This window comes from Aptenodytes patagonicus, chromosome 12 (genome assembly GCF_965638725.1).
Source record: "Aptenodytes patagonicus chromosome 12, bAptPat1.pri.cur, whole genome shotgun sequence".
NCBI classification, from domain to species: domain Eukaryota; kingdom Metazoa; phylum Chordata; class Aves; order Sphenisciformes; family Spheniscidae; genus Aptenodytes; species Aptenodytes patagonicus.
The window spans coordinates 4,098,029-4,242,207 of NC_134960.1; the positions used below are offsets into that span (position 1 = coordinate 4,098,029).

The 144,179-nt window shown below is 42.5% G+C and overlaps 1 protein-coding gene across 5 annotated transcripts; it reads right to left on the bottom strand.

Moving 5' to 3' along the window:
- Positions 1-51,386: 51,386 nt before the first annotated feature.
- On the bottom strand, positions 51,387-98,869 carry MACROH2A1 (macroH2A.1 histone). 5 transcript variants are annotated; one of them, XM_076350301.1, is made up of 9 exons: positions 98,770-98,869; positions 90,325-90,525; positions 76,605-76,711; positions 74,895-75,092; positions 72,168-72,275; positions 64,050-64,140; positions 60,075-60,164; positions 56,698-56,872; positions 51,387-52,125 (listed from the first exon to the last, which is right to left on the bottom strand). In XM_076350301.1, the coding sequence occupies exons 2-9, from the start codon at positions 90,494-90,496 to the stop codon at positions 51,960-51,962; spliced, it is 1,107 nt and encodes a 368-aa protein (XP_076206416.1). In that variant the 5' UTR covers positions 90,497-90,525; positions 98,770-98,869; the 3' UTR covers positions 51,387-51,959. The 5 variants fall into 5 exon arrangements, with proteins under 5 accessions (XP_076206416.1, XP_076206412.1, XP_076206413.1 ...); XM_076350297.1 differs by lacking the exon at positions 64,050-64,140 and adding an exon at positions 65,626-65,725; XM_076350298.1 differs by having other exon boundaries at positions 72,168-72,278.
- Positions 98,870-144,179: the final 45,310 nt, after the last annotated feature.

Consider the following 144,179-nt stretch of genomic DNA (forward strand, 5'->3'; position numbering starts at 1 on the left):
AGGACCTAGACAAAAAATGTCTGGTCTGGTTTAGGTTCCTAACTTGCTAAGTGGGTGAGTGTCTGTTTGTATCCAAATCAGTGTGGGAGCCCCGGGGCTGTAAAATCATTACATTAAAAATTCTCTGTGAGCTGAGACTATAGATCACATACAAGTGTGGCAGCTGGCTGTGTATTACTTCAGCCTCTGAGTCTTCTCTTAACAAGCACTCCAATTCTGTAGCAGAAAAAAACATTCATGAAAGAATCTTCATCCCAATAACTGAGTAGACTGGGAAGAGTGTTGATCTCAGGGCTTTGAAGTACATGATTGTCAAAACTTCCATTTTTTATTTATTTGCTCTTCCATCCATACCAATACGTGGTTGTGTAATTTACTGGGCTTAGTTGCACTTGATCTTTAAGTGTGACTCAATGAAAGATTTGACTTCAAGAGATTTCCTGTTTCACAAGTGGCCTGTTTCTGAAACAAGAGGATGATAAACAAAGGAGTACTTTACTACCCCAGTTCAACAAATGGTTCCATATTGATAGACTCCAGTATCCAGCCATGGAAGGTCCATTTGCTGCTGCTTCTTTCCATATACCTCCAGCATTTACTTGTTCAGTCCACAGGAATCTGGATATCCATTGTAACCAAAAGTAAAGTTAGTCTGGTAAAAGTGTCCTTTACTTTTCACCTTTGTATATAGCTGAGGAGCCACTCTTTCTCTCTCAACAACTTCTGCTTTCTTTTGCATGATCTTGTTTCTCCATATTTGGTGCTCAGTTATTGAGCATACGATTAAAATATAAAGGAAGGAATCAACAGATCTGATCTGCGACTCACAAAACCTCCCACTTACATACTTCAGTGAAAACTCTATCCCAAAGCTGAATTCCTGTATTGCAGTGTTCACTTTTACAGGTTAATAGTTCGTCGTTTGCTTGAACACACAGGAACTCATTGGCAATTCATCATTCTGCCTTAGTTCCTTTCGTTGAATAGGCAGGTCCTGGTAAAGCTGACCTTTGCGCAGGTTTAACGTTTCCCCTTCACACCTTCAAGGCTGAGGAGTTTGACTGACATCAATAATTAATTTTTGAACAAATACGGCACACCTTTTCCTGTGGTTCCTCTCAAAGATATGAGTCTTTGTGCATCGCAACACCAGGCATGTTATGAAGGGGGGAGTCCAAAGGACACTGGTGAGGATCAAAGTCTAAGATTCAGCCTGTCCCGGTGCAGTTGTTAATGCTGTGTCTCACCTCTGCTATGCTGTCATGTCCTTCTGGGTGCCATAGACAAGACAGAAAAGTATGGGTGTGCGCTGCAAAGCTCAATACATTCAGGACAGGTTGCATCAGCTAAATAGCTGCTTTGGGCACGTGCAATAACCATGATAGGTGGTTCTGGGAGCAGAGTCTCTTCAAGTGACTGGGTAAGCCAGAGGAGTTAAAAAAAAAAAAGATTCTCAGATTCCGCCCAAGCAAAATATTCCCAGCGGAAGAACAGGGCATGATGTGGAAGAACCCAGCAGATGGCTGTGCTGCTTCCTTTGCTCTTCTGGCCTGAATGGGAGGTGTTGGTTTGCAGGGCCACGCTAGCACTGGAACTTTGCACCAGGTCATCTTGCTTTTCTTATTTTCCAGGTGATGTAGGTGAGATGTAAGCCAACTAAATGAAAGAGAAACCCTGTCTTCATTGACAGCTTGATGGGAACTAAACACTCCCATAGAGTGATGGAGAAAAGGGGAGAAGATTATCCATTAAAATAAAATATTAACTCTCCTGCATGGCTGACCATTGCTCATCTCTAGTTTACCGATCTCAGCTGGTCACCAGTATTGGCACAAACAGAGCTTTAAACTCCTGGAGACTGAAAAACTTACTTTTTAAGTGTGAGAGTGAATGATGCAAATTTTGAAAAGACCTTTGTTAATTCTGCCTTGTCGACTTTGCATGTGCTAGCAACTAAGAAAAAGAACAGTTAAAAAAAGAAAAGCCATTACAGTGCACAAGTAATCTGTCTCACCTTTTGCTTGTTTGGTATTTGTTATTACTAGTTCTGTTCTTATGAAGGACATTCAGACTAGAAAGCCAGGCTAGTTCTAGCCATTATTATTTGTCTTTACAAATTTTGACTTAAATTCCTCTATTCCTGTATACGAAGCAGCTTTAAAATATTCCCTTGAAAATTTGGGTAAGCAACTGTCCCCAATGCCTTCAGCTTGCAGAGTCCTGTTACGTGAATCCTAAACCATGCTGGATGCTGGCCATGACTCGACCTTGAAGGAGACTGGTCTGGGGAGAAGGGAGGAATCTGGACAACAGGCGCTCTTGTCAGCATCCCTCGCCATTGAGGGCAGCATAACTTACGATGCGATTTGTATTGCAACATAAATCATGGCTGCCTCAAGCTCCACGTAACTCCCCTGATGCAGAGTCTGCAGTTCATGTGATAGGGCAGGGGCTGAGGGCTGGTGGTGCTACAGATGTTGGTGAAGAAACTAGGTGACAAGTGACACTGCCTCCATGGCCTCCCGCCTCCAAAAAGAACTGACGGACAAGGGCAGTTTTCTGACAGCGGCAGCTCCTCAACAGAAGATGGGCAAAGGGCAAGATTTGGGGAAGGTTACAGAAGGAGGCACACAGATGTTTTGGAACAGCCCATTCAGATTTCTACCTGCATCTTGAGAAACTGGTAAAAATCTGAGTCAAAATGGAGGAAACCTGAGATGAATAAGGTTACCCCTTTTTTTCTGCATGCAAGATGTAGGAGGTTTTGCTTTGCTTTTGGGCATATGGCAATGTGGCCCTTCTGTTACATCCAGAAAGGGAACATTAGTGTGCTTAGATTTACAGGAGTGTTTCTGAACGTGCAGCGTGTAACATTACAGGTTCTTCTGGGAGATGCTCAGGGAATCCTGTTGCAGGTGGCTATTTATTTCAGCCTCCATGTGCAGGAAGTGAGAGAAGCTTTCTAGGTGGAGGGAGCCTAGGCTGAACAGTCTCTGGGAGGAACTACAGCCAAGTCTGGTGAGGAGATCTGGGTATTACGTCGTTACAAGATTCCATGCGCTTAAAGCTGGATTGTAGCAGAGGGGTCCGTATGACTCCGCAGTGTCTGTGGCTGCTTAGGAGTGGGGAAGGAAAGCCATCTGCTTCTAAATACTGCTTTATATTTCCCTCTTGTCAATGCATCTGTGTGAGTTTGTAGACGCTCTGCATCTGGGGAAATCCCATCACCTTCATTCTAAGGATGAGCTAGAGCACTCTATCCACTTACGTCTCTGAGGTACCCAAGTTGTCTAGCACAGCAAACTCAGCATGAAGCCAGATCACACTGGTGACTTACAAAGCCCCAGATCCCAGTGTAAGACATTCAACCATCTCCATTTTCTTTACTTAAATATGACAATGCAGCTGTGCCGCAAGCCCATGCAATCAAGGATTTTGAATACTGAGGCAGAAAATCCCCCTGAATCTTGCTGTCACGGTGTTTTGACCTCATTCTAGGTTAACTCTTGTATATGCTGCCTGAGCATAATGTGCTGTAATGTCCAGACACCAAAAGAACAGCAAAGGCTGATATTTCATGGCCTTTGTAGGACAAACTCAAGTATATGGGCTACGGCTAGTTAACAATGACTACTGTTATTTTGTTTCTTAAGAATATAATTCCAGAGGGTTGGGGAGGAAGCTAAGAAGTAGCCACTACTCCTCTGGATAGGAGTGGATACTTGATCTGAAACAGCTGATAAAATAGTTGAGTCTTCTTATAAAATAAATCCTGGCTTCTGAAGAAGCTGCAGAAAATGGATTTTTTGCAGCTTCCAGAGTCTTAGAGCAAGAATCCACAGGATGGATGTGGGACATGTTTCTCATCTAGTCATGCTCTTAAGTAACGTTCTTGTCACAAACCCCTAAAAAAATGGCAGTCACCTGGCGCTGGAACAGATGTCATTGTTCTTCAGTCAAACTCCACTTCTAATCCTCTTTTTTGTGTGTTTCAGACAAACTGTAACCAAAAAAGAGGAGGGAGGAGAATGTCTGGGAGAAGCTTAGACCTTACTGCACATACCACAAAGAGGCACCACAGTGGAAAGCGCTGCTGAGCTTTGAGGAGCCGGCAGGCTTGGAAGCTCGTAGGCAGGATTGCAGGCAGCTTCCCCTTTTACTGGGACTTGGAAAATTCATTAGACCTGAAAATTGCCAGATCTACTCCAAAGGGAAGGGAGAAGGGTCATGCGAAGTTTGGAGAAAATTCAAACTGCTTTTTTTTTTTTTTTAATTTGCAGATTGTGAAAAGTTGACCTGAGCTTCCAATTGTAAAATTCTGTCTAATAATAAAGTTGGGTGGGGCTGATCCAGCCAGGAGATACAGTGATGAAGTGTTGGGCCTGGGCAGTTTCCACTGGCAGAGATCTTCTGGAACCCAGACTGGATTTTAAAGCTCCCCGCAGGAGCGAAGCTGGCCACCAGCGCTCATTCTGTTCTGCTTCTTCATCGGCAATAATCCATACGTGCAGCAGCACCCCAGTTATTTATAGTTGACCTATATTCAAATGTTGGTTATGATTGTGCACCAGAAAGATGCAGAAGGCAACCTGGAGGATACCTAAGCCAAAGGGATGTGCACAGTGTGTATCCAAAGGGAGAGGGCAGGGGTAGTAGTACGGAGTAGGTTGATAATGAGTTTTGAAAGCCGGGATTTGTTGGTTGCTGATTAACAAAATGAGAAACCGAGGTAGAGTGCAATTAGGAGGATTACTGTGAGCTCATAACTCCTCCCCAGCTCCTGAGAGAGTGGTTTGTTAAACTGACCTTTCGCGGGGCTGGGCTGGAAAGATATGAATTAGCTCATAATGCAGGAATATTTTCATTTAATAAAACTGCCCTCAAATTTGTTTGGAGTTCCCAGGCTTCTCGAGAGAAAAAGAAAGAGAGCTATTATGTTCTACAAAAACAATGACATTTTACCCTCTGTATTTACTCTTTCCAATAGAAAATCTGCAGTAGGCCAAGGTCCCTATCACAGCAACACTTGACACTTCTACCGTGCATCTCACATGCCCTTACAAACAACCAAACACGCTTGGAGAAGCCCTTTGCTTCATTCACCAGTGCTTCACCTTCCCTGCACTAAAACAAATTACTTAGAAGCCTTACTGACAAATAATCCCTCTTACCCTGAAGAAGGGTGGGTTAAAAATAGACAGAGAGGAACAGAAAACCATTCAAAGACCCAAATGTTAAACCCGGGAGCTGAAACCACATCTCGGGCAATCCCATAAGTGCAATGAAAGCAGGCAGGTGGGGCAGGACCGCTTGGTACCCAGCGGCTGGTGCAGCCCAGGCATGTCTTCCTTGTGCCTACTGCTTCCAAGCTGAGCATTATAGGAGGGCAGGGCCTGGCCAACAACTCTGAAAGCTCAACAACAGCTCATAAATGTTCATTTGGAAACGCCAGCGGCATCCCTTGTGCAACACTGTGCAGATGAAACACGCTGCGCCGTCCCCTCCAGCAATGGCATGGGAAGGGTGAAGGGAAAGCAGCACCGGGGCTGGGGGACATGGGACAGTGTGAAGCAATCGCTCTTCTCTGCTTGCCTCAGCTCTTTCGAGCCAAGGTGGAGGTTTTGGGGCAGGCACTGGTCACGAGGCACCAGCCAGAAACTAGCCCATCGCTTTCTCAACGTCTCCAGTTTAAACCCTACACAGCATTTCAGAGCCGCAGGTGCTGGTATGGTCAGGCGCGTTCATCAGTCCCCAACTCATTTTGCAGAGCCTGAGAAGTGGATAGCCACAATCCGACAGGAAAGGATAAAAAAGTGAAGGGGACGTTTTATACCCGTATGGGAAAGGGGAGTCCCATCTTGCGGGGACCAAGTCTTGGGCTCTGCTATCTCAGCGGCCCTTGCCGGGTCGATGGAGGCTACGAGCTGGCTGGGGCGTCCCTACGGGGAGGAGATGTTTTAGCAGCTGCGTGACTGATGGGGGTATTGGTGCTATATTTTGAGGACAAGGTCGGACACGGGCCCTGAGACAGGCTTCAGGGGGCTTCGGGGCACTGCAGGCCCAGGCAGAGCGGTCTGGCGTCGCCATGGCAACCGTTGGCCTGCGAGGGCCTGAGGTAAGCCTGCGGCCTGCCTGCCTCTCTCCGGGGTCTGCCTCGTCCTGTGAAGGTTTAACATTTATTACCCCCTTTGGCTGATTTTTTGGGTTGTTTTTGCACTTTAGCATTTGCTCAGCACCCCGTGGAGAAGAGGTTGCCACCATTTCCCTTTTCCATGCCATACTCTTCCCTGGCACACATGTCCTGGGCTGTTAACGGGGAATGGCTGCCTTTACCGCAGGAAACGCAGGAAAACTGAGGAGAAATGGGGCCATTGATAAGTCACGAAAATATCCACTTTCCTTTGAAAACTTCCCCGTGTGGTTTGCTTGAGTATCAAGCAACTTAATTGTTGGATGTATTTAAGTAATATTAAACTCTGCCTTTTTTTCTTCATGTTCAAAGGGAAAGAGCCTGTATTGGTACAATTCATTTTTTAAAGCCTTTTAAAATAGCTCTTTGGCAACACCTCTTTGAAGTCTAATCCAATCTGCAATATATGTCTTCCAAGTTAATCCCAATTTTTTCAGGACAACCAGTAATGTTACATAAAGGCTTTCCAAAGAATAACAAGAGTGCAAGGCACAATATAGTTAAATCTCCTGATAAGGGGGACAATTCTGCTGTTATTTACAAGAGCATAAATCCACAGTCACTCCGCCAGTGGGTTGACCACGCAGGACCAGCCCCCTGGAAACCAATTTACTTCTCAGCTTTGCTAGGTTTATCCTGTATTTGCCACTCAAACTGAGATTTAGATTTAAAATGTTAATTTTTAATAAGGCAGCAGTTTTATTTTAGAAGCCTCCAGGAACCGGTTCTGGTTTGTGTTCATTGCAGAGCTTTATGACTTTCTCAGGATCTCTCTAGACCTTCCATATGCATTTTCCAAGTACTTTTCTATGCAGTCTGTGCTGTATTATGTTTGACCCCCAAAGAGTGAAATTAGGGACTCCTTCTTCTGATACAAAAGAAGACACTGAATAAATAAGGGGTGGAAAGACCCTTAAGTGGAAGGAAAGATCCATAAGTGGAAATGAAATTCTAGGTTGCACTACCAATCCTTAAATATCATGAGTAAAAATCTTTTTAAGGTTGGCAGACAGAACCCCCTGGCTCGAAGCCAAAGATGGAAAAATCAAAACTGGAACTAAGAGGTAAACTTTTAAATACGGTATAAGTTATTAACGGAACAGCTTCCCAAGGGACATGATAGAGTCTCCATTGCTTGAACTCTGGTCTTATTGCCCATTACGATTTTCCTCACACGACCCCCTTCTCCAGCTAACCCTCCAAAACTCCAGCTCTCTGCCCCACAGGGTTAAAATCTGATCACTTTCCTCAGCTCCTCAGATGCTAATCACCCTTTTTGCTCAGACTAACAAAAAGACTAACATAATTACACCACACAGAGAAGGTTTTCTCAGCCTGTGTTGGGCTTGACGTTGACTGTTTCTACAAGGGCTTTTGTGCCCCCAAACTTCTCCATTGTTTCCCAAGAATATTTGGTCTAATGAAGAAGCATCTCCTCTCCTCACAGACTGTGCCTCTTCAAATCATGTCTTCTGAAAAACACATCCAGTGGCTCAGCTACGTGTTGTTGAGCTTGGTGCAGGAATGATTGACTTGAGCGAAGAGAAGGGCAGCCCCCATTATTGCTGTGTTCCCTAGGGCCTTCAAAATGGGTGACTCTTCACTCTGTGTCAGTACCCATCTGCCAGACTGAGTTGGGAAGGTCTTTATAGTAAGGTTTCCACCAAAACACCTTAAGCACTGAACTATGTTACTGCTTCTTTGCCATCAGAAAAATACCTGGGCAAAAGCGGTGCCCAGTCTGAGCTCTTTCAGGTTTGGTTGTTGCGCTTTACGTTCCTGGATGGTGGATCCAGTGATATGTTATGCTCGCGAGCCAGATTTCTGAGCCGTAACTGCTTTCCAGGACTTTCATTATGTGGCGCAGGTGTTCTGCATTATAACTCATTTTTCACTCACACGGCTGTAAGAAGATAGGGCAGTCCTGCTTATTATTGTCTTTTTTTTACAAATCATCTGTATTGGTGTTTGCTGTTCGCTGGTGGCTCATTTGTACCGTGAATGGTATGATATGTCTAGTAATATGACCCAGCAGATTTACTGCACAATTGGCAACATTAGAGCACCCTGAGACATCAGCCAAAAACCTATGAGGTCCAGAATAGATTAGGGAGATTGCTATTGCAGATACAATATACTTCTACAACGTCGTTCTCAGGGTTCATTTGGATACTGTTAAGTGCGTTTGGCTATGAAACATAAATCTGTTTCCATCTGCATTTATTTACCTTGCAGCATGTATATGCTATTTGTGTGTGCATGTACATCTGTCCGTACACATGTGCCTGTGTGTTCATGTATATGAGTTTATATACATATATATGTATGTATTTACCACTGAAATATTTTTCAGTTCAAGAACCTCTCACATGTCATTCCATCTGTTCCCTTTTACTGATTTAAAAGACATGTCTGCTGAAAACAGTTAATTTTCCCTTACTCTCTTTCCTGAAGATGTGCTGTTGCTCTGCAAGGGTAAGAGAATGTAATAAAAATGACTGTTTATACGGTGGAGACATGAACGACGAAATGTAACATAGACTTTGCAAATGGAAATTAGTGATGTGTGGAGCTGATAAAATATTGGGCAAGATTTTTCTGCAGAAAATGTGATGAAAACAAAGTTTCCATTAAGAGCAACTTGTTGGCAGGAGCTAATACATAAAATTTGCACTTTTCAGCAGATATATTTCACTGCCCAGGTTTTCCTTTTTCCAGTGAAAAGACAAAGTTTTTAGCAGAAGGAAAGCACTGTCCATGAATTTCTTTTAGTTGGAACAAAAATTTTCCACAGAAAAAAACAGATTTTTTTTTTTTTTTTTTTTTTTTTTAAAATAAGGCCTAGCTGTGTGGTTTTCTGGCTTCAGACAGTAATTCCAGAACTGGCTTAAACTAATATCTGGCTAGATGAACAAACCTCAGTTAGATTTAGGTCACATGTTGAACACTCATGTCCCAGATTATTGCCTTGTGGCCTGTATGACTTCATAATGTTTCACCAGCACAATCTGATCCCTTTGTCAGACTGATAAACAGCTCATTAGATCATGCCGCCATCTTCACAGTGGGCTGAGCCCTTTTTCTGGTCAAAAAACTGCTTACCCTACTTGTGATAAGCAGAGGACTCACCTCATTAATTAGTTAATGGATGTAGTGAGTTTGTGCAGCCATAGAAGGGCTGGACATAACCCCTGCTCCAATGGTGGCACAATAGCATGGCACAGTTATGATATGATTTATAGGCTGAGAAATCCTGTATTTCTGTCCTGGGCTTGATTTTACCAAGTACATACCGCAAGGTGATCTGTGCAAACCCAGCGGCTGCTGATGCAAGACTTTTGGGCAGCCAGTGGTTGCTACAGCTCTGAAGAGACTATATAAATGCATTTAAGCAGGACAAGTTGAAGTCAAAAAAAGGATTAAAATGCCCACACCCCCTGTGGTAAATATCTGTGTCATTGTCGCTCCCTTCTCTAAACTGTACCTCACGTGGAGGCTTTCCCAAAATCAAAATACCTACGGTTATGGGTTTCTTTTTTCCTGGCTGCAAAAGACCTGGCCTGGAGCAAAGAGCAGTGAAAGAGTTTCGGCAGAAGTAATTGCTCTGCCTTTACCAGAGTTATATTTCCAAGAACATGGTCCCCAAAGAAAAGGGAAAGCAACTTATTCTTTTAATTTTAAACTGAAAACTGAGATTCTACTTCACATTTCTGGGTCTCCTCTGCCAAGAAAAAAGTTAGAAAGGCCAGTGGCTTTGCAGACCTACAAAATTCACCCCGAGCTGTTCTGAAAATAAACACCATCAAAACTAGATAGTTTTGCTGAAATATAACCCTGCAGTAATAAAACAAATGACTAACACTTTCTATTGGTCTATGGAGCATAGTACATGAAACATACATGTAAGCAAGTCAAGATGGATGACTCATCTTGACTTAATAAAGCTTACAAATACTTGCTAAATATTTGAGATATCACATGCCAGGAGCCTCCATCACTTGTTTTGTTAGACTCCTGCTTTGCCAAGTCAAAACAGTCAGAAATCATAAAAAATAATCCACACAATCTGTCTGAAAATGCACATTTCTAGCATTATTTTTCTTGGTTTACAGCAACAAGTCCTTCATTCTGCCATCAAAATTTTGCAATAGAGAGCACGACTTCCTCTTCTCATAAGGTAAGCAAATGTTTTGCATTTATCAAGTTCCCAGAGTCTAAATGGAGATAGAGAGTCAGCAGACCTCACATGTTTATGTTTCTGTACTGGAAATGAGCCACGGGAAGTTGCAGTTAAAAGGCTGCTGTGTCTCGGGGTTCAAGGGACACAATAGACTTCAATGACTTTAACATAGCTGAACATCTGAAGCTCTGTTTGCATTAAATATGAATTATAAGTGCTCAGAACCTCCGTGAACAAGGCCAGAAACCAGAAGCCCACATTTATTCATGAAGCCCACTGCTAGTTCATGTTGGTTTACAACCTTGTTTTCCTATTACAAAAACACTAATTGCCCCCCTCCCCACCAATCTAAACCCCATCCAATCTACAACTCCTCCCACATCTGGGTTTCCCTGGACACATTTTCCCTTTTCTCCTGGAAATTTTGTCTGAGTATAATTTGGAGATTTTATATATCTTTTTTTAAATTTTAGGGGTGGATATCCAGATGTTTGGCAATCCAACTGAGTTATAGTGCCAGTTAAGCTGCTGGCCACCCTGAAATCTCAGCTCTGTCCATTGCCCGTGATTAGATCAAAGCAAGCACAAATGTGCAGTGAGATAAGTGCTTTGGGGATAGTCAGATCTACTGCTCAGGAGCTGCAGACACAGACTGCGCTAGCGATAAACATGATGTTTTTAAGACATGGTGGGCTTACTGTACCAATTCATGCACAGAAGGACAGAATCTTCCCAGAAATGTCAGGCTCGTTACATATGCCTAAAAGTGAAAACACTCAATTGGTGTCTGGAAAGAAATATTGCAGGATACCCCAGCAGTACCTGAAAAGTCCATGCAGGCAACAAGAAAAACTTGTTACTTCGAACAAAAGCAGGGAATGCAATTAGACAGGTGGAAGGATTGAAGTTTCAGTTGCCAATTTCCCTCCAAGTTACCGGTGCAGGTTGAACCTGTTACTCACTAAGCAGAAATGTAATAATCAACAGTCAAACAGGCTGCTCTTCCCTTGCAACTGTGCTCCATAAATCAGAACTCAGGTGTGGCCCTTTGGCAACAGAGATAAATAAGTGATTGAATGTCAGTGGAACAAAACAAGTGATGGAAAGGGCTAAACATTATACACTGAGTTGCTGGGGAATTAAATTAGCTTAATTGACCATGGATGGATAAAATTTCTCTTGCTACCTGACAGTTGTGTTATATTTGCCATCTAAGGGCTTAATGCAGATTTAGCTCTCTGCTGTACACATGCTCAGTGCCTGGGAGGAGTTGGTGCACTGCTGAGCCAGAGTTCTGCAGTTATAAACAGGAAGAAACATCATTTAGCTTCTACTGTAAAATTTGTGTCCCACAGCCTTCCTCCCATCAGAATTCATCGTTTGTCTCTGACACAGAGGATGAGCTGCAACGTTACTGGAAAAAGGGCAAGAGTTGCTCCTTTTTGGAGATGGCCTCTCTCCAGTTTTGCTCCAGTTCAGCCTTTGTGCCTTGCAACAGCAGTTTACTGAACTCCAAGCCAGTTGTAGCTAGGAAAGCCAAAATTCTAACTGATTGATCAACTTTCCCACAGATGTAGTTAACAATAATGTTAGTCACCTTTAATCATGCGGATTGTAGTTTGTCCCACATCGTGTACCTTTTTTAGCTACCTTCTGCAAGTGAAGGTGGCGTGTACTCCATAGACAACCTTGTGCAAAAAAATTAATTAAGGGTATGGATATCTTTTATTTTGGAGGGGCTTGTCTGAGCAGTATAGAGGGCAGTACTGGAGCCCTGGTGAGAAATAATACTACCCAAACCCTTATTCACAGAGAGCAAATAATATTTTTCACTATATCTATTTATTACTGAAGTGTTGCTGTGCTCAACATCTTCTGTCCATTTGTAAAGGAGGCCACTGATTGTGAATTATAACTAATTCCCCATGTCCTGCTCTTCATGGTGCACACAGAGAAGATGCACAAAGTTAAGCAGCCTGTAACTAGAAGAAAATGTATTGACCAACTGAAAATTTTTTCCAAGTTTAGATGAGTAGCGCATCAGAGCCACATTTTCCTGTGGAGCTATAGGGTCATTTCGACTGCTGTCCATGACTGTTCTGATCTGCTCCACCTCTTCAAAGGCTGTTTTCAAATACATTTTTTTAAACAGTCAATGACCGCTATACACAGAGCCACTCCATTATTTACATTTTGGTATGTTTTAGGCCCTGAAGGAAGAACTAGAAATTTGTGAGCATTTCTTTTTTTTTTTTTTTTTGGTCAAAACCAGAGTACTAGGGATGCAAAGAGGACAACCCTTTCCAGATAGTCTTTGTCTTTGCATAACCCCAGGACCTTGCACCTTTCAGCACACACAGGGTCCTTAGTGCACAAATCAGCTTTTCATCGCGGCGTTGCTGACTGTTTTCTTTGGGGGAGATGGCTAATGATACAGAGATCTCTGTTAGTCACATCCAATCAAAAAACCAATTGCATTGGAGTCAGTTGTGTCTGGTGTATGCACAGTTTTTAACATAATTTTTGGCAAAGGAATGCAAATTACAAGCACATATTAAAAATCACCTTTGCCTTAATTGGTGGTTGGCTTTTAAGTGAACTGTCTTTTTTCCTGAACCCATTGCTAGTCTCTGAGTTACTCTTACCTTCCCAAATCCTTGCCTCAGGCCCTTTAAAAATTCATGTTTCTGTATCAGTGGCTAAATATTGTATTATGCCCTTTTAGTTGTAAAATTTCACAGGTGGGAATGCAAAGAAAATGGAAACCTAGCAGTTAAGCACTTTTGCCTCCACTGGAGGAGGTGCTTTAAACAATTGTGTATATGAAATGAAAACAGCACAAAGCTCTTTTACAACCTATTTAATTACCAAGTTTTAATTTTAATTAAAACAGATCTTGGGGAGGAGGGGAAATTAGCATTGTTAAACCACCACTGTATGTAAATATCTGTCGTGGCGACACTGGTTAATTTTTCACAAAGTTTGCCTAAATTATTACCAATATGTAAAGGTCTACTTGTATGTCAATGCACATTCACAAAATGTCTAGAAGAGGAAGAGATTTCATTAACTGTTCCAAAAGTTCATATGAGCAAGAATAGGGGTTTTTAGCAATAAGCATAGAAAAAAAGGACAGATTTTGTAGAAGATCTACCAGCTAACTGGGATCAACTGAAACATGCGCAGGCACTTTTGGACCAGAAAGACGTGCTGTTGCATTATTTCTATTTGTCTTCAGGAAAATTTATATCTCCCAAGAAAATGGTACTGCTTGTGTGAGGAAGGGAAAAAACCCAACAATTTGGCCTCTTGGAGAGAAAAGAAAATGTGTTCTTACTTACTCCAGTCTCTGTTTTTCAACAGTTAGGGATACCAATTCTACTAACTTTTTCAGTTATTTTTAAAAAGCTTATGTGGAGAATATGCAGACAGATATTAAGTCATTTGTCTATTGCAACAGAAGATTAGGAAGGGTTTGATCTTTACTCGTGTAAGGGCATTGTCTTTACTCATAAAAGCTTTCCTTTGAAGATGCAGGGGTTCCTAACCTGGGCCTGGATCGCACCCCCACCCCTCCCCTATTAAATCTTGGGAGAGGTTTTCCCTGTGGACTTTTCCATACATCATCCAGTCAAGAGGGCAGTAGTTGTTGCCCTCCTCTTCCCCAACCTCCGTCATTTTTTCTTCCCTCGTGGACCGAGCTGTGGTTCATGAGCTCCAGGGACCCCCTGGGATCCAGAATGGCCTGGCTGCTCCCACGGGAGGCCTTTTTCTCCAGATCTCCTCTAGAGCCTTGGTGCCGCTGCTGCCCAGCATCTTCTCCCTTTGGAGCTGAGCTCCCTGGACTACCTGGGGGTTTCTCTTTCCACCCAGGAGATGGAAAGACAATACAGGCCCCCATGTGGTAAGGTGGAAAAGCAGCCCCCCTCTTGGGAATTCCTTCCGGGAATTTTTCAGGAATACCAAAAAGCTAAACAGTTGTGGAAAATAAGCAATATAACCCTACAGCAAAACAAACTCAACACAGGGATTTATAAACACAGATTTTGGAATTCTTTTATATTTGTTGGCTGCTTTCAAGGAAATCACTCAGTAGTACATATCAATGACAATAACTTCACTCAATTTATTATGTTTTTAACTACCAAAATTCAGTGGCCAAATCACAGAGAGTAAGATTAACACAGTTAGTTATTTATTAGTGTTGGAATTTTAATGAATAGGACTCTCTTTCCATTACTGGAATACTTAAATGGAATGACGTTTTCCCTTTTCGATAGTATTTGCCTTGGTGTCTCCTTCACTTCATAAATAGGGACACATCAAAGATTTTACACTACTGTAAAATAGTCTGAATTATATTAATGTACAGTGCTCCTATACGCCTGTTTTCCTGCGATTTTCAGAATATGGAACTTATTTTCTTTTCTGAGTATCTTAAAGGACTTAGCACCCCTTCTTTTTTAGTAATCTTCTTTGCGTTTGCTGTGCACTATGTTCCTCCTAATAAAACAAAATATTCAGACTCCCATTTTACAAGCTTTTAAAAGAACACCAGACTCCAGTGACTTGGTAAAATCTCTTTTCTACCAAAGCTTAAAAAAAAAAAAGAGTAGATAACTTGGGAATGTGTGGCATTCTTATTTGCCTTGAAAGCCTTTGATTTGACAGTATTTGCAACCACGTTTTGTACGCAGTTGTTCAAGACAAGCAGTAACTGGGCTTGCTTATCTTGGGCTATGCAGCTCCTCGGTGGGAATAACCCTTTTTACATACAATCGAAGATATTTCTTTAACAAAATGTGCCTTTGAGCCTACTGTTTAATTGCACTCAGAAAGCTAAGTAACTCTGGCAGTTTTTATATAGCAGTGGCAGGAATGGTATATTTTTAATTCAATTTTAATGTTTTCATTGTGTGTGTTTGTGAGAAAGATCTTTAACTGGGCCTGAAGGGAGAACATTTTGTCAGTATAGCATTATTACTTGTAATATCAGAGTTTCAGTTTTTTACTTCAAATTCATTTAAGTCTAATTTACTTTTAGCTTTGCAAGTCTTGAAGGTGACCTTGGAGAATTCTGAATCAGGCTCTAAAATGCTTCAAATTAACTGGAAATATTTTGTTTGTCTCAAACAAAAAGAGACGCAGAAGAAGGCTGGCCAGAAAATTCTACAAAATCTAATGGCTACATGACACTGGAAGTACATTTCCCATTTTCAAAAATCTGTTTAAGCCATTTCTAAAATCTTTTATTTTGTTCTTTGAGTGTTTGATTTCCACAAACTAAAATGAGTAATTTCAAAATATGGGAGCTGATGATTATTTTCACAGAGAGACTTCCTAAAGTCCTACATTTCTTAAGTCAGTAAAAATAAAAAGATTGAGGTTAGCTGATTACATTTATCTTATTTATTCTGCATGTAGAAACTCCCTACAATCAAATAGGCTTGGTTTTTATAACAAAAAATGGAAAGGGGTTTTGAGCTAAGGAAATGTTTTTTCTACGCATCAGCAGAAATAACAGACACAGAAACAGCTTAAATATCAGTGGTGGATCATAAGACCCTTCACATGTTGGTCTGTGCAGCTGAACTATATGATAGCAGCTTGTTAGTCTATACTTTTTTATTGAAATGCCTATTGAGTAAAACATAATTCATGCTGCTGTTCACCCTTAAAACAGGAAATAATATACCCATTTAACTTAATCACAATTTATATTACATGTGCATATTTCTAAACAAGTGCTGTAGATGGAGAGTTTGGTAGCAATAATATTTATAAATTACACTTTTAGTTAGCAAAGGAAAATGTGTGACCTCTTACATTTTGTTTGACATTTGAATTTGGTATCCCGTATATGTGACATGGGTGATGGATGCTTATTAACACAGTGTATAAACAGGAAATGCTTCTAAGCTGACCATTTATTAACGCAGTATGTGTTCAAACTAAAATTTGAATTTTAGTTGCAGTATTCTGTTCTGATGACTGCGGAGCTGAAATATAAGGCGGGTTTCTTTTTCTTCTTCCTTGCTTCCCTGTACAGAATGAACATATTTAACAGAATATAATTTTTATATCTAAATCAGTCTTCCATATGGGGCCTGAGTAAGTATATGAACACAAAGGCTTTCCTATTAATTGTACAAAAATAGTCATAGGAAATGTATCCAGTGGAAGGATTTTGTAGAATTCATAGTGAATTTTCCTGGGTTAAATAAATAAATATATGTGCCTACATTCCCCTTTGCCTCCTGACGTATGCAATGAGCCATTTCCCCCTTTACTTCATTACTGCAGAAATGCAGGGCAAAAGTATTATTGACTTCACCAGAGCTTTGACGGTCGATCCACTTTTGATCTATCCTTTGCAGGACTGGAGACATAATAATTTTTCATTCACGCTTAATTGCTTTTTTAAAAAACCTTAAATTTCTGACAAATATCTGAAAAGCTTTTTCAGTGAAAGTTTCAACACTTCATTTTATCAAAGCAGAAGTGAAAAACTCCATGTATTTAGAAGGATTCTTCCAGCAGAGGACAAGAATATAGTTTTTCTAAAAAGCAACCCCTCCTCTCCCATTTTCCTGATGATTTACTGGGGAAAATACAGAATAATACAGAGAATCTGTTTCCCTTTCTGTATCACAGTTAAAGCCAGCCCTCGGGAGAGAGAACATGAATCTGTTTTTCCTAAGCGCAGGTTTAAGATTCCAAAGCATTTGCATAAAAATTATTTGTTTAACGAAAGAACTGTGATGAACTGGTAAAGTATCTCAAAGGGAAGATGTTATTTTCAATACCTCTGTCCAAAGAGTTCTACTGTATTGTACAGTGTAGCTCAAGGAAATTATTCTCTATTTAAAAAGTCAGTAGAGAACCTCCATCTAGCCATTACAAGTAGCAGGTATAAGACCATCTTGACTGTTACTATTAATATTAAATACCTTTACTAAATACACAGCTTTCCACATTTCAGGACCCAATCACAGGAAGGTTAGCAACCTGGAAATTGAAACTGGCAGATCTTTAATCTAACATTCTGCTTTTCGGTGGAAAAAAGTAACGTCTTTATAGATGAGAGTCAAAGGTTAAATTTAGTTTGTATCAAATTACAAAAATATGCTTTTGGTGAGGTTAGATTCTCATGCTCAGAGCAATTCGAACTGTAATGAAAGCAAACATTGAAAGAGATAATCCCATTAAAGATGAACTATTCACTTTAACCTCAAATATTTGGTAACTAAAATAAAACCATCCTAGTAGGAGGATGAAGTTCAGCTCTTAAGGGAAACTGGAACTCAATATTATACCTCAGACTGCACGAGAGAAAAAAAAATAGCACTACTGTTTCTAAAAGAAAACCTTATTTTGGGGGAACAAATTATTTCATGTTCTCCTCTTGAGGTCTACACAAAAGAGTGGTGACCCTTTTGATAGTGCGTGCTTGTACACTGTAGGGTAAACCATGCTTTTCTCCAAACAGCAGCTCTTCCAGAAATAGTGAAACCCGCGCGATGCTGTCATACAGCAGGAAGTCAGGAGCGAGGGGATGAATGTCCGCAGCTGCGAGCTGGCTCAGACTCACGCGTGACATCCCATAGCAAAGGTCTGTGCCTACTCTTCCTCCATGCCTTCCAACACCAGCAACGTTAGGATGTCTTTCTTTCATGTCAGTACCCTCAGTCATGCATCTGGTTTCTGAGAGGGAACTAATTCTGCTGAAAACCTGAAGTCTGAGCTCAGAATAAAACCTCAAACAAACCTGATTTCAGTTATCCCAGTCTGTCCCCTGTGCCCCTGCAGCCTGGCACAAAGAGGGGGTGTAGTGGGACTATTTACCTGGGGCTTGGTCAAGGTACTGAGTGTGGTTTGGAGGTCCTGGTAGTTTAAAATTATCTACTTTTCTGAACAAAAACGGGACCAAGAAATATTGCTAAAGAATTGAGCTCTTTCATATAATATGACAAAGCTTTTGGCTTTCAAGAAATACCAAAAAACGTCTGTAATCCCTGAACTTCGGATACCCCAATGAAAACTCACCCCTAAATGCAGCCACAGCCGGAATCTTTCTTCATTCCCAGAGGCCTGGATGCCGATTTAAAGAATTTGGGAAGAGTCTTATATTCTTCCCTTTTACAACTTAAAATAGACTGAAGAGATTTTTTTTTTAAAGCTTAAAAAAAAAAAGAAAAAAACAATCATAGACTGATATTTCTTTTTTATGCCAAGTTTCAGCCTGGAGAAAATTTTATGGCTGAGTTCTAATCCACCCCAAACCCTGGTTTATAACAGAAATGCTGACACAATGATAACTATAGCGTTACGAATGCTGGTGCTATGATATTTATTGCTCCCTAGTGCCAGCAGGGGTTAATCCTTATTAAATGCATTCATTTTCTGGCCTTGTGGAGAACAGATCATTTAGTGATCAGGCAGAGTATGGGTCCCTGGTAGCATTAATGGAAGATATCACACAAGACATAGTAAGTGAGGAGCCTTTAAAGGGGCTACTGTAGGTGTTTCTGAGGATTAAGTGGCCTTCTCTGGGGGCTTGAGTTCAAATCCAGAGTGTCTATATCCAACAAGTGTCTCTGCTGCAACAGAACAGCACACACTGAGAACAACTTTGTTCTTTTCAGCTTCAAGGAAGAGTATGAAAGGAAACATGACATTATCATTTATTTCCACAATCAGCAGTGGACCAGATCCCACAGATTAGGAATTATCAATCTCTCTCACACCTGGATATCCAAAATCCTCTTCTACATTGAACTGTCCTGTCTAATACTGTTGGAAGAGTGGAGGAATAACAAGATCCCTGTTAAATATCTACCAGCTGATCCTTCTATTATTTACAAGAGAAAGTGAAACTTACAGTTTAATTGCATTCAAAAGATTTTCACATCCTCATAAACTTATGTTTTAGCAACACTAGGAACTGAAAATCTCACAAAATTTTCTCCATAAAGCTATGTGGGATGATGGGTAGGTTTTTTTCCAGAGATTTACACACTGACATGGTGCTTGCTGTATCGATATGACAAACTGGACAAACTTGAAGGAAAGTTTCAAATTTGATTTAGGAAAAAGTAGGATACAGTGGGCATTTTAGCATTTTGCTCTTGCTCCAGGTTCTCCGGTATGAGCCTGGAATCACCTGCCAAGATCTCAGCCTTAGAAGTCAGTCTGCAGACTTTAAGCAAGGGGGTTGCTTGCTATGAAAAAAAAATCTCAGGACAAAAGGAGTGAGCATGCGTGCAAAGTTCACGATGAGTTCAGTGAATGATCATATTTTCCCCACAATAATAAATACTTCTATAATTTATAAATGCCTCGAAAGGCTGAGATATGTGGGGGATGCAGAATCAAAGTGTCTTGACAGGAGAGAGACAAAGGAATGAGCCAGAGAGTGAACTGACTACTAAAATTCCTCATCCCTGATTTGTTTCTTTTAGAACTTGTCCCCAGAGGAAAAGCTGCACTTTCCAGAGAGGCTTAAAAAATAAAAAGAAATCCTCTGGGCTTGTGAACAGGCAAGGAGAATTTAAAAAGCCTTCAATTTGAGCACAGAGCCAAAGAGCAATATTCAAGATTTTCTCTCTTCTATTTGATAATTGTTTTTTAAAATAGGAGCAATGAGACAGAGAAAAAAGTAAGGCTTTTTATAAAAAGATTAAAACCAGAGATTTGTTTTCTTCATTTCAAGGCAATGTTCTGCCTTGCTACATGGAAGCTCTTTGGTAAAAGAGAACCAAAATAATTTTCATCAGAATTACTTAAAATGAAAGCAAGAGTGTTCAAGAGAACAGAAAGCCATGTCTTCAGCGTTGGGAAAAACATGTTTTCATTAAAAAGTCATTTCGAAAGAAAAGGAGCTAATGTACATGCCCTTAATATTCAGAGGAACTGGAAATGAAAATAAAAATAGCTTTATTTTTGTTTAAAATTTCCACAGGACAAAATACAGTGTCATGACCTCCTCTAACAGACAGAAAATAGAAAAATGCTCATGTGAAGAAAACAGCCACTGGAACATTCAGAAAGGTGCCTTTAACAAGGAGGCAGGAAAGACTCATTTCCATTTGTCCTTCTGTCAGGTGGAAAGGTTTTGCATTGAACCACGGACTCCAGGGAAGCAGGGCAGACCGAGCACAGGACTCCACGGTCCTGAGCATCCCCAAAGCCTACTGATTTTTAGTGGGAGCTGGGAGGGGCGAGTGCACGGCAGAACTATTTAGAATCAACAGAATGGAGCTGTGGAAGGACAGGGAGGGTCAGACGTTGCCGCTTCACATCTGGCCTGTCCACAGCACCATCTAAAGGAAAAGATGTTTTGGGCAAAGATGGGCACTATGCAGCTGACTTGAGTTTGGTAGCCTGCTTCCAGGAGTTCACAAAACTGCTGGCACAGAGAAATTATTAAAAGGAGAGAAGAACAATATTAAAACCCATTGAAATATTTGCAGGGATGCCAAGAGCTTTCATGGCCTTCTCTGCAGAATAGTGGGGAAAATTCTGAGCTTCGTTCCTTACTTCTAGGGTTTCTTAGCCTCACTTGGCCGCTAATTTGTTCTCTGCCTTCATTTTGAAGAAGGATTGAGCTCTACAACTGGAAGAAATGTTTTCTCACCCGTTAGCGATTTGACACAGAGATAGATTCTCATAGAAATCAAACACAGCCTCTTATTATCTGTCCCACCAGCACAGACTGGTCCAAAACAGCTTTGCACAACTTTGAAGTTAGCAGCATAAGTGCCAGGTCTTTTTATAAGGTTGCGTGTGAAATTGTCAGAAGAATGAACCCATTTGCAGATGGTGGAGTGATAAAGATGGTCCAGTACCTCACTTGTATTTGCCCCTCATTTCCTTGGGAAGAGAAGAAAAGGAAAAGGGGAGGAGGAAGGAAAAAAAAAAGGCAGTGGAAGGAAAGAGAAACTCCAACAAATGAAATTCTTTTGACAACACAGTGTTGAAGGAGTAAGTGAGATTTCTGGCAAAACCACCAGGACTCTGAAGACAAGCTGACTGCTGCAATATTTATTACTTTGCTTTGATGAAACCTCTGACATCAAGGACTTTCTTAGTGACTGATTTTTGTCAGAATAATGCTGCAGGAACTGGAAGTGACAGATGATTTTTTTGGACATGAAGCCTGTGCATAATGGCATGAGAAAGAGGACATAAAAAAGTCTGCCCTGAAGCAGCTTAATGTGGCCCAGGAGAAAAGAGCTGTTATCACTGCTTACTGATGTAGTCACAGCAAGCGAAACTGTTACCAAAAACTGGATCCTGAAGTCAGACAGTTCATCATGGGGCAGAATTTCGAAGAGTTGCGCTCCCTTATCACAGCCAGGTGGAGGTTGGGACTAGCAGGAGGAAATCGGGCTGAGGAATGTACCTCCAGAAATGAAATAGAAATTGGCTTTATTGTGTCAGGTCTGTCCCCTGTATTGCAGTACCACAAGACCATATGCAGCAAAAATAAATGTGTTGAACTTGACGCACGCTGCTGGGGCTTGTGACAACCGCTGATGCAGAATGCAATATCCCTCTGCTTACTCTTCTCTATTTCTGAGCGCAGGGCATGGAGGCACTGTGATGTGCCTACAGTGCAGTGACTGTAGCTCTTCACAGAAACACAAAACTTATAGAAAAAATGTTTCCAGACTAGCTGTAGTATCATATATGCTTGTGTGCAGCCAACTTTTCAAATAGTAGTTAGTACCAAATTAATACAGAGCACCTATGGGAATGTAAAAAAGTTGGGGAATAATTTAAGATGTAGTCTACAGCAGTGGAGGATATTTTCAAAGTAAGTAATTGTTTAAAATATTAACCACCCTTTTCTCAAGTCCATAGGTCTTTGAGATGGTAGTCTTGGAGAAACCTGCAGATCAATCTTTGGCTTAGGGGAGATACCTGTTCTGCTTTTGTTCCCATCAAAACATTCCAACTGAAAATCAGAGACAGAGTTACAGTGCTCTGCAGCAGAACTGCTATTTTTAAACCTAGAGGCCAGTGCGGCAGCAAGAGACCGTAATCTTCTCTGGATATCTCAGTACATTTCTCTGTGCTGTACAAACACACTTTTCTGCTTTGGTTGCACCTCGTGCAGTGTAATCCTGCTTGCTTTCAGTGGGAACATTGTGAGGTGTATAGTTGGTGTTTATGTATGATGGTGGAAAAAAGGCAAAATCTTTTCAGACCCCAAACTACGTATTTATTAAAATCAGATTTTGTTTTGACTTGTCTGATATTGGCTGTACATTGAGATGTGGGCTTTATTCAAGGCATAAATCTGCCTGAATAAAAAACAGACCAAAATGCTTTATATTTACTTATATTGTAAGTGCAGAAGAATACCTTCCTGAATGGTAAATACAACTCTTAGCAGCATAGGGAAGTACTGTCGCTATCGGGCAATAGATTACTCTGGAATGTGCTGCAACTCCTTTTGTCTTTTTCATTACATAGAAAAGGAAAAATAAGCAACTACTAACTCTTGAAACATCTGTATGTGTGAGGCCTTCAGTGGGAATTTATAATTCATACATTCTCAAAGAATGTGACAGGATTTCCAAGTACTGAAATGGCAGACACTTAAGATGCTGTAAATTAACCCACATGTGAAACCGACGACTCTGTCATTTCTGTTCATTGACTCATTTCAGTTGAATTGACAAGGCAGGATTTCTCCCTGGATCTTGGTACGTTACATACACCTGTCAAGCAGAAGCTTCAAGCCAGCCATGGGGGAACATCTTTAAGAGACACTCCTGCAATACCAATGAACTCTCCATCCATTGGCAGTCTGTTTCTTTAAAAAGATCATCGATTTAAGAACACACTGACCAAACCACTGAGATTTTCACAGAGCATGCTCTAGGGCAGAGTATGGTAATATCCGGGTTTGGACCTGCACCTCTTCTTGCACACCCACAAGTGAGGGTAGGTCTCAGCAGAAGTCAAAGGGCACTACCCTGTTGCAAAAGTGGTGTGTAGAGAGGGCAAGGTCCCCTCCCCAGGCAGTGGCTGGTGTGTTTGCACGAATACATTGGCCTGAGGGAAGCAGTAAGCGTGCTCTGAAGGAAGTCTGGCTTTCAGTTATATAAAGCTCCAAGTCACTAAGATTTTACAGTAGCTCTCCTGAGTGTTGCTGATATCTCCTAGACAATATTGCAATACTCTGTCCCCACTGCTCGGCTAAGACCTGGACATACAGAGTGCAGCTGTGAGCCCTGTTCCCCAGAGCTGCCATGAACAGCCTGCAGGTTGCTCCAAGCAACTGGTCCCCTGACTTCTTTCTCCCAAAGACCCCTTTAGTGTCTGGCAACGTTTCAGATGTGAACTTGCCTAACCTACAGCAGGGGATACACCAGGGTTTCAAGGACTCCATTTTGTAACTGCTGCTCTAAGTCAGGCTGGCTTTTCCTGGGCATGGGTGCGAGTAACAAGGGCACAGGGAGCTCATGCAAGAGGCTCACGTGTTCAGCTGGGTCCAGGGGAGACCCCCCTCCTCTCCCCTCCTCTGGAGGTGTGGAGTCACTGGGTCTGCACATGTACATCTCTAAATCCTGTATGCCTGTTCAGGAATGTGGATACCAGCTCAGCCACGGGCTAATAAAGCAGATGAAGTGTTGCCGTGCGCTTCAGAAAGAACATCTTAACCCCAGCAGGACTGTGCTGACTGCTTTTATGCAAAACCTCCTGTTTGCTTTGTACAAGATGGGAGGATTCAGCTGACAGTTTAAACTGGGTTAAAATGTCACTGACTTTTTTTCTTTTTTATTGTATTTTTGCAGTGTATGCTGGCTCACAAATTTACGAACTATTTTTAAAGGACTCCTTGCAAAAATAAGCATATTTGGGCAGTTTAGATTTGTTCTTAATAAGTGGAAAGATTTACTAAAACAGGCCTGATGTGATGACTTGGGAGGGATTATTCACCATTGATACCAATATATTCCAGACAGCCTGAAGAATTAAGCACTCTGGGTGTTGAAAGCAATCTGAATATCACCTAAAACTTGTGCTGAACGGAGCTCTTGCCTGCAAGGGGTGAGGGTGCCAGGAATCCAGTGCGAGTCAAGGGACTGCATGGCGGGTGAAGGCAGGTAAGACCTAACTTTGCATTTTTATGTAAGCTTTTCGGATGGTGATGTAGTCAAGCTCTGCAAAGAAATCTGTCCGATAAAGCTGTGAGGCAAAGCACAGCTTTGATAAATGGTGTGCTTCACAATCGCATTCCTACCAAGTGCTGCTGTCACTCACTAAGCAAATTTACTGTATTTTACTCTAAAGTGTGTTGGACTCCAGGTGTTAGGAATTTTCCCCTGACCCTCTTATCCTGCTTGCGGTTTCACTTTTCTTTAAGGAAACAAATTTAACCACTTATAAACAGAATTTGCTAACAGTTTTTAATGACGGTCTCTCAGACGGGAAAGGAATCCCAAGGAACTGCAGACTCTCCCAGCAGATCAGTGCATGCAGGTAGCACTAGCATAAGTAGAAGCAGAGTCCTGGCAGGATGGCGCATCCTGTGAGAAGGGCTTCCCAGTGAGATCATTCAGGCATTGATGTGCTGAGAACTAGACAAAGGGAATGCCAGGAATTATTCCATAGGATGAAGTATGGCCAAAGCTAGCGTTGGTGTAGAATGTTTTTTTGTAAAACAGGCAGGCTCAGTTCCATTTGTTGTATCTGCTTGTGTAAGTCTAGGTGCTCTGCAGAAGGCAGAGGTGTCAACTTATATCATGTCCATGTCCTGTCTCTGATCGATTTTTCTAAGTGAATATTTTCCCAGATCACAGTCCATGGACAGCTGGCAAGCAGCATGAAGCTTATTGTCCAGTAGTGCTGGCTTTCTTCCTCATGTCCACCTGTTATAAAGGAATATAGACTGTTAAATACCTATTTAAAGGTGAGCTTGGTATACTACTTTTGCTGTAATAGCTACAAGGATGTTATATTATTGTGGATAGAAAGAGAAAAAGCTTATTTAATTGCAAGTGAATAGACTCATGCAATGACAGAGCCTTGAAAATCCTTTTTAGACCCAGTGTGGATACTAATTTATTTTATTTATGTTGGAAAGAATTCTGTACATACTCAATTCTTTGTCTATGCATGAGCTTGTGTAGGTTTCCTGTTACTCTCTTTGATCAAGTGGTGTTCCCATTCCAGACCACACATGACCCTCACCATCAGAACAATGGCACAAATCAGACTGACCCTTCAGTTCATCCGACTTTTGCTAAAGTTATTATCAAAAATTACTGACATTCTGCTGGCACTATAAAGGTGCACAGATTTACTTCTTTTTATCGTAGCATTTTGCATGTTTTACTATTGAGCAGGTGAAAGCCTATACTTCAAGAATCAGACTTGGATGACTACTAAAATATTTCTTTCCCATTAAATGAGTGGGTAATAACAGGCTGCAGAAATGTGAGTTGGAGCATTACTTGGACTTATGACCAAGGCCACTCCAGTTGACTGCACCATGAACAAGCTACGTGACAAGGCTGAGGTATCAAACATTTCCAAAATTGCTTCTAGTGGCATTGCTCTTTTTTTATTTTCTTGGCTGCAGAAATCAGCAAGTCTGAAGTGTGCCAGACTGAGGTCCAGATCCTTCTGTGATCTGTAGAAGGGTGTTTGCTAAGGAGACTGTAGAAAGTTCCACTTGGCACGTCCTCTTGTATGGCATAGCTAGCGATCAAAGCACAAATTCCCAAACTAATTTAACATCTTTCCTTCCATAGTTACAAAAAGTGAGAAGAGGTCTTACCCCAGGAAAGAAGATAAGTTCTTTAAACCAAAAAGCATGGATTATTGTTATTATTTGGGGGGGGGGCGGAATGGGACAGGACTAGTGTGTTTCTGAGGAGTAATTCAAAGATGGCTTGACTACAATGACTAAGAGCTAACTGCAAGATAGAAAGCACTTTGACATAATTTGTTTTATTTCTATTTTTCTCTATGAGATAGTCACCTTTGAAACCAAGACCTGGAAAGTTTCAGCTAGGGAAATGGTGCCAATTCCAAGTCTGGAATCTCCCTTCTACTACACACACATTTCCCCCTGTTCCAAGTTAGGGGCTTGCTTGGGCTCCCCAACAGCTAAACACTAGCCAGGAAGGTTGGGATCCAGATGCCTATTTGGATTACACACAGTTATTGTCATCACTATACAATATACAAGGATGTTGAGATCCCAATTTACAGTCTGGAGGGGCAGGTACAGCTGATGTAATTTTATGCTAAGCCCCCATTCCCAGTGTTCCCTGTTGGCAATGCAGTCTCATGTTGTGTGGTGGAAGACAGGCCACCAGGGTCAGGACCTTTGTGTGTAGGTGTGTAAGGACTCCCCCTCTGGGAACTAAACACTTCAGTGGGAGTTGGGTCTGGCCATAATCCTTGGATCTTCCTCTCTCCTTCTCTCGTGAACATTAAAAAACTTTATTAGCTTTGCTTACCAGCCAAATTACTTTATTTTACATTATTTCTTCATAAGAAGTTATTTCGCTTAGAAGATCTGATTCACATTTGTCCACTATGTAAAGCATCTCAAAAGGGAAGTAAATTGTACAGCTATTTTAAAGTCCCTGGTGGTAAGAGACAATCAGCCTCTTCCCTCTGCCCCAGTCCTTAGGTATTTCTGCAACCACTTCACTGCAGGAAAATGAATTGGCTAGATCCATATGAAGCATTTCTAGCAGGGAAAACCACACTCAGCTGAAAGATACATTTTAGCCTTTTGGAAATAGTTTCAACTTTCAAGATAACTATTCCTTTGAGGGGCTCTAACTATAAATCCCAGAGTGCCCGCAAGCAGTTGGGTAGCAGCCAAAAATGCCAAGTCAGAGGAAAATAATTGTTTTCAAATGGTGACAAACCTGCAAGGCCGGCAGAGAACAGAGGAACTGTGTTGCTGAATGGAGATAGCCATGTAACTCAGGACTGTGAGTTCTGTACACTAAACAGAGCCTAACATCACCACAGGGTGTTTAGCTGCTGCACACGCAGAAGGCAACTGGTCTGCACTGGTCTAACTCACAGGGCAGAAATGATATTGAAGGAGAATCTAAAGACATCGGGCTTAGACAGAGTGTGCGCTGCTAATGCTTTGGCTTGTTCTGTTTTTGTTTCCCAGAGGTGAAGAAATGACAGGTTTTGTATTTTTAAAATTATTGCAATGAAAATAATTTGACAGCTTGGTCTGGAGATTTCTGTGTCATTATGAAATGTTGTTTGAAATTGTGCAAAGCAATACAATAATTATACAGTCAAGCATGTTTAAGGATGAACGATACTTGGAGTGGAGGCTGGGAGTTTGCCACCGGTGTTGGTCTGGATTCCTTCGTACCCTGGACAGATACCTACACAGTGTGGGAACATGCTGCGAGGGGTGCCGAAGCTTCAGGAACAGCATTGCTTTTGAAACTGCAGTTGCAAGTCATGTGGAATCAGCTTGAGGGAGCCTGGTGATTACTTTCTAAGGATATCTACATATAAAAAAAAAGTATGCCTGGTGGTATAAATCAGCATAGCTCTGCTGACTGCAGCATAGCTGCATCCATCTACTCCAGCTGAGGATCTGGACAAAAGTACTTAGGCAACACAGAGGACTGAAAACTACCAGAACACCTTTAAAGCTAATGTGCCAGCAACCAAGAGAGGCATTCAGCGGTGTGGAGTAGACTTCTTTCATCTGTGGCAGTTAAAGCAAAAAGTGAACTTTAGATTCTCACAATTTTACTGCATCTGTTAAAGCAGTATTGGCTTTCAACAATGAAATGAGTATTCAGGCCAAGTGCCTCTGCAGAATTTCGGGCACTCCATGAACGGATAAAATTTCAATTGCAGAAACAAGAGAAAGTACCAGACACAAATGCACCACGTATTACATTTAAGGAAAGACAGTGAAGTGGGCAGGTTATACCGTGGGAATAGGCAGCAGCTGGTGGCTGACCCTGGTGTTATGACTAAATCACCGATGAGGCCACAAAAAATTAAGAAAATTAGTAAGTAAGAGCAGCCCCTGCCTTTAAGAAATCCAGAAGGGCTGGTCTGCGGGCTAGCAGCAGGGAACCGCTAAGATCTGGGCTTGGGCTCCAAGCCGGGTCCCTTGTTCCCAGGCAGACAGAGTTGGCAGCAGCCCGTATCACTCTCTGGTGGCCCCTCAGGCCAGAAAGAGGAGGTATATTGGCAGCCCAGCAAGGGAATGGCAGCCAGCTCCCCTTGCCAGAAATCAGGTTGCTACACTGGCGGTGAGAAAAAGGCTAAAGCAGGGCCTCTTCAGTGCAGGAGGCATGGGGCTTGCAAGGAGATGCACAGAAAAGACCTGCGACCGTGCCATTGGGATATGCGGCTTGAAAAGCCCAGGCCAGGTGGGACTCACCAGTCAGACGCCTGCACTGTCCTTCGGCGAGAAGTCCTGGGAGCCAGGCACTGCCGGGCCGTCCTTCCTGGCTGGCTGGCGTGCGGCAGAGCCGGGCGCTGGTGTGGCCTCAGAAGTGACTCACTCTCCCACCTGGCCAAAACTCTTTGGGGCGCAGCGTGGAGATTTCCTGAAGACATCTGTGCTTCAGCAGCTCCTGGGTCTGGAAGAGGCTGCAGATCTGGTTTCCCCATGCACGGGGCTCTCTGCATATGTCTTTTCTCTTTCCACTGCTGTTCTGGACAGGCCTCCTGTTCATCCTTTCACTTCATTAAAAAGGCCTCGGCCCCTCCTCCAGCATCTTAAACGACAGTGCTGGGAAAGTCAGCAGTGACAGGAGTGACAGGCAGAACTGGAGTAACTACTGCACTCTTTTACTTAAAGCCCCTGCAATTACCTTCTTTCTAGGTGGGAATCTCTCTCAGTGATTATCTGGCTCTTCTGATTTTCATCAGCTGGAGAGCTGCATCTTTAGGATTATCCTCTGAGCATTCTTGCCTACCCCTTAATGTCACAGGCTTTGGCCAGTTAGCCCAGTTATAGCTTCTCTCAATTCCAGCCTCATCCTCCTGCAAGAGTAACTCGCAAATAAAGTGAAGTGGGAGTTGCCATGTTAATGTGCTTTCCTCGAGCCCTCAGGGAAAGATCCTGAACATGATTTCTTCCGCTTGGATGGAAAGAGGAATTTCTGTTAGAGCCTCCATGAAATTACAGTCTTCTTTTTTTATGAAATGTAAAACAAAGTAAATATTACCTTAGAGTCTCTTATTCGTGTTGCAATAAAATGAGACACTTCCTTGGAAATAAGTTTTAAGACACAAGTCTTGTAATGTTCATATTTATTGGAGTGGAGTTCACAGCTGACCTGAGGTCTGGAGGGTTTGGAAGCAATAGTCTATGTGAACTTCCAATTCTTTCTCTCCTTCTCCAGCACATGAGGGGCAAAACTGGTCAGTTATTCAGAGACTTCCCCACCCTTCGTAAGCTCGTGTGCTCATATATCTCTCATGGTACATAAAGAATGACATATTGCAGTGAATCTGCTGAGAATAGCTTGTAAAATACATCATTATATGAATCAGCCTCATTAGAAGTCTCCTCTCATGATTTAAAACAGACACAGTACTTGCAGGAGTGGAAACCAGTGTGATTTTTTTTTCTCTCCTGCTGGCATGTTGTGCTCAACCAAACGTTGAAACAGAAGAAAATAATTCTCTGAACTCAAGGCCAGAAGTAGAAAGCAAGTTCTGCATTACCCTGATGCCTCTCTGGCATAATTAAGGTCTTGGGTGTTTCCCTGGATATACAACTTCCCAGCTTCATTAATACATTATTATGTCGCTCTTCTAAACAGCACAAAGCTGCATTCTTTGCATACTCCAAATCCCCCTGACTCAGGACCCTATAACACCTCACATTCAGCATCCTTAGCCATTCCAGGCTTTTCTCCCACAGCTGCTGCTGTGTTTATGAAGGGGATTATACGACATGGTGCCTGTGATAGCAGGAGACAAGGCTCAGCGACCCAGGAGGCCTCTCTCAGTCCTATTTTATGCAAGAACTGCTGCACCAGGTGCCACGGCTGCATGACTCAGACCTTGTTCAAATTGCTTGTATGCTGGTGGAACCACTTGCCAAGGAACTCAATGAAGTTAGTGTTTTACCTTAGACAAGACTACAGCAGATGTGATCCAAATGACACACCATGGATTGCAGCAGCTCTGGGCTAGTGGCCATGTCATGCAGGACTCATGCTAGAAAAGGGATGGCTCTTTGCTCCGAGGCAATGAAATAAACTCTTTCACTCCCATTTGCCCTGTGCATATTGTAGAGCTCACTGACAAACTGCAAGTACAGCAACTTTTTATTGTTTCTCTCTTGTCACTTCAGCATCAGAGAATGTAGTATTTCTTGCTGTTATTTCTTTTAAATCATGCCAACACACACCCTCCACACTATGTTTTGGCTTATAAGCCTCTGGCTGCACTTTTCTGAATCACACTGATTTTTTAATTAACTGTGATAAGTAGAATCGCTCAAGCTATCCTCGGTTGTTCTGGTCTCCTAATGCTTCCAACCATGTAACCCCCAATCTCTCCCTGGTTTGCTCTGCATTGTGGGCTTGTCACCAAAGAGTCTTGTTGGCTGAACACTGCAGTATGTTTCTGTCTCCCACCCAAGATTTTGGGCCATGGGCATTACCAGAAGCCTTGTCACAACCAAGACATCATGCCTTTGCAGGCAAGCTGTATTTATCTTGAGCTTACTTGTTTACTAGACTCTGCTTTGACTTCTGCAGAAGTAGGTCAGCACGTGCAGTCTGCATGAGTTTTACTCACAGAGGTGATAAGCAGCTTCTGCTCAGCTCACGTACGCTCCACAGAAAGCACCACAGGCTCTGCTTGTACCCACAGGCTTTAGAAACTGCCCTTATATCCTGCAGTATCCCCAGGCTGCTCTTGAACCTGCAGTGCCTTCAGTGGCTGAAAACACAACCATGTTCATCCCCCTGGGTGCATCTGTAGGCTGGCTTTCAATACCAGGTTTAGCTGGAGGTAATGGGCCTGCTAGGATGGTCAGAAGCTCCACTGCCGTGGAGAGACAGTGGCTGGGAGTCCAGCAGCTGCAGTAGGGAAGGAAGGCCTTTAGTCTCTCTCGTGCTCTGGACAACTGCTACTTTTTTGTCAGTAGCAAATACAAATCCCTGATTTTCCTTCTGCTGTAGTTCGGCTGTTCTAGCTAGTGATCAATGGATGGTGCCAAGGATTCAGCATAGTCTGAAGATGAAGTGTTTGCAAAACCCCACATACTCTTGTGCAACTGCACCTCAGTCAGGTGGTGGCATTTCGAGGCGTAGAACAAGCAAATTTCCTCTCTATTTCTAGACTTGATCATCCTTTCTCACATATTTGCCTTACTTGTTGTGATTTGGGGGAATTCTTTTTACTAGCAATTCACATAACCTTTGTATCACTGCTGGTTTTGCCACTGACAGAAGTGGGTTTACTTTTCTTTATCACTCACTTTGTTTATCAATAACTATTTTACAAGACCTGTTGCGTTTTAGTTGTGATTTATGCCTCGGGACTGGGCATCCCTTGCAATGCAAGTCTTGCCTCCCGCCCCTCGGATTTGATGGGGAGGATCTGGTTCCCAAAGCTGGGATTTCACAGCTGTGGTCTGACTGGCTTCCTATCAGCACATACAAAAGAAGTGAGCACACAGCAACAGCTAAATACCCACTTCAAACTTCAGGCTTCTCAGCTGGAACAACTGTTGCGGTTTGAAGTTGTTTTGTTAACTTCTTTGGCTAATTGTTAACATCTGCATCTCACCACCCTTCCTTGCGTCTCAAGCTACTTCCAGATAGATCGGATAGATAATACTGTGGCAGATCTCAGTTTTTGTATTAGTGATATATTGTTACGCTTTCGGAAAATGGTATGGGAACTGGGGGCCGTCTTCAAATAATGCCTCCTTTATAAAGGTTTCTTTCACACAGTTGCAGAAACAAGCCCAGAGACACTAATAAAACCTCATGCTATTCATTTGGCATTCCTCTCGTGATCGTGTTCAGATAAAAGAACTTTTGATTTCACACTTTTTTCCTCTGTTTTTCCCTACCACACTTTCTAAGTTTGAAATTTACATTTGGGCTTTAAAATATTGGAATTAGCTTTTATTCTTCATTAGTTTTCATTTTCTTTGTATTACAATAGATGAATCAGGAACTGGTATACGTGATATTTTAGTAAATAAAATCCTTGTATTCAGGATTACTCTTGAAGTCTGGTAACACACAGTGACACCATATAGGTCCCAAGGAGACATTATGGTTGTAATGGAAATATCATATATCTCATATCCCAGGTCTGATATATCAGCTCAGCAATAAAAAGAAACAGGATATTTGCAACTATATTTTAACAGGGATTTTGCTGTTACCATGAGAACATGGATTACTTAGAAATTTTGGTGAGAAATCTCTTTAATGGTTTCATCAATGTCTAACCCCAGGAGATTTCAGTTCTTTTACTTCTATTGAAATAGCTATTAATGCGGTGAAAATCAGAAACGTATGAGTGTGTTTCATCAGTGTCTTACTGTACATCTCAGACTAAGGTCTCAGTACAGGTCAGATGGTCCCTTCTATCGTGTTTCAGGATTCCCAAGATCAGATCTGGGTTATGCCTAGAGACACATGTCCACTACGAACTCTCCACGGCTTGACGTCTTTCCAGTTTTGGCTGGGGAGAGGTTCCCTCCTCCACCTCCTTCTTGCTGTAGGGATGGTTAGTGCTGTTACTGAGCAAGGCCTTGAGACGTCTGCAGGCCCTGTGATTGTGCAGGGAACTGATGTAAGCCAAGACTCAAAGGCTTGATGTTGCTCAGCCAGCCAGGAGAACCTCATGAATTTCCTTGTAAAAGGAATTTCTTAGGATTCAAGGAGACTTGTGTTACATAATCCTTTGAAAACAGTATTTGACACAGGATAGGGCTATCCCCTTTACGAAGTCCCCAACAGAACCTGCAGGATGCCATGAGAACTATTATTATTGCAATTCTTTTATTTTGTGCCATTTCAGCACCACTAGCATCTACAAACGAAGTTAGATAAAATCCCAAATACAGATCTCTCATAACTTCACCTAATGCAAGCTCAACACATTTGGTCTTAATCTGGGTGCCTGGACTGGGATGAGTTCTGCAGGGCTGTAATAAAATAAATATTTTCCTGCACTGAGAATGGCTCAGCGAAAGGTTCAATGTCAGGTCAGCACAGCAAGCCCTTTAACCATGTTTTGCTAGACATGGACCATGTCTTCACCTAAGAAATGGTCACAGCTCCATAGGGGCTGGTGGAGTGGAAGTGGTTTAAATCATTCACCTCTTGCTCATTTAAAATGTTGGATTTGATCAACATTTGAGGAAAGCTGGGCAGCAGGTACGGACCCAGCTTCCAGAAATAAAAATGTTTCCACCAAAAAAAAAAAAAAAGAATGAGGGACTTTCTGTGGAGTTCCCTTTCCTGCTCTGCCCTGCTGAAATTGGATTACTTACAGAAACAAAGGGAACAAGCAGCTTTGTTGCAGCGGACTAGTCCCAGGTGAGTAAGTATGAGCTACTTAACAACTGGCAATATAGTGAGAGCTCTTTTAATTGTTTTTTCAAACAAACCTGAACCACCTGTTCTGCCATTTTAGTGCAGGAACCAAAGAAAATGTAATTCACAGGTGTATTATAAAAGGGAAGGCAGAGATACTTGGGAAGGAAACTTGCCTCTTTGCTACAGCATGAGGCAGAGCTTGAAAATTCAGTGACTGAATGTTTTGGGTCATTGCACAAATGGGGTAGAAATAACCTGAACATCAGAAGAATTTGCTAAGTTAAGTAGTTTTCCGTTCCTTTGCAATCATGTTGTCTATCAGTACACCATAGATGAGCAAAAAAGCCCACCTCCCTGCCAGGTCATTCCAAAAGCCATCCCTAAAGAGAATGGCACAGTACTAAAACTCTTGGTAACCATATATTTATTTTTGTCACCTTTCTTATGACTGGGTGCTGCTGTAGAGTCAAGATAGTTCCCTTTCAATTTAGTGGGCATTGATTATGAACTCTAGAGATAAAATTCAGCTCTATAGGTGGTAATTCCTTAGATGAAACTGATATATCAAGTAACTTGTCTAAAGCTTGACACTTTCCTAGTTTGAGAAGTGGTTCATCTTCTACCTAACCATGTATTTAGTTATTGAATGTTAGCTCCATTGTGCCAGATAGAAGCATTTTTCTCATTTCCAGACTTGTACCAGCCCATACAAACAACTCAAAGGTTTGATCAAATTCGTAAAGAGGACTATGAGCAGAGCTGGAAATGAATGCAGGAGTTCCGGTTCCAGGTCTTGTACCTCTGCCTAATTAACTATTCACTGATGTGAATCAGTCTTCAGAACGATCAGCCGTACACACCACAGATTATCTCAGCTCAAAGCAAAGGTATCAGATGCACACTTGCAGACCTAGGTCAGCAAGAAAACCATCATGTGCTCACATAACAGAAGTGGATAATGCTCTACACCTGGGCCTAGAAGTTTTACTACTCATTTAAATCCAGCAAATGCATTCAGTGTAATCTTGTACCTCTTGGTAGGACCTAGCTCTCCTTGTTCAATGAAATAGTTATTTACTGAGATACTGCAGAGGCCGCTCTAGGAAGAGAAGATGGCTCTCTTGGTTGGACTTACTGCAAAAATCTTCATTTGTGATGTATTTTCAGGAGAGGACTTTTAAGGAAAGATTGATCCAAGTATGTGTTGTTTGTTCACTGGCTGCCAGTAGAGAGGTTGATATGTCCTGTCCTTGCAGAAGCTGGTTAAGTGAAAGTATTTCTTTATGGCCGTTGCCATTTATCCTTTCATTTTTGAGCAGCACTAATCTCTCTCCTTTTAGGGTGTGTCAGTACATTTACAGACTATGATAAGTTGCCCTGCATTGAAGGGTTTACAACTGTATGTATATTTTTTAATTTTTTGGGACACATATAGATCATGTTAAAAACCAGAAGTCCATTGTTCAATCAATCAAGTTAATCCTGGTGCTCCTTGATAACTATAGCTATCGCATTTCAGAGTGATTTTACTGGATATTACTGGGATTACTTGTAGTAGCCACTCAGTCTAGACAGGGGTTTCTATTACAGTGAACACAGACAAAAGGGTAAGAAATATTAATGCCCAACATCCATTAACCATGCACAAACTGCATATCAGAGAGTGGATCCTGTTCACTTGGCTGTGGTTCCCCCTCCCTTTTGTTTATCTCTCAGGAGGGCACTGGCTTTTTTTAATTAAAAAGAAACAGGTTGTCTTAATAAAGGAGGGGAGGGGGAGAAAAGAGCTGCTTGAAAACCGCCATTTAGGGTTAAGGGAAGTTAGAGATAGAAAGGTCCAAGTGTTTTGGCCCAAGAGCTGTCTTCAGGGTGGCTTTCTCTTCTGACCTTTCTGCAAGATGGGAGCAGAGTCATGGTGATCTTGCTGAAATGAACAGCTTAGAAACTTGGATCTCTGAGAATCCGGTCATTGTGAGAAATATGGTGAAGTGGATCTCAAGACTGTCATCAGGGCTGGATAAAATTATACTACCCGTTGTTTCTGAAACAAAGTCATTTAGAATGACAAGCGCTCCAGGAATGCTGCTCCTTGAATAAACGTAATGTGGCAGTGACATGTAGTTCCCACCATCCCCTAGAAGACAATTCTGCTGCAACTAAATTAGAACAGTTTGCTGATTAAAATTACGCGTAGTTAACAAGGCACTGAGTGAGGTAATAAAGTTAAACTCTAAAGCATTTCAAATTCTCATTTTATGCTACTCCACGTGTTCAAACTCATAACACATGGGCAAACATTGTATTTGCTGCCTAGACTGTTTGTTGCGTCACAGATTTTATTTTGGATATGGCATATTTCAGATTGTTGTCAAATTGCCTATCATAACTGAAACTCCACCAGGTCTTCCAAAGCACATTAGGAATTAGGGTAACAGTAGAACCACTTAAACATTTTGCTTACATATGGCTTGCCATCCTGTATTCATTCACCCAAAGACCTTGATGTCCTTTTATTCTTGACATCCTTTTAAGACTTGGGGAATCAGAAGCTAATTAGCCTGCTGTTGGAAGGGTCTGCAGATCCTGTGGAAGCAGAAGCTTCCAGAACTTTTTTTTTTTGGGGGGGGAAGGGGGAATTAAAAAAAAAAAAAATCCCCAGTTATATAAGAAGCTTGCAATTATTTCAAGATTCCCTTAACCCCTGGGTGATGAGGCCAATTCAGCACTATATGGATACATAAATCAAGATTTCCCTGCAAAACTTTAGCTTGGTATAGACTTGGAGAACATACTCTGCATACCAATGCTCCCAAACCCCTTTTATATCTGACAGCTGATTTCAATATATTTGAACGTGATATAGTAGGCACTGGGAGTCTGCGTTACTGTTGCTCTCACAATGTCTGTCATTCAGTTTCTAAGGCTGGGCACTGTCCACCTCCAATCTTCCACAGCAAATTTGCCCATGACCAGAAATCTTGTCTGTTGGTTGGCATAGCTCAACGATGGGTTTGGGGCTCCCAGGTCTTCTCTCCAGGCAGAGGAGAATAAGTAATGTGTTTTTTGGTTTTGGTTTTTTTTCTGTGAGGCAAGAGTTGTGTTTATATCCCTATTTTACAAAATGGAAATGTTGCCATCAAGAAGTTAAGGTCCAAGTCTATCAAACTATGTAAGTACCTAATTCTCTGGGTTATTTTAATCAGCAGTTATGCTCTTAATACAGTTATGGATATGATATAAAACCTGTGGAGCAGGGCAATGCAGTTGGGTTCCCTCAAATTTTAGGCATACTAATGAACATTTTTTCTCTTGCTGCGTACTTGTTTATCTTGATCCAGCAGCTGCAGGTCTGCTTGTCTTGACACACCTCCTCCCTTGAACTCTCATTTCATGGTAATAAAACAGGAGTTTCTAGGGTATTTCTCACTGCAGTGTCAAAGGAGAGGACAGCATAAATTTCTGCCCTCATTTCCAGGAAGATCATCATGGCTGGTGTTTTTTGCACCCATATTTTGAAAGCAAAGCCTTTCAAATAAGCCCATGGGGATAGCTGTCTTCAAGCAGTCAATGGGTAGGCATAAACTATTGCTTGGAGAGTAAAACCCATCCCTCCTCAGAATAAGTTTCCTTATTTTCTTGCAGGTGTGCGGATGGGATGTGGCAATTCTTGCTGTCTTCTGGTGTAAGTAAGGTGTAGGGTGATCCAAAGAAAGTGTATGGTATGCTGTTAGAGTCCAAGAAGAACAAGATCAGAAAGTGTCCCCTATGGAAACATTGCCTTTGTCCAGGGTGTTTTGCCAGGCAGCATAACCTGACTCTATTGAAAGAGCTGAATTATTGTTATATAGCTTTAAAAACACAGTATCAAACTATACATATAATTTGAGGCTGTTTTTAATAAGCATTTTCTCTAGCCTGTGGTTCCCTCTGGTTTAAATGTTCTCAGCTCTTTGGTCAAATAAATAACAGCCTAGAACAGTATTTTTAGGAAAAGATGATGCTTGGCGATGGCTGGGGATTCTGTGGCTTTCACCGCCCTTCAGACAGCTTGGACTAATGTGTATACTTTTCAAGAAAACAAAAAAAAATGAACAACTTGAAGGTTTTAGCTGAAACACCATCCGAGACAGCTCACAACTTTTCCTTTGATTGTGTTAGCTGACGTGAGGGTTTTTCTTTTTTTTTCTGAATATAACTGGACTTTCTGAATCTCTGTACACCTCCCCCTAGATTTTCTTTCCTTCTTTATTTTTTTCATACTTTCCTCTGTTTTTTTTTCTTCCTCCTTGTTGCTCGTTCATTCTTTCATTTCTCTGTGTGTTCCTCCCACTGTTTATTCCTATTTTGCTGCTTCCCTTCCCAGTTCTTCTGCAGTTCAAAATTACCTTGTCTTGAACTGTTCCAACCAGTCCTAGCAAAAGTCAGCTCCTTGTCAAGGCCAAATTATGCCCTTGATCTAATGTTGGGATCACATCTGATCCCAAATGTGCCTAGATTAAAAGGGACAAGATTATAGAAAGGCTGGAGGAGAGAAGGTGGCAGGAAAGCTTGGCGAAGCGTGCCACGGAAAATCCCAGGACCCCTGCTTTAGTTCAGGCTCATTTCCACAGGGCTATCAACAGCCAAGGCAGGATGATGAAGTGTGAACAAGAGCTGGAAGAAACCATGCAGAAAACACAGCACAATGTCTCAAATCTAGAAACAGAAGATGAGTCTGTATGCTTTGAACTTGTAGGATGTACCAACTCCGGGCCTGGATTTTATTATTTGAATTTTCTTAAAACATAGCTGGGGGTGGGGAAGTGACTGGGCCTATGAGGGCGGTACCAGAGAGGTCCTTACCAAAGAGCATCTGAAGGATTTTGGCTGATTCCCACTGGCTTGTGGATGAGGTCACTGTTTTGCTGAGGAAGCTGGAAATGCAGGAGGCTTCTTCCTTGTACCAGATCCTCTGCGATCCCTTCTCTGCTGCCTGCTGGACACCCCACAAAGCCTGGCCCTGTGATTCAGTGGATGACAAGAACCACCGGGAACTACTCGTAGTGATGCGGGATTAACAGCTGTGAAGGATGACTGAAGTCCTGAGATTTCCTCTTTGCCTTTTCTGCCCAATTTAGGCTTCTTGACAAATCCATCGCTTGACTGTGCTGTCACCTCCCCTCAGTCCCTACTTCCTGGCTGCATAGCTCAGCTCTGGATTTTTAAGAAGCAAAAAGGTTCTTCAGACCTAAAGACAGTGAAGAACTGCATTGATTTATGTGGCCTGAGATAATGGCCTCAGGCTGTCCTTTGAGCTTTTCCATATTTCTTTCATTACTTCCCAAATGCCACTAAGGTTCCTGCAAACTGAGCGATCAATGGTACTATACCAATGTCATTAACTTTGGATTAAACTTTTTTCTTAAAATTTGTCAGCGATGTGGATCTTTTGGAAGTTACAGACTATGAAGGAGGTAATAGTCTGTGGGAAAGGCTGGCTGATGCTATTTCGTTAGCCATCTGGCTGGGAGATCCTGATTGTACTATTTCAGACAGTTTTTGAAAGACTATTGAAGATGTTGATGTTTAAATGATAATTAATAACAGTATTCATCTCAGTGATTCTCTTGGCGAAACTCTTGCTTTAACATTAACTTTCAATAAAGCTCTGCCATTTTAAACTTTCATTTTAAACAGAAAAATGCTTTTAAAGTTTCAGATTTAGAAGCTTTTACAGAGCTTAATAAAAATTCACTTTTTGGGCAAAGTGCAGTTGACAGTTGTATTGGTACTGATGGTTTCTATTTAAAAACATGTTCCTTTCGTTTGCTGCATCTTGCAGCTGCTGAGATTTTTTGTCTTGCTTCCTCTAAGTTTCTCTTACCATCTCACAGGCATCAGAGAGGGGGGCCAAGTGCCTCCAACACCACCAGTGGGGAGAACTTGATTTTATTCTCTCACATGACTCAGCTCTTTGTATTGATGTGGGAAGGATCTGGACAAGTACCAGAGGTGCTGGGGAGAAGAAGATGCTCTGTAATGCACACAGTAAATGGGATGGTCAAACACTCCACCGTGCTTTACAAACTATCATTAGATATGTAGGCGGCAGGATGGCCAAGTGCACCAGGCCTTCATGTAGGAGAAATATACCCTTAATCCTTACCCCTGTTCTGTGACCAACCTACCAGGTAACTGGGCAACGTGCTCCAAGATAAACTTGTTGGGACAGAGGCTGCTTGTTACTTTTAAGTTGCATATAAGGTCCTATAGGGTCAGTAATGACAGTGCTGTGGGAATCCTGCTAAATGCTGCTGGGTTTGGACTGGCATTCAAAGGACGGATAAGCAACAGCAAAATGATAACCAGAGTAACGTGGACTATTCCAAGAGAATAATTTAGGGAAAAAATTCACATATGCATTTACTGGGTAAGACATCTGTCTGGAGAGTCTGGGATCTGGCTCATCCTACTGTCACATTCCTGGATGCCCCTCGCTTCTCTAGGAAGAAGTTAGCAAAGTGAAGAAAAGGAAATCAAAAAGTTAATCTCTTGCCTAACTAGTAGCTGTATCTATTTACCAGCTTAGCACGTCTGGGCCATATATCCATGTAGGAACCCCAGTTGTACTTCTTTTTATGTGTATTGACTTAGTGGAGTGCAAACATGTTAAAAAGTTCACTTTCTCCTTTATACGAGTCTATAAAAAAGCTCTTAAAATGGAGTCATAGGGTTTCAATGAGACAAATGAATGATCAGCCGAGACCTAACAGTCCTTTCCGATGGATTAGGTGCTTTAGTGTGAGAAATTTTAAGATGCTAATCAGCCTGGAGAGCTTTCATGCCTCCAGCACTATGTAATGACACAAAATATTGCGATGCCTCCAAGTTATAATGGAATAGGCGAGCAGGATGCAGTAATAGGTATCACTCATGATATTTGATTCCAGTTAAAACTACGTTTTCAAAAGTCTCTAGGCAGGAGAGATTTCTTATGCATTTATGGGAATTTGAGTAAAGCTAAACATATACACACTAGCTTGGAAATTTTTCTAACAGCTATTTGGACACAGTAATGTACAGAAATAATTGTAAACACATGCACAAGTAGATCAGTGTGTGTTTTCAGTGCCTGCTTTTAGGAGAAATAACACATTAACATTTTCTGAATTTTGCAAATGCACTGCAAAATTCAAGCTCAATAAGCTTAACTTTCTATGTTCTTCTAAACTGATGACACCAGTGTAATATCAAGATGTTTTCCAGTTGGGATTTAGGAAGCTGTAAGACATGACAGAACTGTTCATAATAGGACATTTCAGCACAAATTTTAACTCACACGGAGTTGATCAAAAATCAGCTCTCCAGCAAGGAATCTATCTGTTTACAAGACTTACCGTGGAAGGGATCGATCCCACTGCCAGAGTAGTAAAACACACATTTGCTGCAATAGCACAGAAGCAGGTCACAATTTACCAGAAGGAACCATTTACTGTACAGAGCTGTTACATTTTATTTCTGTATATTTGGAAATTTTGAGTTATGTCCTGTCACATTTGCAGGCATGCAAGGGCTGTGTTCCATGTTGGTCACTGAGATCACAAACATGAGCAGTCACTGAGGAAAGGCAGAAGAAAAGCAGAATATTTCATCTGCATTTTTTTTTGCTAGGAGTGGTATTGTTGTTTTGGGAGATAAAGAGCAAAACTGAAATGTTTGAAAGCAGTCCCCAGGACAGCTCTCTTCCTACAGGTTCCCTGAGCATCAAAAGGATGCACCTGAGCTAGTGCTGAAATTTGCTAACGATACAGGCTGGAAATGGTTAACTAATAGCATGGGGCTAGGAAATCATCATTCTTCCCTGGCACAACTGCTTCAGGAATCGTGGCAGGAGCCAGTAGCTGAGAGGCTCACTAAAAACAACAGGACAACACTATTAAATGCCTGGAGTCTTAAATGGTTAGTAGTTTGTCAAGGTGACACGCTTGTGGTCTTTATTGAACTGCAAACTGAGAGACATCTCTGTTATTTATAGAAATGTGTGACCAATGCAGTTTGTGAGCATTTATGTTGTCATTACAAAACCAAAATATTATCTGCATAATTACAACGTTATATTGTGATAGGGATTCTTATTTAAGCCTGTTACATGCTCCAGCAAAGCAGAAAATCCCTTACTGAGCACCGTTAATAATGGAGCATTAAGAATAGACTGTTTTCTTTTCTTGCTTTATGTACATCTCTTTATTTTTAAAACAACTGGTTTTTGGTGCTTTCTAGGATTTCCTTCCCAGGTGCTGGAGAGATCTTTTCCCTGGACTTGGCTACAAGAAAAAACGTCTCTGCAAGCGTTTCTGGTAGTGTACCCTATGCCTTGCTGGGACCAGCCCTCTCCCTCCCACCGCAGTCTGCGGCAGGGCCTGGGACAGGGACACCTAAAGTGGGCAATGGAGTGAGGGGAGTTTCTTAGCTCTAGAGAAAGCGCGTGGCCCAGGAGAGGCTGGTAATGTTCAGAGATTTCTTTTTGTAAGGATTAAACTGAATTTTCTTGTGGAGAAATTAATGATATGATGCCAGAGGACTAAAATACCTCTGATTTCCCCCCAGCAATCTTATTAGTCGAGTCCAGTGGGGTGGGCATGTCCTCAGGTATGTCTCAAGCACGGACTCCCACTTAGGCAGTGATGGTGGTGATTTCCTGGGAATTCTCCATGGGGGCTGAGAGGGCTTTTCAGGCTGTGCTGATGTGTGGGGTCCTTGCAGCTGATGGTGAGTAGTTGCTTGAGAGGCTCCTCCAGCAATATCTGATGCCCTCAGCCACCTCAGCTCGTGGAGGGCTGCGCTGCAGACCCAGCCCTGCCCTCTCCAAGCCCCGGGGAGTAAAGGTGCAGTATGCTAGTGTACAGACCTGCAAAGAGTTTAGGAAATATGAAATAACACTTGGAAATGAAAAGGGAAGGGAAGGAGTGTGAACCCTACAGAAGGAAGTAGGTGAGAAGGAAGGCAGGAGGGAAGGGCAGATGGGGTAACTCCTGGCAATTAAACCTTCCTGAGGCAACCCCGCTCCCTGGGCAGAACCTGCCTGGCCGCTCCTTCTGCTGCTGCTGCTTGTGTGCAACAGACGCATTGGCAGAACAGCCAACGATGATAAAAAAAGATGGCCACTATTGATGAGGCTTTGCTTGTTGAGCCACTGGGAATTTGTATGTGGAAAGGTTGTGGAACTCGTCCTCTCTTTAGTGCTGTGTCTAGCTGAGATATCATGGTCAGACAGCTAGGAAGGGAGCAATCCGAGGAACCTGGTTTTCTGCAGGGATTCCCACGCTGCAGAGTCTTGTAGTTGGAGGACGGTTTAGCAGGCTAATCTGTACCTACTCCACTTAATGCAATTTGCTGCTAGGATCTATGGATGCATCTCCCCATGCTGTGAGAAATGAGCTTGTCTTTGTAGTTGCATTAAGGCACAGCAGTAAATTAAGCAGTGGAAAAAGGACCCAGGCTCAAACCCTTTCCTGGGCTGGGCACTTACACTCACCAGTTCTGCAACATTAGCATTATGTGGCTTTATTATGAACACGTGCACACTTGGATTTAAAGGCCAGTGGCCAGACTGAGCAAACATTTAGTGCGGCTAGGAGGAGGGAAAACATCTATTTTTCTTGTGCCAGTACAAAGGATGACTAATTACACCAGGAACAGCTGCAGTTCTCTCGAAACTATAGAAGACCAGCTGATTCCTACTGTGCTTCCCCAGCCAACTGGCAACACCTGAGACCTGCCAGGTAAAAATCAGGCTCTGTGCTTTGTCCAAGTCATTAGAGCTCCACTTGGAGAGAAGTGAGCAAGGAACAGGCTTTGCTTCGCTGCTTAAAGAGTTACTCAGGGAAAAAAAAAAAAATACCTGCAAGAAATGTTCCAGTCCAAAGTAATATTTACTTGGGTGCTTAAAACTTTGTAAAATGCCCTGAAGGTCACAAGCCATTCATCCTGCTGTGTATTTCTCTTTAAGAAGGTGCTTGTAAGTACTACTGGAACACATGTGTGATGAGGGGTTGCCATGGCAAACAGGTTTTGGCACTATTTAAGACAGAGTTTTATTGCGCAGCAGAATAAATAAGCATGTTAAAGCCACATACAGTAACTTGTTGGCACATACATTAATGCTCCCAAGGGCTGCAATAACTTAAGCACCCTCCCTTTAAACATTTTTCAGCGTTTTTTCTTTTTTATTGACTACATGCATTTAGTATTAGGGCTAGGAATGTCCCATTTCCACCCCCTTTTGAAGTGAGTAATTGAGGCAAAAAAGGAGGACTGCCTAATAAATCATAAAGAGGCATTGTGCACAGACAAGAGGGGCAATTTTCCCTTTCCTAACATACATGAGGATAAGCCAGCGTGAGACCTGGCGGTGTACTAAATCCTGACTTGCTCCCTCTAGACATAGAGGTAGATTGGTGTGTTTATATTTCTGATGGAGCCTGAATAATCAGAAATAGTTTCACACCATTTTCTGCAGTTTCTGTCTTGCTCTTTTGTGCCAAGCCAGTCTTCTACCACATCACAGCAGCAAGCTAGTTACTTCAGCTTTAGTCATTTTATGAACCACCTGTTCTGTCCCCAGTTTGGCTCCCAGTTCACACCAGTGAGTCCCGTCAGGTCTGGAAACAGTCCCAGCTTCGAGGAAGTGCTGCAGGGAGGCAAGAGGCAAATCTGTGCCTGTAAGAGGGCTCAGGTTTGTGGTGCTCTTAAAGGTGAACATAAATTACACTTTATAATGAAAGCTCTGGTTTAAGAAGAGTTATTAGTGTATTAGGCTGGGCTTTATTAGCTCCGAGGTTTCGGAGCCATCTGGGAGGTGTGACGCTGGCTCCCTCTTCTGTGGGAAGCAGAAAAACTTTTCTGGTTTGGAGAACTTTGACGCCGGCGAAAGCAGGCGAAGCCCAGAAAATCTCCCCCGTCCCCTCCCACCTCGGAGACGTAAAACCACAATTAGTGCAGGCGTGATCAGATAACGCCCAGCTGTAAGGCAAGCGGCAGAGTTGCCTCCTCCCCCGGGGAGCAAGGGATGGCCGAGGCGTTCAGCCAGAGCTGGCAATAACTGTCTCTTGTTAAAAACTGGGGAATTGGCGAGCGCGATGGACCTAATGCTCTTCGTTTTATCAGTGAGTAAGGAAGTTACTGGGGAAGAGCGACGGAAAGTTACATCTTGCCCTCAAAGAAGACTGCAGTCAGTGCTGGCTCCCATTATACTCAGAAGAAAAATCTGTTTTACATATTCCCTATGGTTTTAGGATGAAAGCTGTAATGTATTTCACTCTTAGGGCCCTTTTTTCCTCTTGCCCCGCTGCCAAGATGACCCCGCAGCCTCCAGCAAGGCTCAGGCCGATCATCAGAGCTACTCGTCTCTCCTAACCTTCCTTGTACACTCGGCAATCGCTGAAGCATGCTCAAGCCTCGTGAAATGGGGGAGGAAAAAATGAGCTGATTGTTTCATGAAACATAGATGTTTGTAATATAGCATACTGATAGGTTCATTATGAATTACAATTTGCTGAATAAGAGAATTCACAAGGGAGGGGTAGTGCATGGAGAGAAAAGGAAGAAAAAAGGAGGGAGGTGATTTTTGTGCCTATAAAGGTGTCTCCTGGGCATAACCGGAGTTGAAGACCTACCATTTCCTTCTAGCTGTTTGGATTTGCTTGCAATTAAAGCCTAGTGGAGCTGTCAGGGGCTGTTGACAAATATATTATAACCAACTTAGGTTAAGCGAAAGTTACTTAAAATTAATCCATCCCTGCACAATGCTCCTGTTTCACTTCAGAAGAATGTGCCAGGAGGAATAAGTACAATCCTGACCACGTTCGGAGAACCTCCTCAAGGTGGAAATTTGCAAATAGGGCTACTGTAGTATGTAATGAGAAGCTGCAGGCCTTTCAATTATCCCACATAGTCTGTCTCTTTGCAACTTGACTGACAGCTAATTATGCTGGTGCCATTTTTTTGGCAGTGGAATTTAATCTCCCAGATGGAAAGCAAATCAATCTGCCCATTGCTGCAGCTGAGGCATACTTTGGCTCAACTTTAATTTATTCTCCTAAGCCTAAGAAAGGCTAGTCATTTCAAAGTACAAAAATATCAGATTTCTTCCGTTCACCAGGCTGGTGAAAAAGTGTGGAAGAGTTGGGATTTCGTAGGCTACGCTGTGAAACGTTGTCGCTCCTTCCTTTGTGTTAGGAAACAGCAGCATCATCTCCCCTTGATTCCTGTGCGTGGAATCTGACAAGGAAGAAGCATTTACGAGCGGGTTGCTAGTGATAATGGTTAAACATGAGTTGTGGAGGCATTAAGTAGAATTCTATGGAGGAATGAACTAAATCGCTGAGGAACTCGACACAAAAAGGAATCGGTGGCAATTTTCAAGCACTTTAGCCAGTGTGCAATAGCCCGGTTCCCGTTGGGTTTCACGCCAGGGATATAAATACCGTCCTTCTACTTACCTGCACTCTTCAGGCCTGTCAATTACGCTGCTGCCTCTGAGTCGCTGCTACAACTGTAGGTATTACTGTCCTCTGTAAAACCATCGTAGAGCAGAGTATGTGACTAGTTACCACAGGCTACAGACCTGATCTTCAAGTACCCGGGCACCTGCAGCTCCTGTCAATGTTATTTTTCAGGCTAGGAAACCCAATTTTAGCTAGGATCAAGGGGAAGGGAACTCACAAAAACTTGGTGTTAATGAATGCTGGAAAATCAGAGCCTTATTCTTCTGCAAACTTTTGCCTGTTTGGCTAACGCTGTTTCAGCCTGCGCGTGGTACCTACGTTTTGTCTGTGTTGTGTTATCTTCCCTTTTGGGGTACTTTGTCTGAATTCTTAATCTCTTAGATTATTGGATGGATGGATGGATGTTTTTGGAGATTTTTACAAATAGAAAGGTTCCCGACTCCCCTTTTGACTGAAAAAAGCATTTCTAAAAGTGCTTTGCTCACACCTAATGAGTCTGATTCCAGTCTTCCTCGCACTCGTACAAATACATAGCCATTTTAGTGACTCTTCCTTAGTATGTTCGGAGGCTGAAAGATTACAAGCTCTCCTATCTAGCTATTAATACCTAGCTTTTTATATTTTCATATTATGCTTATAATTATGTTGATGCTGCTCCTAATGAGCCCTTTAATGACATTTTATAATTATGATGAAATCTTGTACATGGAAGCATTTGTTCATGACAAATCTCTGGAGAACAGATGTTCTGCCGCTGCCCCATCAGCGCATTCATTACCACGCCGCACATCGTATTTCTGCAGTGTGATAGTTAAGAGGGAGCCTACGCGATGCCCTCTCAATTTGTAGCAGAGAAGAGAGATCATTCAACAGATGATCGGAGTGCTAATTAATCCAGTCTGTGGGAAGAATGATCAATACCCGGGGAAAAACAGTGAAGGAGCAACTGAATGCGGGCTCGGAAAGTAACATCGTGTGTGTCTTGTAGCTGACGTTTGAGGTTATAATGCCACTTAAAGATGCTAGCTGCAGGCATTTCTTTGAAAATGTACATGCAGCAAATGGAAATCCAACATAATCTGGAAATAACCAGCTAAATGAAGCATTACGAGGAAACCCACCATTCTCACCAGATGTCGGACCTCTCTTTGTAAAGTGCTGTAAAATATTGGCATGTCCTAATGGCCAGAAAATGGGACCTCTTCCAGTGTAACCTTGCCAGCAGGGCTTGCTTTACCCAGGGGATGAGTTTCAGAGCACGGTTGTAACAGTAAGGTGTAAAGATGGCCACCACCTTCAGGGCAGGGACGGGGGGCAGACGGTCTTAAACAGTTAGAACAATTATTTGTTCTTAATTATCCTAGAAGTTTAAAGACTGATGACAAAAAGTACAGTGGAAGACCTTAGACCTCTGAGCCAAACGTGAGGACTGCGGTGCCATCCTGCCCATTGCTTGCCTACTTGTCTGAAAGCGGGGGGCAATGGGGTCCCCAGGCTGCAAACAGGGATCGGAGCGGGGAAAGCCTTAACCCTATTTCTGTACCTCCCGTCGGGGTTTGTCCTCGCTCGGCCACCTTACTTTTACTGGTGCCCCAATCTCGGTTGCAGGGTGGTGTACCTCTGAATTTGCCGAAACGCTGCGTCCAAATTTCCCAAAAGTTGATAGCCAGAAAGGAGCTGAAGGAAAGGCAGCAGGATTTGTTACTGAATCTTAAATTAACTGTGAAGTATGGAGGGCTGATTTCCGTGGAATGTAACATGAGACTGGAAGTCTAACCTGTCCGTCAGTGCACTAATCATCCAGAAGACACATCCGCGTTATTGTTAGCAAATAATCTGCCCTTCCCAGATTGTTTTAGAAAAGTAAAGGTTATACAAATGTTGTTATTCATTGTTCCTATTTTTCAGGATTAAAAAAAAAATGGACTTCAGGAAACAAGGATTCAAAGAGGCAGGTGAGCTACAGCGTGGTTACGAACTCTTCCTTGCCAGGGGGGGAAATGACCCCAGTTTTTGCTTAGTTCCGCTCTGGGACACGGTAACACTTCTGTCCACAGCTAACTGCGGCTATAACCCAGCCTGGCAACCTGACCGTGAATGGGGAAGGAAGATTATACCAGCTCAACAAATCATACAGGCTGACAACTTAGAATGAGAAAAGCTTTGGGAGGATGATCGGCTGTAAAATCCGAGGGAACTTCTAAAGTTACACAATTTGATGCACCCTAAGGACAGTATTACAATGAATTTTCTCTTCTACTGTGGAAAAAGACAGTGGACTAAAAGCAGAATATTAGCGGAGAGCAGGATTTGAAACAGTGAATTGAAAATGCTACTGGCCACAAAATGCTTTTAACCTTTTAAAGTATTGAAACAGTTAAAGAGAGACTGTCTGTTTTAACCGTTGTTTTCAGATAAGACCCATAATGGACTCACCAATAGAAGAACAAGCTGTAAAGGCACTTTCACCGAGACTTTCCATACGTGGCCTTCCCAAAGTGTGACTAATTAATTTTTTTGCAAATGGAGCTTGCACATTCAGCTACAACAAGCAAAATGCTAGGGAGATTCCCAAAGCAGCGTTGTCCTGGCCGCAGCGCACATGTTAACAGGAATTTCTTCTCCTGTTTTTCCTGTTACGCCTGTAACCTGATACGTTACTTTTTAGGTTCTCGAATACATGCCATAATCTACTCGGGCTGCCCCACGTGGCCGAGTTCAAGCTTGTTCTGGGATCTCCGGCTGTCTTGGCAGAGCCCGCTGGATTTCAGGACCTCAGAGCAGCAGCTTTCTTCAGGCTGCGGGGAAACGTGGGCGAACACGGACTGAGAGGCAGGGCCATGTCAGGGACCGGCTCGCTCCTCCTCCGGGCAGACTCACCTCGCTGCAAGCGCGGCGGGGACCAGCTGTGCAGTGGTTTGAGGTCACCTGCGGAACAGGCTGGGTCAAAGCAACAGAATCGCGGTATTCTCTGAACACACTGAGGCTTTACCGGCTTTTGAATGAGAAAGAAGAGGATGCTCTGGCATTTGTACGGAAGGAGAATACAGTGGTGCCAGACCAGCTTCAACGCTGCAAATGATTTTACACAGGAGCAAAACATGGTCCACAGCGATGAGTTAGAAGGAGAAGAGAGACTTTCTGAAAGCTCTCGGGCTGTGGCCCTGCTCACCATGGGAAGCAGAGCACTTTTCCTTGTTCGAGGCAATGTAAAAAATCCTTGATAACTGTTTTTGGTCACGCTGGGACATGGTGCTGAGAGCTCAGAGTCTCATCAGGTGGGAGGTGTCCATCGCCCTTTTTTTCCTGTTTTGTTTTTTTTTTTTTTTTGCAAAAGGCCCTGAATCCGACCAAAGCAAATGGCACATCACAAGCAATCCCAATGAAATCAACGGAGCTATTTATGGAGCCAGCAGCTGAATAAGCAGATGAGATGTGAGGCCAGAAGAAGCAAGTCCATGTGATTTGAATTACAGCGCAGTTTGCTTTGGGATTTTCTAGTTGAAAGACAAAAGTTGGCCCTCCCGGAACGGTGGAACGGTGTAAAAGAGTTTTATTAAATGCCATTGGAGGCTGTACTTCTCTGAAAATACTGGTAGACAAGCCCTTTTTTTTTCCGTTGCTGACATTAAAATTTTGAGACTTTAAAAAAGTGAGACTTTACACAGTATAGTAAATTCTACAGTGCAGAGACCAAGAAGCTGTAATCTGTACACTCATTTTGATGTGCACATTCCTTCTGTGTTAAAAATCCCCTTCTGTGCTGAAAAAATTAGGGCCCTTCTCACACCAAGCGTTTCCTCAGGTACCTGCTCAGCTGTGCTTTTATCCTATTTTTTCAATCCTTTGAGTGACACCTAGTGAAATTTGTGGAAAGTGCAGTTTCAGTTTTCTTTTATGAGAATCAATGCAACTGCAGTGACACACACTTCTCAATTGAATGCCGAAGAACTGCACCTTACTTCATTTATTGCCACGTGAACGGCTGTCTTTGAAGAACGGTACCAGACGCATTCTGGCCAGTTAAAAATTTGAAGTTTGAGCCCATAGTATGGTCAAACACCTTACGCATTTGAGGCACAAAATTAACTTACCCTTTCCTCCTTTTAACTTTGTGCATGCGTTCAGATAACACTGTTATTTCACATTTTACCTTCTGTTGTTGCTGCTGTTGTTCCTCTACAGCAGTCCACTTGAAAGCTGCAGGTATCTGGACTTCTACACAAAAAAACCCAAACTCCTGCAGGAGCTTAAGCTACACTTTTTTATTATTTGGTATTCCTGAGCTCATGGAAAAGTCAGTCAGCTTTGGTCCGCTCATTGCTCTGGATCAATCCAGAGTGGATGTGAAGTACTCTTTCATCAGCAAATGAAGTTTTCAACAGAGATGGAAAACGTATGCCTACTATCTAGAAAGTAGGCTAAAGACTTCAAAGGAAGAGCTTCCTCTTCAGAGCGAGCATTCATATGCAATAGCTTTTGAACGCGTAACCTCTTCTTTCTCAAAGTACAAAAACAAGTGACTTCCGTAAAGGTTTATGTTGGTATGGATTTCAGCTGTGCAAATGATATGGCAACCAATACGAACCAGGCTCATAAATATTTGGAAAAAAATACAAAATGGCTTCAAACAGGCCAATATTAAATGACTGGAACTAGTTCAAAAAAATCCTAGGCCTTGCTTGATCTAAAAGGCTTCAACCTCCCAAACCAAACAGCCAATTAAGTCAGATCCTGAACAGGAAGATCTGAAGCACCAACTGCGAAGTCTGAATGCTCACTGGAAAAAGATCCGACTGCGAGCGTCGCTGGGTACGCACGCCTCCAGCCAGCACAGGCAAGAGGCCCAGCATCTCCAAACACGCTTCCAGGCCACTGGTTCAGATCTGGTGTTTTATCATCCCTCTCACAGCTAACTTTTCAGAATTTAGAAAATGAAGGCTTAAGGGAAAAATTAATTCAAGTACACCAACAGCAACAGTTCAAACATTTTACTAAATCAATTCACACAATTTCAAAATTGTAAATATAATTAAGGACAACAGGGTTTCTGTATTTTTTCTTCCAGATTTATCATTAAGACAATAAACAAACACAAATCAGGTTTATAGCATCTGTTCTTTTAAAAAATGAAAGGAACGCCACTCGATGTATTGATAAAGCACCACAACACAGTTACAAAATAGGGTCGGCCTGTTTCTTTCACAAGTAAAAGACTACATACTCCTAACGGCTTTCTGCTTCAATCCATACTTCATTAAAATAAAACTATAAAATCTCCTAGATTACACTAAGTTCAGACGATGCCTGGTATACAGTGCATTAACAGCAGTAATGCCAACTATCAGTGCCAACAGAAAACATTTTAGAAAGTAAAACCAAAACAAACCCCCCCCCCCCCCAAACAAAACGAAAACCCAACAAAAACCCCACCTTTATTCCCCTAGATGAGCAAAATTTAAAATAAGGGGTGCTCCGCTTCACAATGAGTTAAGGATTTGGGGAGGACGATGGGCAGAAGAGGGGGCTGGTACTGTAGCTTTCTAGGCTTAGTTGGCATCTAGTTTGGCCATTTCCTGCACGTATATCCCTATACTCTCACTGTCAAAGAGCACGAAGTACACCGTCTTGATTGAAGAGGACATTGTTGACACAAAATAGCTGGAGATGGCTTTCAGGATCAGCTGAGCAGCCGTTTGCTTTGGGAAGCCGTTTCTAGAAGGAGAGACAAAAAAAGAAAGGCAATCAAGACTTGCTGAACAAGCTTTTGACGGTACAACCTCGCAGGGAATGCTCCGTCTTTTCTCTACCGCAGCACGGTAAATAAAGCTACAAAGCCAGTGTTTACAGTCTGAATTAGAAGCTGCAAACTTGGTTGTTTAGGCAAGACTTAAAATGTTCAAACAGAAGAAAAGCATTCCCAAAATACGAATGCAGAGTGCACACACATTAATGGGTTGAACCTTGCAGTATCTGATGGGTCAATTATTCTCATTTAACAGACAAGTAAACCAACGGCCAGTCAGCCCGAAGTGTTCAGGAAAGCAGCATATACATTAGAAGTTGCAGAGTCAAACCCCTCCTGAAAGCAAACCGACCATTAAAGAAAAATAAAAAGGGATAGAGAACTTGATGTAGAAAACGAAGCATGAAAAGACACAAAGTACAAAACGGTTTTACCACTATTAACGGTTAATAATATAGCACAAAAATTTGAAAGTTACTTGTACAGCCTTGCTGCAGACTGACAAGGAAGAGAGAATGAGTTCCAGTAGTCTGGTAGTGGGAAGCAACACTGGCGTCACCCTTACCATTTCAAACGTGGTAGAAAAAGTGAAGCGGGCTGAGTGAAGGTGAGCAAGTCTGCGCTCCTGGGCCACAGTGGGCCTTGTCCAGACGGGGTCAGTCTAACTTCACCGGGCTTGGGAAGCCAAAGTAGCTGTGTCAGGGCTGAGGACAGACTTAAGGGACTTGGAGGCTTTTCTAAGCCAACCTCAGCGACACTTCCAACACTCCTTACATCCTTTTTAGTTACAGGCTGATTCAATGTAAGTACAGTCCTAAGAAAAACATCTTGAAAGGCATCTGCTTGGTATCAGCCGGAGAGATTTGAAAACCAGAGGCCTTTCTACTCCTCTAGTAATGCCTAAGGAAGAGGCTCCCGCCTCCTTCTTCTGGAGAAGCCACAGACAAAACAGAACAAACCTTGCTGCTTTCTCAGATGACAAAACTGTGCACGACTGAATTTCAAAGCTCAGTGCCTAATCTGGGAACCCTTCTTACAAGCTTTTTCATATTTTTATCTAGCAGCCCTTGTCTGAAAGTTTCATCTAATCTTAAAACAGGTCAAGCACAACTAGAACGGTCTGAACAAAGCCACGACCTGAACTGAGAGTTTTACAGGTCATGGCAAACTCCTGAAATCACACCTGGTAACTACTTCGCATGTGGCCTAAGCTTTGCTGCGGTATTACTCACGAAGTACTGCTACCCACCCAGACTGTGGTTTCGCCCTAGCCAAGGTCTGAGCGCTCCCCGGGCCGCAGTGAAGTGCGGTGATGGGCCATGATCACTCTGTTACAAGTAGGACCCAAACAGAATTCGAAAGAGCCCGTTGAACATCACCTGGTTGCCGGACACGCACTTACGGATACACAATGGTCAATACTCCCTGTTATAAAGCGTGTACTATTAACACTACTAGTAATTTACAGATTACACAGATGGCTGAGCTTCTCAGGAGTTTCCTCAGCAATTCGAAGAAGCTGGGCTAAATTCACCTCTGGCACTACCAGGTGCAACATCACTTAGCATTTGCTCACTGAAGCACCAAACTCCGACAGCAACACGCTGTTGTACTCTCCCTCTCATGACACGCTGCGAGACGCAAAACGAGAAAGGCAACCGCCTGTGTCATGGCCCGCTTACTGCACGTTACCTTCCCACAAAATACACTCCGAGAGCAATTCTGTGGTAGTGCTGCCTGTAATGTCGTATCATACATGCTGCCCGAAGATAATGCTTGTGATATTTCAGAAGTGATGACACGAAATAGCTCATGCTGTTTCTTTCTTTTCTGCAAATGCCCAATTTTTTCTCTTACTGAAGAAGAAAAAAAAAAGGAAAAAGCCTTGTGAAAAAAACCTTCTACTCTTCCAAAGTCAAATGAGCTGGTGAGGGAGAATCAGCTGTGTGACAAGTTAATCAACTGAGAGCATAGTTTTGACATCAGAGCTACTTCCTACTGTCACCTTACATACAGAAAAAGACACAGACTCAGCATGCCTCCACTTCTCATCACCTATTAGTTACTTATGAATGCTGCATCCTGGCATAGATTGAACAGATCTTTGAGGAATTTTGCTCCTGAGCAGGAATTGTCACGCAGGCCAGCATCAAAATCAGGGTATACACCGTTTCTGAATTGCTCACAGGGGACTCTGAAGTCATACAACTTCCCCTCCAGTCGTGTTCCAGCAAGGCGGTCACAACAGGGCAAATGAAAGAAGAGCAGCCTGGTCAAAGGCAGGCACGCACAAAGGGAAGCCGATTAAAAGAAATTGTTTGGGACCGCTCTCCCAAAAGAAAGGAAAGAGAGGAGAAAAATCAGAAGAAAGGTGCTGACCCAATGGCCATGTGTGGGCTGCAAGAAACAGAAGCCTCTCGCGTCGATCTACTGCTCCGAGTTAAATTCTTGTGACAAGGCGGTTTGAGACTTTAGCCAAGCTAGTGTCAATTCAGATCAAAGTCAGAGCCTCAGAATGAAATCCCTGCTCCGAGGATGATTTTATGTTCAATCCCTAACTTTCCTTTCCCTGTTCTCCTGCTGGCCCTACCAGACTGAACTCCAGGCTACCTCTGTACAGCACCCAACTTGTGCCTTCCACAAGTTGGCTGTAGCTGAGCATCTGGCCCACTGAACGCTACAAGTATGCTATTTTATTTCCCGCCGTGATTTATTTGAACTGCCCTCATGTAATCCCATTCCCCAACTATAAAAGAGAATGAAACTGTTTATGTGGGTTTATTGGGTGATGTCTGCTTGACAGATGTCTGTACTAGAATAGCTAGACACATGTGGTGTCTTTGGCATTTGTTGTCTTTAAAAGCTTTACTTTTTTTTTTTTTAATGCTTCTGACTTCATAAAAACAAGTAGAGTATTGTCAGAATATATTCTGTTCTCTCCAAAATTAATTTATGCTTTAATATCTCTAACTGAGAGAAAAAAGGGAAAATACACAACCTCATATATTTCTCAAGGCCTGTTGATTCCTCTCCATCTTTTAAAAGCACCGCTTCAACTGGCTTGAGTGAGAATGACGTGCGTATGCCAAGCTGAGAACTCAGCCACAGATCTTGCCTGTCAGTAACCAGATTTCGTAACAGAATGTGAACCTCATGATTATTCAGGGTTTCACCACCTTCCAACACCAATCGACTACTTCGCAACAAGGGTGGGGAATGGCTCTTTGCTGGGAGCTATCCAGAAGAGAAAGGGCTCTGTGGAAGATACTTTACAGAGCCTCGCTTTAGGCACCTACACAACCAATTCCATAGTCACTCTGCAGTCCACGGAGGAATACAGTTTCTCCTAAAAAGCAATTCACAGCTTCTCGTTGTGCTGACTAGCCTGTGAACCTGACAGCTAATTCAACAGGTTAGTAGGAACCCTCCGCTATATTTCTCTGTCGTTCCACAAAGTTTGCTCACGTTACCTCCTTAAAATGACACCCACGCAAATTAACCTTATTTGGAGCTTTGTCTGATGCAAGTCACTTAAATTTATTATCCTAGTGAAACTCCTATTTCTTCATTCACCCAAAAGCTCAAACAGCACTTCCTGCCCTAACCCACAGAATATGCAGGAATTAATCTAGTGTTGCAACGCGGCACAATGGGAAGAATATTCTTGCTGTGCATCAGCCAACTTCTTTCATGGCCAATTCAAAAGGGGCAGCTGTTCAGGGTTAAATACACAACTGTGTAATTCAGCCTAGATTTGGCCCTTGGTCTTCACACTGAGCCACCCTTACGGGCCAAGTATTCCAAGCCCCCCTCCCCACCCCAAACCCAAGAGCCTCAGATGAAAAGCGTACTCCGTATTTGGACTCTTTAAGAACGTGATCCAACTTTCAAAGGCACCGAGCATCCTGTAAAAAGCCAAAGGACCTTAACTTTAGACTTTGGCTTTCAAAAACCTTGGCAAAGGCTTTTAAGGCCTTTTTTTGTCTGAAAGAGTCCTGTGATGTAAACTGCATGAAATTCAGCTTACGATTTTGGGTGAAAGTTTGAAGTGACTCTGCAAATCCTGAGAATCAAGGCACTTCAGGTCTGCTGCTTAAACGAACGCTAAGCCCTGTCTGCTGGCCGTCCTAAGACATGTATTCCGTAAGCTTAATTATGCACTAAAACTAAGTGTAATAGATCCCTTTTCTTCATGTTCTCCTCCGCATCCCCATTTTATATGGACAAATTGATAGTCTGAAAAAAGTCTTTTAATATCTTCTTTAAAAGTTCGTTTTATGCTCTTTAACCTATTTGCATGCTTTAAGATTCTGCAGGGATCACTACTAGACCTGCCAAGTTGAACTGGAGAATACTGCAGGCTCCATGCACAGCTTGAACGAACCTAGAAGAAACATTTCATTCGGGGAACTGATCTAAACGAACAAGAATAAAGTCAGCATTGCAGCATTGGGTTTTGTGCCTGAGAAGGGACTGGAACATATGAGATGGCACTTGGAAAACGTGACCTATTTGGCATCGGGTTTGTGTAACAGCCTTACCTGCCACTGCCAATTGAAGGAAATGCAATTGATTTCAGCTTCTTTTCATCAGCCAGAGCCAAGCAGTTCTTCACCGTCTTTTCCAGCAGCTCCTCGCATTTGTCCGAGCCCCAACCTGGGCTATTACAGTGGATCACGAATTTTGCAGGCAATCCATGGCCAGCACTGACAACAGCTAGTAAGAACCGAAAGTGAAACATAATTGCTTTCCTCTCCTTAGGATTAAAAGAGTGCATATGTGATTAAAATAACAAACAATTGACAGACATTCCTTTAGCCCCTGTGAATGTTTTAGATTACAAATCACACAGCCTTAAAATATAACAACATGATTACAGAGACTTTGTATTTTCCATTTCCAGCTGCACTTTGCTGTGGCAATTTATAAATCATAGCTATAATCGAGCTTATTTTAGAGAGAGCAAGAATTCATGGCTGACATCAAAGGAAACACATTTATATTGGGGATTGTGCAAACTCGTGTAACTTGTAAGGAGAAAGGCAAGTAATCTGTTAGAATGTAAACCTGTTCAAGGGATGATCTTGCTTTGGTTCGGTTTATTGCAGAGCTACAGTAAGTATCGGGATGCTAGACAGTCACACAGTTATGACTTGTGTGACCTTCAGCTACTCCTGATAAATACACAGCTTGTTTAGCTAGCTTCTGCTCACACTGCAGCCCAAACTGGATCAGTTCAGAGCTATTAGTGCTCTGCAAACTGGTAAGGAAGGCTAGAAAAGAGGTGAATTCAGATTTTTGCTTCATTTCCAGCTTTGTTTCTGAGTAACTGTCAAGAAGGCCTTTTGTGTGATTTCAAGACTTTGGGCCTGGTCTTACTTGAGGTTTTTTTTGGGTATGGGTCATCCAAGACCACTTAAACAACGCTGGGTTTAGTTTCTCTCTTTCATCCGTCCTTGGCAGACAGTTGGAGAGGATGCGTTTATAGACTCACAAAGTTTGATTCGCGCTGTTTATATACCAACAGGCAAGGCCTTGTATGTACAAAGAAACGGAGAAGAATTTTTACCATGCTAAATGTGTATTATCATCACGATACTATCACGGACATGTGGGGACTAAGAGGATGCAGCACAGCCTGCCTACAAACTAGTGACAGCCAGGGATTCTCCAGACAAGAGGCCTTCTCTCAGCAGGAGAACACATTCTGGGTTCACCACTTCCCACCACAGAGCAACAACAGACTGTGCTCCGCCTGCCAGAAAACAGGATAAGAGGATCGCTGCCATTTCTGAACCCACAGGTCTGTGGTTGCAATTAAAAACTTGTAACTTTGGTTTGTTAGAAAAAAAAAAAGGAAAAAAAAAAAAGGGAAGAAAAGCACCCTGATCACCAGCTGAGGGAAGAAAAACAGCTAGTCGAAATCTCACAAGAGCCACTGAACCTTCATAAAGAGTCAGCGCCCTAACACGCACGCTTTGGGATATAATCATACGTGGCCACAAAAGGGTAGGTATAAAATGGCAGCTTATGTCTTCAAAAACAATAATAAAAATACCAGTAATTTAAAAAAAAAAAAAAAATTAGGTTTGTAAAGGTGCTTAGAGGCCAGAAATCCTCTACTCCATTCTGGAATGTTTATGAGGCATTTTGTTATTTAAGTATAGTAGAAATAACTCTTGGAGCACATTCGTCACATATGGATACTATCCTGTAGCTGCTGCAGGAAAGAGAAAATAGACTTTGCCATATGGCATTCTGACCGGAGGTTAATCAGAAGAGTACATTTTGAAGGACAATGGAAGCACAAGCATTTACGTTCTTATGGGTTTGCAGATTCTCGACATGTTGAATAGCCTCAGTGTTAGGCAATGCTAATTTATCATAATGTGCAACTAAAACGTTGGCAGATTCAGAATACATCACAAATCCAAGAAAAATCTATTAAAAGCAGCTGACAGATCTCTAGTCAGATGTGAAATGTGGGTAATATCTTCATCCCGAAAGAATAAAATAATGTATTGATACACATCACCAACTTCAATATTTCTCAGGGAGTGTTTTCTAGGGTAGTCATTAATTAACTCATTAGGATTCTGTTGAGGACAACTGTTAATTACCAAGAGCAGTTGTCCCTTACTTCAAATGCAAATACTCTGAAAGGGGAAGTTACGCTTTTGCTGTAGAAACAGAAAGAGAGAACCATGGACATGTTCTGCGCTAGTTACAATTATATTCCAGGTAAGGGTCCTGGTTATTGGTAGATTAAAGGGATACCCATATAATCGAGAAATCTGAAAACTGGATATCTGTATGATTGAGAAATTGATGTGTACCAATTCTTCTCTAGAGTCCTCCAACAAGTCCCTAACAGCCAGTTTCTGCCAGCGTAGCGTAGAGCTCCCCACGGGGTAAGACTGCCAAGCAGCCCTCAGATCTGAGGGATGCACCGATGGCTGAGGAAAAAAAAAATCTTTTCTCTCCAACTTGCAGCCTATTTGTGAGCAGTTTGGTCTGGGCTGATAAAGAATACTGTACAGAAGTAAGCCCAAAAAAAAAAAAAAGTGAGTAAATGATTCTACATATTTTTGCAGAACAAGAATTCCAAGAAGAACTTGTTAAAAATTTTAAAAAGGGAAGGAAAAAAGTATTAAGCACCAGAAGTAAACAGTTGTAATTTTTCCTGTCAGAGCTGAAGTCTTACATCTCCCCTTCAGCTTCAGTCAGAATTCGTTTACAAAACTGCACCCACCGTATTTATTTTTATAGCATAAACACAGATGGCAGAATCAGCCTTCTATATGAACAACATGTATCAGCAATTTCACAGATGGTGTAAAATTATATATCGTCATTACCAAACTTTATTACTCATATAGTAATTTTTCTCAGATATTACATAAATTTTGATAACTAGGCATCAAAAAGTCGTAAGCTTTTATAGTGATGATTTTGGCACTGATTAAACAAAGTACCCGAGCAGATGCTTAACTTTAAGCACGTGCTTAAGTTCAGTGAAAGTCAGCGGCACTTCAGCAAAGCAGATGTTTAACAGAGCGGGACTCAACTGTTCTGAAAAATAAGCTTCTAATTAATTGCTTTTCTGAACTGTGCCCTTAATAACCAACATTCGTTGTGTACGCGTGTACCTGTGAACAGACTGATTTTACTTGTAATATTACATCCCTGCACCGTTTCCCAGATGCTTTGGTAAAGGTTACTCAAGATGCAACGTGTGTATTTTAACTTTGGAGAATACAAATACCACGTAACCCGTAAAAGTTGTCTGCAGACAGCGTGGACCCCAGCGGTGTACCAGAACGAGCCTGGCTGGCTGACCGCGATGAAGACGGCCGCAGACAGCGAAGCCAGTGCCCGCCGTCTTTTGTCTGCAGGTTTCCGAAGCGCAGAGCCTCACCTCCGGCTATGTCCAACGGCCCGTTCTTTTTGCGAAGCTCAATGACAGCTTCCACAAACTCCTTGCCGCCTTTCTTTTCCAAAGTGCTCCCTGAACAGAGAATTGTTATTTTACTCCTCTGATCCCAGGTTTCCACAGCAGACATGTGACTCATCATTATTTTTTATTACATCATTCTAGAGTTTTCTGCCCAAACGTTTTTTGGGGACTGCAAAGTAAGATCTAAACCTTTTGGGACTTCAGAATTAGCTAGTCATTAAAAACAACAACAACAACAACAAAAAGAAAAAACCAAAAAAGACAACCCTAACAACCCAAAAACCTCACATCAGTATCCCTTGCTAACATTCTCAGACTCCGCTTTTAAAGTCAAAACATCTGACATGACATCCCTACCTCCTTCCTTATCACGAGCATCTGTCAGTGTGAAATGTTCCAGAAGAATGCGCTAGCTCAAGACTGGTTGAAGGGTCATAATTCCTTCCCCTAAGGTTCATTTCCCCTCTCTCTTACAAATTGTTTTAAAGAGCCATTTGCCACAATAAGAATTTGAAACTCACCTGATCTTGGTCCCTGACCCCAACAGGTGGCACCAGGAATGAAACAGTCTCGTGAGTGCAGCGGGCTGCTTTACTTGGTAACTGCCCAGCTTGTTGAGCCACCTTTAACCAAGAGGAAGAGCCTCAGAAATAAGGAGAATCTCTAAGGAACATATTCCTCCAATGAACTTCTCTAACTACAGCTAAGGAGCTGGACAAAGTCATTCTGGGAGGAGAAGAGCTGTGCAGTGTTTCAGGGCAACCAAAAGGTATGCTGTTTACAAAGGCAGTCCATCACTAAATGGTTTAGATCTTATTTTGCAGCTCTAGTTTTAAATATTAATATTAAAAAAAAACAGCCCAAGAAAGCATTTTCCTAACTACATAAGCATCCCACAGAATTTTGCACTGTGCACATTAATTATAAAGGTAGATAAGTAAAAAGCAGTGATATCATAAAGGCTCTGATTTGAGATATTACTTTGAAAACTGATTTCCAAAAATTCAGAACTAGGATCTCTAAAGATCTAGACATTTATTTGGTGAAACCCCTTCCTTTCACTGATGAAGAAAGAAAAAATGCATTTTCTGATGGAAGTGCACATACTGTATGCTCGAGGAAGCAGAGCCCCTCCTCCAAGATTCAGTTTACTAAATAGTAAGCTTACTCGAAGAACTAAGAGGACTGCAAGATGCTTTTGTTTTGACACCGTTGCTAAATTGCTTCCAAAACGAAGACTAAAAGTTGAAAACAATGCATTTGTTTGTTCATTCAAAAACTGACTCTGTGACCCTGCCTCTATTTTGCTATTGGCAGTTTACTGCTTTTGGGGTACAAAAGCCGAGGACAATTAAAAAAACGTATGCCTTCTCTTTTGCTTTTTTCATAACCAATTCACAGTGGGTGTTTGCCAAAAGCTGGATTGCAAGGTCAGACTGCGTAGGTCAGAGTGGAATTTGCTCTTTGTGCTCACTTAAGCTTTTTTTATATAAATACTTTGGTCTAAGTTTATGCAAACTCCTCACTAAGAGGTTTCTGAAACTCAGTTACCTATCCCTGTGCAACTGCGTGGAAGGCACCATCTTACAAATCTCTTAGAAAAGACGGTACTGGCTTTCTCTGCAGCAGCGAGGTGCCTCAGGAGAGCGTGCTAGGAAAGGAGACCCGCCCCAGAACCGAGGGGCCTGGAAACGTGGCGCCCTTCAAAGGCGGCGCCAGGCCAGCCGGCAGGACACACAGCGCCCTTTGCTGAGCCAGTCTAGCAGACCTGGCTGACACCAGGGTCTTACAGAACCTCTCTGACAGAGAAGGGATGGGGAGGGAAAGAAAGTCTGCCATTCTAGTTATATTCTTGTTGTATGTACTTCCGTATCGTTCCTATTTATATTTGTATATACTCCGGTTGTGTTCCCCTTGAGTCCATGAACTCGGATCAGTCCTAAAACCCATGACATTCGTAATCCTTAATTTCTCTTGTTTCAAGGGGAAACATAATTAAGCCTTGTGCAGAACCTAGGAACAGAAAAGATCTATTAAGTAGGTCATTTCTTTGCCATTGCAAAGCTGTTGTACATTTAATGGAATTTAGCCTAGTTTGGTTTAATTCAATCCAGAAGGATCAGCTTTTTCCCTTCTTCTGGGAATTAATTTGTAATTAAAAGCAATGAACAACCCCGTCAGTTTATTTCACTGAGCTCTCTTCTTGCAGATCTGGTACAAAGAAGAGCAGAAGTAGTATTTGGTATGGATCAGTGAGGTTTTCTGCATTTACTCCTCAATTACTTTCTTCTTCTGGTTAATAGTGAGGGTTTCTATTGAAATTATATTTCAGAACTATGTTGTAAATCAACTTCATCTGGGAAAGGACATCCTGTATTTAACCATTTTCCACTACATTAGCAAGTTTCTTGATGGAAGTCTTGCTTCACAGCTTCAAGGTTAGTAGCTTATTTGCTCACAGGCATAAATATGTGTCACTCCCATGAGAATAAGATCATTATCTCATGCTTTCCCAGCAGGCATTGGTATCAGTGTTGAAAACAGCGTTAGCAGAAATTTAGGCTCTAAAATTCTCAGGATAAGCCCCCAGTACATTTAAATTGTTAGGGAAAAAAACAACAAAAAATTTAAAAAAAAAAAAAATTTAGATGGGTAAAAGTTAATCATTGGAAGCTAAGCATTTGTGCACTTCTATTCTTTCTTACAGCAGTCAGAGGCAACAGGAACCTACACTAAGGAATGAGCAGTGCAGCTTCGAGAGACAATTTTCTTTGTAGGGTAGCAAAGCATTTCTTTGTCAAAGGATAGGAGACAAGCACATTAGCTAAGTGAGTCTGACAGACTTTAGCAGCGTATTCTTCAGCTACAGGGTATTCTGACACTTTTATTTTAATGTCTCTGCATAATGTTTAGCCAGCCAAGTCACAGCTGTTCCTGCTCCGACAGGCTATACAGAGCTACGTTCGCCTCCGTGTTACTCGGAAAGTAGCCCCTTCAGAAAAAGCGGGTGGTGGAGGGCACGCCAGCTCTGCAGCAGGACGCATGTCCCTCCAAGCCAGCACTGAAACAGGGCCTCGGGCGTGGAGGGAGACCGTTCGCATAGCGATGACACGGTTAAGATGAGAGGCTGGGATCACGTGACTTTGTTTTTAAGCGTGGTGGGTCATCACCCTCACCAGCAACTTCGGCATTCAGCCCAAATTCTGATTTGCCTTCTCAAATTACCAAGGCAGTGCAGTTTAAAGTACCGCTACCCTTTTACAAAATCCTTCAAAATACTGTACGCAGAGAGGGGTATTACTGAGATAATTCGTGTCCCCTGAGTAACCCTTAAGACGTCTGTCATGTTTTCTATCATGCCTTCTCTCATCGGTGTAGCTTAGATGACCGACTGCCTGAAAAATGTATGTAACGTCACTAGCCGTGTGCTTGTGGGCCTGAGGACCGTTGAGCAGGGCTACAAAGGTAATCAGTCCGTAAGGTAAAACATGAAAAAACTAACCGATCTGAAGAGTTCAGAAAATACAGATGGGCTAGATCCAGCATGTCAGATGTGAACACCTGAAACTTGGCATGGAGAGGGCGTACTGGAACTGGTTAGAAATCTAAAGATCAAGACTCGAACCATATTCAAAACAGGCATTTAACATGTCAAACAAACAATGCGGTAGTTCTTTTGCTTTGGTCACATGCCTGCATTGAACTTACTGTTCCTGCACCTCAAATTTTGGCGGTGCATTCCATTGTTACTTCTCAAAGTCTGATTTGGTGATAAAAATCAGAAATGCCTACTGAGTTCGCAATTATTCATTTATTATCAGTCAGGACTGCTGGAAGTGAGAAATGAATGCAAATCTGCATAGCTACAACAAGCTTGTGGCTGCTGATTGACCATGCACACACATACAAACTCCGCAGCACTGAACTTTCCATTACCTACTTCACCACCGGTGTAGAAGTCAGAGTTTGTCGGGTGAACGACAGCATCACTGTCGATCGTGGCAATGTCAGCCTGTACAACTTGCAACTACAACAGGTAAACAGATGTATATCAACCACGTTGGACAGAGACCCAGCACAGGCTCTACATTTACACATGTACCAACGTCCATATTTTCCTACCTTTACATCTCCAAACCTTGCGCCAAAGGAGTATGCTGAGTTGTGTGTGCAGGTGTGTGTAGAGAAAGGGGTGTAGGGAACAGGAGGAGGAATATTGAGTATGACATGATCAAATAAATGTTAAAATGACAAGTCAGAGCAATCACATGAGATAACTTCCAAAGTTTTAAAATCAGCTAATACCCCATTTCACTTTGCAGAAACCTAGAACAACCAGTTCCCCACAGAGCATGACACTAAAATATGGAATCTGTTTAAAAAAAAGAAATTCAGGATCATCAAGCCAAACAAAATAACTAGTTTCTCCATTTTGTCAGCATCAATAAGCTGACAGGCACTAATCTTCATTTTGTTCCTAAAAATGACAGTCTCCTTCATATGGAGGAAACCATGTATTTGCAGACAGGGTTGTACTGAATTTGCTTTAAAAAATACAAATCATCGATCTTATATTTTAAAGGTAAGGCATATTTTCTAATTGTGCGTTGGAATGGCTGAGACGCTTGTAAAAATACACCTATTTCTGAGAAAGGCGGATTTAAAAATTAGCCTTCTTAAATCTTTTTCTTGTTAAATTACTTGTGTACATTCCCATGGGAAATGCAGTAGTAGAAGAATTACGGGTTGTATTCCATTAAGGAAGTTTAAAAAAAAGACAGCAGCAGCTGTAATCAAATAAGAAGGGAATGCAGTACCTAATGCATGAAAGTTAATTTTTCTTTTACTTTTGCTGATGAACAGACTTCTGTTGAAGAAGGATTTTTTTTTAAATCTTTTTTTCAATCTGGAGCAAGATAGAAGCTTTGAAAGCGATACACCATCTACGATAGCATCTACAAGTTCATTGTTGGTATAATACCAGTATTTGTTTTCAGCTGAATGTGGAAGTGACAGGGAGTAATTGAAGCATAGTGGAAACAAATTATTTGACTGAATTAAACATGAAATCAAGGCAGGAAAGATTGAGGGACAGTTAATTATTTAATCATTCCTCTTTAAAAATTTTTTGCCTACTCTGAGTATCAGAAAAAAACCCGAGATTGCAGTTAGAATGGAGAAACTGCTTATTTTGAAAACAACCTGACAAAAAAGTATTTTAGTCCTCAAAGTATCCAAATAAGAAACCCCCCAAAATAGCTAACAGTCACATATGATCATTATGGAAAAGAATTTAAATGACTTGTTTTAACTGAAATCAACTTGAAGACTAGCAATAGCTGCAAGTATTCAGATTTGGTGGAAAAGTATTTTGAATGTAGTTCTTCAACAAAACAGAACCTGCAAGATTTGAATTTCTGCTCTCATTAAATGTATGAAGCCCTAGAGAGTAAATTCTGGGTTCCATAATTTCCATGTGACCGTTAGTTGTGTCAACCCATGCCCCATTTACCTAGGTCATCTTTAAGGTCAATGTCAGCATTGGTAGGATTGATAATGGCCTCCACCTCGAAGCCGGCTAAATTACTGATTTCACTGTGAATAAGGTTCAGCTGAAAAGAAAAGCATGAGGTGGGAAATAACAGGACAGCTGGGAAATCACAGAGAAGCTGCAGAAAAGTGAGCTTTGCAACACAGATGGAGATAGCATCACTGCAAACAAATATGCAAAATAAAAGGCAGGTCATAAAGGAGGGTTATTATCAAAAAAAATTCAAACACAAGACTCAAACATTGTTCACACTGGGAGGACATGAACGGACCTATTAACAAGCTCCATTTTGGCTTTATGCTGACCGCTATTTGGGATTCTTATTTTGGCGTTGTAAGAGGGTATTTGTTTCTCATTTCTTAAGCATCGATTACAGGAACGTCCTGTGACCGTTCAGCACTGAAACCGGATAAAAGATGCTGCTCCTCCTTCTTTAAGCCAGCAAACATAAGCATATCTTTGAGAAAGCACACGCTTGTCTCCAGCGATTCCTCCATCCTAACAAGAGGACACGTTTCCTTCTCCGTCCTTATTAGTGGTCACCGTATTCTGTATTGCAGGCACTTCAGTTTTCATTTGCACAGTCCCGCTGCCTTTGTGAACGGCTGGTGAAGTGCTGTAAGCAGGCGCTATTACGTGCTTATTGCTTCTAGTTTTTATTTGCTTTACTTCCTTTTGTCATTTACGAAAATAGAGATGTTAACCCCACCCAGTAATGCCCATTAACTCCTCTCATTAACACCCGTGTATTTAAAGCATGCTTCTCAATTGCTGTCTGAATGATTACACAATCAGAAGGGTTTCTCACGGGCATACGGTAAGGTGAGGAACTTAGCACAGATATCTAGAGATTAACCTCACATCCGCACTACGTGCTCTTAAAAGAATAAAAAGGATTAATGAATATGAGGAAGTGCAGATTTCAACTTCTAGCAACACATTTTGAGCAAGACTTACAAACTAGCGTATAAAATGAGAAGTCAATGAAAAGACCAGCAATGGTAACAAACTGATCCTGCCATGCCATACTAGTGAGGCTGGTTTTTTGCAAGTGCTTAGAGGTGTAAAGGGATAGCACAGTTTGCTTACTACTGACAGTTCGGGTGTCTCGTCGTAGTAGGTGACCCACACCACAGAAACAGCTCCGTAATTTGAGGCAATTGGATGCGAATGCCAAACTTGGCAAAAGTCGAAACCGCAGCACGCTGACAGGTATGTGAGGAAGCTTATAACCAGGGGGTTGTAACGCTGCTTCGTAGCCGATGTTGGGAGGTCCGATTTCGCGTGCACCAAGTTTACTACCGCCAACACTTAAAACACTTCAAAGTGCAAAAAATTTTCCAGACTCTTTCATATGGGGAAAGACATTATCTACATCGTAAATTACGCTTATATCTACAACATGCATTTAAAACGATCGTTTCAGTAGCTGATTAGGCAATATGGAAAGCGACTATGAAAGAGAAAGTTCTCATTCATTTATGCAAGTCCTGAAGCCAGCTGCAGTTAAGCCAGGCTTTCCTTCGAATCCAAAGCCCGCTGGGTTCAACCTATGAAGCATAACATACACATTCAGGCATGGCAATTAATCTCACCAATAACTTAATTTTGCCTCTTGGTTTGTAAATCCACGTTCTGTAAACTTTACTCTTCAAATCTTCTCCTTGTGTATGTGAGTTTATTAATAGGGAATATGAGCCAATTCATGTAACCAATACAAGTGAATGGGTCATTTAAGGAGGCCAACATCCATATATTTAAGTTTTAGGAAAAAATTACTTCCATTTCATTCATGTGATTATATGAATTGACCTTCTTTCTCTTTTTAGAAGCCTGCAATTTCGTATAATTTGCATATGTTGCTTGAGTAAACTATGTTCCTTCAAAATAGGGTGATTTTGGCTAAAAATGAGTGTAATTCAGCCCTGTTTTAAGTACAGGTCTGTTCAGGAATTTGTAATAAAATCTAAGAAAGCTTGCTTTCCAAATAGCTTAGAATCCTTTAATACTTCACACGTGGCGAGTTATTCATACTTGAGTTTGAGTCTTGAGTTTGACTACAAGCAACTGCTGTTTAAAAAAAAAAAAATGTCAAATCAAACCAAACCAAAATGTTAAAGAAACTTTATGAATTTTGAAATAAAAAAAAAAACAACAAAACACATGCACACACCAAAAGACTGTTTTGTGGAGATTTTAGTATGTTCCTAAGCATATTTTGTTCATTTTATAGGTGACTCTTTGATCCCTAATTCTCTGTTCTACAAGTTTTTGCCCCAGACCTATTGGCTGCAGTTTGGTTTCAGACCTTTAATCTCTCTCTGCGCCTACTCATATATGGGATTTGCACAGCAACCAGCTGGTAATCGAAGTTTCAATTTAACAGCAACAACAAAATGCTTAAAAAGCTGCCCATCACTGATAGCATATGTCGGCAGCTAAGTATTACTTTGCTAAATTTTGCATTTACTGTTCAGTGCACTGTTAGCTATCTGATTGCCAAAAACAATTTAAAAAAAAAAATCAGACGTTTTCCCACAGAATTAAATCCTCCAATGAGTAATTGCTCAGTTTTGCCACCCAATAGTATGAAGTATGTATCAGACAGAAGAAGTGATCCCCTAAAGGGCCACTTAAAAAAAAATAAATAGGCACAACTTGCATATACATGTGCAACAAAGAATGGACATAACTTTAGGTAACATTTCAATTAAATGTTAGTTAGAGAAAATGCAGATGGCACTTAGCACATCCATGAGTATTTTCCGAGCCAAGCCTTGCATTTCTTATTTCAGACAAAATTACCTTTAAAGTCTTGGAACTTTTTCTGGTATGAGTTTCATACAGAAAACTGAAGACGCTTGTTGCAGACAACAAGCTGAGGTCTCTCTGAAAGTCCAAATCCTAACGCTTAGGCTTGAGGTCTTACAACTCTGCCTCTATCTACTCCAGAATTGTCTCAGGAAAAACAAACTAGTTAATGTGCAGAATACCACGTTTCCATTGGGATGTCACTTGTAGGATGTGCAATCATTTACATATTAACTAGATTTTAATACTTAATTAGCGTAGCACTAATACACTTCTACATGTATAACTGAAGGGTTCTTTGCCATTTCCTGACCTCTAAGAATTTCTAGCTGCATGTCAGCAGTTACCTAAAGATTTAATGCAATAACAGTACTTTTTAAAAATGGAACAATACCCAGGTTTGCAACATTCTCGTTGGTGTTTTTAGTAATTAAATCTGGGGATGTTAGAAGGATGAAGAGCTGTTCTTGCAAATAAAACCCTTCCCTTTCCCTTCTGCAAACATGGAGCCAAGAAAAAGATTTTTCCCATTAAACACTTATGAATGACACGATACTAAGAACAGGATTATTTTCTTCCTCCCCTGCATCTAGTAAATTACTTCCTGATCTAGCAGATAGTGGTTTTGCAGACCGAAGAGACGTGCTGTAAAGGTGTTCAAGGATGTCACAGAAGGTTCAAAAGATACCGATTGTTTGTTTGGGTTTTTCGGTTTCAGGTTCCTGTGTTTGCACTGTAGTGTATTAAGAACACACAGAATGTGAAAGTATACTGAAAATCTGCATGTACAAATTCAAGAAAAAGCAAATAACTGCGATTAATATGAATATTTTTGCTTTTCAAATGGAAAAGCTCAACATGTTTTAACACATTAAGCTTTCCTACCATCCGTGCGAAGAGTGTAACTATCTCCATTTTGCAAATGGGGAAGGCAACAGAGAAAGAAGAGGTGATTTATCTGAACCAGCCAAAACCAGAAGCCAGGAGTCATGGTTTTCAGGCCTCCAGCCGAACCACCTAAACACACTGTCCTCCCTACCCAAGAGACTAGCAGATTTTTCCTTCCCTCAAAATGCTGTTTAAGGAGAGCGAGGCTATGCTGAACAGAAGAAAGGTCCTCCTCCAAACCGGCAAACACTTTCTGCCCTCACGCGCTTTGGAAAAAAGCAACATGCACGAGTTGAAGGAATCCAACTGCAACACTACTGTCCAGAATCGCTACTGAAGAAAATTCTCAGTTCATTATGTTTGTGAACACCATGTGGCACTAAATTAAGACAACTACAACGAAACAGATTTTTTTCTGTTAAGCATCGGACTTAAACTTAGATAAGTATTTTAAAAATCAGTATTATCTTTTTAAACAGCAATTGCATGTAGAAATGGCTATGCAGATGCATTTAACTGATTCAAAGTCGCTAGAGTTTTTATAGATAATTGTTGTATTTAATTTGTAAATTTCAAAAATAAACAGCAATTATTTGAGACTTCCATGTGTCACTTAAATAATTAACAACCACCACCATCAATCAGATCGTAGTCTGCTAAACCTGCACGTAGCAGCAGACATCCTGTCACCCCCAGGAGCCTCCTGGCCTATGCAAAACACACCTCAAGTTTAGGAGGGAGGACACATTCAACTCCCACCGATTCCATGACTGAAAGCTTTATCTTTGCCTTTTTTATCACAAGAAAATAAAAATTATTTTGATAATTCTGAAAATGCATGTTTTGAAAATAATTTCTGGGAAATGATCTCAAAATATTTCTAGGAATAAGCCAGCATAATACATTTTTTTTGTTGGTTTTATGCTAAATAAAATCTCTTTGATCACTACAGTGCAAATGTTTTTTTGCATTTTAAGCTTTCCACATTTTCAGTCTTAACATGAATGCTTAAAATAATTTAGGTCGGTCTAAAAGTGCTATTTTGGGGGTAAATCAGAACAAAGACATTAATATATTATTTATCAGCTCAAACAAGGCAAGAATTTTATTTTTAACTCACACATAATAGGACACAGAAAATTCTTATATTTGTTAGATATAGCCTACTTTTCTTAGATTTTTGCACTAACCATTTACTGCCTCTAAAGGCAGTTTCTCACAGGGAATCAAAAGCAAAGTATAATCTGTGCTAGACATATTTCTACAGCACCTATGCATTCTCTACCCCTCAGAAAATAATCGGTTTCATTTGGAGTGTTCCCTCACAGGAGACAAACAGATTTTCATTCATCCTTTCATTTTTCTTTTAATTACGTGTACTGTGTTACAAATAAAAGCTTAACACCTGGCCCCTCTCATGTGCAGGGCTAATGGACAATGAACCAGTATGGGGATGGACATGTCGTACCAGTAAATTTTTCAGGGGGCTGCACTCCAAGTGAATGAGAAAGCCAGAAAGTCCACTTGCCAGTACAAGGTACTCGCTGGAAAGCTCTACAACAGACACGGGCTTTGCTCACCACAGCTTAAAGCAGTCCTGGGGTTCGTGATTCTCTTCCACTGAGCCCAACAGCAAAGCCTCATTGATTTGCTGGGTCAGCCTTGTTGGAACACAACACTAGGTCTTACTACAGGTGTCCTACGGTAACTAAAAGGAGTTCAAAATCAGGTCCGAAAGTCTGACATTACTTGCTTTCTTGAAACAGCGATGTAGTTTATAAATTTTGGGTTCTAGTTTAGTCATCAAAATGTTTTTAAAAATATGTTCAAAACCACCCCCCTAGTAGAAGTCAAATAACAAAAAAACCTACCAAACCAACAATCTAGCTCTAGCTGTAAAATTAAATGTGGAAAATCAGAAGTCTTGCAAAAAATAACGTTACTCTCATGCATGTTAAACTTAGCAAACAAACTGTGGAAGGATAAATGGAGAACAACCTCAGTATGAAATAAAAATGAGTCAGAGGAGATACATTCCACAATGGACAATGGCTCATCTTTTATGACTTATAACGCAATGATCTGATTACTGAATGATAGAAGAAAGATGCAGTTTTACTTAACAAAACTTTGTATCATGAACTAAAGGCAGGTTTCAAGATAAAAGACCAAATTACTTTAATGAATTGTCTCTTTAAGTGGATCCTCTCTTTAAGCCGATACGTATTGGTATTAAACCACCCCATGTCCCAAAGCATATTCACAGGGAAAAAAGGATCGTTGACTTCTAGCTCTTCAGAAAAGCATCATTCATGATTACACAGCATTAACTTTTGTAAGTAACAAAGCAGAACAAAACATAAAACCACTATTATGAACAAATGTCTAAAATAGGTTTTGGTAAAAACCTGTAAATCATTTACATCAGCAATGAAGCGGGCTGCCCATTGGAAAAAGACATTTTATTCTTAGAATAATCTCATCTTTGGCAGAAGCTTAGCTGTAACAATTATGCTGTTTATGAATAAGGCGAGATAGATTACAAGCACACAGGCTTTCCTTCTATTTGAGTATTTAATTATGTAGCCATATGAAGACTCATTTATGTATTTTTAAAATGTTCTAGAAGTTGTTTTCAGAGAATTTCTTTGTTCAAAAACTAGTATCATACACCTCCTCAAGCGCTCAGTGGGGAAATGTCCATTGTACCTAGATGTTTTGGGGAAAGGGGGGTGGTGGGAGGGGGTATTCCCTAAGCAGCACTGAAAAAATAGGTATTAATTTATAAAAATGCAGGAGCATACCTTCTGGCCAAGAAACAGACTTTTGGTGGACAGGACTGTGAAACCATCTGCAGGAGTTCCCTCTGTTGTACTGTCAGCACTGGCTGATTTGCTCACTTCTCCCTGCTTCTTCTTCCGAAAACATAGTTAGTTAGTTAACTCAAGGCTGAGAGAAAGCCACCGTTTAATAACACGAAGATATATGACATGCCATAAATACTTACCAGGCAAGAAAATGCCAGTACAAGCACTGGCGTTTGGATTTTATCCTTTAGTCCAACTAAAGTGACTGATTACAGCTGAAGGAATCAATAGGAAAAATGACCTCAACGTCTGCATAGCTACATAAGCCTTTTCCTGCCTACGACAGTGCACAATTCAGATGACAGCTGTCTTAAACGTTGCAGGCAAAAATACAAACAACCCCAAACTTTCACAGCTTTCTAATGGCTTGTGCGCAAAAAGATAATGTACCTATTCATATGTGTGGGTAGACATTCAGTCTAAGGCAAAAAGTGACTCGTCAGACTTCATATTTTGTCTCTTTGAAGGCAGGTGCTCCCATATTTCACAAACTCATTTTTAGAAATACTGCTTTGAAGTCTGGCCATCCTTAGAGCCAGTGTCAGAACAATACATCTACTTTCTACCTGCCTAGTAGTAGGAAATGGGCTGAACAATTTTCTCTGTCTTGTTTAACATGATCGCCTTCCTTTATCTCCAGTAAAACTGTAGGGGGAGAAGGAGTTCCCCTCAATCGCCATTCCTTTTTTTTTTTAACTGTATTACTGAAGTAAAAGGATAGGTTTCAGGAATGAATTGATTTACTGAATAAAAATGAGAATCAGGAACATTTTGAAAAGGATGCTTCATGAAGACAGTGAATTGACTGCTGTGGTTATAAACTCAACTGGTGCCAAAAATCACTTTGCATTTTCAATAACATTACTACTTATGATTTCATATAAAATATTTGGTGCCTCAGCAATACCTATGCTGAAGCTAAAAAAGCACACCTGGAATATGAAGCAAGCCACTGTTCTCCTGTTGTCCCTTTCCAAAGTATATAAACTAAATCTGTGGCTGAGCAACTAAAATGACTTTGATGCAAGAGTACATTGGTGCTTCTAGAAGCTGTAACCATGCTTTACTTTACACAAGTGTTTTGAAAATTAGATTTTCATGGGTCCTATTTCAATTCCCCAGGAGTTTACTGTTAGTCAAATACCAATATAGCAAGCAGACAATACAGTTTATTGTGTGGAAGAAAAACAGAACCCCACAACAGACTTCCTGCTTTTGTAATCAAGTAGGGGAAAAAAATTCCAGATTTAGGGAAATTATTAGTGCATGGTTATTAGAAGCACTGCACTTGAAATGTCAGCTACTAGGTCTTCTAAGAGAGGAAACAAAATTCAACAGTTCGAAAAACAAAAAAGTGAAACAATCAGAAGAGTGACCAAGTAAACAATAACAGAGACATACAGGATGAATACAGAAGCTTTGTTTGACCCAGAAGGCAACTTTTCATATGCATTGTCCATTTCATGTGAAATGCATGTACTTTTCTTCCTACTTTCATAACCTATTGCTTGACTGTAGTTGTTTTGCAAAAAAAAAAAACCCCAAACCCCCACAAACCACAAAGATCCTTGGTTACACAGGCTCACATTAGAAAGATTCCCTACTCCTACAAACTGAAACTAAAAAATGAATGAAGGAATGTTCTCCTTAGCTTAAAAGGAGATGCTATTCTTAGTTTCCTAGCCTAAGAAAAATCACATTTTGGTCCTCTTGTTCTTCCCCTTACCTCCACACTCTGTTCTGAATGAGTTTAATTAATTACTAGGAATTAAAAAAAACAAGTCTAAACATGGAAGAGTCTCATCTATAAGATACTAATAACAGAGGGGGACATTTGTGGGTCTTCAGCTCAGCCAAAGAAATTCTGTGTAGCCACAATACAATTTCTCTGATGCTGCAAGAGACTCAGCTACTTGATCTAGCAGAATTGCATCCTACTTCAGAAGGAGTATTTCACACTCCTTGGATTTCATCAAATCAGCTAACTCAGAGGAATCTTATACTAAGCTGGAACAAAACAAAACCCATTAAAAAACCCAACAAACAACAGAAAAATACAACACTTGAAAACAGGACTCTGACATGCTAACGGCTGAGGACATTATTACAACGCAAGTGACTCAGGCTGTTGTTTTTCTTCAATATTTACAATTGCAAAATGCTGCTTTAGTGTGACTTCATTTTTGAAAAAAATACCCAGATTCCCTGTTTCTTGCAGACAAATATCAATACTTGAACAAAGTCCAAGCAAGTTTACTCTGCCCAGCCCAATGCAGGCACCTGCGCAGTCACAGCAAAGCTACCCCTACAGTTGCTACGTAAGGTCTCGTTTGCTCACCAGTAAGGCGTAACTAGTGTAGCCCCATACACCCTCTTCTGCCTCTTGGTGCCTCCAGCCTGTGCCCGCCTAACGACTGTTTCGTACAAAGAACAGAGTATTTACGGCTTGCCTGCCTGTCCTGCAGACCTGCGCTACTTCTGAGGGTTTTCAGGCTTCCAGCCGCACTAGGGAGAGGGCAGCACTCCTCCTTCAGCATTTGCTTACACTGCTACTGAAATCACTATTGTTAACAACACATGGAACAGAAAGTCTACCCTACGTGATGCTCCCTACACCTACTACTAGCAAGCTTGTTTGGGTTTAAAATAAACACATTACTCTACCTTGGATTTCCTTGCCCCTTTCTTGCCACCTGTTTTCTTTGATACAGTTTTTTTCTGTGATGGAGACTTTGCCTTCTTTGCTGGAGGTGGAGTGATGATGGCTTCCAGTTTTCCTTTTGATCCCCGCTTCTTTGCCAACAGCTCTGGGTGAATATTGGGTAACACTCCACCACTGGCTATGGTGACCCCTTTCAATAGCTAATAAAAAAATAAAAGTTGTAAATGACAGATTTCAGCATTTACTCACCAATAAATAGAAAATGGCATTTACTGCAACCTTTGTACATTGCCTTGAGTTTTAACTGGTTCTTGTATGTTTCTCAACACATTATCCTTGAAGAAGAGAGACATGAAATGTATGAAATGAAGCTGATCATGTACTAAACTTTAGCTATAAAGGGAATATGTATTCTTCTTGCATATATGCTTGCTACTGTCAATATCTCTTGGGCTCACACAAGATCTGTTTCTGTGAAGCCATGCAATGAAGACTGTTACCCAGCTACTAGAAAAGAGGACAGCCCCAGCCACAGACATGAGAGCTTTGCAGGGCAGCCTGCGTGAGGGATGGGACCCCAGAGTCCATGGTACAGGACTGCAATGGGTACCACGCCGTGGAGAACACAATGTATGTCCCAATTGCTGAATTTTCTTGAAAGGGCATTTTTTAAAACAGAAATTTTTTTTCTTAGAAAAAGAAACTTCAAATGGAGGGTAACATTTATACAAATCTCTATACCTGGAAGTCTTTCTTCAAAAAAATCTTTATGTAGTTGAAGAAAAGCAGATCAATATTCAAAAGTGTGCAGTTCATTCAAGCCTTTAAAAGCAGAGGTGAAATATATCATGTTCTGTATTTAAAACCACTTTAACCTATTTTTTATACATCTAACTGGGACTAATTCACTATTTGGGAGGATACAAATGGTGACATCAAAGTCCCTCCGGTACTCCCACCTTCTGATTCGTGTTTACTGCTCCCCAACCACAACTCAGTGAGGCTCCAAGCTTACAAAGGGATGATGAATGGAAAGTATTATCAAATTTCAGACAAAGCCAGAAGGAGGCTGGTTTGGGGATATTTTTTTTTCCTGCTCCATCATGATACACAGGTTTGGAAAAAGTATCTTTTCAGATGTGTTTTTACAGCACCTCACACAAAGGGACATTAATCCTAGCCAGTGCCTCTGGCTGACACCACAACACTGTAGTAATAATAATGCCCAAATATTTTTTGGCTAAGTTAAAGGCATCTTGAAATCTGCAAAGGACACAGCCTTGCAAGAGTTCCAGAGCTCTTAATTCTGTGGTCACAATGACAGACTTCAATGGGAACAGGATAGGTCCCACCGAGTCCTAAGCTGCTTAAGGGGGAAAACAAAAACAAAAAAAAGCATCTACAAGATTTTCTCCATGTCTTTATGGAGTCTATGACAATGTCCCACTCTAACAAAAGTGGTTGTAATAGTGCGAGCAAATGTCGTATTACATCTCCATCGCATTTTTACACATTTTAAGAGTCCTGAAATACATAATTAAGCCGAGTGCTGTAGTTAGTTACACAGGTAGTGTGCTAGTGAGTGAATGAGCTGTTTCCTGGTGGGCTACTCAATAAGCAGAGGTCTTGAGTTACAATTCAGCTATATGGAAAGACAATTTTAAAAGCCCTAAAGGAAATCCTGGCCCTCACACAGTGGAGTTTTTTCTTACCTGATTTAATTCTTCATCATTTGCTACAGCCAACAGGATGTGTCTAGGAGTGACTCGACCCTTCTTGTTGTCCCTTGCTGCATTTCCAGCCAATTCAAGAATTTCCGCTGGGGAAAAAGTAAGCCCCTTTTAATTGCATTGTGATCATTAAGAAAAATCAATGTGTTATTTAGCATCCATGCAAAAAGATACCTGAATTATATCATGTTATTCCTAACTGCTGTAGAATACCCTCAGTAGACATCTAACCCTAAAATTACCATTTTCTTTTTATATGTCTAATCACTGAAGGGCGAACGTACACTTGAAGTCCTGTGGTCTAAACTATATTTACTTTTTTGCCCTTTTAAAGCAGTTCCCCTAGATTCTTGACTTTTCAGTGTTCTTCTCAAGGCTACTTTGTGTTCATCTCCTAGGACCCCTCTCCTATCAGGTGATGGAGTACTAGATGTACAAACGCTATAGTTTTTTTTCCTCAAACCTGTCATTAATGTGAGTTCTGGCTTGCATTGCTTCTCCTTTTTTATTACTGGAAAAGATGCTAGTCTCAGTTTCTCATTTTTAACATTATGGAAGCACGTAAGCACACATCCAAGTTAGGACATTAAAAATACAAACTCTGCTGCTACACTGACTTAATGATTTTTTCTTTCTTTGAGAAGAAGTTTCTGTCCAGAAAAAGTAATTGATGAATCATGTTTGTTTGCTCCTAGTAAATTATCTCCTCAGAAGAAATTTCCAGTCCTGACAAAATACACTTAACAGCTGTGCATATAATGGCTTTTACTGGAATTAGGAAAGATTAACTTGCTCCCTTGCAAGGATGAAGTGAAAGGCTAGAGCATTACCTGCTAACTTACCTGTCTTCAACTCAACAAGCCTTAGGCAAAGAATGCAATTAATTACAAGCAAGTCTGGGGAACAATTAAAAAAATGACATGTTTATCTGACTTTGCAATTATGTGCTATTGCCGTCTCCGTTATACATAACCTTTCATCTCCCTCTGTACAGACTGTGTTTCACTATTGCTTTTGGTATATTTCCTTTTGCAAACCTGGTAACATTTGGAGAAAAAGAGAAAAAAAGAAAATGAAAATGCCTTTTTTACATCTATTACACACCAATATATTAAAATTTAACATTAGAATAGAGTACGAGATTGATTTCACATTTAACAACTGACTATACCATGAAAGCTCTCCCATAAGCTTGCTTTAGAGGCAAACAGAACTGAATTAAGATATTAATCTGGAAATGACAAAGGCTACAATCAAAGCTCACATGACCACATGCCTTTACCATAACACATAGTAAATCTTAAGTAATACTATATAGCACAGACTATGGCTTTTCATTAGGCTGAATTTAACATGATTCTCCAATTATTTTTCATCGTAAGTCCCATAATAAGCTAGTTATGACACCTACCGGAAAACTTACAGCTGCTTCTGGATGTTCTACAGTTAAGCTTCATCGAGGATTTTGGTAAGCTTTCACTATTTTTGTGCTCTTCAAAGTGCACAATTAACTTTATTACAGGGCGAGATAGAATATTAAGTCTAAGCCCCCAGAAGTAACTCAACATTTCATGCTGACAACAACTGCTTTAATTTATTTTTAAAGAAGGATTAGCAGGGTAAGGTCAACCTGACTATGCTTTCCACACCTCCAAAGAACTCAATTAAGCTGGCATAATCCTTTTCACATACTTCTCAAAAGCCCCAGCTCAGACACGTGAGGTTTAGCTTGCACTCAGCACTGCATACAGCCGCCTGTTGTGACAGAAGGCCTGTATCACCTTCCAACGGACAAGCTGCGCTCGCAGTTACACCCCGTGCATCCCCACTGACCCCAGTAAGATTCTCTGTCACCGTAACAACGCCAGCATCTCCACCTCTCTAGATCAGGAATTGTTCTGTTGTATCTCAGACTTTATTACCGGCTGGAAAGCATGGGAAGGATTTGCCGCAAACGGCAGACTACGTTTCGGTTTGCCTCTGCTTCCCCCACCTCTGCTTCTTTACTGCATCAGGCACTGCTAAACAGTCGGGCCGTGTTATTCTCTGCAACTGATCAGCGTAACTATGCAGACAGGTCATTTCGTAACTAAAGAGTCTAAGAAAGTGTTATGCCTGTAAAGCACAGAGGAATGTTTTATTTGTTCCTCGTAAAACTAAAATGTCTGCCTTGTACAGTGGAGAACTGTTCTTGTAAGTGCTAAGCCCTCTTCCTTGGACAGGAAACTCATTTTGAAATTACAGTTTTCTAATGGTCCTTTAGGGAAGTTGAGGTACCCCACTTCCTTTTCAAGAACAGAACGCTTTGCACTGGCGTTGAGGACCACAAAAGAGGAGCTTGGGGAGAGGGAGAGAGGAGGAGGGCGTGGAGGGTGGAATTTTTCTTTTGGCCTTCTCCTCAGCTTTCCAATAATAATCAAGCATTGCTTGTGCACGCAGAGAGACCCACAGCACAGAGAACAGCAAAACTCAGCTATGCACACAAGTCTCGTCAAAGGGGGACTCTCCCCTCTTTAAATAAAAACAGAAGATCAGGAGGAATTCGAGCTGAAGCCAATATAGGCAACAAGTTTTTGATTTAGCACTGACAGAGACAAACCTAATCCAAACCCAACAGATCAGAGCGCTTACAAACGCTAAAAACGAAGACTTTCTGGATCTGGATGGGATCTGGACTACTTGCCTGGATTTTGCCTGCAGCCAGCTTTACTTTCACAACTGTTTTATGCTACTTTAATTCTAACAATTTAAATGGTGTTTCAGCCATGTTTTAAACCAATTTTAAATTTATGAAAATCTAGCACTCTCTGTAAGGGAGCTGACTCAAATTTCAAGAATAATCACTCTGCATTTACGTGTGGAGCTGGAAAGAGTAGTAGGTGGGAAAAGGTATTTAAAATTGAGATTGGATCTGAATTCTTAGGTCAGACCCATCTCTGGGTTCAAGGGTTTGAGTCATTGAAGAGTTCTGTTTCGTTAAAGGTAATCTTCCAACAGTGGGAAGAAACAGACATTCAAAAGTCAACTCCTGCAACTGAACAGGGTCAAGAGAGAAAGCTTTGCTTGTAACTGTTAAGGCAAAAGAAAGTATTACGAGCTTCCATGACATCAGGATTCACTCAGCTTGTATTTATCCAGCCAGAAGACTGAAACAAGAACATTTTGCAAAAATGAGGCCTCACAAAAAGGATGTAAGTTGCATAATGTCTATTCCATTCCTTTCATATATTTACTCAAGGCATTTCCCCCCTTGAGAATAATTACACCACCACCACTCAGGCAAAAGGCAACTATGAGGCACACTTTACAGAAGTACTAAACACCAAAAGCTCCTTTTTTTAAAATGAGGAAAATATACAAGTTTTTCAATATTGTAAGCTTTTGAAGGTGTAATTCTTCAATTACTACATATTGAAATCTCAGGTTAATATGAAGGGATACTCTTTATATTTGCACAAATGACTTTTTCTGTGCTTTTGAATAATTTCAAACAAAAAAAGCAAAACAACATGTATTGCTTTAACTGCAGATATAAAAGAATCCACTGAAAAAGCTGTGAGAAGTATATAATTAGGAATGAAAAAAATTAAGTAGGAATGCCATGTCAGCGTGGGATATATTCATGTACGGACAGCTGTTATGTAGCAAGAAAAGGGATGGATGCCTTCGAAATCTGACTATAACATGAACACATCAATTTGATTTAAAAGACACAGTTATGATTAATATTTTTCTTCTTTTCAGTCATCATTAACGGAGAAGGTTAAAGTGGGAAGAGAAAGTCCTAACAGTTAAGAAATCTCTTAAAATATAACTTAAAGGTAGTTCTCATTTATATCAATTGAAAAAATCCTTTGTAATATTTAGAACTAGGCAAATGGATATGGGTAGTGAAAACTGGTCTAAGCCTGTTCTCAGCACGTGAGCCAAAACTGCTTTTCTTCTGCTGAGGTTTTTAAAAGTTCAGTTAAATATTTTTAAAGGAGAAAAGAAAACAGGTTGTATATCTTTGTACTTAAGCCTGAGATAAGACCACAGGAAAAGCTGTTCTCAAGGCATTTCCTACTCAAATACAACCAAAAAATGTTAGAAGTCTCCACAGAAACCTCATCCTGAAGCAAGTTTTCAGGGCAAGTTCCTCTTCCTTTACTTGAGGAGACTCTGATCTCTGGTCATCTCTTGGACATCCTACCAAGTTCCCAATTTCATTATTTGCATTTCCCTGTTTCACAGTGGTACTGCTCTGCCTTCAATACCGTTGGTATTTCACAACACTTCCAAATTTTGGAACAAGAACTCAACACAAGGTTAAAATGAAACAAATGACTATTAGACCAAAACAAAGCAAGCACAGTGGCAACTGCAGACCTGGATGGAAACAAAAGCAAATGCATTCTTCTCCCACTCCTGGAAAATGCTCTAGTTTCGTTTATCATTCATTTTCAAACAAAATATTACTGGTCATTACTGAATAAAACTCCTTTAAAGCCTAAATGAGAAGGCCTTTAGCTTATCATGCAGTCCAGGCTATAATACTTTCTAAATGTAAATACTCAATTCAATCTGGTCTGAGTTCATCCCCAAAATGTTTTTTTTTTCTTTTTTTGGTTTATATCTCAAGCTCAAACACTGCTGTTGCATTGAATCCCTTTGTCCACCTTCTCTTCAGGGAGATGAAATCATAGCTTTGAAAATTAAACTCTTAACAACTAACAGGTGATGTGTTGACACAAGGCCAATTTCTGAACACGCAAGTTCCAAGAGGAACAAGCCAGAGGTTTCTAAAAAATTTTGAAGCCTCTCCTCAAAAGAAAATTGAGAACAATATCCAGAAATCAAAGAAAAATGAATGTTGATACAATTCCACTGAGAGAACATGTATTTGCTACAAAGCCAACTACATGACAAGGAGTCTGTTTATTGTACTTTAAATTAATCATCCTTCCATCAGCATTTTATTGACTTCAGAATCATTTTACATGATTCCGGAAGGTTTTAACCCAATCAACCCCAATCAACCAAGACTGTTAAGAGTTTCCTGCATTCTTCTCTCTGTGTATTCCACCCAATCCCCCTGGAATCTGCAGTTGTGAGAGTGAAGGTAGAATCATTTAACAACACTTTCTCTCTCATGCATTCCAGTAAAACAGTTCTCAGCCTTGGTTCAAAGTAATGGAAATTTGATGCAGTGAAAATCAATTCAAGAAATTTTACTGCTTTGAACAAGCCTTGATGAAACCTCAACTCTCATCAGGGCAATCATTCTCTTAGGATGCGATAAAAAAACCAAACCCTTCAGTCTTCAGCGTCTGAGCTATACCAAAACTAGGCCCCTTAAAGGAGAAACTGTTAACTTTGCCAAGTTACTGTAAGCTTTGCATTTCTGTGAGGCAGATGACAGACTGCTGTTTACATAAAACTCAAGTTCAGGCCACAAAAGCCACTTCCACTTAGAGCCTTCTGATCTGACTCGCACTTCTTTTCAGCTCTTTTCTACACTTCAATACCATCCTTTGTTTTTTGGTTTTTTTTTGTAAGAGATCCCATGTTATGTAACTTCCTAATTTTTTAAATTTTTTGGTTAACTATTGATCTGTGAAAGGTATGTAAGTTCACTTTTCAGGGAAACCTGAAAGTGAACTTCAACTCAAATGTTATTTATTACAAGAGTCACACCCCGACTACTAATTTAAAAAGCAATAGCCTATTTCTTCTCCACTGACTTAAAGAATCCTGATCGAACTCAAATTAATCTTTTTCAGTGGAGCTTTCTCTACCTAGCAGTTTACGCTTTGCTGTTACTCCTAACAGTTTACATCTGTTTTAGAAATGCACTCAAACCTGATTAATATAACTACTGCCAGACGTTACTTGATCAAGTGCAGCATGTACGCTTTGGTCTGGCTGTTACAGAGTACAGGAGACTACTCATGTCTTAAGACTTGGTCCTAGTTTAGTCTTTGACCTTTGCAGGCACATGTTAGGAACTTGCATTTCCAAACATTAAAGAAGTGGCAGATGCCAATCATCTACCGAAACTCAGTGCAAATTTATAATGTTTTTAACAAAAAGAGGAGAGGACTTCATGTTGAAATTTTGGATTTTACTGAAGTGACTCCAAACCATGGGCTTGAAAGAGGAAATGGATATGTGTATCAAGGGTGTGTGTACCCATGCCCCTACAAAGAGGAACAAGACATACAAGTCAGTGTCAAAGACTTCACTAAACAATGACCAAAGCCGATGCAATCCGTATATGCTGTGCTCTCATTTTTGTAGCGCACTCATTTCAACGTGATCTGGCAGATGGTGATAATGGTTTTATTAGATACTGCCTCTGACAGTGAGGGAAGTGGGATTCAATGTTTATTACTGAAAATATTATGACTCATTAAATTGCTGTTGTCTCAAAGTCCTTCCCCCACATCAAGTTTTTTTGTATCAAGTTAGCAAAGGAAGCCATAATAAATACAAGTATCTATAGACAAATACAACTGTTATTATTTAGAATAAAAATATTTACAAATATTTTTCCCCATTACTTTACAGAAGCAGTATAGGAGTGACTATATAGATTTTTCAAAAAAAGTGTTGAACATGCTATGTCTGGAGAACAAAGCATGTAAAAAAAAAAAATCTATTACTTTGGGTGTTCTGTGGTAGGTGAATGTATAGACTAGCTGTAACTTGATTGGAGCAAAAAGTACATCTAGCCTGATATCCCGCCCCCAGCCAGTGCCCACGAGCAGATGCTCAGGAGGATTAAAGGAACAGGCAAACTTAAAATGCTGTTTTTCCAGAACATTCCCTCTGATTCCAGCCATGTGCAGCTTAGTGGTTTCCCAACTTAGAAATGCCATCTTTGTGTGTAGTCCCCCAATGGATTTTATTTCTATGGATGTGTCTAATCGTTTTCTGAAACCATTCAGAATGGTTTGGTACCCATTTTTGGTATCTGTAACATCTTGGGATAACAAGCCTCACTACACCACAGACATTTGTGCAATTTGGAGGAAAAGTACCTCCTGTTTGTTTTAAAAATATTGTATTTCACTGTATACCCCCAAATTTATATTTCCCCAATGACGTTTATATTGAGGATGGAGCATTTCATCTGACTGCACCTAAGAATCCACATGGAATTTCATCCCTAAAATAAATTCAGGGATAAATGTACTGTGGAAAAAAGGCTGAAGGCCAAACACATAGCATGATCTGAACTCAGGCGTTCTTAAATAAACCTTATGGAAAAAAGAAAAGGGGAAAAAAATCATGCTTACAATACTTGACGTAAGAACTTCTAATGTTTGAGAAAATCTGAGGAAAAAAACCTGCTTGCTAAATACTGCACGCTACTCTAGAAAGGTGGGATGTCTTCCTGCTTTCTAGCTATTTGTGCTACAGCTGTCAGTCCCAAGAATAAAGGGCCAAAGAAGAAAAACTTAAGCTTTATAGATTCTTTTGTTCTTCTCAACAAGAGATACAAGTTAAGATAAGGGTAGGAAAAAAATGTGTAGCAAAATCAGCCATATTTTTGTGTTACACTTCACTTAAACTCCATTCTTCAAAACAAAGGGTAATACCAATATTAAATTGAACAGCAATTTATAGTAGAAGTCATTACTTTGTTGCAACTTGGCCAAATAGATAGATGTAATGACTGTTACTAGAATAAAAAGTATTTAATTCTACATCTAAGTATATTAAAATATAACTAAAATTTAACATTTTCAAGGGAGAAAATAATTCGGTGACCAGGATGTAAAAACCAACCCAACCCAGCCCAGCATTTTGTACATTATCGCAATATGACACACATCACAATGCAAATTCTGATGCATATTTACCCCTCTGAAATAAGTGTCTATATTGACATATCAGTATGCACTGCTTGGGCTTTTATTATGAGAAAATGCTTTGGCTTTTATTGTTTTTCATCAAACCTGATCTGTGTAGCTTGGAGAACACATTAGGACCCTAACTGGGTAAGTAATTTTGGATCGACTTGACTTTTGTAACTTGGAGATCCACTGAAGTTTATGGGTCTACAAGATAAGATTGGCACATACATAAGTGTTTACAGGGCTGGAACCAGGAAGGGCTTATCAGTGAAAGAAACCTCTTCATTTATATACATTTGAAGCAGACTGATTCATGCATTTCTAAGTTCAGAAAGAAAGTTGGTCATTCAGTTGGTAACAATGCAAAGTTTTATTTCTAAAGAGGCACTTCTTACAAGTATAGCAATTTTAAATTGTGCCAATCTCACTTCTTTTAAGAGCATGACACAAGTCTTACGTAAAAGAGGAGCATTACAAAGGAGCTTTGCTATGCTGGTATGTTCGAAAGGTCTCTGCTTTGGAGGCTATTGCCATAAACAACCCTGCTGTATTTTAGGTCCAGTATTAATCCATATTAAAAACACACTGGATCTGAAGATGTAGTTTCATGCTTGCTCAAGTAAGGCACAGGTCCCACAAGCCCCTAATTTATTTTAAACCTCTTTTGGGACACAGTTTGTGGCACAACACCGTAATAGGGATTAGGGTTTCTAAAGCTGCCTGTTTAAATAGAAGAAACGTGTCTTGGTAGTGAATGCATGTTTCAACGGTATCAAAAAGATACTGTCAATTAATTTTCTTCTTAAATTTCATTACTCTCTAAGGACTGTTATTTATGGTAGTCTCAGAATGCCTGGAACTTGAATCTGCTTTCAACCTAATGCTTTTTTTACCATGGACCCCTGAGCTCCCCTCTGCTTCCAAGCAGAAGTTCAGTAGTACATCTGCTTTGACAAACAGGGCAAATCATTGTTTTCCTCTGTGACCCTGTAAAAATTTTCAGCAGCAAGCAGAACACAAGAGGTGAACAGCAGTTCAAGTTGATCAGCTTGCACATCGGAAAGTGAGCATCTGAAGTGAGCAGTTAAACTTACTGCATTCAGGAAGGACTTTCATTTTGCAGCCAATCAGCAGCTGGCTTAAGAAAGTTATCCACATCGAAAATTAATCAAGATGAAAATGCAACGAACTGAGCTCCAGCACATGAACCTCCATTAAGGGATTCTGGTGACATCAGAAAGCCTGAAAACAAAAACTCAGGTAAGCACCAGAATGCCTCAGATGCAATTCTAACCATGGGATTCAAAAGGTGCTTATTTTACATTTTAACAAAATACATGATCAACAGTACACAATGGGCAATAAAAATCCAGTTGAGAAAAAAATCTAATGGAGCAAACAGACATTTAACATTTTCTCCTACCTTACTTCAATACATACAGAACAAATATAAATTAAAGTCTCATTTCTTCTGTATTCCTGTTCTCCTGCTGTTTTATAAACTTCTCCTTCTCCTCATTTGCTATGACATTTTGGCAACTGAAAATTATTTACAGTGTGGACAAGAAGATGGGGGGCAGGGGCAGCAGAAATCACTTGCAGGCCTGGTTCTTGCTGCTTTTAAATATGCTCAGGAGATTTCTATTTTTTAAGGGCAAAGGAGTATCTTTTTCAGTTAGTGAGAAAGTTTGGACTATATTGAAACTTGTGCAAGCTATACATCTGAAGGGAACGCATCTGATTACATGTATGGCTGGACCAGATCTGACAAATACAAACCATACAACTTCATCTGAGTGGCCGCAATGCCCCAAATGAAGCCTGTGGCCATCCTCTTGACTGACCTAGTTTTTTGGAGGGTTTTTTTTTCTTTTTTTTTGACATAAATTGATACCGATGCACTACTTTGCAGAGAAAATAAGGAAGTGGATTGCAGTTTTCCGAAGTACACGTTAGGGAAGATAAATAAGCAATGAACCATTGTAAAATAAGTGCCACAGTAAGAAAAGAAGACAAAAGGAATTACTAACATTGAACTTCTCGCCAGCTTAAAGCAGTTGATAATGCTCAAAATTAGTTCTGCAGCATAAGCAAAAATTAATCAAATATTCTGACTATTCCCTGCATGATAGGCAGCACTGCATGAACTCCTACTGCAAAGTTCTTCAGCATCCACACTATTCCTCCAGAGTAAAGAAAGGAAGTATATCCACTTGCTTCAATATCAGTAAAACTCAAAGGTACTTTCTGCACATTCACCCACGAACACACACTTGCATCCTATTTACAGTGGACATTACACATTATTTCCTTAGATGAAAAGCAGGAAAGAATAAGCAGGCGGTATGCTTAAGAAACCAAACTGCATACACTGGGTATGCTGATGAGAGAATTATTTTGTAATTTTACTTGTAGGTAACAAGAATCTTTAGTGAATAAGAGAAGGAGAATACTCGCTGTGCAGCCTGTTTATATGTCAAGTATATTGAAATGTAAGATAAGGAAATACACTTTATTAGCTGAAGACCAGAACACAAATTGTACATCTAATAATATAGTAGTTTATTATTACTTTTTTTAAAGTTACTATAACAGACAACACAGGGAAGATGTACTCCAGCCAGCCCCTGTAGAAGAAATTGTGAGAAGCCAAGAGACTGAAAAGCAGCACAGCAAAGACGCACAGTTTTTAGTTCACAGTGACTGAAGCAGCCAGACTAACTCCTGTGTGCTAAAACAGTGCATGTTCCTGCTAGCAGAGCTGTACCGTGTATAAACATGCTAACACAAAGTACGAGAACAACATAAATGTAGTTTGAAAAAGCACTTCGTTGGGCCCAGACTGAAGAAGGGCCCATACGCTACAAGAAATTATAGAATGTGTATTTTTACTTTCTGATGAGTAGCCATACATACATGGTAACAGTAAGTTACCTTCAAAGTACAAAGTGGATAAAGTCATAACTACAGATGGATCCAGAAGAGAACTCCAAGTCTGAACAGCTGGAAGGATTACAGAAGTTCAGGTCTCAGATTGAACCAAACCAAAATCCCAGATTTGAGCACATTATTGTCTAATTTCAGATTTACATCGGAATTAAACTTTAGCAAAGGCCAGCAAAATTTAGCACCTCATCTTCTAAAGGATTAAAGTCAGTGCCATGTTCTGCACACAGATGAACTAGTTTTCAAAACTTAGCAGGTTCCTTTCTATTAGGTCACGTCTCTGCCATCTCCCCTCCTAGTCTTTTCTGAAGTTGTTCTTTCCTACAACTGCTTTTGATATTTTACGTTTTTCCTTTCCTTCCTGGATGCACAGGATTGCTTTTTTGATTTAGCCGATTTATTAGCATGCCACTTCACATGGTCTCCTTCCTATTATGTCACGTTCCTGCTTTTATTTTGAAATGGTTGAAACACTTTGATTTAGTCTCAGATCATGTGCTGACATGAGCATCTTTAAAAACTCTCCTGGAAAGAAGTCAGGATTTCTCTGGTTTTGTGAAGTAATAACTGCCAAGAGGTGAAAAGAACACAAACCAAAAATCTCCAAGCATCCCGTTTCAAGGGAATGTTTCTGAATTATACTGAAAAAGATGAATGACCTGAAGTTCAGAAAACGTACTCAGCATTAAAGGCTAAAAAATTACACTATATAGAGTGTGAAAAACTTACAGAAAGAGAAGGGGAAAAAAAAAAACCACCAGCCTGAAACAGTCATAAAACATAAAACAATTACTAACTCAGTAAGGAAAGAAAAGAGTATCTGTGCTTTTGAGATGCATCTATGTAGAAGAGTGAAAGAAAACCCTAAGATACGGGATACTAGGACTAGCTACCTAGCCTTCAGAGGAGGAAAAAAAAAAAACAAACCAGCTTAAAAATATTTAAAGGGAGAAAAAAAGAAGGTGCTTTTCCCCTTAGCTCTCCTTCCCCCCTCCCTTTTTTCTTTTTCCTATAGAAGCGATGTGTGCAACTTTTTTTTGGCTTTTTTTAGTTGTTAATCTCCTCAGACAGTTTCCCAGGATGCACAGCAGTTAAAGAAACACCTTTATTTCCCCCACCTACTCTTAGCTGCCTAAACCATCGCTGCCTCAGTAAACACTTTAAATCAAACAGTTAACCAATAACATGTGCTGCTCATTAGCCGTGCCTTAAGCTCACCTGTATTGTTCTGTTTCTTTAAAAGGGCAGCATTCAAAGCACCCTTCACCCTAAGCAGCGTTTTATTTGAGTTGTTATTGCTGTAAGCAGGAACCTAGCTGAAGGAAATGTTAATTTTTTTAAGGCCATCTATGAAGTTTAAAAGCATTCTTTTAAAGAAAAGGCCCAAATAAAGAAAACTATGAACACGGACAAGAAAAAAAAAAAGGGTATTTGATGGCTGAGAAAATTCAATAGTGTAATATGAATACCTTACAGAAAACAAGCACTCTATTAATTATTCTTAATGTTACCAATCTTCATCTTTAAGTGAAAAAAAAAAAATCAGCCTATTTCTGTTCTTCAATGTCAATATCCATTAAAAGGTGTATCTAAAGTTGTCTTAAGAGTCAGGTCACTTCAGTTTTAAATACTCCCAGCAAAGTTAAACCACACGCTTTGCTACTTTGTGCTTAAGTCAAAGAAAGAATGAAGTGCATCTCTTCCTCAGAGACTCAGTGCACCCTTACAGCTTAAAGACTACTGTCCCTTGAAACACTTATATCTGCTGCAACCAGAACACCGGCATAAGCAGATGCACTGTAAAAAGCAGCACTGCTATGAGAAATGAGATCCCATTCAAGCTTTTCCTTAGGCATGCTAATAGAATCTGTCTCCAAACACCAACCCATCTAGCACTTGTGCTTTTTGCTAGATCCCTAGCCTACAGGTATATGCTTGTAAATCAATCTGGCCACGTGAATGTGATTGAACTGGTGGTTTATTCTTATCCATTTTTTTAAATTTATTTTATTTTAGTCAAACCAATATTGCGAAAAGCCCATATGTTGATGCTATTACAGTTGGGGTTAATTTTCCATTAGAAGACTACTTTTGTAACATTGTTTGTGGGGTAAACTTGCAACATTTTAAGTCTCATTTGAGAGGAGAACTGCTATGTAAAGATCTTTACTTGCGTGTCTAGTTGTGTATGTCTTTGGGCAAAGCATTTTCTTCCTTTGAAAATTCTTTCTAAATGGAGGAAAAATAATACTTTGGTCCTCCAAGAAGGTACTGTAAGGATGAGATAATTATTTAAGGTGCTCTCATTCTGATGTGTGAGAGGAACAGAGAAAGGACTACAAACATAAGCAAATAAGCTACGTTGATCCGGGGCACGTCAACATAGTCTGCATTTATACACAGACTCAACCAAACAAATTGCAAACAGCATACGTAGTCTCAAAAATAATCTGTAAATTGAACAAAAATGTTTACAATGCTGTAAGCAATCTCAGCTCTGTGTAAACACTGAGAAGCTCTCTATTTAAAAGGAATGTGTATGCTCAACAGACAATTAGAACCCAAACAAAGCCATCAAGCACAAAATCGGAGAAGGCAGGACTGCAACACTGACGGCCCAGTCCATACGCATTGATGTTAGCAGGAATCCTTCTGACTACCTATGTGGTAGAAGAGTGTCTACAACAGGTCAAAGCAAATCCAGTGCTGCAATGCACAAAAGCCATCAAAGCTGTGAGGCAGGGGTGGAGGTACCTTGATTTTGGCTTAGATGTATGATCAGCATAGCACTTACTTCGGCTATAACTTTTTTAGTCATCGATACATCAGAGGATCTTTTTCGTTTTTTTCTGTGCAAATTCTGTTTGTATTACTGCTTTCACTGCTGCTATTTCACATTGTTCAGCAAAACCTACCGGTCAGATATTCCAGTACAGCAGCCATGTACACTGGAGCACCAACACCAATTCTGTACTTCGGGTGGCCTTTCTTAATGTAACGTAGCATTCTTCCAACAGGGAATATGACCCCAGCCTTTGCGGAGCGGGAAGTCTTGGTCGACTTCTTCTTTCCACCCCTGCTGGACATTTTGTCTGTATTGGGTCTGGAACAGCACTCTATATATTAGGAAGAAAAAAATAAAAAAATAAAAAAGAGAAAAGGTTATCAGTAAGGACTGATGCTATAATACCATATACCGAATTTGAAGACAAATCAGTATTTTGGGGTAAGCAATGCATTAGGGTGCCTTAAACATACAGACAAGTTGCCTTTTTAGAGTATATACAACAAGAACCTAAAACAAGTTTCCACAGAATGCTTACTTGCCGTTGTAATCTTGGCGTAATTTCATACAGTAAATATATAAGCCAGAGAAATTACTTCCTATAAATCTGCTTGGGAATTACTCTTCTGAAAACAGTACCATTAATGGAGCAAAGAGTGACAATTACCTAATGTAAAATAGAGCTTCTGCATTAAAGCAGAGGATGCTTTCTGCAAGGAGAACGACACAACCCTCTGCTCTCCGGAAAAACTCTTCATTGGGCATTTGAATAGCTGGTAGGACTGTCATGCTCCTGGATAATTATGTTCCTAACTAGGAAAAAATGTATCCACTAAAGCTTTCATAAAGTGCATTCACCTTCCATAAAAAACTAGATTTTCAAGCATGTGTGAATTTACAGAACAAAGGCCTATGCACAGCAAAATACATCTCCTGTACACTACGTGTTCTATTTTTAGAAAGATCCGAAATGGACCCCTTGAGATTTGAACCTACCGGAAACCAGCTATCTCCACATCGAAGACTGTACTGCTTCAACATGCCCTCTAGGAATCCGATGAACTTCAATCTGCCACCTTTCCTTAGCATAACAGTGGTCTAAGCACCCAGCAGATATCTGACAACTGTATCTCCGTTTATCTCAGTGAAGATACCTACTGCTGATACAGCTGTCAAACATATTTTTTTCTCTCTTTGATTTCTGCTCAGGCTGTAAATAGAAGCTGACAAATCCAAGGAGGTGGAGGGTTTACAGGCTCTCCAGGTATCTTTGAAGGTTTAGGCAATGCACTGGGTTTTGAAATTAACTCAGAGGAAAGGAGACAGTCTCCATCTCCCCCTCCTGCACGTCTGAACTCTTAGGGAAACCAGCAGTATGCATCAGTGATACACATACCTCTGTGCATCCTAGTTCTTTCCTTGCTGCACAAATCCTACCTAATACAAATGCAAAGTCGCTGGTGTGTTTATATACTCCACCATGAAACCTCTTTAAGCCTGCTTTCCCATCACACCACTTCTCTGCTTCCCTTTTTGTTTTTCTCTGAATTCTCTCTTTGTCCTTATGAACCTAACTGTATTTGCCATATGTCTGAATCCACAACAACTGAGTGAGCTCAGAATTAGGCAAAACAGGTTCACCAACCCCACTTCTAAGTTTTGCAACTTCTGTTCTGTGCTGACACGTCCTGCGGTCTTTTAAATCTCAATGAGTCACTGAGATTCAGACTACGTAACTATCAAATGAAGACCACTCAGGACAACTAAAGAAACATGGGTATCAAACATTTCTTTTCCTTTCCACTTCCACACTCCATTCATCAAAGAGTCTACGCTTGCACAGCACATTAAGTAAAATAAATGTAATTATCTTTAACAAGGAGTAAGCTCAACAAAATAATCCCATCTTAGTAGCTCAGATGAAAGTCACACTACATTTATGAAACTTAAGTCAAAAAACAGACAGGAAACTTTGGAAGGGGGAAGCCATCAAAAGGGCTCCTTCTCCTTTCCTCTGCTGTCAACTCAGCTCTGTAACAACTATTATTCTGTGAAAAGGAGGACAAAAGCCAATTTTCTTGCCTTGAGAAACTGCCTAACTGGAGCTTACAAATGATTTCAAAAGCCTTCCGTTTAATTGCATTTTCTCATCTAGTTAGCTCTGTCTTTGTTAGCAAGAAGGCTGGGTGTGGCTTTGAGTTGGCTATGGACTTTCTGCCAGAAATTTTCATACTTCATAATCCATTTTCATCAATACTACAGATGTTTAACCTCACAAATGTTATGAAGTTCATTCAATCAAACACCAGGGAAAGCAGGCATGAGAAATACCTGTGCTCCTAGCTTCCCCCATAATTCTTTTTGTTTGTAACTGATAGGTGAATGATGAAAAACATAATTTTTTAGGAAAAACCTGCGAGCCTTAAGCAGTAAACTTCTATTAACCATTTGGCTTATGAGTTTATGGGATAGTCAGAATAGCTGGAAGAGAATATGGGAATCCTTACTTCCTGATATTGGGTTTTTTTCTTTGGGAGAGTGTCATCCAGCCATCAGCTGCTGTAACATTTGGATCAAAGTATGAGTAAAGCATGGAAGAATACCGAATTACTGCCAAAGAGGCTTTGAAGGAGCTGGAGTAAATACAGCTCATCCTATCTAAAAATCCAAATGGAAGACACACACGGATGGCCATGCTGTAGCTGGTAACAGAGAGAGATGAAAGAGCACTGCGCTTTCATTTTTAGTTCCAAGAAAATGACTATTCATAGAGAAGGGAAGTGGTTCCTTCATATGTCGAAACAAATGTGTACTGTATATCACTGTCTCTGGATACATACCATCTATCCAAAGAGATGCTAAGTTTGTTGTTAACATACTGTCAATTGTCATCGGTCACGCTAAATCAACCTCCCTTATATCACCCTTGAGCAAAACACTTCGCTGTTAGTTTCCAACCTCTTTCATCTGGTGTTCAGAAGATGTTCTTCCCTTTAACATACTATTTCTACTTAATACCTTCAAGTCTCCTGTCATCTGTGTCTATCTAACACCTACCCACATATAAAATGGCATATTTTTTCTTTCATATTTTATCACTTCTGCAAATTCTGGAGGTTAATTTCCTTTATTTTCTACTCCTGGTGACATTTCCCTCATTAATATTTAGGATAACCCTGGACCTATCTTGACAATTAACCTAATCCTCTCATACTGTACGTTAAAGAGCTTTCTAGCTGTAAGTTTATTTGTGAGGAAAAAACTTTGCCTGAACCAGAAAGGCAGGGGGGCTTGTATACTGAAAAAAACAAGAACTTCCGGAACTTTTAGTGTTAAAGGTGAAATGCGAAAAAGATGAGTTTCAGAGCTTCCTTTCTCAAGGATCCCATTCCTACAACATGTAGTGAATCACTGTATCTTTAGACGTTGCGGGTGGAGGGAGGGAAATTCCAATTAAGTTTCAAGAACCACTTTTAATTTTGCCAGCCATATAATTTGGAAGGGGAAAAAGAGAGCCTGGCATGGAAGACCTTTTTCGCGCTTAATTATGGGTTCAGGATCATCACTTTGCAGAACTTGTTTGTCCTGCCTTTGAGCTGAGGGATGGCCCAACAAGCTCTCAAAGTCTCCTCTCTACTTCTAGTTCTCCACAGCAAAAGAGAAGGGAAAGAGAAGAGTTCACTTGCAACAGCCACAAAAAAAATGTATTGAAGTTAAATGTAAAGAGCATGGCAACAGATCAAAAACCGAAGAAAACTGCGTGCCTTACATGTTCTCAAATGGTTTATCTTTGCAACACCAGAAACTCTGGAATGCTGCCAACATTAATGAACCAGAGCTGTTTGCTGAGTCACTGCTAGCCAGCAGATGAGGGAGGCGATCAAAGGGAACCTTATCACATGTGCCATAGTTCAGACAAGATTTGAGCAGGAAAATTATAAAAAAAAAAAAACCACCACCAAAAAAAAAATCACAGTCAATGCACCAGTCCTTTCCTTTCTTTCCTCTCTCCTGCCTTTGCAAGGGAATTACTGAGAAACTTTACCAAATACATCGCAAAGTCTTCAAAGTTTTGACAATAAAATTATTTCATTTCAATGTGACAGTTCACAAAATTATCACGGTGATAATCAGGGGATATCACTGAGGAGTCACCTTATCTAAGTCCACCTTTGACTTCAAATCAAATTTAATGCTATATTCTTCAGTAGCTCTGCTATGCTTGGACACAGATTGTTGCCCTAGTTGCAGAATTTAGCACCTGATTCATAGCGTTTTGAAAACCCCTTAAAGACTGTAGCAAGATTCATACTGCTTTCTAACATCTCAAAATTCACAGAAATGAGAATTTGATGCTATATTAATTTGGCTCACAGCAAAGATTCAAGCTACAAGGCTCCTCTGCTGTCAGGTCTTTGCGAGCGAGAAATACAGTTTCTAAGAAACAAAATAATGTTAAGGTGTAGCAATGAAATCAGCATAATTAACATTTTTCCGTTTGAAATTGGCTGTAGTAACTCTGCTTGGCCATATTTTTCTGTGTGAAGATACATACTCCACTAAACCACACTTTCAAATACCATCTTCCTCAAACGCACATAGGCATCTGTTTTTCTGAAAGGTTTAACATCACATAATTCTGAAAGTACAGCCTGCACATCCTGGTAAAGTGATACCTAATTTCCAAATACCAGTATTTCATTACCTCAGTCAATTTGACACTTTCATCAAACAGTAGTAATAAAAAATGCCTGCTATTAATAGTTTTCAGGTACTGGTTCTTAATGACTTAACAAATTACTGTGAATGCTACCGCTGTCAGGCAGGGACTGTTCTGATCATGGGCTTACATTGGTGTATTAACTGCACTCAGCAAACAGATGATTAAATTTAGATCTACGTGATCACATCAGGAAGTGTAGTGGAATCCAGGAAACCATTACTACAATAGGATAAATACTAAGATTTAGTAATTATTTTTCTCTTCTTTCCAGTACAAAGACTAAGCTGGAAAGTTCATTTTTGTATCGCAAGAGATTAACTGCAATGCTATTTTCTTTCCGTTGTTTCAAAAGATTAACAATGTAAGTGCTGCCATTCTCTCTTAAATCTATTTATGTACTATAATAACAGCCGCTCACTGAACTCTTTTTGAAAAGGTGTATTTGAATTTGCTTTGACAACTAACTTGCTCTGTTCTTGGCTAATCAGAAGGTAGTCTGGCATATTTATAAGACGCACTGCCTATAGAGTCGGTATAAAATGGTCTCTAATAATGCTTGCCTAGCACAACAGTGTCTCAGACTGTGACTGGCTTCTAGGTACGACAGTAATAAAAGAAAAGCTAATCACTCAGCTATCATTTGATCTGATGTGATTTCAAATTTTAGCTTAAATGCTTTATCGAAGCAGTAACTCTTTGTGGTCTGAAACAGACAGAGGAGTGAAACTAGTCGTGAAACAACGGTTCCAGCACTGCATTAATTTCTCATCTGAAAAGGTAGCACCATACATACATTTATTTTCCCTTGGAAAACTAAGAGAACATTCCTCATCTCGGAATGCCAAATAGATGTACTTCCTACCGAAGATTAATCTAAAATTCCCATAGTGATACCATAAAGGATGGGGACAAGAGGAACAATATTTTCACAAAATCTGCGTGCAAAACAAAACACTGTTGCACAATTGAATTCAACTGGCAAAGTCCCTCCCTCTCACAATGGGTCTGAAACCCCGAAACAAATATCGCCTTAATGCGCACACCTCCACTATGAACAGTACTGGGAGCACGACAACAGTTTTAGCTGGGCATCCTGCCACCAATAGTCAGGAAAATGTAAATACAATTGTCTTCACTGACCGCTGCTGGGAGTGCTAGCGTGAAATCAAGCCCATTTGTGCATTATAGCTTTTTGTATACCAGGTAGGAAGCATAAAATTTGATACAGGACCTTATGTCACTGGACCATTTACGAATTCAATGTTCAGAAAAACTGTCTTAAAGAACATTTTGAAAACTTCTTTGCCCCTTGACATTTTTGGAAGAAAGCAAAAATGCAATAAAGAACTCACATGGATGCCTCCAAGGCAAAATCCAGATGTAGAACAAAATTTAAGATAGACACTATACTGCTGGGGGAAGGGAGTGCAAGAACTCGACCCCCTGGGAGGCCATGAATGGCACGATTCTAGCATCGCTCCTTTTGGAGCAAGGACCACGAGCTGAATCTTGCCCATCCTCTCTTTAGGATGGGGCTGGGTGAGGAACTATAACCTCTTTATGCATCTATAGCCTCTTTCCCTGACAAGTGAGCAAGCACTGCACTCTTTCCACAAACACTGCATGTTTCTTTTCCAATTTTACCTTTAGGAAGCACTGAGCTGACAAAACCTAATGCTCACTCCACTGCCCACTGGGTCAATATTCCCTCTCCCAAGGGAGGTTCTCTCTGCAGACTCTTTTTTCCTCTTGTGGCATCAGTTCTAGATTTCTGCTCCTCTATTCCTATTTTCTAACCCCGCTGGGGCAGGACTACCTTTTATGCAGAACGGACAACAGGCCTTGATCCTGGCTGACAAAGCTGTACAAAAAAACTTCTGAATTTCTTTGAAAGCACAAGATTTTGACCATTCTTCAGGAATATGATTATATCACCTATCTTATCAAGAGAATATATTTTATCAAAGCTCACTGCTGTGTATTGGAATTTTACCTGCAGAACCAGGCAACTCCTGAGGACAAATTTAAACATGCCGATTTATTTTAAGACTAAGTTTGCAGCGGTGGATTTTTCTTTTTGCTAATGCTGATCTATAAAATAAGCAGTGCTTAAGCACTTTTCCTATATTACTGTCATTAGGCTAAATTCTAGTCTTACTACTAGTTTTTAGATCAGTTATGGCTCAGTCTACACTGTCAACATTTGGCTTTACTGGCAATCAGAAGGGTATGCCTTAAACACCACAAAACAAAGTTACTCTTTAGGAACCCAGAAGGACTAGAAGATTTCAGTGTGAAAGGTTATGATACATAACACAGCAAAATAACCGGCAACCATTACTAAGTAAACAACAGTGTAATTCCTTTGTTTCAGAACACTTAAAAAAAAAAAAAAATCAACACATTGGGGAGTTTTCTAGGGACCACTTGACACAAAATCTCTCATACCCAACTGCATTAAATATATTTTTTCAAAGCAACTGTAATTGTCTTGTTCCTGCCTAAATCTTTTAACTCTGGGCTGTGCCTAAGAAGCCGGGTTCTGTTTTTATTAATTGCTCACTTGCTCCTTAGCTCATCTATTTCTTCTGCTCTTAGGAATGGGGGAGGCAGTGGATCTGCAAAGTTCCCTACAGACCTGTTGCTAAGTGACAGCCACACACAGTCCTGGGGAAAAAATGGTTGTTCATTTGTACGGTCAAGAGATAAACAACAAGTCTCATCCAAATATATTTCAACAACCCGTCTCCTTCCATCAACATAAATGAAGCAACCTCAGTTTTACACCACCCTACTTGTGTAAGAGCTGGTTCCAACTGCCGGCTTCAGATGCAAATTCATGGGCCTTCTGCAACTTACTTTTAAAGATTACAGAAGAAACAAAAGGATTATAGGAAGATACAAGTTACAGAAACAGTTTGTTCCCCTTACTGTCTCCTACACACACAAACATGTCAGTCTTCGGTCTAAATCCAGGCGCTCCTCTGATATACCTTGTGCCGAGTCTGAGGAACCTGCATTCACCTGCGTCTTGCAGTACTTGCAGTCCCCTATGAGAAACACCCACACCCAGAGACAGTCCGTATAGGTTGCTCAAATCCTGCAGGCAGACATATTGCAGGCTATACAAGAAGTGACAGTTCCAAAAGAATAAGGGGCCCCGTTTCTAGCCGAACATTTATTTTTACCACTCTTGGAAGCCTTTGCTTATGGTTTTGAAAATGTCATTCGACTCTTTTTAATTAAGCCATTCACATGTGGCAGGCAACTTTTACGCCACGGTTTCTTCATCCCAAAGCGAAACACACTGAAAACGCGTTCTGCTGCTTTTCACTCGCACTTTTTGCAGTCTCTCTAGATTACCCTCTCCTGCCCGATGACCCGAGGTTGCAAAGACGAAAAGGAGTGCGTGCGTGTAAAGGCAGAGAGACGTGAGGAACCGCGGCTCGACACCCCCAGCCGTTCCTTGAAACCACCGTGCAGGGCGAGCGTGTGCGGGGCGCCCGCTGGACTCCTTCCAGCCTCCACACCGTAACCCAGATGCAGAAATAAAACCCCGCTGCCACCATTTCGCTGGGAGCGGGGTGGATCTCCCGGCTTCACCCGAGGCACAACAAGAAGAGGCAGAACCGACCGACCGCCCGGCGCGGCCCGGGGCCCCGGTTTTCCTCAGGGAAGGGCCGGACCCCACCTCCCTCACAGCCCACCCCGGCTGGTTCGGGGCCCCGGCGCCCCGGGCCCGGTGCCACCCCGCCGCGGCAGAGCCCCTCAGCGACACCCCCCCCACCCCCCTTCCCCACACGGCGGGCGGGCGGCCGTGCGTAAGGCGGGCACCCCGCGACAGCGACTTACGGCGCGGCCTCCGGCGGCAATATGTCTCCCGTCGGCCGGCGACGGCCCCGCTGCCGCTGCCTCCGCTCCGCCCGCGGGGCCAACGGGAACGGCTCGACGGGCTGGCGGCGAACTCCCACAATGCCTCGCGCGCCTGCGCGTCACATCCCCCCCCCCCGCCCCACGCGCGCCCCCCCGCCCCGCGCGGCCCCTCCCCTCGCCCCTCACGGCGGCCGCGGGCGTAGCGGCCGCCTCGCGTTCCCCTCACGGAGCGTCGCCGCCCGCTCCCGGCCCCGCTTTCCCGCGGGGCCCCGCCACAGCGGCGCCCCGGTGGCCGCCGGCCCCGCCGCCTGGCAGCGGTGCGAGGCCTCCCGCCTCGCCGGCCGCCAGCACGGGCACTCGGCTCCGCCGGGCGGGGGGCGCGGCCCCCCGGCCCCCGCGGCAGCTGGCTGCCATGCGGGCGCCCGGGCTGGCTATTGAAAAGCCCCCGTCCCTGCGTGGGGCTGGGCCTTGGCATCGCGTCCTCCACAGCTGCGCCCGGCCCTCCTCTCCCTGCTCCTAGCCAGGCCATTGTGTACAGAAGTGTTCGCTCCTAAATCTTCAGCGGCGAGGCAGGGCGGGGAGGACAAAGCGGGGGTTTAACGCCGCATTCCTCCCGAAATGAAGTTTCTTGTTCGGGGAGGGAAGAGAACGAGCGACTGGATGGTTACCGCTGGTGCGAGGCGTACAGGCTCTTTCTGCTCTCCTCGGGCTGTACAAAAATGGCTTGCTGCCATGTTAGAAAGGCCCCAGATGGAGCTTTTGGAGGAATTTCCGCATGGGAGACACGGATGTCCTTGAGCGCACCTTGCTGGGTCGGGAGAGCGGGGTTGCTGCTGCCCTCTGCCCGGCTGCCCAGCCGACAAACGGAGGGTGCACCTCCTCCCTCTCCCTCCTTCCAGTTGCTTTCCCCGCCAGCTGCCAGCGGAAGAGGGTGGCTGCCACGGCGGGTCTTGCCTGCAGGACAGAGAAGTCATAACAGATTGCCTCTGCGTTTACAACAGTGGGGCTAGAGGCAGCTGGAGTTTTGAATGTCATGGAAGACTCCTGACTTGCCAGTGCTCCCAGACCCTTCCGCTGCTCCCACCTGAACGGAGCATCCCCTGTCTTCAGTGCCCAAAGCAGGGTGCCAGCCCATAGCCTCTTCCCCACTGTCTCTTGCTGTTCTTTCGTGGCTAGAGCTATGACAGGTGACAGTGGCACAGTGGCATAATATCATTGCAACTACCAACAGCTAGTAGAGGCTAGGAGTTTCTCTCTCTCCCGCTCTTCTCATCAATCACCCTGAGCTCCAGCGCTCCTTATTTTGCTCAGTATCAGCACATGTTCACAGTACCTTTGTCATACGAAATAGAAAGCAGAAAGGAAGAAAGTGGTTTAAAGGAGGAATGAAAAACAGGGAACTGGGGACAGCCTGTATAAAACATATGGGGCTGGTCTGAGAAACATGCCTTCAGAAAGTGTTCCTGAAATAAGGGGCGAGAAGATGTAGTACACATAGGGCTGCGTGCAATGCATGTGGTCTACAAAAGCAATGTCGTGTGCAATTCCACTAGCCAAGCATAGGCATTATAATTGTGGTGGTCTCATCCATGTAAATGGCCGGGCTTGGTCTGTTTTTTAATGCAGCTAAACTCTGCGTCTCCCAAGACATCTCTCATTACGTTTCCCTGCAGCACACGGTCAAATGCAACCTTGGCCTGACTGTGCTCCCCGAGTGCTAGTTGTAACCTGAATGCCATTCAGACATGCAGTTTTGCCTAACAAAGGCTCCCCGCTAAGTAAAGTGCCCTGTAGTCCCTGATTGCCCCTAACCCAAAGATATGGATACAGTACTTACTAGGCCATCTGCCATGGCTCCTCTTACACAGCTGAGGACACACTCTACTTTCCCTGTGTTCCCATCCACACACACCATCTCCCTCCCACCTCCTCCTCCTCCTCCGCGTTCACACCACAGCGGAGCTCTGCTCCTTTTTTGCTTGCGGGTAGTGCTACCCACACAGTAACCCTTCCCGTGTGCTGTGCAGAGCACTGAACAGAACTGGTCCTCCAATGCTTGGCTCTTCCCACTCCGTTTTGCTGTCGCCCACACAAGTTTTATTTAAAAAAAAAAAACAAACAACAAACATCTCTGTTGACATGATGAGCTGCAAAGGCCCACGCGGAAATTAAAGAACCCACAGCATTGTCTAATGGGGTTGATGCAAGGCTACAAGGTGAAGGGAGCTGACCTACAAGGGCAGCTAGAAAGTTATCTGGGAAACCAGTATAGGCCATTTTCTATGCTCTTCTACTGTCATCACTCATTTTCTCTGGTTTTTAAGGGGAGTCTCTGGATTTTGTGCTTTTGAAGAAAGCCTTCAAAACACAATTTCTGGAGTGAGAGCTGCCTGAGTATGCAGAGGGTCTGAACAATGTGTCCATGGAATAGGATGCTAGCATGGAGACTGCTGTTGATCATTTTAATGTTAACATTGGCTGTCTCACCTCCCACCAAAGCACAGATTTGTCATGCTGAACATCTACTGGGTCTGCAAAGAGCGCCCATTTTGAAAGCACACAGTGTGTCACGAATGTCTAGAAGGGAGCGTTGCTACAAAAGTCTGTGAAACTACACTACATAAACTACCTCACTAAACCAAACCTTGGCTTAGATTTTATTCCCTTTGCCAGTTTAGTGATGTATTTATTTATATATAGAATGATAAAAAGCACCTTTCCCGAGCTCCGCTGTCTATGATTAATATAAACAGCTCATATTCTTACATTCTTGTATTCTTACTTCATTTTGACACCCTGACCCTGTAATCAATTTTAGCAACCTCAAGGGACTATTTGCAGAAGATAGTTCTGAGTGATTGAGAATATAAACACCTAACTTGTTTATGCAGCATCGGTGGCGGAGAAGGAAATACTACTTGGGAGGGGGGCAGAGCAGTGTAGGAAGGGTTGTGGCTGATGGTAATCCTCTTAAACTTAGATAAGTGTTTTCACTTTGGGATAGCTATCTTACTTCTGAATGCATCGCCTCATCTGTCATTGGTGTTTATTTGTCATTGTGTGTTTATTATATTGGCTATTCAGAATGCATGTGCTAGGTTACTTCAGTTTGCTGAAAAACCTCTTCAGGCTGTGGTGTGCCCAGCCAGCAGATCCCTGCTGTTTTCCTTCCACCTTCACATGGTCAGAAGAAAGTACAGATTCCTCAGGCATGACCTACTTCTCTGAAGGGGCTATCTGAACCTCCTTCAGCTGCTTAGTCTCCTCTCTTTTTTGCAGACTATACCACTAATCCGTGCTCCAGTTAATTCCTTACAGTCAGGTTACAATCACATATATGTACCTGTAATGTGCGTAATGCTATTGACATTCTTGCGTTCTCTGTCAGATGGGCACAGTGACCTTGTACCAAATCCAGTCGGTGCTCATCACGCTCTTAATGCAACCCACAGACCTAGTATCTGTCCCAGTGGAGTATTAACTGCCATTTCCAGAGGGCTGACACTGGCCTTCCAGCAGATTGCTGTAATCCACCATGGTTGTTACCATGTTGAGAAATTCCTCACTGCAGTACTTGAATGTGTGTGGGACAGGTCTTTACTTTTCTTCCACTTTGCTCTGGTTTCCAGCCACCATAAAGATATGCAGCTTCCCCGTTACTCAAAATTAGCCCATCAAGATCAGGAGCTTCTGCAAGTGAGATCGACCGCAAACTGATGCTGGAACCACAGCGTGTTTTGATACCTGTTTTGTGCAGGGTCAGAGCCATTGATCTTAATGATCCCTTTTTATCTTCATTATCTAGACAGACAGAGAACTGCAGTTTGGCTTCCAGCACTCTTCAAAAACTGACAGCTGGCTCTGTCGAAGTGAGCTGCTGTTTTACACCCAGCCTTTATCTACCACAGGTGAACAGAATTAATTCCATTTTCAGATAGTCACTCTTTGCTTTGACATCCAAGTCATGACAACTGTGAGGATATTCCCCCTCTTCTGAACGCGGAAAACAATTCTTTGTTCCTGCCTCGACGTTCTCAAGGCACCGTCGACTCTATATTATTGCCAGGCATGTTGTTCTATAGCAGAAGTGCCAACTGGTCCTAATATGTTATGGTGAAATTAATACTTTCAGGGCACGAGAAGTGGATGTCTGGGGTTCATTTCCCAGGCTGGTAGACAGAGATAAGTTAGTACAGATAATTGACTTCTTTTGTCCCAAATTTTTGTAGGCAGGCTACCTGTTCTTCCAAAAAATGAAATTTGTGCCAGCCAACATTTTCAAATGTCTATGCCATTTTAGTAATTGCTTTCTTCTAGAAAAATATCAGCTGTGGAAATTTTTATCAATGCTTATGCCCCCTATCAAAAAAATGCTTAATAGCATTGAAAATGTTTTAAATAAAATGTCACTTTTTTTTTAAAGGAAGGCAAACTTTTTCCATTTTAAATCCGGAAAAATCAGAGCCACTATGATAATTGCACTTGTTAACCCAGGTTGTGAAGTCATTCATACAGCTAATGGATGCTGTGACTCAAAAAAAATGCCAAAATCTGTAAAATCATAATTAATCTGTAGATTAGGGATGATATTAACCTCCGATATAATGCATTTCAAGACCTGCTTCTTCCAAATAAAAGCTAAATGCTGTTTTGAGTTATAAAATCGGTAGCCCAACAGCAGCGTGACACAATGACATCAGGAAACGTAAATGCTTGTTTCCCAGCAATATGGAAGAAGCGTGCTCTAAAATAAAACTGAAGCACCCTGAAGCACACAGAGAACAGGCAGCCTTCTCTGCCTCTCATGTAGTCAGCCTTCTGCTCTGAGCATAACCTGATTCCAGGTTGTGCATTAAGCAAAGCAGTTCATTCTCTTCTGGTATTCAAAACGGCCTCTTGCATGACTGCATTTTTAATGTCAAGTGGCTGGGGAAAGTTCTGTGTTATTGTGCAAAGAAAGTATTAAATCTAAGAGCTATGATTTATATTATTAAGTCAGAGCATTCAAAATTACATCCCATGATGATGTGCTCAATGGTTCCTGGTAGCTGGTGAAAAGCTGGATGGATAGTCGCGTAGTAATAACTCATATTTCTTATTTTTAGTTATTAAATCCCATTGCTTCCCCAACATTAATTTTCCATGTAAGCAATAGCTATACTTGCCAGAGGGATTTTATATAATTGCAGATGGTAGGAGACATAGTTGGTAATTGCAGAAATGCAGAGGGAGATGTCCAGGAGGTGATCTTCTATTAAGATGTGGCCGTTGCTATGGAATACTTTACTAACTGCTGTTCTGCATGAGAGTGCTACGATACATCATTTCAAATAAGAGGTTATTTTTAAAGCGGACCCATTTCGTTGCCTGCAAAAGCAAAATCAGATCACCTCTCTGAGGAATATTAATTAAAAAAGCTCCTGTGCTGGACAGCAGACATTATATAGAATATAGTTCATGAAGGAGTCAAGAGAATTAGAGTTCACCATAATACCAGGAAGGAATGAAATCAGGGGCTTTCATATCAGTCTCTTGAGACAAACCCTACTCTTTAAATTAAACAAAACCTCTTGCAGATATGAAGATCACCAACTGTCATGACAAACAAAAGCTTACTAGAGGCTAATGTCCTCAGTTTAAACTGAACTTCATAAATTCATTCATATCAGAGGGACCATTGTTTCTTCTGTTTATTTTGAAGTATGTTCTCTGTGCGGAGAGGGGGGTACAGAATGAAGAAATGATGGTGCTGGATGCTTGTTTGTGATGGACAGAGAAATACAAATTGTGCCTGCATGTTCACGTCAAAAGTAGTGCCAGGTGACGTGGTCGCCCTGGGCTTTGCTGAAGGACCCAAAGAGCTCGGTAGCGCTGGGAACGCAGTAGCTGTGTTGCTTTGTAAGGACAGCTTCTGTCTCCGTCCCTCTTTGGGAAATGGTATGAGTAGGTTAAGAAAACAGTCATGAATTGTAAATTTGGTAATGCTGACTCAACAAGGTTTGCCAAGTCACTACTGTCACTCTGTAACAGTCTAGCTCTTTCTTTGTGGAGTAGAAATCTGAAGAAAAGCTGCATATGAGGACAATGGGAAAAAATAATTTAATTGAGTAATAGACATGAACGACAAGTTCTAGTGCATACTTTGCTCATCTTAAAAATCTGCATGTTGAGAAATGTCTGCGCGATGACTGGAGCACATGAAGTTTTTCCCGTGGCATGGACAGATAAAAACTTTAAAATAAGGAGGAACCAAAGCAACATCTCCCTTTACGGGAGTCACCTGTATTGCACCCCCAGGCTCTTGGCAGCTGAAATCTCTTGCAGTGCTGACTACCTGTCCGGTGGGCCAAGCCTCGTCGGCTGCTCCTGCTAATTCCAGATAGGCTCTGTGGGCTGTCAGCGAACAGATGCTGAGGGTATGAACCATAACTAATTATTTCTAACTAAAGTCTTGGTTTCTTGACAACTACTCAGAACTTGTGCTTTTAAAGAGTTTACACATGTTAATGAGAAGCCCAGTGATTGTTGCTGGGTTTTGTTTTGGGTTTTTTTTTTTTCCTCATGGGCTTTGCAATATGGTTCTGCTTACATGTGCTGCTTTTGAGGGGGTAACCAGCATGTGAGTAACTCTATATCACACTATCTATATCACAGGCAAACAGGTCCATCCTTCTGTGCTTTGGCTGTCCATCCTTTCTACATAGTCCCTAGAAGAAGAAGGAACTACATTGTTTTATCCCTCACAGAGGGAAAAAAAAGTCACTATGCTGAACCCAAGCAAAAGTCTAGAGATGCGAGACAGACTTTTTTTCTGTCATCTGCAGATTATGTCACTAGACACAATGAGAATAAGCAGGTGCCTGTAACATAAAAATACATTTATCTTTTTTTTTGAAAAATATTCCATGTTGCTTTATTTACATAAAGCCCTACGATTCATTTTGGGATATGTTATTCCCTTCTACTTGCTTCTTGCTAATTCATGTGACGACATTTTTGTTCATAAAAAATGGCTTATGGAAAGCATTGAGGTGAATATTGATGAGAAATATGCCAGGATATTTGTTTGGAAGTGCTTAGAGGGTCATTCTGAAGCTTGTGGATCAACCAGGCAAGCAGAATGAGTCTCAAGTGTCAGTTGACCTGTCCCACAAATTGAACTATGGGAAGTAAAGCATTCTCTGGGTGATAGTTGTGGTGAATACCTCCCAAACAATTCATACAATAGAAATACGGTCACATAAACTGTTTATTGGATAATAAATGAATACGAAATATGAATATGAAACAAAATGAAAATCTAAATCTTTCTATGTACTATTTTGAGAAGAAAATAGTTAGTATTTGGTGACTTCCTGAGTGTAGTGATTATTGTGAATAACCCCTATAGCTTGGGAATATGCCTCTTAAATTAATCTTTGATTTCCCTATATGCTATGCACTGAATTCTCAGAGGTTTCTGTCTCATTAATATCATAACATTTTTCTAAGGTCTGGCTAGTTTTCAGAAAATAAGAGATGTGTAGTTTTATGCTAAATTACCCTTATCACACATGGAAGCATTTACTAGTGCACAGCATTTCTCCTGAATGGACCTCATGTTCTTAAACTGCTCTATAGATTGTTTTTCCACTGAAGTTGCTTTTTAGGTACTAAAATAGAGAAGAGCAAACAAAATCCTAATTTTCTTTCAATGTATGGTTTTGTAAAAACATAGGCATGCAGGAATCCCAACAGAAATAAATGTCAACTTTCTGCACCAATCCCATTACCCTTGTTATCATGCGTATGCATCGTGTTCTGCATATGTATGTATGATTAGTGAAGTCCACTGTTATACAATTACTTGAAATATATCTGTGGAAACTGGATTTGGCAAACAAAGCAACATCTGGTCACTCAAATGACTATTTCAAGCCTTTGTCATGAAATATATTTCTTTTTTTTTTTAACTGAGACGACATTTGTTGCTTCTCCTTAGACCCATTTGCGTTTCAGAATATTTCTGGGCTGTTGTGGCCAACATTTTCAAATGTGATTAGTGATTTTGCAAATCAGATCTTTTAGACATGTATGTATTAAACAGAGCTATAGGGATCATTAATCACTTTAGACAGTCTTGCCTAGTATTTTTCTTGATGGGATGTTGTGGTGGGTTGACCCTGGCTGGACGCCAGGTGCCCACCGAAGCTGCTCTATCACTCCCCCTCCTCAGCTGGACAGGGGAGAGAAAATATAACAAAAGGCTCGTGGGTCGAGATAAGGACAGGGAGAGATCGCTCACTAATTACCGTCATGGGCAAAACAGACTCAATTTGGGGAAATTAGTTTAATTTATTACCAATCAAATCAGAGTAGGATAATGAGAAATAAAACCAAATCTTAAAAAAACTTTCCCCCCTCCCTCCCTTCTTCCCGGGCTTAACTTCACTTCTGATTTTCTCTACCTCCTCCCCCCGAGCGGCACAGGGGGACGGGGAATGGGGGTTACGGTCAGTTCATCACACGTTGTCTCTGCCGCTCCTTCCTCCTCAGGGGGAGGACTCCTCACACTCTTCCCCTGCTCCAGCGTGGGGTCCCTCCCATGGGAGACAGTCCTCCACAAACTTCTCCAACGTGAGCCCTTCCCACGGGGTGCAGTCCTTCATGAACTGCTCCAGCGTGGGTCCCTTCCACGGGGTGCAGTCCTTCAGGAACAGACTGCTCCAGCCTGGGTCCCCCACGGGGTCACAAGTCCTGCCAGCAAACCTGCTCCAGCGTGGGCTCCTCTCTCCATGGGTCCACAGGTCCTGCCAGGAGCCTGCTCCAGGGCAGGCTTCCCACGGGGTCACAGCCTCCTTTGGGGCACATCCACCTGCTCCGGCGTGGGGTCCTCCATGGGCTGCAGGTGGTTATCTGCTCCACCGTGGACCTCCATGGGCTGCAGGGGGACAACCTGCCTCACCATGGTCTTCACCACGGGCTGCAGGGGAATCTCTGCTCCAGCGCCTGGAGCACCTCCTCCCCCTCCTTCTTCACTGACCTTGGTGTCTGCAGAGTTGCTTCTTTCACATGTTCTCCCTCTCTTCAGCTGCTGTTGTGCAGGGTTTTTTTTCCCCCTTCTTAAATAAGTTATCACAGAGGCGCTACCGCCGTTGCTGATGGGCTCAGCCTTGGCCAGCAGCGGGTCCGTCTTGGAGCCGGCTGGCATTGGCTCTATCGGACATGGGGGAAACTTCTAGCAGCTTCTCACAGAAGCCACCCCTGTAGCTCCCCCCACTACCAAAACCTTGCCACGCAAACCCAATACAGATGTATTATGAGATCTTTCTTAAACCCCTTACCACTGAAAGGGGAGCATCGTTAAGCACCTTTACCATCTGTATGTGAAGACATGATGCCATTAAGGAGCGCAGCCAGCAGGTGGAGTTTAAATTGCATTTAAACAGCAAAGCTTTAGACTCTGATTAAGACTTAGCTGGAACTGTGCTACTGGAAATGCCTCTAACTGACACTTCTGGAAGAGCGTTGGGTCATTAAAGCTTCCGTCGGCTGTCAGACCATTTATAAGTAGGCCACATCGCTAGTGCAAAGATGGCACGTACGGTTTATTAACTCGCTCGCATTGACTTTGGAGTAATGTAGAAGAGTGCTAAATAATTGTCACTATGTGTCAAGTGATTAAAAAAAATATCAGCTGTCAATTTTGTATATACCTGAACAGACATGAAGGGAGAAGGAGCACTCAGAGGAACTGAATTCCCAATTTAAGCTTTTTTATTTTTTGCCTTGGCGGCAAAAAATAGGATTAGGATAGGATTAGGGTAAGATTTGATGGCAGTGCTTCACAAGAAGCTGTATTAAGCACTGAAAGAGATGAGAGGGTCAAGAAATATCTGACAAAAATCATAATGCTGGATTAGTAGCAATGGGAGGTAGATGAGAGAAAGGTTTATTGCATCTGTCACTAAGCCTTGTTATGAATCTAGTGCTGAACAACAGCCAAAGCAAGAGAAACTAGAGCTGGCTGACCCTTCTGAGCAGGATATGGCTATGGCTGGCATCTGCCCGGGAACGAAGCCAGACTCCAAGGCTTTTACCTCCATCTTAGAGATGAACTCTGTGGTCTGGCACCACTTTATCTTACACTATGAGTTCTGGCGTAAGGTTAAAGACAAGACCTGATCTGTTAATGCTGCTATGATAAGCTATTCTGTTCTGGAGGCAGTTTCTTCTGTTATCCAGAAATCAGTGTAAGACGTGGGTAAGACTGAGAAGAAGAACAATGATGGGATTTGCTTTGGCTAATAGAGAGGTAAGCAGTACTGGCATCCAGGGAAGTCCTTATGTCACAGTTTTCAGGGGAAAAAAAAGAAAAATAAAATGTTACACCATGCTGTGGTGATCTGAAGGGTGATATTTTGCACCTTCCTGACAGGAATGGCTTGCAGAACCTCACGGAGATGCAGTCTATAAAATCTAAAGTCATACTGGACACAAAAACAGGCAGGAGCATGCAAAGAGGAAAGGGAAAGTGAACCAGACGGGCAGATCAGGGCCTGCCAGGTTACCCTGACTTCCTCCGAGCTATGCAGGAGAAGAAAGGGAATTAGCAGCCATTAAAAGCACATGATGACACAACCCGATTGCTGCAGAGACAATGCGAATTACAGGCAAAACACTGAAGAGAAATATACAGGCTGAAATTTCAGTTGTAGAAGCTACAGAAAAACTACTGCTTTCATCTAAACCAGGTCTGTTCCTGAACTGGTGACACTAAACCTGTGACAAAGGACTCAAAGGAGAGATGCAAAGCACCACAAAAAGCACGTTCAAAGCAGATGACACAGGCTGCAGAAAAACTGCTGGAAAATGCCCAGGTGTTTGGAGGAATTGAAATGTCTTTCAGGTCCTTGCATCTGAAAACACGCTCGTATACTCAAATCAGTCAGGCACCTGCTCAGCAGAATGCCTTAGAAGAGAGAAGAAAATAACGGGAGCTATAAAACGAGCATCTCGGCACCCATAAGAGACGCAGCAGCTAGGGAGCAGATGGACAAACTGCACTAGACCCAAGTAACATTAAACAAAGCCCTAGCAAGAATTTGCTATCAGTGGATACATTTCACCTGGCAAAAAGGAGAATTTTCTCCATACTAAGTGCCATAAAAAGGAAAGTTGGCAACTGGTGCTGGAGGAGAGCCACCGTGGCTGCGGAGGCTGTCATAAATAACGCCGGGAAGCATTTCAGGAGGCAGGCCACCCCTGCCTGGGTGGTCTCAGACAGCGAGCCCCGGTTTATTCCTGCCGTCTCGCTGGCTGCAAAAATTAACAGTATTTTGCTTGCCACCTTAGAAACCTCAGTAATCTGAAGGCCTGGATGATGTGCTTTCTGCCATGGCAGAAGATTGGCTTTGCTGATCTAAGGATCTGTTCCAGTCCCGGGTCTAGTGTTTCAGTTTCACATCATCCCTCTCTCATAGCTCGCCAGGAGGCAATGCTGAATCAGCAGCTCACTCCACGAAGACTTCTTAAAGACAGCTACAAAAACCAAAGAAAATACATGGCGTTCCACTCTTGAAACGATACGCTATAAAATGCCTTCCCAGTCTCCCGGTGTAATGCTTCATGCCTGGTGTCAGCATACTTGTGTACTTTGGTGCTTACAGTCCCAACATTATTATACCTGCCAGCATGGAAAGGAGTTGCAGACACAAAGGAAGAGAAATGTGCAGAAGATGAAGGCTGCAACTACTGGCAAGCTATAAACCTCCCTAAACTATAAGTGGGAAATTCTGCCAAGATCAGGCTATTTCTTTTTTTTTTAATTAAATAAACTTTTCTCATGTTATTTTCTTCAGCTTCTAAACAAAACCTAGCTGGCAGTGTATGGGGTATGAGGTCAATGGGTTGCACCTGAAATCAGATGGGATCCCATTAGTAATGCGATGCTTGGATTCCCACATATTAACTGCAATATTTCCAGCACGCTGATTTTTATTTCAGACATCAAAAGAAATGAACAGGCATTAAAAAGAAGAGGGAAGGAATTCAAAGTCAAGGATGGTGATTTGCTATATAAGATAAAAGAAGGGATGGTGAGGTAACACGTGATTTTACCTTTTGAGTTGCGTCCGAATCTCCGTCAATCAATTCTGCCGTGAACTCCAGTTTTACTTGGGTTTGCTGTATATTCTGTGTGATCTTATCCTTTACTGCCAGCATACCAGCCGCTGGGAGAGAATTTACTATGAGAATATTGCAAAACTGGCTCTGTTGTAATGTTTTTCAGTGAGAGTCAAACTAAGTTTGGGGATTTTATATTTGCCAGGGGTGAGGAGTGTTTGGACAGTCACCTCGAGACTGTCACAGAGACTTCTAGAAGAGGCCAGTGGCATTTTATATATGTGCTGAAAAAATGGCAAATTGCACTGAGGCTGGGGAAAGCAAGCCTTCACTTCATTAGTCAGTAAATTACAACAGATGGTTTTAAAATTACTTCATTGGCAGTGAGTTTTTGTTTTCTGCAGAGATCCATGCCATCACCTCAATCCGAAGACAAAGCAGGCAGTGGGTGTTTTATTATTATCACATCTTTGCCCACTTCTACCAGTCAGAAGGAATGAGGAGGGGGGAATGTAAGATGGGGAACTGGCCGTGGATGAGGATTAAAGAAGACCATCACCTTTGGTTTCTAGGAAACTCGTGGTTTTTTGTTAAAGGGCCCTTGTTTCGGTGCAGGAGCTCCTGCTCGTGTATCATGTAGCTTTAAGTGTGCAGGAGACCTATGGTAGCTTGTCACCAAGGGCTATTGCTTTTTTAAGGTTATTCTCCTCAACGAGTGTTCGTGAAATGTTCACCTCCTGCTGCAAAGAGCCGTGTTTGCTACTGTCACTGTGGCGTGCATGTGTGCTGTTCCTTTGCAGATGGCTGTGCTGTAGGTTGCTGTGATACAAATGCAGCTCTGCTTTGCAATGCTCCTTTCTTTAAATCCGGGAAATAGCTCAAGGGCCACGAAAAGCAGTTGTTCAAAAGGCAAGGGGAAGCCCCCCAGTTTTGCTATCTGACTGGGTTAACTACTGAAGTTAAAATGAGGAGGTTGTGATCAGTTTGCAATATGTAAGAATTGCCATTGACTGTTTAGAAGAGGAGATTATAGCGTGAGAAGCAAACGGATAGAACGTTGCAGCTGGAATGAGCAGGTTTAAGCTATCGAGGCTGCAAGAGGATTCATTGGAAGAGAGTTTGCTGCTTTTATCGAATAAAGACTTCTGTCAGATGCACATCCTGAAGATGTGTATTTTCTCATTAGGCAGTACTTGCTGTGTATTGCATGAGGTATTTTATTATTTTGCTTTATATTATTATTTGTTAGTGCTCTGGATTGTGTAAAACATGCTGGAGTACCACATTCTCCCTGGCTTCTGGACTCCTGTTACCCAGACAGCATTAGCTGGGCTATATCTATTCCTCCAGAAGGTATACAGGAGTCATGGTACTATATTAAAACACTTAAGTGTACAACCCCAATGACCATATTTTGGTTATCAGACAAGCTAACAGCTATAAAAGTAGAGTTAATGTAATTAAACAAAAATTCAGTGTTAATATAGAAACTTGCAGGGAATGTAGCAGAATGCGAAGACAACTTCTGCACAGGGAGGTGATGTAGTATGATTGTGTCTAGGACTTAGTCTGTACTTTCAAGAAGAAATACATCCTGAATGTAGCTGCCAGGGAAATGGGAATAAAGGGATGCTGGGACGTTTTCCACAGGGTCTGGCAATAAATAGTAAGAGGGTTAGAGAAATTACGAATAAGTCCAATATTTTACTGCAAGTTTAAGGGTGCAGGAGGGGGAGAGTGGCATGACAGAAGGTCACATCCCATGCACAGCCAGCATGACAGGAGATCTCTGGTTTGCTCAAGAGCTTAAAACAGTTGAGTCCTGCTCAGCTCTTTCTCTTTTTCTGCATGAGCACCAAATCTGGAGAGGCCTCACTGCAGGAGGTTTCGAGTTTCATCCATTTCATAGTCTGGTTGATGACCATATATGAAAATTATTAGGAATATGAGCTGATGCTGTCCACATCCAGCTGGTGAGTAACAGAGGTGGGATTTTTATTTCTGGGAAGTATCAGCCTTTCCTCATGAGCCAATTCAATTCCAGCCTGTGCATCTAATTTTTCATCAGAGGTTCAGATACGAGACGGAGCTGGTGCCTTTGGCATCCCAGAGACACTCATTATGGTTTTAGGCAGCTGCTAGCAGGATAATGCATGTGCAGCAAAGATTTTCATAGAGGTATCAGGAAAATACAGGGAGAAACTGATTTGTTAAAGAAGCAGATTTAATCCAAGTGTTCTCTTTGTAAACCTCTCAGCAGCGCTGTCGTTCAGAATGATAGTCTAAAGCAAGTCTTTCTCTGATGCCAGGAGGGAAACCAAACTGCATTTTCCTAATGAGAGAGTCATCTCCTTTATGAATCTGTGAAGACATGTTGCAGTTCCACCCTTCGGGAAGCAATGGTTTCAAGGCACAGCCTTTTTTTTTTCACTGTGGGTTGACAGCCTTGCCACACATTATTGTGTTTTTCCAATTTGGACTCAGGAAGACTAAAGTAAACCAAAATAAATCTGGAGAACAAGAACGTTGTTTTTCCATTTTTGGGGGGGGCTCATTCCTTGCTAGAGGCATTTATCATGTTCTGTAGAAAAAGCAAGTTGTAGCAGAGAGCTAGCATTGCTTGAACTTCAAACAATTAAAGGCCTTTTTGTGGCAAGCCTGTACCACTGTGCTGAGCACTCATACGCACCAGCTAGCTGCCTCTGAATGGCATTTGAGCATTAGCAGAAGAGTTACTTTATGATATATTTCTTCAGATCAAATTTGACCCCCCAAAGAGACTATTAAAAAACTTAAACCGAAAACATGCCAAGGTTTACAATGAATAATGGAAACAACTGAAAAGCAAAGCAGAACAACATGAAGGTTTCCTCTACATGTCTGTAAATTAACGCTCCAGAATCCCAATGACTGGCCAGATGTGCTCTCCAAGAGGTGGATCTTTGCAGTTTGACTCCAAGTTTTGAACACATCAAAGTCTAAAGCTGTTGTACAAATGGCAATAAAAACAACCTACTTTGCTCGGTGTGGTCTCATTTTCAGGCTGACAGCAAAGAGAATAAACAGTGAAGAGTAAAGGACAAGTTTTAAACTGTCTTTGATTAATCTAAACTGGCTTCAAAAATATAAGCAAGCAACTACGCTAATTGGAAATACATGGCACCGAGTTGTCCGTTGGGGTAAACTGGCACAGCTCCACCGAAACGATGCTGCTGCACCCTTTGACACCAGAAGACAATGTGCTCATGGTATTTTACCCTGGTGACACTTTGAAGGTTGCAAGCCAGCCATGTTAAGGAGATGTTCTACGCTTAATATGGTGCAGATTGCATCTACTCCTATCTTCACTTCCCATGCATGACCTACAAACGCTGCAGATTTGGTCCCTGTTTCAGTCACGTCTATGAGTCCATCGCCGTGGTATGGAGGCACCGGCAGTGCTATACATTAGCTAGTAGGCATCGGTTCTGTGAGAAGAAAATTACAGCTGTGATTTTTATTATCGCTTTACCACAACCTCTTTTCCTATGATTCATATTGCCTTAAGAGATTAGTTTTCTTTACCATTTAACCTTTCTCAATATTGCTGCCTGAACCAAATTTATGTCTAGGATAAAGCTATGTCCTCTTTTTATTGAATCCAGGTACTTTTCATAATGAAACTAAGGTCATGTGATCTTTGATTGTGGTACTTTGAATTCTTTCTTGAAAATGTATATTATATATTTTTATGACATTAATTAAACGTCTCAGAATAAATGACAACATAAAAAATAATTAATGTCTCTGTTTGGCTCATTATCTCTTCAGATTTGATTTGTGTTCAGAGAGCTGGAAACTCATCTGACCCATATAGATTTAGATATTTGGGAGCACTGCCTCATGGCAAAATTTAGGACTGAAGAGAGAGGGCTCATTTCATGAGTATGGTACTGTATTTTTTTTTATTTGCTTGTAAGTTCCCTGGGTAAATTGCATTCTCATCTATACAGGATGTTATTCCACCTTCATCACCAGAGAGTATGTGAGTGCCTTCCAGCTAAGCATTATGTGATCCAGCTAACATCTGCCATGTTCATTCTCTCTTTCATCCTTACCCAAGCGTGTGCATGTTTTGTTGTTGGTTTTAGATCGACATGCTGCCATGTGTCAGTGTTACAGAAAGTCATATGTGCATCAAACACTCTTCTAAATAACTTGCATATTGATCCTGCAAGACCCCTCTGGTTTATGGCCTGAGATTCAGAAAACTGAAATAGGGGTATGAAGCTATTGTAATCTTGCAAGGCAGAAATAATTATAAAATCCATCAGGATTTCATTATCTTTATGCATATTTTTATATTATTCCAGCATCTTGGAGATCTTTAACCATGAGTTAGACCATTTGTACTAGAAGCTGTACAGTCTGTACTTTCAAATCATTTACAGTCTACTTTAAGACAACAGATCTTGTCTCTTGATACATTAAACCATCCTATTATAGAAAAAGGATGCAATTGCCTATTAAATCTCATAGAGAAGTTCTGAATGTCAGCGGAACTAGATATCTGTGAAGTCTTGCAAGTAATTCCTATACGGGTATTATTATTAGTATTGTTTTTATTATTCTTCAGAATAATAACGTGCTGTACAAACACACAGAACTATGCCCCAAAGGTGTTGAAAAACTCTTTCTGGTGCACGGCAGGGAATTCAGGTGCCGTTCAGATTCCAGTTCAAGCCCTGCTTAGGACTTCATGAAAGAAACCATCTGATGAGGTATTTGCAGTGGAATATAGAAGCGCTTGAAAGACAAGTCCAGTGTTAGAGGACGATTGACATTTATTGACTTCCTGCACCATCTAGTGGGGATTAAAATTAATTGCTCTCATTTTATGAAGACTAAACTGTTCAGGATGCCCGTGGCTTCCTCTCCCGGGCACTGAGAAGAGCACTGGAGGACCTGGTTCTCATCATCCTTTGCACAATGGGACCAGGCTTCGTTGGGATCATCAGTGCCACCTGAGACAGCATATAACTGTTACTGGAGCACATTGCATCCAGCGACACATTGGAGTCAATCCACTTGAATTAAGGCCAAGAGGACCATTGGGAAGGGCAGACCTCAAGGAGCGTTACTGGTGTGTCATTGAGCTGTGGACGTATGCAGGACCTTGGAGTCAGGCAGGTCTCCTGGCCATGGGAAGCAGAGAGTACAATGAAGACCTAGAGAAAATAACTGCAAACTGTTCTGATAGGCTCATGTTGTGGTTGGGGCATTGGGATGAATTTCAAGAGGTCTGAGTGTGATTCCTCCCTCTCTCTCATGACCTGGTTGGAGTTACAGCTCTGAGGCTGTCCTGAGTGACTAGGACTTAGGAGTAACGCTTTTCATCAAACATGAAGTTTTTCAGGTTGCTCAGCAAACCACAGAGGAGCCATGATCTGATCCTGCAGGTGTAAGCAAAAATGACCGCTGTAACCTTAATATAAGGCATTTCCTTGAACATAATTTGCTTAATTATCAGTGAACAGGATGACATTAGGTGATTACACTCCTAATTTTCTGTTCAGGAAACAGCAGCCAGCTTTTTTCTGTTGCTGGGTTACACAGATATGTTTTGAAGTTTGGTTAAAGTAGTGAGTTATAAACATTTTTAAGTCGGCATGATATCACTACGGAGGCAACCCTAATTGCTATAAATAGCCAGGAGGCTGGAAAATCCCACCTACAAAATATAGTTTATGAATTAAAAAATTGCCCAGGCTAACTGAAAGGGAGGAATATACAGAAAAGCTTGAAGAAGGAGAGAGAGATCTCCCCTGAGAAAGAGTGCTAATTATTTTCATATGACTGTGTTTCTTATTCCTGGTGCAGTTCTTGTTCAGTCAACCCATTACCCTTCCCTTCTTAGAGTCTGTTTGTTGGACATGGTCATCCATGTATACGTGTATCGTTATAGCAGTAATGAAAAGCACACTCTGCTTGGGAAATCGGCATGTCATAGGCTGGAAATTGGTCTGTGGAAACTGTTCTTCACTGCAGATGTTCTTCCCTTCAAGACCAGGGCTTATCTTGCCCTGTCATTTTGGCAGGTTTTGGACTGAGTAATGGGGACCAAGTGGACTTGAAATGCTGCCCTTGTAGTTTGACAGGTCTTCCTTTGGCTTCACTTGAACAAGGTCCTGAGGAGTTAGTTGATCCATGAGGAGTTGGGCCCTACAGAGGCATCTGCTCGAGATCTTCCTCATCCTTCAGAAGGTCCCAGCAGTACGTATGAGATGTTATGCTGACATTGACTCTGGGAGCCTTTCCTGGCTGTGGTCAGCTTTGTAGCACGACAGAAATCAGAAAGGATAAAGACCTGAATGTGGTGTCTGCTTTCTTTTCTCCTTGTGAGTGCAGGATTCCAGTTTTCCAATATGAATTTCAGTTGTTGCCGTAACATCCCATGCTGTTTCCTAGTTTGCAACGGCAGAATTTCCTATGCCTTTGTTGTAGGGTTTTTTTTTTTCCTTTTTACTTTTGGTTTGACACTGCCTATCACTGCAGGCACCGACACCTGCTTTGTTACTGTGGCTCAGGGTTTGGAAAAATCTCAACTGCCTTGCACTGATCTTGATGTGAGAGGCAACTGGTGCGTAAAGTTTGTTACTGAACCGCTGAAAATAGACGTTCCAGCTGCCACGCTGTTGCTCTTCAAACACAAACAATATGACTGTTTTAAAATAGTATTTTCTTTAAAAAGCTCACATTGCAACATGTCAGAGCAAATTTCTTCCTTAAAGATGCTACTGCATTCACATTGATAACCACAACATTTGTTAGCTCAAAATAATTATAAAGCTGATCGAGAAAGCTATATTTCTCTCCTCCCCCAGAAGGCAAATGGCTTTCCACCCCAGAAGTGTGCTGTTACGTTTCTCAGTGGCTGGGATGCTGGAGCTGCAATACACGTTGTTGAAATGCCTGTCTCATGGGTCCTGCCAATAAAACCTAACACCGCCTTTGCTGGGGAGGTCTCACTCATTTGGTATTGACAGTTGTCTGTTAACACAACCTGTAAGGCTGTTGTCCCCTGCCTAGCGAGGACAGCCAGCTTCCTGGTCTTAATAGTCTTCAAGCGTGTTAGGAAGCTGCCTAGCAATGCGTCTTCTTAGGATAAAGAATCTAGTTTTCATAGGCATTTGTGAATATTCATATCTAGATTTACCGAGGAAAAAAAAGGAACGTCAGCAATTTTGGGTGAATCTTCTATTGAATTCACTTTTTCTTTTCCTTTTCAGCTTTTTTGTGGTAAATTTTGCCAAAGCGTCCTTGAATTGCGTGTGTTGCTTTGACAGATCTGGCAGAATTGCAAACAGAAATGACTGCAGATGCCATGCTGAGCATGTAAAAATGGAAACTCCATGAATATCCCTCTTAAAAATCTAGATTTAAGGACTTGGTTTACTTTTATTTATTTAATTAATTAATCCAGGTGATGAGAGGCTGAAAGTGCTGGTTTGAAATGCCCCCTCTTGCCTTCCCCAGACAGCTCTGCCCACATGCCTCAGCCCTGATCACCTTTTCTAATTAATGTCTGAGCTTCTTTGAGGAATAATGTCACACGATCTGTACCAAACTCGCAGATATTTTTGCTGCTAAGACTATTGACCTCAAGAAGAAGTGACAAAGCTCATCTCTAGGCATGATCCCAGTAAGCACTATAACCACTTTCTAACCCAAAAATAAATAAAAATAAAAGATCCCAAACCTGCCTTGTTTGTACTTCGTGTTTGGACTTGGGAGATTTCTTGGCAATTTTGTTGTTCATTGCTTTCCACAATAAGATTGTTGGTGTAGCCTTAATGTATCTGTCCAGCTAATACCTACAGACTTTGCCTTCTTTGCTTCTCATTTTGATTCTGATCACAAACACAGAAAAAAGCCGTTCTGGAACTTGGATGGGTGTTAATAACTAATGGGACCCCAACAAATCGCCTGAAATACAAAGGTGGGTCAGATGAATGGTTCGTATAAAAGTAACTCCTGGTGAACCATCAGGTGGGAATTAAAATTTAATTTAGAATGTACTATCACTGCTGCGGTGGTGGTGGTGGTGATTTACTTGATTGACTGCTGGTTTCTTTCACCTTTGCGAGCCTTAGGTTTTTACTATCTGAGGAAATTAAGGCTGAATTGCAGCAGGAAATTCCTTGTACCCAGGTGTTTCTGGTTATCCGATGAATAACTCGGCTGGTGGGGAGGCGAGGATTAGGATGGGATAGTTTGGAATCTAAATGATTCTTATTGCTTAGTACCACACATTGACATTCTGGCAGCCGCTGTATTTGTTCTCAGCGAAGGATGGGAAAATCCTACTGAGCTGAGTAACAGGTCCAGCAAGCAGCGATAATTTCATTGTTCTTTTTCAATAGTTAGGATGAAAAGCTGGTTTTATTGGTTTGTCCTGATTTAATGGACTGAATTTAAAAAACACTGTTGAATTCTGTTGGGTTGTGATTTGAGTTGCCTTAATAATGCAGCTGCGTACTCTACTGCTCCCGTTCTCCAGCCTGACTTGTGCTAATTTTCCTTCCCAGGTGAAAGCATGAAGGGCCCTATCAGTACTTAAAGGGGGCTTATAAAAAAGATGTTGGCAGACTTTTTAGCAGGGCCTGTTGCGACAGGACAAGGGGGAATGGCTTTAAACTAAAGGGGGGTAGATTGAGACTAGATCTAAGGAAGAAATTTTTTACGCTGAGGGTGGTGAAGCACTGGCCCAGGTTGCCCAGAGAGGTGGTGGATGCCCCATCCCTGGAAACATTCCAGGTCAGGTTGGACGGGGCCCTGAGCAACCTGAGCTAGTTGAAGATGTCCCTGCCCATGGCAGGGGGGTTGGACTAGATGGCCTTTAGAGGTCCCTTCCAACCCAAACTATTCTGTGATTCTATGGTTCTATGACCCAACCTCAGTTCCACTGACTTGCTGGGAGATGGATCAGGCTGGAAGGCCTCCAAATGGCTGAGCTGCTCTTTTGTGAATGAACACAATCAAAATCAGTGTTGATTCAGTGACTGATGACCCCGTGCTAGACCTAGGTGGTGGTGGTAGACTTCATAATTTAACTAAGTAGGTGAACAGAGAAAAAAAACCACCTGGATGAAAGTAGTGCTTTCTCACCTTAAAATTCATGATACAATGGACATGCCTTGCAGTGGCAGGCCATCTCAGTTATCATGGAAAATATACACTAACTTCCCTTCCCTGCAAGGCTCTGGGAATGCAACTTCTTCAGTGCCATGATGATCTGATGGATCTGGTCCATTAGCTGATCCCGCAGCTGCTGTGACCTCTGGGTGCCTGTGCTCTGCGTGGCCCATTCCTGGGGTACGCAAAGGTTACCCAAACACAGGCTTTGCCTTCTGCCCCGGGCTCCAGAGCCCTCCACATTATGAGACCTTGGTCAAGAGATCCCTCAGCAAGAGTGGCAGAGTCAGGAATAAGCCTCCCAGAGCCGCGATACACTTCTCAAAACGTAAATTATGCTCCATTCCCACTTCAGCTGCTCATGAGAAAAAAAGGGATTAAAAGAGACAGAAATGTCCTTTCCTTTGCCCAAAGCTGAGGAAACCATATTTCATTTACTGCAGTGAAGCTAAACAGTTGAATCTGTGAGACTGCTGTGGATGTGCAATCCGGCTTGTAAAAGAAACAGAGAGCGAGCAAGCAAGGGAGTTATTTCCCCAAGCCTTCAAAGCTCTGATTCCTGCAGACCCCTGGGCTTGGTTGCATTGTCAAAGCTAAGTGCATGGAAACAGGATCATTTCCCTTAAGCAGTCATTAAGGAAAACAACTTCAGATTATTCAGGATTTCAGGTACTGCTACAGCAGCCTAATGGAGCGATAACCAGTTACATCTTCCTGGACTGTACCAGCAGACACAACCCGAGTTTTGTAAAACACCACAGGTATCAGCTCTCCTCCCCAGCGCCACAAACTGCAAATGAAATAGCCCCAGAATAGAGTAATGCTATGCAAACTGCCTTTGGTGCCAAATGGAAATGTAATTTGCAGGCATGTGTCAGCAGAGAAAGTCCTTTCCTACAGGAGAAGAAATTCAAGCAGCCACATGGAAATACTTTAATTTCAGCATTAACCATCAGAGGAGATGGCTGTTGCAGATCATGGGAGCCACGTAATTTAGTTCTGAACTTTAAATATGTGCAACACCAAGAAATATTAGGGGATGTGGAATGTTTAATGCAGCCCTGCACCATCAGCGCTGCAGAGTCAGGAGGGGAACCGGAGCAAAGCTCTTACTGAGCTGATTGATACCTTCATTAGAGCCACAGCACAATATTCAAACTCAGAGCTGGCTTTGAAAAACCTGCCCTCTCTGCTGTTTACCTCTTAGTCATGAGATATAAAACGAGTCTGGAGGTTGCCACCTTCTCCGTGGTGTGATTTTGACGGTCGGCAACCTGTGTCTGCCAGGGGGTGAAGGATGGAGCTGATGCCCCCTTCCAGTCTTCAGCCCTCCCTCCCTTGCTCCAACGTCCCTACCCCCAAATCTGTGAATCCAAATAGCTCCAGGGTAGGTGGATTTTTCCACCCTGTTCCAGGTCTAATTTCTCTTTCAAACTAGTACCGTATATCTTCCCCCACCTCCCACTTGTCACTTTATGGCTTGCTGGATCTGTTTCCTTTAATGCTTGAAAATATACAGTTAAAATCACCTTAAAATTTACTAATATGCCTTTTTATTTGAAAGGCTTATTTCCCTGAAAGGCTTTCCTAGTCTTATATGAGGGCATGCTCTCTAATATTAAACATTTTTTTAAAAAATGGGTGCACATCTGTTTGATATTTAACTCAAAACAAATGGTGAGAGTGGAGAACATGAGCAAAATTACGCTTTAGATAGCTATAAAAGGTCATTTTTACTTTAAACTACAAAGGATGAATAGGGGCATATGACACACATAATAAAGGCAGAGATAGGTTTAAAATGCCCTCAGGCTATGCTGAGGTCAGCTGCTAGCTTACAAGAAAAGACACATTTTGCCCTTCTTTTTTTTTGCCACCCAAAAGTGTGGAGTAGCAAGCTGGGATCTGTGTGCGAGGAAGGTCACTCAAGCTCTGCTTTAAAACACATCACATTTTTCTCTATCTTCTTCCTAAGGGATACCAAACTCTTAAGCCTAATAATTAAATAATTGACCCAAAACTAACCCCCTTTTCTTCCTGGCTGAAAATTGGAGGAGGGTTTGGCTTCTCTCGCTGAAGAAGCCACTGCTTGTGTCCTGCCATATGATGAGAAATTTCTCACTATCAGACATGTAGACGATCTGCAAAAAAAATGTGTGCTCCTTTCTGGCGTGGACAGGAGGGTTCCTGCCAGAGATGCTGAAAACAAGCAAAACTCGGTCTCCCCTACAGTGGTGCCAGTGCAGCAGCGCTGGGCTGAATGACTGGGTTTTGCTTCTGGTTGCGGATTTAGCCTGTGCTGGGCTTTTTGGGCAGGGCTTGGTTTCAAAACCGCCAAGCGCTCCCTGTGAATTTTGAAGGGGAAATGAAGCGGGAAATGGGCCATTTCTCATTTAGAGCTGGCACGGGACCAAACCAATGGGAGCAGATGAGATTTCCAATAAAACCTTCCTGAAAGGCAAAGGAGTGTAGAGACAAGATGCTGGTTGTAATCTGCCTCCAGCCATCTGCTCCAGAAGCACTGGAAATGCGGGGCAGGGTATGACTAGCACCTTGTCGATAAAAGTGAGATGGAAACATCGGCTCCAGTTTGGTCATCAGGTGGCTTTTGCATCTGCCAGAACATCTTTTCTGCTATTAGAGACAGATTAGTGAAGAAATATGGAACAAGAAGGTCAAAACCTTACATGGAGCTCCATCCCTCTAAGGCTTATTTGAAGCCTTGTACTCGTTTCTGTACTGAAGGGGCCAAATTTGAGTCTCACTGTTTCTTTGCAAAGTAATGCAACTTTTCAGTTGATTTCCCCCTTCTTCGCCCCAAAACACAAGTAGGTCCTTTATCCTGGCAGGAGTTGCTCAAATCCTGTTGGCAAATCATGGGGTATTTCTAAATTTTAGACATGAGATATGCATGCATGTTTAAAACACTTGGAGCAGAAACTCAGTGTATTTTCTGAGTATTCCTGAGCTTTGTACTCCAATCTGCAATCACTAGAAAGCAAATTGTCCATAGCTCCATCCCATAACACGTAGGTTATTAATGGGAACCAGGTATCCTCCTTCAAAGGAACAGGAACATCAAGAATCATATCTGTTTCTCATGTTCTAGAAAGCATTTCACAGTTTTAATGATTATTCAAAGGGGGGAAAAAAAGCTGGACAATAAATTCAGGAGCTAGCTCGGTCACAGAGAGGTACAAACACATCCTCTGGCTGAAATGCCTCTTATTAAAGCCTGATACACCCCGCTTTATCATACTAGGCACACGAGCTTTCAGCTGCCAACATGAGGGCACGCTGGCAAACAGCCGACCCAGCTGCCGTGGTTACGGTGCCATTGTAAACTTTATTTTTTATGCTCAGCATGTATTGAGAGCGATCCCTTTGTTCCATATGGCTTCCATACAGTGACACTGCATCCTGTGTAGGAGAGGTCAAGGAGTGGATTATCAGCAAGTGTTTCAAGTCAAGAATGAAGGGAGCTGGCAGCGCAAATCTGCACAAAGCCTGTTCTGTGCTTCTCATCGGTGCGGTGACCTCTGGGTTTCGGTGCCTGTACGTTCGCCCCCTTCTCCCTTCATTTGCCGAGCACAGCACTGGCTAACATGTTAGCACAGCATTTCCCTGGCAGGTTTTCAGAGGCAAAAAAAGAACAAAAGCAACCGTGAAAGCCTGGCTGAAATGTTTAGCTACGAGCAGGGAGGCCAGGAGCAGGGAGAGAGCAGCACAGGGAAGGATCTGCTCCCATTCCCATCCCCATCCCCACCCCACCTCGCTGTCCTGCTGCCCAGCACCCTCGGAGCCAGGCATCAATTGCCGAGCACAGCACTGGCTAACATGTTAGCACAGCATTTCCCTGGCAGGTTTTCAGAGGCAAAAAAAGAACAAAAGCAACCGTGAAAGCCTGGCTGAAATGTTTAGCTACGAGCAGGGAGGCCAGGAGCAGGGAGAGAGCAGCACAGGGAAGGATCTGCTCCCATTCCCATCCCCATCCCCACCCCACCTCGCTGTCCTGCTGCCCAGCACCCTCGGAGCCAGGCATCAAACTGCAATTGCTGAATACTCCCGTGAGTGTATTAACCCCGCTCTGATTAATGGTGAGGAGAGGGAAAGGCTCATAATCCTCCATGACACTTTTCATCATCCTGCTCTCCTCAGAGCATCCCCGATCCTCGGGGTGGCATCAGGAATGACCTCTGCTCTGCAAGAAGAGCTTGGCTCATCTCCCCGCCTCTCATGCTCCGGGTCCAAGCCCCGGCAGGGATGATCACAGCGTGTGGGGACAGCCAGGCGGGCTCATCCACATCAGCCACAGCGCTGCTTCTGTCCCTGCCCCAGGCACAGCCAGGGACTGGGCTGAGCATCAGCTGAGAGCTCCCTGGTTTCCCTTTCCAGCCCAGTACTGCTGAGACCTTTTTCTGGATCCCGAGAGCAGGCGGCAGGTCCTGGTCCTGCTCGGGTTCTGCTGAAATAAATGCTTTCCACCAAAAATCACTATAGGTAGTTTTGGGTCTGTTTCTCCCTGATTTAGAACAGTTTGAACAAGAAATGAAGAGCAAGTTCCCCTCTCCTCTGCCCCATGGTTGGAGAGAAAAGTTTGCAGAGCACAAGCTTGGGGATGGTGTGAGAGAGGAGTTCCTGGGGCCGCTCAGCCACCAGCTCCTCCCTGCCCATTCCGCTCCCACCATCCCAGCTGCCCCTTTCTGCCGCCTCGGACAACAGCTTTGATTTCTTTTCCAATCACCAAAATGTTTCTTTTGTCTCTTGGATCATTACACCAGACATTGGTAGGTATGCAAAATTAATAACTGCATTTTAATAACTCATGGCCTGTAAGACCTGAGCAATTATAAACCTCATAGGGTTATTACCGACCAAGTAAAAATTACATTCCATTTAAACATTCCTCATATAATATCCCCACTGCAGTCAGCATTTCAAGAAAAACAGTGTTACCACTGCTGTTTCTCTGGTACCTAATGAGTTAGCTTTGGCTGGGGATCAGGAGCTTTTGACGGGTGTAGTTTACATTGACCACTCAAAGGCTTTAGATGTTCTGGACCGTACCTTGTTGTTTAATGATATAAAGTTAAATTGGGGCCGGGGGGAGTGTAGTCAGCTGGTTACAGCAATGCTGGAGAAAGTGCACTGAAACCCTGTGCTCAGCCCTCCTCCGCAGGAGCAGCGCGGGCGCCTGGGGGAGGGACGGGGCTGGAGCAGGGTTGGGGACAGGGCTGTGTCCCTGGCAGTGACAGCAGCCAAGGGGCAAGGACTGAGCCTCTGGCATGACCCAGGGTGCTTCAGGGCTGCTTGCGGGGGACTGCGTGGTGACACCCTCCCTCTTCACCCTCGCAGCATCTATCAACAGGGAAAATAATTTCTCCTTCAGTCTGAAAGTCCTCTGAAGTTTGTAAAAAAGTAGTTACAAAGATGCCTCGCCTCTCGGATGGGAGCCTGGGGGGGGCGGACGAGGAGGGGCCGTTGCACCCCTCCTGTTTTAGAAGCTACGCCCAGATGTGGAGGCTGGTAGCCCCTCTCAAAGGAGAGATTTCAGACTGGGAATAGTCTGGAGAACAGCGATCCAGAGAGTCAGGAATATGTAATCACTGCCATAAAAAGAGATGCTAAACAGAAGGATTTCAGCTTGGGAAGGAGGTGACGGAGTGGGAATATGGCAGGGATCAGTAAAACTGCATGCGGACAAATCAGGCAGGGAATGATTAGCCTTTTTTGTCGTAAGACAAAAGGAGGGAGCACTCAGGGAAATCACAGGGCAGTAGCTTCTGAACAAACAAAAGTACAACTAAATCCTGGACGCAGTCCTGCAGCTCAGCTGGTCGGTGGGAAACGTGGTGGCTTGGGCTTGAACCTCAGGGTGGGGAGCCCCTACACGCCAGCTTGCCAGAAGCAGGAGAGGATGCTGGGGAAGCATCGCGCTGTATTCGTCCTCTACCTCATTTTTTTTCGCAAGCCTGAGCACCAGCCACTGTCAGCTGGTTTATCTTTGGTGTGATCTATTACACACATTCTTAAGTACTTCTGATTTTATTTCTATTTTACCGTTAGTTCTTTGTTCGCCCATGCAAACAGATTATCATTCTCTGTAATGTTATGTGTCAGGAGGAACAGATGCCAGCAGTGAAAACAAATCGAGAAAGTTCTTCCCTTATGCTCTATTTACACTGGATCGTCTTCTGTCTGATTTGATTTCGGTATCAATAATTTTCCTTTTTACCCTTGTGCCATGCAAAAAATGGAGATACTAAAAAGGATGGCATCATTATGTTCCTGTAAATAATGTTATGTTGATTCTGCTGTGTAGTACAAATAATTTATTTGGGTTAAAAAGAAATATTAATGACCATTTCTACCTGGCAAGTCTGAAGCTCGTTTAGAATAAAACCCACTTTTCAGCTGAGTATCCTGGAGTGTTTAACATTTCAGTTTTAATGGTGTGGCAAATGGATCTCAGAAGCTGCGGATATTCAGTGCCCAGGTGCTACAGAAAATTCTGCTAGTGGACTGTGCCTTTCCAAGTGTCCGAGTGCCCAGGTGGCTTACACAGCATTCAGCTTGGCAAGAGAATTAAGAGTAGAGGAAAAATGTCTTTTCCCCCTCCCTGTGCCTTCCTTGTTAGCTTCTTTTTAAGGAATTATGGAAAAATCCTTAGCAGCTAAAATATATCAAGCTGTTCTACCCCGACTGTGTTGGCTCCTTTCCTGTGGACAACGACATACTGAGCCGGCTGAGGTCTGTCCCGTGTGAGAATATGCAGAACGAGCTCATCCCATTAAATTAAAAGGAAAGGTTGGGAACCTTACGCTGCACAGGGGATTAGTGCCTTACCACCGTGCAAATGCATAAAAGCAAACACATCGGAGACATCAGTCCTGCGCAAAGTATTTGATTTGTTTAATTTAGGCAAAGACCGCAGTTATTTGATTTAGGCTTCCTGGGTGAAACTCTTCATGGATTTTTGTTCGGAGATTCATGGCACTGGAAGCTGGAAGCACATTAGATTAGGTACACCTCATCTATCACTGGCCAATAAACGTTGCCCAGCTCATTTCTGTTTGGAACCTCATAACTTCTCCTTTGCCAAAGCACATCTTCCAGGAAGGCATCCTGCCTTCGTTTGAAGACCTCAAGAGATAGAAAATCCAATTCTGCCTTTCATGATGTGTTAATCACCTTCATCACTCAGAGCGCGTGCTTTGTTTCCGGTTCAATTTAGCTGACATGCAAACAGCCATTAGGTCTTGTTAGCGCATTATAACTAATGGGATTTTGCTCTGAACTCGTTTGGACTAGACTCTCATTTTCATGAAAGTGTTGCCAGTATTTTAGCATCTCAAGTTTGTGAGCCTTCTCTGTGTGGCCCGAAAATGTTTGCAAACTTCCAAAGAATGGTGAATATCTGCTGTTTTGTCTGGGAACGCATGGTCAGTTAATTTTGTTCAGGCACACAACTTGTTTCTTGGTCACGGTGTAATTGAATCATTAAAATTTCCAAATTTTTCTGTATCATGTCAGCATATTAAAATCTGCAAGATCTGGAGCATTTCTTTATTGTTATTGGTTATTTATTATTTAACCTAAAAATGCCATCTGGATTCTGATAATATTCTCACTTGTTGTTTCCAGAAGAACTTGATGCTTGTTTGCTATCTAAACCTGTGATTGTAAAACATAAGAATAAAATGGGAGCAATTTATTTTCCAGATCAAATTTTCTCTCAGCAGGATTAAAACTGCCACAGCAGTAAAGAGTTTACAAACTCACTAAAGAACTGTAATAACTTCCCTTCTCACTGCCGGGTCACGAAAAGGTAATACATGTTTCCAATCAGCTTTGAATTGAACTCAAATTGTAGGTTTTATTTCACTTTAATCCATATGTGAGTTCACGTTAAAGGTAAGAGAAATCACAGGACTGGAAACATGGAGTAGAGTTAATTAAATTCTGCAGCTCCTTTTGGAAGAAGCCCTGGATCTCCTTATGCATAAAGGCTTCCAGGGTGCTTCTGAAGGCAAGACCAACCGGGAAATGGCTCTACTGGTGCAGCAAGGACAATGGCAAATGAAGTTACAGCGACCAAGTGAAGTACATTGAGAGAAACCTTGCAATACTTGGGAAATATTTCTTTTTGCTGAACTATCCACAAAAAAAAAAAAGCTTCCTCCTCTCCTCTTCTCCTCCCTGCTCCACAAAAAAAGAAAATATAGCCCCGCAGCTGACAGGCACTGGGAGGACTCTCGGGAAACAGGGCACATTCTCGGCTCGCACCCAAACGAGATCTCTCTCTGAGGCAGTCCCAACTGCAAATGCTGCTTTTAGAAATGATGAATGCTTATTAGTCCTCCTTCTCTGTTTCCAACTTATTGTGGGAATTGGTCTTTTTTTTGGATTTCTGATTTTCTGTCCGATCTTGTTTTAAATGTGTTCTGGAAAAGAGCTTCTACTAAGTGGGAGAGACTATTCACGTGCTTAAAGTTAAGTCCGCATTTCACTGTCTTGCAGAACTGGGACCTGAGCTCCGGCCACTTTGCAAAATCAAGTGCACTAAGCCCTTTGCTTATCCTTTGGCAGGTCTCATTCAGTGTGCAGACCTCAGCCTCTGGCTGCGTGCACCTGGGAGGAGATTAATCTTGAAGCAATAAATGCTTATTTAATGTTCTTTTTCTTTTTTTTCAAAGCTGAGAGGTGCTCTTGGAGCATCTCCAATATTGACAGCAGTGTTTGGTGCAAGTCAAAATGGTGGCGGTGGCTCACCCAAGATCTGCGCATCACTGGAAACTTGGCTGGGGGGCACGTCAGATGCACACAGCGGCAGGATCTGGGGACGAGAGCTGGCTGGTTACTGCCGGGAAAGCAATGCACGTTTAATTCCGCACGTGGGCACGAAGCCGTGCCCTTACCAGCATGCCAGGCTGGTCAGCAAGGTACAAACCTCAGGAAAAATGTGTTCTGAATGTATTTTGTTGAGTGGTGGATTTCACCTGTTGTGAACGGTTTGGAAAGTCGAACGTTCACCAAACCACCCAACAGAGAGACCTCTCTTGGTGCTCTGGTTTCTGATTGTCGCTGCTTCTGTCTAGAGTAACAAAGTGGAAACTGCATCCAGGGAGACAAGTTTTTCTTCCCACATGAGGCTGGCAGCGAAAAGGTTTTCTGTCTGAAAATGAGTCGTGTTCCAGAACGAATTACATGTAACATGCGAGATTCTGGAAAAGCAAGCCTTCCTCAAGCACTAAAATGTGACATTTTAAAAATCTGAATTTTAAAATAATGCACAGTACATTCATTTTGCCTCATGCAATAAAATGCAGGTCTCCCTTAAACAAATTTATTATTCTTAAGCTTCCCACAGAACATCAATGAGAATACGAGTCACTTAAGCATCAAATGGCAGATTCAGTGTCTCCTGAAGTGTTTCTCGGTGGCTTTAATAGGCCTTGTATCAGGCTCTGAAAGATCATCTACTGGGATGCCAATGGCAACTGGCCTTTCTGTGTAGGCTTGGAGCTTCACCTTCTGCAAAAACTCATCCACTCGACAAAGGAACGCTTCAGACCTCGCTGAGAAGTGCCGAGTTCATGCCAATGAGTTCTTCAGTTTGTCATAACCATTTTCACAGCAAATTCTCACTTTCCTGTATTCCTCTGCTCAGATGCTTGCAAGAGTACTTGAAAGTTATTTGTCCTCAAGGCCACAGATATATGAAGAGGTTGTTTTCATAAATGTGCCTGGCAGCCTTTCCCCTGTTTCTTCTCCTAGCTACTTAATTTCCCCTCTATACAGAAATGTCCTTGGCTATTCTGAGGTTCTGTTCTCTGAAGTTTCTTTGCTGGCAAACTCAGATGCTCAAGTGCTCTGTCCTCAGCCTTTAGAGATGATTTCAAAGCGGTTCACTGCAATTCTCCTTTTTATATAAACACTTCAAAATTACTTCAGCAAACTGAAATACTTGCACATCAGCAAAACAGGTTTTGATGATGATGATCTTGTGTTCTGTGCATCGAAGTACCTTTGACTCAGATGGTGTTCTTCTATATAACAAGCTTTTCTCTCTTAATAATCTCCTGACTGCAAATTCAAGCTTTTCTTTTGGACAGATCTGGAGATATGAGCACAGTCCTGTTTTCTCTGTTAACACTCGAGTGTGTTAAAACAACAATTCTTTTCTCATAAGCTCTCATCTCGGAATTAGCCTGGTGAGTTTTTTATGTTGCTTTGGTCTGTAGAATTGTCCACTCATTGAAACAAAGCTAATTCAGCCCTTGCTAGTCCAGGTTTTGTTCATACATATAATGTTTGGGGTTTTTTACATCAGTCACCTCTGTTTTAGCTGCATTGATCTATCAGTCCAGGTTTGAGGCAAATCAGTTCCAGGTTTGAAGCAAGAAGACTCTTTTGTGAAAACACCCATAACTATATCCATCGTACTTGGACTCCACAAACATGCAGTCCGCCACTTAATTGCAAGCACAGTCTCTTCTCTTTATGCTGGTGACTTACCTTGGTCACATTTCTGAGGTCAAATGCCAGGAGAAGGTTAATATCAAAAGGTTCAAGGCGACTAGGCTGACTCCATACCCTTCAGCCTGAATCTGTATGTGCTCTTGCAATGAACAGATCATTAACTTTGCAATGCAGCTGCTGAGAAATGTCTTGAAATACTTCAGCTCTCCGGTCAGGGTGATAGCAGCTCGTTAAAGCGCAGTACTTGAGCCCTCTGTTCAGAAAGGGTTTGGAGATCACTGCTGTTTCTTCTTTCTGTTCCATCAGAAGCAGGAAGGAAATAGAGCTCCACTGATATTTTATGTCCTTGTGCAAAATGTGGTGACCTCAGAGTCGAAGCACTTGCAAAGACATCCCTGTCCTGTACAAAAGCAATCAAGATTACATTACTCAACAGAGGAACCTCAGTGCACATTGGGTTAAACTGGAAATGGACTTCCTTTCTGGGAGCTACCTTAGGAAGATAAATCTGTAAGAGCTATTTGATATTCTCTAACAAACAGAGATTTAAATTTAAACTAGCAAAATCCATCCTTTTATTTCCTTCTTCCCCACCATTGCTGCAGCCTCCTGCAGTACGGGGTGGAGGGGAGGGGTGGCACCCAAGCCACTGCTCCTGAACACACCACTTCACACCGGCCTCCCCATCCAGGAAAGCCACATAAACAGCTGATGAAAGTCCTCTTTATGAGCTGATTATAAGCTTTCTCATTACTCTGAGCTGAATATGTCCATATTTTTGGCATATGTTTGACCCAGGTTGGACCGGAATCTTTATAGATGAGAGTTAGATGCTGATGTCTGCAGTGCTTGCTCCTGAGCTGCCCCGCTGGGAGGAGGAGACTTTCTCCCATCGGTAGTCCCATGTTTGTGCACGCAGTGGCTTATCCCTGTTACTGGTTATGAAAAAATGGCAGATAGTGGCTTTAGAGGAGGTTTGCCTAATGGTCAAGATGGGGTTCCTGGAGGAAAAACCTAAGAGGGAAATCCAGCTATTCCATGAAGAAATATGGCAGGATTGTGTATATGTCCACAAGTAAAGGAAAGTCGTCGAACGTGTTTCCCTGGCGTGTCTGCAGGAGATAAATTCAGCCTTGCTCCTTCTCAGGAGCGTATGAATTATCCGGGATGCAGCAGGTACATCTTGGACACAGCTTCCATTTGCCCATCCTCGGAGATGTGAGCGTGGTCTTTTGTCTCCAAAGGGTCCACGCTGCCGTTCTTGGGGGCTGAACAGCTCGGGGGGCAAGGGGAACCCTCGCAGTGTGCAGCTGCCCCCTTGTTAAGCTGAATTTCACACCCACAGCCCATTAGAGCAGAGCTCTGGGATCAGCGTGGCTGCCAACAGGTTTCTGGGTGGAATTCCAGGTCTGGAGCGGAGCTTGCAAAGCCTTAACCATTTTGTGGCCTGAGTAATAAAGAGAGGGAAGGGGAGAGGGAGCTCATCCTCTGAGCATGGACCTGCAGCAGCTGCGGGTGTCGGAGGGGCTCTAGGCAAAATCCATGGTGAGTGGGGGGAGTAGCTGGCTGGGCGTCCTCATCACCGCTCCCTCTTTCTGAAACGTGCTTCCTCTCATTTGGTCCACCAGATTTATTAAACTCGCAGGCGAGCTGCAAGGACCATCTGTTTTCCAGGAACTTTAGGGATGAGTGGAGCAGGGAGCAGAAGGTGGCTTAAGGGGTAATTGAAGGTCTTGCAAGTGCGTCTGGTTTTCTTTGAGGGAAGAGTGGTTTTAGGCAGGCTCTTTGTCTACAGCTACAGACTGTGAGCGATGTGGTATATTTTAATGCATTATTGGGTTGTCAGATGACACGGTAAGACCTGACAAGGCTTAGTTCACAGATCACGCAAAGATGTAGTGCTGCTCCTGCAGCACGGGTCTGTCAGAAACAAGGGGGAGAGGAACAACCAGGAGAACAGCACAAGGCTTGGCTGGGCACCAGGGAACTTGTCTTATGTTGGACTTTTGCCTTAGGCAGGATTTTTTCTGACTTTAGATTCCCTCTCTTCCCTGCTCCCAGGCTGACACGTGGTTAGAAGGAAGTAGAGCAAAAGCAGTTTAAAGGCAAAAAAGGTGACGCGGTGCTGCCATAACGGACAGAGGGAACTTATGACCCAAAGAAATTATGACTTCAGAGGGTTAAAAACCATTTTTTCTGTCTAGTGTGCTGCCTCCAAAGATGACAGAGGAGCAGAAGCTGAGCTGTACCTCTCCGTTTGATGAGACTATTGCCTTACAGAAGGTTGAAAACATATATTGCATTAGTTTTCATTTCATTTTGTCTGAAATGACTTGAAATATGTTTCTGTAACCAACCAAGCTCATTCTTAACTCTCCCTGCTGCACATTCAGCAAGAATTTATAGGCAGTGTTAGAAGTATTCATATCCTCGCCTATTGTTCGTGCTGAAAGCCTCTGTCCTGGAAAAAGAATTGCACTTCCTAATGCTCATCCTCAGCACTGTAAATCAGGAGCCGGGGTGAGCGCACATGCATCCTCTCCTGCACTGGCCATAATGTTCTGGGAATGTTTCTTTTTATGAATAAAAGCTACTTCTCTTATCTCGATCCCTCGATCATCTGGGGAGAGATCTGGTTTGGTCCCTAGGTGGAAAGATCTGCAGAGTTGAGCAGATGCTGTGGGATGTTTCCAGAGCAGCAGCATTCCTAGGCAGAAGCAGCAGTCCCAAACCTTGCCCCCAGCCATGCAGACGGCTACATCCCTACCACAAACAGGCTGCAGTCACGTCGTGGGACTCCACGCAGACACCCCGTGTCCATCACATGGTGCCAAGGGCTGGGAAGTAGAGAGGGACCTGCTCATGGTGCACCTTGCAGCCCTCCTAGCGTGGTGCAGGAAGCTCTCAGCACAGCCCAGAGCCTCCTCTGCAGCCCGACCTTGCATTTGCGCTGCCTTTTCTTCATTTCCTACAGTACCTCCCATCTCTGAGATGTGACATGTAGCTGGGAAGCTAATTGAAGAAGATCACAGCTAATGAAGCAAACCTCGGGACAAGTGAGAGGCGGAGGAGATCCAGTCTGTGAGGGGAACATCAAAGCTGCAGTTCCCATCATTTTCATTCGATTGCACTGGACAGAGAAAGGGCAATTCTGCTCTCAGGGAAACTGGAGCAGCTCCACTGAATTCTGCTCATTTCGGATTTACCTCGATGAATTTGAGAGCAGAAACTGGCCTGAAGTATGTATAAAAATTTATTAAAGCTTTGGGACAGATTGTGCTTTGCTTGAGTATGTGGTGGGGGAGGGAGCAGGAATTTCCCTCTTGCTTCCCACAGGAAAGTGCTATAGTCTCTGGCATTAAAATGCAGGACTTAGTACATTTATTTGCCCCAAATGACATCATCAAATGGCTCAGGGAAGGTCAATTTGAGCAGGCTGGAAAAGGGAGAAGGCAGTGTTCAACCTCTGTTCCCCAGCCACTGCTTCCATGTGTCCTGGTGTCCCAAGAAGCATCTTGCCCAGGGCCAAAAGGTGCAGAGCCTCCACCTCCCCACACGTGGGTGTCACATCTCTCCCAGGAAAGCCAACAGGTAGATGGAAAAAATGCATGTCTTGCTTATTTGAACGTATTTTAATATATCCAGGATCTGATCCTTACTCAGCCGCAAGCACAGTTCTCCCAGCTCCGACAAGAGCTACATCAGGTCCTGGGTCTTCTCTGGCCAGGAGGATGATAAAAACTCATGGTCCTCTGGCCCTAATGGCTCATACTGGTCATCCCACAAGGGGTAAGTGGGAGAATGCTGCATTTCCAAATATGAAGAAAAGATCTTAAGCATAGTACTGAAAAAAATATATAAAGACGAGAAAATGATGGAGATGACGAATAATTCCCCTGATATCGCGGTGCCCGGCCTTTTGGCTCATCCTTGTTAGCACCAATGTCCCCAGCACGGAAATTGCAGCAGCTCTGCTGGCGCTCCTGGTTCCCTGGCCCCAGTGGAAACACCCTGGGGACAATGCTGGCTTTCTCCAAACCTGTCCTCAGAAGAGAAGATGAGTCTTGAAGGGGAGGCCGAGCGGGCAGTGCTGTGGGCATCATGCCTGTCCTCTCTGGGTGTGCAAACGAGGGCTGTGATGGTGGCGTGGGTCTGTGGGTCGCGCCAGGGCTGTGCATCATCTGGCACAGAAATGGGAATACAAGTCGCCGGGTCTGTCACCCGCTGGAGGTGTAATGCTGTATTTAGTGTGTTAAATGACGGTCTTCTCTACATTGTGCTTGGAGGCTCTTGCATGGGGAGATGTGGGGGCGTGTCAGCCTGCAGCACCCATAGGTGCTCAGGAGGGTGCTGCAATGGGATGCACTTGGCTCCGCAGATGCTTCAGGCATCAGGATCTCCATTTCAGTGCAGCGGGTTTTGAAAGCCCTGAGGGTAAGCCGAGCTGTAAGATTGCAAGAAAACATTATCTGTCCACAAAGGAAAGCCATCTGCATTCGCACAGAGCGGCCTGCGCACACTGCTTGGTGCTGGGGCATACTGTCTGATTAAAAATAGTGACTTGAGTTAGTTTTGCGAAGAGATTTAACACCACCTTTACGTTGCTGATTTACTTCCTGAGGAGTAAGTAACATAACACATGCTACTCTCCTATATCATGGTAATCCTCGCCCTTTGTTGTCAGAACGCAAGCCGAAGGTGCACATTTTTCAAGGAATTTTTTGAATGACTTTCCTCGTCCTGATTACTTTTCTTCACTTTTTCCTTCATCAGCCATCCTTTGGGTATTAACCTGGTATTTATGCTCACATTAACCAGGGTCAGCATCAGAAAATGTTCTTGCTCTTGCTTTTGCTCAGCCACCTGGAGAAACAGAGAAAGGAGACAGTACCAGACATGCACTAATTTCTAACATGTGTTTCCTGCCAGTACTGGCCTCGGCAGCTCAACCACATAAGTCACCACGGGAATAATTGCCGTTTGAGTACAGTCTTCGGATGTGCACAAGCCTGAGAAAGCTCTGCCATGGAGTGAGTGTCCTGTTGAACATCAGCAGGCTGAGAGCAAGAAGGAAGCCAGCTTTGGTACAGACTAGTCCTTGGTGATGCTCGAAAGATTCAAAGTTTGGCTTCATCTGAGCTACTTGTGTAAGTCAGTTGAATAATAAAAGGAAAGAGCTGTAAATTGGGATGAATATTTATATCTGTGATAAAAACACCCTCTGTTTGAATATTAGAAGAGAAGCCTGGGAGGCTGGGCTTCCTGCTGGCCGCGCTATTTCCAAAAACATCCAGCAGGATCAGAAATGGTATGGGTTGCTTTCAGGGTTTCCTTTGCATGGAGAGGACACACGAGGTTGGACTTGTGGTCTTCTGGCTCTTGCTGTGCCCTGGGGTGGTCTGGGGCTGCCGTGTGTCCCTGGCCCTGGGCAGACATGGCTTTTGGTGCCAGTAGCCTAGTTCAGCTCAAGTGATGAAGGCATCTGACCCTCGGTAGCTGGCATCTGGTGGCCAGGGGTTTGGTGTCCTGGAAAAGATGCTGTCAAAGAATGAGATAATTCTGTGACTATTTCTTTAGCCTTTGCCTGCCAGTGGATAAATGGTATCTCATCTAAGAAAGCAGCTGATGTCTTACCCCTTCTCTGCACGTCTGTAATTTTCATTGCCATATGTAATAATCCTAACGCTTAGATGGAGTGGGATTTTTCCAAAGCGTTTTGCTTTGGTCCAGCTTTTGCCCTCGCTGGAGCAGATGGGAGTTTCACTGTCGACTTCAGTGTGAACAGAGTTTGGGTTTGGAAAACACAGCAGTCTCCGGTGACAATTAGGTCATGGCATGTGGTAGAGGCTGTTTTCTGCCTGCGGAGGGAGGGACATATTTAAGGATGTGCTCAGTTCAAACTCATTGAAGTCCCAATGACTTCAGAGATGAACCTGGCCAGGAACACTGCTCACGGATGAGACCATATTCCTCATCATCTTGGACAGGATAATGCTGTGGAAACTTTTCTGCCATTCGGAAATGAAGGCAGAGCAGCCCCAAGCCTGATTTCTCATAGAAGTGAATTTCCTAATGCTCGTGTCCCTCCCCGTGCCTGCCCTCTCCCACCTCTCCTGCCCTGCTGTAACTTGTGAATCTATTGATCAGTTTTATCCAAACTGGGCAAACAGTACGAAAGCTCAAATATAATTAAATTCTTAAAAGTTTATGAGAGTAGGAAGCGATGTATGTTTATACCGACTGAGAAACGTTGCAGCACCAGCTTATGCAGAAGATACTCTGGAGTCCCCATGTGTGACCAACCCCAGAAAAGACTACTCCTGCTTCACCTTTAAAATCAATCACAAGGAAAAAAGTGTGGAGAGATCCAGGCTTTATTAGTTTTGCTCTCACAGACTAAATCGCTGTGTTAAAACTCACAAAGATGTTAACATTCTCATTTCTAGCATCTTCTTTGTGTGTGGGGAGGGCAAGCTTTATAGCAGCGGGAACCTGGTTTCTTCTAAAGGCTCTGCCAGATGCCTGGGGCTGTAATGCCAGAACCCTTTCCTGATGCCAAACTAGAAAGCCACTGCTTTCAGATCCATCGGTGCAGGAACGACAAACCCCTGGGCAGGGGATGCAGGACCTGGTGAGCGCCTGCCTGCCCTGAGAGCTCTCCTCACACCGACGTCTCATTTTGGAAACTTACTGTGTGGACCAGGAAAACCAAGGGCTGAAATTCTGGGGCTCCATAGGGGGAACCAGCCTTGCCAAGTTTTCCATTACGCTATTTGTTACATCTTCTCTTATTTCAGTAGATGTGAAACCTTTTTCCAGAGGTAAAAGGATACTGTTGGAAATGTGGTATTGGAGGGAAGCCCTTCCCCACCCAGCTCTGCTCCCCAGCCCCCGGAGCAGAGAGGATCACGAATCACTTCTGACTCTATTTCTTCCATGCAGTAATTCCTAAAGAAGTGACCGTTCTCTAAGCTGCCTTTCTTGCTTTTGGAGTTTCACTCCTCCTTGCTTCACTGCAGGGACTATGAAGCCATTTTATGGCTTTTCTTTTTCCTAATTCGAGTTTTGGCTAGTGCTGCTTGTGTGGCTTTCCCAAGGCAGCTGAGGTCTGGTGTGAGTTCTGCTGCAGCTCCATCCCAGCTGCCATAACACCGTTCCTTCGCTTGTCACTTCCTTTTTCTGGGGTTGCGTGTTTGGAGGACTGAAGGAATGAGGGACGTAGATTGGGAGGGGACCTCAAGCCCATCAGGTCCGCTCACTCTTTCCATCAGCTTGCTGGGCTTGCCAGCCAGGACGGCTCCCAGAACAGCTTTTTTCTTCCCCTGTTTCGATAAGCTGGGAGCCGCAGTCATTTTCTTCAGTTTTGATGCAATTATTGTGTGTGCTGGGTGCCTCACAGGTGTGTAACAATCCTGAAGGCTAATTCTTGTGCAGTGGTCTTCACCAGTAGATCTCCATGCAAAAAGGGTTGATGTATTTGCTTTTGTTCTCAGTGGGGAAACTGAGCCACAGAGGAGCTCTGCGTGAAGCAGAGGCTGACCTGGGGACAGAAGTAAGGTCTCCTGCATGCTGATGCCCTATGTCTCTTAAGCCACACTGCCCAGAGTGTATGATACAGTCCCTGCTCGAATGCACGAGCCTCTTCTGGAAGTGGACATGGAGCCGGCAGAGCTGCTATTAGCCAAGGCTTGCTCTTGATTAACCTTGTGACCAAGGCTTGCTGCACATTGAAATCCTCGGCCATTTTTTAAATGCTGTCTGTCAGTTATTCTTTATGGGCCACCAAGCAGGGCTTTCCCATGTTGAGTCAGTTCTTAATTGGCAAGGTTTAATATGACCTGCTTTTATCAACCTGAAGTAAGGTTTCGCTTTCAGCAGCAGCAGACGCCCCATCCGTGACTGCTGCAATAGGGACACAGAGGGCTAGCGCAGGCAGCGATGGCCGGGGACCGCACTGGGAGGCTGGGCAAAGGCAGCAGCATTAAATATGCTCGAAATCCTTTCTCTTTCCACCTGCAGGCCTGCTGACGTACAGCCTGAGCCAGGGCTGTGCTGGCTCACCGGCCTGGGGAAGGACTGATACAGCTGCACATTCCTAGCGTGGGTTTAAGCAGTCGCTGGTCAGGATTTTAAAGCCCTCATTTCAAGGCGTATTCAAACCTCTTTTATGTCCCAGCATCTGCCTGAGATACAGAAACACCGTTTATCACTTCCACAGTGCTCTGGTGCTGCCATAAATCCTCAGCACTTCAGCCGAGCCTTTTGCTGAAGGACAGGTTGCCCAGCCCCGGCTGCCCCCCGGGGCAGTGACGGGCTCCGTGGGGCAGCCCCACACCCTGCATGTCTCCAGCTCTCCAGCGCTGTGGGTTTACTTCATTTGCATTCCTCCTACGACTCGGCCTTTAAAAATCTTCCTTCGACTGAACCGTGAATGGGTGAGATGATCACGTTTTACTCTAGTTCTCATTTCATGTTCCAGCTCTTTTTCATAATCAAATAAAACAGCTGCTGACATGAGCATCCTGCTGCCCGCGTCTTCTTTGAGGACACCATGCTGCGTCCCCTCGGTGATATCCACACTTTCCCTGGGTGTGGACATACAGCTTTGTTGTCCCGGGTTTTGTCTCACCTCTTGGGGCTGACCCCAGTAATGAGAAGTTAATTATTTCCACTGGCAAAATGTAGGGTCAAAAGCTGTGGCTCCCCCCAGGCTTGGTGTGGACATGCCTGTCGCCCCACGGCAGCCACGGGGTCTGTGTAGGTGCTGCTTGTGCTATTTAGTCATTTGTTTCTCCTAGAACCAATATACATATATATGGTCTTCAGTGTTTACACAGGAGCAAGCAGATTTCCACTGCTGGAAATTCAGCCCATGGATTCCTACTGCAGCAATTCAGCGCCGGTCACAGAGGAGGTGGGAGAGGAATGTTTTTTGCTAAAAATAAACCCTCAGGAAAGCCGGCTATCAAGACCCTTTCTGCCTTTCATTGCTGGCTTAAAAGGCTCCGCCTCGCACGGTCCTTTCCCCTCCAGGCGCTGGCAGCTGAGGGATGCTGCACTTCTGCCCACAGACCTGGCCAGGTCGCTGCTTCCAGTGCCCGGAGCGGTGCCGTCCCCTGCCATCCCTCTCGCCTTCAGTGGTCCCTGACATCGTGGAGGGACACACTCCCAGTGTGGCTGGTTGCGTTTCTTGGGCGAATGGAGACACGAGACCGTACGCGTGGGTTTTTCTGCCGCGCTGCACGGTGCACGGCTCCGAGATCAGGAGCGCTGAAGTGATGACACAAAACTGGCAGCTGAAACGTCCTCGCTCCAGAGGATCCAGGACCTCTGCGCAGGCTTTCTGTGCAGCCTGTGGATTTTCGTTTCATTTTTACTGTAACTACCTTCTATGGTCCATAAACTATATTGTTTTCATTTAATTCTGGGAACATAATGAATTTCTGTGGGCTTGTTTCCTGTTCAGTGTAATATCTTTGCTAGATGTGAGGTTTATTTCACAAGCTAGTTATAAATTTACTCAAACTCCCAATTGTTTCATCTTGGGAGCAATCAATAAAAAGAAACATGGGGGAGATTTTAGACCCTTCACATCCACTGAAATTCAGGGATGTAAATCCGTCGTCTGACTTTTTTTTTCCCTGAGTGCTGAGTAATGTTGGAAAAATGTTAAACCTCATCCTAGTACCTCAGAGTTCCTATGTAATGGCCAAAGTGTGAAATTCTCCCTTCTTTACCCCCAAAAGAGCGTTCAGCGTAAAAAAGCACATTGGGTGTCGTGAAGAGGCAATGAAAAACTGCCAAAGACGGAGGGTGTATCAGTGTCAGGGTCCGTTCTCTGTACAACTGTCCTTCATGTCATGCCCTTACCTCAGCCCAATCTACTCTGCCTCATCACAGCATCAAACGGGTAATATCTATTTTTTCCTCAGTTTCCTGAAAACTTGATGAAGGCCATAGGATAAAAGCTAACCTTCCTGTAGCTAACCTGTAGCTGGCCCTTCTGTGCCTCCTAGCTGAAATACCCAGATTAAAGCTAACATCTGGCTATCGGCAAATAGATTTAGAGCAGCAGATATATATTTAATTCTCTAGATTTATCCCCTTTATTTTTTTGCCAATAGCGAGAACCCTAGGAGCTGCCGAGCGCTCTTTTGAAAAGCTTGCCAAAAAAATGCCTAATTTCTCCTCTCACTTGTGCAGGCCAGTTGGAGATTGCTGGCGGTGTCAGTCTGGCATAAATAAAAGGAAAATCAGGCTCAGGGTCCCCAGGCCACTGAGAGCTGCCTGCGAGACTCCCCGGCATCCTGGTGGTTTTACACTCAGCCTGGGGTTGCTGCTTGTGCCATCAGCTGCCGCTCCAGAGGGAGTAAAAAATATCATCATCCAGCCCGGTTCTCCTCTTATGGCCCCATTTCCTTGGTTTTCTTCTCAGTATTATGTTTCTAAAGAAGTTCACAGCCCTTCTATGAGTGCAAGTGTGTGCTTATGTTTCAGTGAGCCGGGCTGATGCTCGGGTACCGGCGTATGAAGGCACGCACGCACTCGGGGCAAGGAGCACAGGGGCTGGGTTGGGGTGCAGCAGAAGCAGCCCCATAAAGCCCCTGCAGGTTTCCAGCAGCCCATTTGCTGCCTGTAGGACCCACTGGTGTGCTAAGAGCCAGCTGGTCGCTGCACTTCTGTGCCATTTTTCTTGCTGCATTCGCGGAGAGCCGCTAATAAATAAGAATTGCATTGTGCCTGGGCTGAATTTTATTTTGCTTGAAGGCAGACTGCAGAAAGCTTGTGCTTTTTTTTGCCGGAGGTTATTTTGTTCTGGCTGCTGCCTCCTTTGCTGACTTTGAGCACTCCTCTTTCCCTTTATTGCTGTGGGCTAAATGCAGAATCACAGGACCTGCTCATGAGATGCAAGAGGCAAGCATGGCTTGGTGAAACAGCAACAAAAGCTTGAAAGGTTCCTGTTCCCACTCTCTTGACACGTCGTGATGACTGAACGAGTGCTCTTCATCCATTCCAGTGCAGAGTGAACTAAACTCACGTGAACCATTCTTGAAGAAAACTATTGGGTGGGCGAGGAGTTAATTTGCAAGAGCAAATTCTGCATCCAGGTGTGTTGCCAGCCCTGTGATGCTTTAATAATAAACCAGGTCTTGCCACTGAATTCAGGCATAATATAGGATGTGGTGGTGTTAGTTAAAAGTAGAGAAGGCTTTTGTTATATCCCTACACAGCAGACGAACCAATTTGTATTGATTTTGTACAGTTTTGCTGCCTACTTCTCAGTTTAAACCTCCCAGCCCTAACGCTTTGTGGTGGAGCAGCAATCTGAAGTCGCAGGAGCTGGATGAAATGTGGACGTTCCGGGTCTGGTGTCTGTAAAATTTCCCAGTGCAGTTGCATCAACAGCCTTAGGGGGTTTAGCTGAAATACAAAAAGAAAGGCCAGAGGTGTTAAGACCCAGCAGTTAGCATTGGCTTTTGACCTCTTCAAGCTGTGTATCCTACATGCTCACCCCTTCGGTGAGATGCTGGGATGGGGTGAGGCAGGACAAGGCAGAGCGTGACCCCACTGCCGAGCCTGGGGCTGTTAGAGGGTGAGCACCCAGTGCTGTGGGGGCGGGATGGGTGCGGGTGGGAAGATGAAGATGGCGCTTTAATCATGGGGTTTAACTGTCCTTTTCCCCCGACACGTGCTCCCATCTCCCCTGCTGCTCTCCGCTCACTCGACTTGGCGCTGTCTGGGAAGGGGATGAGGGATGTCGGTGAGGCCGGGCTGCTCGTGTGCGTGCAAAGTCCGGCACGTGGATTTACACACCTTGCCTGGAGAGCTGTGGAGCAGACAGCTCCCTGAAATGTAGATCCAGAATAACTGGGGAGTGAGCCCGGGTGTGAGCACAGGTGTGGAAGCATTTCATTCTTCTTTTCTTTTTCAAATTGGGTTCGAAGCATTTATTATCTCAAGGGAGGGGAGGGGGAAACAACAACAGGCTCGCTCCTTCTTATTTTATTTGTGTTTAGGAGATGTCCCAGCGCACAAGCTGTCGTGGAAACGCGGAGGAGCATGAAGCTGAGCTGGATCCTGAGCTGCGTCCCCAGCATCATCCCCGTGGGCAGGAGTGGCTCTCGCTGGGGACCTGCCCCGCGATGCTGCGGCGCGGCGGCCGTACGGGCAGGCGAGGGGCTGCAGCTCCCCTCATCCCATCCAGCCTCGTACAGCTGCCCAGGCCTCCCCTCGGCACTGCTCCTCCAGGAGAGGCGACAGATTTGTTCATTTGCTTAAAAAAAGCTCATTAACTGGAGGCGGTGTGAATCCCGTGTGCCAGGTCCACGCAGGCAGCATTTGTTCTGCGGTAATTTGTGCTCAAATTAAAATCACCAAATACACAAACTAGTTCCTTACAGTGAATCCAAGGAAACCAAAACCTTTAGGAAGCACATTTGGAGGACGATTCAAACCCACCTTTGCTCAGCTCTGACTGTACCGTCTCACCCTGCTCAATCGGCCAAAACGGGCTAGAAACACAAGGCGGTTCTCAGGGCTTTGTTCTTCTCAGCAGTCGAGGAAACTCCATGGAAAAGCTTTTCACCTGCTATTTTGGTGCTTCCTTTTTCAGTTCTGTTCAAGACACATGGGAGGGAAGGTACATGACAAAATCACTGTGGGAACAGACCGGGGCTGGATCAGTTGGATGTTTCAGTGGAAATTTGGACCTGAATCCTTATTTCGCACTCCGATGTGAGTGTGTCTTCTGGCTGAGTTTTCTTCAGTATTTGCAGCCTTTTCTTTTTTTCCTTTTTTTCCTTTTTTGAGGGGGATTCTTTGTAACCTGAAATTCAAATCCCATCCCGCTGCTCTGTGGAGATGCTCGCACTTCGCAGTCCAGGGGAACTGCTGCTCTGCATCACGTCTTTTGCCCGGGGCCACCCATGGGATGCTCCTCCATGAGCATTTAGAAGGAGTTTGCTCATGGAGAAAGTAATAATTAGAGGTCAATTAATGCCCAGATGCGCAGTGATGGGCACCGTCCTTTCCTGCGCACCAGGGTCACATCCTGGCCCTACTGACACCAGTGGCAACATGCTCGTACCCTGGGTATGTTTCACCCTGCTTTCATTTCTTGCTACTCCTCATCCAATCCATTAATTTCTTAATCCTCCTTATTCCCGCTCAACTGCTTTCTCTTCTGACACCCAGTATGTTCGTTTTGTGCATTTATGCCCCCGATCTGGTTGTGCAAATGCCTCTTCTGTTTATAGCGGGTCCGCAGTAAATCAAATCTCCAGCTGCGAACATGGGAAGCTTTGTGTGGCAGCGGGAAATTCGGGTCCTTTCGCCCTCCCCCAGCCTCTGCCTCGTTTAATATCTGCAAATCTGTGATCTTGCCTTGAAAGAATCTGTAATGACTCATTGCCTCTCTCGGACCTACTGCCAATAACACAGTTAGTTATAACCAGTTAATTAACTGGAAAGTCTAATTACTTAAAATTCAGCCTTTTCCTGGGATTTTGCCGTTGCAGGAGAATGCCAAATAATAACTGTGCTTTTCAATATAACCTCGTTTTATTTTTCTTGGGGAACATACAAAAGTTATGTGTAAATATTTCTTTCTCCAGTGAGCACACTTTATT

Coding starts and splice junctions, on each gene's coding strand:
- MACROH2A1 (XM_076350296.1), bottom strand. CDS start 90,496: ATGTCCAGCAGGGGTGGAAAGAAGAAGTCGACCAAGACTTCCCGCTCC. Junction 75,093..76,604: donor ATGATGAAGAATTAAATCAG/GTAAGAAAAAAC, acceptor TTTTTTTATTAG/CTATTGAAAGGGGTCACCAT. Junction 52,126..56,697: donor CCTTCAATTGGCAGTGGCAG/GTAAGGCTGTTA, acceptor CTCTCCTTCTAG/AAACGGCTTCCCAAAGCAAA.